We start from the raw sequence: 144179 nt of genomic DNA on the forward strand, positions 1-144179 counted from the left end.
ATATGAGTAAAATGGTCGTTTCAGGCATTATTTATGAACACAGCGTATTTGGTTCAGAGGACTAGAAAAGGGAAACACATAAAGAAGTGCTGGAAATGATAGGCTGCTCAGACGCTTTAAAATCCTTCATCAACGTGATTAAATAAATGGGATTAAAACAAAAAACAAAAAAAACGGATATAAAGAAAAAATCTACATTTTATTTGATGGAAGAATAGTCAAAATCACAACAGCCAGTGATCGGCTCCAGGGTGATCTATAGACGCTGTTTCTGATGCAAAACCAAGAAATGCAGACAGTGGAAGGTAGTCCAACGGTCCTGGTCTGGGAAACCTGTTCACAGGTGCTAGAAGAGGGTCCACTCCATACAGCACATATGTGAGTTCAGGGATTCACATGAAAACTAAACCTGCAAGCATTCTTCAGCTTTTAGTGTAAATGTTTTGGTGTGCAAAGAAAACACAACCGAGTCTTTTTCAGAAAGCCTAACATTAGTTTTTTTCATCACTTTCTAGAGCGAGAGAAACACAGTTTACCTTAGTATCTGCTGAGCTGAGATGTAAAGGAGAATAAGGCTTTTTTTCCGTCTTAGAAAAGAACGACAAGTTCAAGCGTAAACCAACATTATGAAATGAGGAAGTGTGCATGCATGGAGGTTTCAAGCTTTATGCAGACTATGCAAATTCATCCACCTGTTATTGTCTCTTAGGTCAGGGGGTTAAACATGGATTCCTTCACAGGACTAAAGGATAAATGTTCAGTCATAACAAAGACATGTTTTAAACAGGAATTTGAACAAATGTCTATTATTGTAAGATTATGAATGAGTAAAAAAAATATTTAATTGTTTGCTGTTAAGTTCTGTGCTGTGGAAACGTAATACTTCGGAGGAATTCACCAGCATGTTGGGTTCTGTGCTCCATCTTATTCATCCTCATCATAGAGGTCTTGTTTTGCTTGGAGGTTAACATGAATGGAGCCTGTTTTGCTCCTGTCATAGATTGAGGCATGTTTGTGGATCATATATTCGTACATATTCATATCCAGACGTTGGGACGTTGCATAAAACAGAAATACAAAGACCAGATATTCAATGTTCAAACTGACAAACCTAATTGTTTCATTGCAAATATTCACTCATTTTAAATTTGATGCGAGTAACACTTTCCAAAAAAGCTGGGACAGGGGAGTGTTTACCTCTGTGTTACTACTAATTGTTGCAGCTCTGTAGGTGGAATCATTTCCCATTCTTGCTTGATGTACAACTTCAGTTGCTCAACAGTCCGGAGTCTCCGTTGTTGTATTTTCCCTTCAGAAAGCAGGTCTGGACTGCAGCAGGGCAGGTCCAGTACCAGCATTCTTTTACTACGAAGCCACGCTGGTGAAACACGTGCAGAATGTGGCTTGGCATTGCCTGAAATAAGGTAGATTGTCCCAGAAAAATATGCTGCCTGGATGGCAGCAGATGTTGCCCCAGAACCTGTATGTACCTTTCAGCATCAATGGAGCCTTCACAGATGTGCCAGTTACCCATGATGCATGGGCACTAACAACCCCCCATACCATCACAGATGCTGGCTTTAATACTTTGCCCTGATGACAATCCTTGAGCTGGAGGACACAACGTCTATGATTTCCAATAACAATTCAAAATATGGACTCATCAGACCACAGCAGACTTTCCACTTTGGGTCAGTCCATCTCAGATGAGCTCGGGCCCAGAGAAGCGTTTCTGGTATTGTTGGTATATGGCTTCTGCTTTGCATAGCAGAGTTCAACTTGTAGATGTAGCGATGAACTGTGTTAACTGATAATGGTTTTCTGTAGTGTGTCTGAGTCCACGTGGTGATATCTGTGACAGTATGATGTTGGTTTTTAATGCAGTGCCTCCTGAGGGGTCGAAGGTCACGGGCATTGAATGTCGGTTTTTGGCCTTGCTGCTTACGTACAGTAATTTCTCCATATTCTCTGAATCTTTTCATAGTATGGACTGAAGAAGATAAAATACCAAAATTTCTTGCACAAATATATTAAGATACTTAAACTGTTGGACTATTTGCTCACCTAGTTGATCACAAAGTGGCGAACATCGCCCCATTCTCACTTCACAACTGAGCCTTTTGGGGAATGCTCCTTTTCTACCCAATCATGATGCTCATCTGTAAGTGGCTGTGTGGATACCAACTAAAGCAGTCCACACCAAGGCAATGCAAGAATGGCTGGTAATGATGGCACCTTAAGGACCCACCTGCTTCTGTTCATTAGCAGGAGGTAAAAGCTTTTCAGGTTTCTGTTAATTTACTGCAGCAGTGAAGAACAAGTGGTGCAATGATAGAAAGGTATTAGGGGTATTCACCTAAAATACCCCTAATGTAAAACTTACAAAACCAAATATTACACTAAATTTATTTTGAAAAGCTAAAGATTAATATAATTATGAATAACAATGAATAAAAACATTAGGTCAAACTGCCCTGAATGTATAATAGGTGTAGTGTAATTCTTTTGAATCTATTTATATTTCAGAGCTTTTCTGTCTGTTCATTTTTTAATCTTATTTGAGAATGAATTTCTTTTCTTTTGCAAACATAGATTTTTTTTTACATTCTGCATAGTTTTTCAGGTCGTACAGTTAAATCATTCTTCTGGAATCTGACATACATTAGAAATCTACAGCTCCACCCAGTGGCCAGTTTACATTGCTGTTAGTAAAGGAATAAATACCACACACTGAATCCCTTCCTGTACCGTTAGCTGGGGAGATGGTGGTTTTTCTCATGGGTTTAACTTTCTCACAGTAAATTAAATTTTGTTTTAAGTCATATTATCCACGTTTCTTTAAAGAGTTGTTGCAGATGGTGATGGCTGTGGGCAGGAAGGATCTCCTGTAGGGGTCAGTATTCCAGTGGATCTGGAAAAGCCTCTGACTGAAAATGCACATTTTATGAAACATCCTTTTTTGAACAATCTTCTCCAGAGGTTCCAGAACCAACCCCAGAACAGAACCAGCTTTCTTTATCAGCTTGTTGAGCTTTATGTGTCACTGACTCTGATACTGCAACCCTAATCACTCGTGAGATTTACCCGTATAAATGAAAAATACAAACATTTCCTCTATGAACTTGGATGAAGAACATCCTGTAGTTTTCTCTCTCTGGACTACATCAGAATGAACAAATCTCATTCTTGCTGCATGCTTTTTATCATGCTGCTGCAACCTGTTGATGGATCACATTGTTTGGAGTTTTATCAACCCCCCTTTCTCATCTGATCTATCAGCAATGATCTGTCATCATGCAGGGAGACCAGCAGGTGTCACTGTTGGTATTTTTATTTGAATCCACCGCAACTCTTAAAATTAGCCTTTTATTTTCAGCCTCCTACACAAACACTACTTTGTCTAAAAATCTAATCACAAAATAATAGTTTTATTGAATCCAATCTGAATATTGTGAATTTACTGGTTTGTGGATTTCATTATGGGAACTGGGTTATTTTTTTTAATCTTGTTTAAATTATTTAAGTGAAAATGTTGTAACAAATATTTTCATTGCTCAGTATTCTGGCCTCTTTAAATAAATATGATGGTACTGTTTAGTTAATAATAACCTGGTGATATCTCTGGGATCATGACTGATGTAAAGTTTAGTTTGTGTTAAACAACAAGAAACAATCTGCTGCATTTTCTTGTATAGAAAACCTTCTTTAATGTCGCTTCATTATTAACCGATTCTGACTACCTTCTGCTATAATCAGGATTAAATTGGACTGTCTGTAATTTGACTACTTGATGGGATTGGGTTTGAATTAATCAGATTTATTTGAAATAAATTTCACTTCATTAGGTTTGAATTGGGGGCTGCACGGTGGTGCAGTTGGTAGCACTGTTGCCTTGCAGCAAGAAGGTCCTGGGTTCGATTCCCGGCCAGGGATCTTTCTGCATGGAGTTTGCATGTTCTCCCCGTGCATGCGTTGGTTTTCACTGGGTACTCTGGCTTCTTCCCACAATCCAAAGACATGCCTGTTAGGTTAACTGGTCTCTCTAAATTGCCCTTAGGTGTATGAATGAGTGTGTGCATGGTTGTTTGTGTGTTGCCCTGTGATGGACTGGTGACCTGTCCAGGGTGTACCCTGCCTCTCACCCATAGACTGCTGGAGATAGGCACCACCTCCCCCGCAACCCACTATGGAATAAGTGGTAGAAAATGACTGACTGACTGACTAGGTTTGAATTGAGTTTGTTTTTCTTGTAAAAGCCCTTAGATGACAAATGTTAATGATCTGATTTTAATAAACTGTAAAAGAACATGTCTTGGCTTCTGTAATCTGTTTACTTTTATGCCAGAAGCAGCAGATAATTTTGATGTGTGTGAAGTTATTGCAAAAGTAAAATTTAATGATGACTTTCTATTTTTTAATAATGCTTCAAAATAAATAAATTGTTGGTTGTCTCAAAAAGTTTGGATTATAACTGCATAGAGGTTGATATTTAACACTTTTTGAGTACAGACTTCTGGTAAAGTAAGTAGGAACCAGGAGGATGTTTCCTCTTAAATATTTTATTTACAGATCAATAATTCATTCCTGTCTACGTCTTCCTTTCCTTATATTTTGTTGCCAACCATATTAAACGTTCTCCAGGCTTTCTGATGGTCTTTCAGATATTTTCTTTGGACTTTAGCTGCTTTATCACTTATTCCTAATCCAGTAACTGAACATGCTCTGAGGAACAACTGTTAGTTAAACCACATTTACTCTGAGCTATGAATCATTCAAGCAGAATTAGACTCAGAAACTCAAGAAATAAAATCGTGTCCTTGTCATCTACCCTCTAGTGGAGGATTTAAGTATTACATCTGGCCTGTGCTGGTTTTACCTAAAATTTCAGCTGCAGACTAGAGGGTAACACGGGAGTGGATTTTCTCTCCTGTCCCATCCCGCTCCCACAGAAAAATGTCTTGTCCCATCCCAATCCCAGGCCAGCGTAACGAAAAAAATCCTGTCCTGTCCCACTCCTGGTAAATTGACTCCCACTCCCATTCAGAACGACTCCCACTCCTGTGCCACTCCCATTTTTGTTTTCTTCATTTAGTCTTTTGGCAATTTCTTTCTTTGAAGGACCAGTTAGGTCCCTGTTTTTAGCTGTAGTAAAGGCCAGTTAAAGTAAAAAGAATAATGAAGAAATAATAAAATATCAAACAATATCAAACAGACCATGCCTATCTTAGCTGAATAAACAAAATGTACATAGTTGTATTTTACTTATTTATTAAGTGACTGTTTCCTTTGAACAATGACATTACTTTTATGTTTCAAGTTACTGAAACGAAAGAAAAATGCACCTAGCAAGAGAACTGTACTTGTTGAACAAAAGGACAAAAAGGCATTACCTTCACAATTTAGAAACTGTACCTCAATGGTTCACAGCCCTGGTCCTCAGGGACCCCTTCTCTGCAAGTTTTAGATGTTTGTCTGCTCCAGCTCACCTGATTCAAATTCTGACATGTCCTCCTATACAGGCATCAAGAATGGAGGGTCAAACTGGACAAAATTAATACAATAAAATCATCATTAAATAAATAAATGTTGTGAATGTCCCATAAGTGAAGTAAATGTAACATGAAATAAATGTAACATTAAAAGTGCCATTAAATTAACGGTACCATTTATTTATTTAATACATCATTAGAAACAATAAATGTACCATTATATCATGAAATGGGCTATAATGCAATTAAATGTGCCACTGAATAATTAAGTATAATTTTTAAGACGACATGACGTAATTAGTGGTACACTTAATATTTAATGATGTATTAAATAAATTGTACATTTAATGGTACATTCAATTTTTTTCTATTTCACAACATATTTATTTAATATCTTCCCTTAATGAATCCTTTCTACGGAGTCCACGAGGGGACATGGGGGAATTTCTTCTCTTTTGTGTCCCCACGCAATAGTCTTTGCGTTATTTCGCAATACTTTGTGGGATAGTTTCCAAACCAGATAACTGCAAAAATGAAACAAACACTACACCCGTTTTGAGATTTATTGAGTTTTATTTTGAAATCAGCCTTAAATAAAATGATCTTCAAATCAGACTAAAAGACAGTTTTTATCCACAAGCTGTCAAACAAACTACTGAACTCTGGACCATAAAACTGCACGAAACCACATCTGTGACACTTTATTTCCTTATTACTGCTGCGTGATGTGTACTTTTTTTTTTTGTACGCCATTAGTGTTTTTGTTTTTATCATGATTTGAACGGTTCTTCTTATCCTAAGCATTTTATCGCATTGTTTACTGCGTGTTAACCTGCATATGACAAATAAACCATATCAATCACATATCAGTGTTTATTTAATGAGCAGTTTGTCATCTGTGCTGTTGCTCCAAAATGCCGAACGCAAAAGTATTGCGTGGGGACGCAAAAGAAATAAATTTCCCCATGTCCCCTCACGGGCTTCCGTACCTTACCTCTTAAATCTTTAGCGCACATGGAGCAATTTTGTTGGTCAGATGAGACTTGACACATGATGGTACTTTTGGTTTGATGAATGAAGAGATGCAAGAGAATTTAAGTACACCCTTTCATCAAACTTTTTGACAGGTGGGTGGGACTTCCGGTGAGGGCGGGATTTCCGGTGGGGGGCATATGGGCGCCATGTGGTTGCCACGTGGGCAGGAGGTCACGTGGTCAAGCAGGTGGTGTGTCCAAGGGGGGCGTAACAGTGGATGCTGATTGGTTGTCGTCATTAGGGGCAATACCTTAAATGAGTCAATTAAAACACAGGGGTGTGTTTGTTATAAATAGAACAAGACAAATATGGTATTATCGGAAACTGTTTGGCATCAGCACCAATTAAAAATAGAGGGGGTGTGTTTGTAAGCATCGTTAAACCTTGAATAACCCAATGAAAACAATAGGGCGTGCCTTAGTGTTTACTTTAAATACAGAGATAAAACTCTGCACTTTACATGCAGCATTCGTTGGAAAAAAAAGGACACCCGTTCAACAATGGCTAGAGTTAAGAGAGTTTATCGTCAAGCGGAGGAGAAACGCAACGCGTGCCAAGATGATGATGATGAACAAGCAACTGCATCATATACTTCCTCAACGGAGATACCTATCGGAATTCCCGTCGTGACATACTCTACCGATGATGAGGATCCAAAATCAACTTCAACAACCATGGTTGAAAATCAGACCTCGGTTCGGCCAAGAGGTATGTCAGTTCTGTGCGAAACCCCAGTGACCGTCTACCAGTATTCATCCCGTGAATTGAATGCTCCTAAGAAATCAACATACTACATCTGCAGGGTACAAAGACCCCCGTTCAAGACTCTGCAGGAAGAATGGTCTTTGGAGCCATATGGCCTGGTTGGCAGCTGGGGTTATATTTTCATGTATGAAATAGGAGAGCTTTGCCTGTATCAATTGGATCAAGACGAGGTATTTAATGGATCACTGGCTCTGTGTACACTCACCCACAGCGACTGGGCTGTGTTAAAGCTTGCAATCCCGCACCTTAATGATAGCCCTGAAACAGTCTCAAGGCAGGAGAGGGAGAAAGAAGAAGAAGAAGAAAATGAACTGTCTCCTCGACCTGTAAAACGGGCGAGAATGTTTCATATACCATCCGATGTTGAAATAGCTGAGAGAGAACCTCTCTTTAGCGCAGTGTGGGGGTCAAAAACCACAGCAAATGGCCGCTGGTCTTTTCGGGCAAGCAGACGCAGGAACAACCGGACGAGTCCCTCAGATCTGTTTGTGTTGGAGGCTTTCAATCAGGACTGCGGCGTATTCAAGACAATGCTGGCTCTGCCGTTTGAAGCTTGGGCAGAGAAGATGAGTGAAATTGGACATCGTCTTTCCGACCTTTTCCAAAAGTCACGAAGTTGGATCGATGTCATGTCAGTGAAAAAAACGCTGACGTTTCCTGTTTTACGTTTAGAACGAACCCTCTTCTGAGGACACGCCCCTTCCTATGATATATATACGGGGGGATAACTGCAAGCTCACAGACACTGAGAATCGTATCATGAGAATGAGTGGACCGACACCATACAGGGATCTCTACAACCACCGAGCAGAGATCCACTTCTCTCCTGAGCACGATGAAAGCTTCAACATTGGACCATATCATCCGCCTTCCCCTGACCTCTTCTCACCATCCACCTCAACATCCTCATTCTCAGAGAACCACTACAGTCCTGCATCACCTACAGGATACAACATGAAATATCTACCGCTTTCTCCAGACCTCTGCTCACCATCACCGCTATTCATGGCTGAGTCTGTAGACGCGAATGTCCTGCCTGAAGACATGAAGGTGGTCGTGGAGGAGGAGGTAGCCACCGGCTACTCACCCTCTACCGAAGCCCCTACACAAACCCTGGAACCGATGGAGGACCCTCAGCCTTCAGCAGAGGATGAGAGTAACCAGGAGGACGAAATTGACGGTTGGTTCTCAACCACCCTCATCAATACGGTGAAAACAGCGATACTTCATTTATTCAACATAACCTCTTTGAACTATCTCAGAGAAACCTGCTATGGATGTATAACGAACCACCCAAGCCAGAGTCAACACCATTGCCTGGAGGTACTGGGGGAGGATTATTACCAAGTCAACTTTCAACGCATCGTACGACGACTCGTAACCCCCAAACTCATTCCTGCTATTCAGAATCTTCTGGTACTTCGAAGCATACAAGCGGATGACTTCAGAGTGAAGACGATTGCCAAGACGGTTTTATATGAACTGAAATCGGTACAAGGCATCCACAGTGCAATAGCGCACGTTTATGATCGCATGGTCGATGAGAAACATCTCAAACAATTTAACTCTGTTTCAGAGTGCTATGGACTGACAAACTGATCTCACATGTTTGATGACTTGTTGTTGTATCATTTTTTTTTTTTTTAGTATTCCAGTACTTTAGTTAATCTGCATTATATGATTTTTCTTCTTTTTTCTTTTTTACTATTAAATACAATTAAAGTAGGAACCTTTTCCCAAAAGTGTTGTTTTAAAAAGCTAGTAGTGTTTGAATTCATCTGCATTTTATCTGATTTTGTTTTCTGGTTGTTTTTTTGTTTATATTAAATAAATAAAAAATAATAAATAAAAAAAAATAAGGATAAAGCTACCCTCCTGTGTGTTTTTTCTCATTATTTAACAAGTAATCGGCAGAGATGGCAGGAAGACGGCTGATGAAGAAAGTATATTATAGCCCTTCAAATCCGGGAAGTTTTGGGGGTGTAGATAGGCTGAGGAGGGTTATGCAAGATGAAACGGGAAAGAAGGTTGCGGTTGAAAAAGTTAAAGATTTTTTATCAGGAGAAGATACCTATACTCTACATAAACCTGCAAGAATAAAGTTCCCGAGAAACAGAGTTTTTGTCACCAGACCATTGAGGCAGTTCCAGGCTGATCTCTGTGACATGGAAGCTCTGGCCATGGAAAATGATGGTTATAATTATTTATTAACAGTCATTGACATTTTTCCAAAAAGGGCGTATGTACGAGTTTTGAAGAGGAAAACAGCCGCTGAGGTGGTAAAGGCATTTGAATCAGTTTTTACAGAAAGTCAGATCCCCAAAAAACTTCAGACTGATGCCGGTAAAGAATTTTTTAACAAGAAATTTAAAGTTTTAATGGAGAAACACGGTATTGAACATTTTGCCACAGCGAGTGAAGCAAAAGCTTCAGTGGTCGAGAGATTTAACCGCACATTAAAAACAAGGATGTGGAGATATTTTACAGCTAACAATACCCGGCGGTACGTCGATGTACTGCAAAACCTAGCTAGAAGCTACAACCATTCCTACCACTCCAGCATTAAAATGAGCCCTATGGAAGTGACCCCTGAAAATGCCTTTCAAGTGTTTCAGAATCTGTATGATGTCAAGTCCAACAGATATTGCAAGGACTCAGTGACAACGTTTAAACAAGGGGATCTTGTCAGAATATCCAAGGTCCGTGGAGTGTTTGACAAAAAATACGAACAGAGTTTTACGGATGAAGTGTTTACAGTCTATGACCGGATACCCCGTTCTCCTCCTGTATACAAACTCAAAGATTTGGATGGAGAACCTATCGAGGGTTCCTTTTACGCTGAGGAACTTCAAAAAGTAAAAATATTTAACGACAAGATGTATCAAGTTGAAAAAATATTAAAACGACGTACGGTCAAGGGAGTCAAACAGGTTTTTGTAAGCTGGAAAAACTGGCCTGAGAAATTCAACAGTTGGATCAAGTTTGATGAACTTCGAAATGTATAAAAAAGGTTTGCACTAAACCTCACAGTTGACACAGCATCATGAACCGTCAGGTAGAGGATGATGGCTTTTACGTTACTCTTCCATCTAATGCTAGCATGGAAGTGTTTAAAAATAATACCAGTTCAAGTTTCCGTGTAAATTTAGCTCAACATATTGATTTAGAAGGCCAATGGATGGTTGCATTAGCCGAGATTTCATACCCTCATACATGGCATAATTTACCGGATTATGATGCCTACTTTGAATGGAGGAAGGTTGGTGATGTGGAGATCAATACGCAAAGGATCAGAAGTGGCTACTATAACAGCGTTGTTCAACTCGAGACAGAGATGGAAATGTTTTTCAAAAAATTGAAATCGGGTTTACGCATTAAATTCAGCAAAGTTCAAAAGAGATTTGCATTTCAAGCAAATAGTCCGTATGAAATACGCTTCTTCAGCACTCTAGCTTATATGATGGGCGTGAAACCAGGGGAATGGATTCATGTTTCTGAACCAAAACTGGCTCCTTTTCCGGCGGATATAAAGGCTGGTTTCTATCACCTATACTGTTACAGCGACGTGGTCAGCCCTCAAATAGTAGGCGACACTTTTGCACCTTTACTGCGGACCGTCAAAGTACAAGGCACATTCAGTGATATGATTACTCAGACGTTTAACCCCGCCCACTACCTTCCAGTCTCCAGAAGACATATTGAAAATATCAATATAGAAATTAAATCGGACCAAAACGTTCCTGTAAATTTCGTCTATGGAAAGACCGTCATAAGACTACACTTCAGACCGGTGATATCACAACGTAGCCTGAGATAAATTTTATTTGTATAAACTATTCCAGAGATATGTATATAACCTCTAAGATTGATTGGTTATCATTCATATTACGCTGGTCATTCAACACTGCATCAAGCAGGCAAGAGAGAACATGGCACAGCTAAGTCTGAGACGTGATCCAAATCGCTTTGTAAATTACTATGTAAGTCAATCAGGCGGTAATCTGCCAGGGTTTTATGGGGCCCCGGTCATGTACGGACGCGGAATTGGATCATTATTTTCAAAATTATTCCGCTTCGTATCCCCTCTGGTTAAAAAAGGATTTGCAATTGCAAAACCCCATCTTAAAACGGCTGCATCAAATATCGCTTCGGATGTCATCGGTAGAGCCGTGAGTAAAATGAGTGGTTCTGCACACATCGACGGTCAAGAAGGTTCAGGAATTATGGTTTTATCCAAAAGACCCAGAACAAGACCCCCTGGTGATCGTTTAAGGACAGTTAAAAAACAACGACAAACGCGAAAAAGGAGATCAGTCGCAGCTGACAAACGAAGAGGAAGGAAGTCATCCGCAAGTTTTGATATATTTAAATAATGGCTCTTTTACATAACAAATCATCAGAGTGCACGCTGGCAGAGTTGGACTTATTTTCTGCCCCGATGACGCAGCTATCGATCGAAGATAAAATTTACACCGAGATCCAGCCTTTATCAGCAATCACTGATGGAGGGCCGATCGAGTTTTTCATTCCGGGAGACGGAGAAAAGTATCTGGATCTCAACGATACGCTGTTGCATCTCAGAGTGAAAATTACTAACGAGAATGGAACAAACCTGCCAGATGATGCACCTGTAGGGCTCATCAACTACCCGTTAAACACCATCTTCAGTCAGTGTGACGTCACTCTCGGAGATCGAATGATTTCACAATCCAGCGCTACACATCCATATAGAGCCATGATTGAGACATTGTTAAACTTTTCTGAGGATTCTTTAAAAACCCAGTTTAGCTCCGGTCTTTTTTATAAAGACACTGCAGGTGCTCTGAACTCTATTGTTACAACTAACGGCCCTAACCAAGGTCTTAACAGCAGAGCAGGCTTTACGGCAAATTCCAGGGAGGTACATCTCCTAGGCCCCCTGCATGCCGACATATTTTTCTGCGAGAGACTTCTTTTAAACTCTGTTGACCTTAAAATTAAACTTACAAGAGCCAACGATGCCTTTTGTCTCATGGCAGCAAGAGACTCCACTTACAAACTCAGGATATTAGGAGCATCTCTTTTTATCAAAAAAGTTACTGTCTCTCCAGCTGTACGACTGGGGCACGCTTCAGCTTTAATGAAAGCAAATGCTCTGTATCCACTTTCACGTGTGAATGTAAAAACATATTCCATCCCTGAAAATTCAAGGGTATGCAACCAAGAGAATCTTTTCTTAGGTGTCTTTCCCAAGTATGTGGTGATTGCGTTACTGGATCATGACGCTTTTACAGGAACACGCAATCTCAATCCGTTTGACTTTAATCATTTTGATATGGAATATTTAGCTTTGTGTAAGGATGGCAGACAAATTCCTGCTAAAGCCTTCCAGCCAAATTTTAACCAAGGTCATTCAGTGAGAGAGTATTACAACTTGTTTACGGCTACAGGACGACATCTAAAAGATCTTCCACTGAGTATATCACGTCAGGAATTTAATCAAGGATACTCTCTATTCACATTTAATCTTAACCCGGGTGAGGACACAGATGCTCTATCTCCAGTTTCCAGTGGGAATTTAAGATTGGAAATGCGCTTCAGAAACCCGTTGCCATATACCACCACGCTGATCATCTACGCTTGTTATGATTCTATTTTAGAGATTGATTCAAAGAGGCGTGTGCTGGTGGATTATTATTAATCTAATCAGGCATGAATAATCATGAAATTGAGAGCCTGATGCGTCATCTGCTGGGAGATTTGTTTTGCGGTGTGTGGCCGTGCGACCAGCTGCCGCTGCTAGCTGACAAATTCCCAGGGCCGGCCTACTTTATTGTGAATACACATCCTTCACACATGCCGGGGGAACACTGGCTAGCTCTGACATTGGATGAGAATGGTCAATCCAGCTTTTTTGACTCTTATGGATTCTCTCCGGATTTCGAGTTCTACCCGTCAAGCATCGTAACATTTATAGAAGACAGATCCTCAAAAATATTGTATCATAATAATCAGCTTCAAAACACTATGTCCACTGTGTGCGGTCACCATTGCATTTTTTATCTATGTCATAGAGCGTGCGGATTATCAATGCAGCAAGTGTTGTCGAAATACACCGGAGATGTGATTAAGAATGATTTAATGGTATCTAACTTTGTGAAAAAATATCAGAAATGTGTCATTAATCAAAGTTGTACATTTTATACTCACGGAACATGCTCTTTGGAGATGTTTCTGGATTGTTATGGAATTTAAAATGTCTTATTTTTTTTTTTTCATTGTTTGTTTTTTTTTCTTCTTATGATTTAATATTTGTGTAATGATATCATATGTTAGTGTGTGAAGTAGAGAACGAAGTTAGACTTGAAAAATATAATCAATAAATATTTTATTGAATAAAAGAAATAGGCTACATGTTTCATTTTCTTATAACGGTTTATGGTGAAAATGTAATCCATCGGGGTGGTAGTGTCGTCTTACGAAGAGACCTTTTTGATCTCCCATCAGCATTTTTTGGATCTTCCAGCTCAGATCTCGACCAGTAGGGAGAATGAGTTATCTGCCTTCTTCTTCTTTTTCTTCTCTGCTTAACGCTGGGTGGTGTACCCCCATTTTCAATCGATGTACCCTCTGTTTTGAAACGTCTATATTCTTCACGAGCATAAGGGTTAATGACTGAAGATATAGGTATGTTTACCTCTGACATGGAGTGTAGAAAATCAGACCATCCTCGGGTTTGTGATGCTCCAGATTTTTTAAACGGAAGCATGAGATTTTTCAACAAATCAATCATGTGGGACCCCTTTATAACATTCCCTTTAAATACAAATTCACCTCGCGAAGTCCAACTCTCACTTCTTTCGGATAATTTCTTCAAAATGTACTCGGCATTTTTACGATTGTGTTTAGGAAGGCTTTTCAGTACTTCCGTAAGAACCTGATCCTTAGGGGCCTCGTCCTGCCCTGGGCCTTGTTTTTCTTGGGACCGCTCATGTTCAGGAACCTCTGTGTCACGCTGCAGCGTTAAACTGACCCGCTGTTTTTCTTCTTTGACACCTTGCTTAAGTAAAGTCAGATACCTCTGGAGAAGAGCATCGTATCTCTTGATTTTTTCATAAGAAGTCAAACCCGGCTCGTTTAATATCGCTCTCATTTCAGCATCCAAATTCTCCTCCGCCGTCTGTCTGATGGACGTGTCTGACTGGGTCAGACGCTTGAATTGATGAGGTGAAATGAGAAACATCTTCTGCGATGTTCTGAGAGACATTATCTCCTGATGATTCCACCCACTAGATCACCGATCAAGGGTGCAAGAGCCGTTAAGATGGGGAGAATAAAACCACCTCGTTGCTTTTTGAGAGCCAACTGTTTAGTTTTTATCCCGGTTCTTTTATCACCCAACAATCTGATGATATTTCTTTGTTTCTTCAATTGTCGGTGTTGAGAGGGTGATAGTTTAATGTTACCTTTTAGGATATTCAGTGCAAACTCGCACAGAGCCTGAATAAAGTTGGGAGAGCAGTGTGCGAGAATATCTTTACGTTTCTGTGGACAGGCCTGGTACAAAGCTCTGAATAATGGTAAATTCCTTTTTATACGCGCTGACATGATGACTTACTTTGTTCTGGGTACGTACACAGCAGGCCACTGCTGAGGAAGTATCCCCGTTCTCAGTCTGAAATGTTCTGGGCAGGTAGGCGTAAAATCGATGATTAAATATCCATGAGCTTCTCTCGTTGCGTCTTCAAAACTCTCCAAGAAGAGACCCTTTTGAGATGGAAACATTTGGCGGGCCAGTATATTCAGCTGGAGTTTATCTCTCGGGTTCTTAAACAACACCATATAATTACAGTTCAAACTAATAGTGCGACTGAACTTTCCCTGATGAAATACATTCTGAGTCAACATCATAACACTCATATTACGATGGTGACGAAACTGGGTAAAGACCTTCATCACGTTTTCATCATCTGAGGCTTGAGCAATAACATCGTCTAGAATAATCAGATGATTCTGATCAGGAGGAAACAGGTTTTCATCTTCAAAAGAATGAGGCAATCCTTCCACAAAGGTAATATTTTTATTCATCTTCTGCAATTCAGCATACATGGGTTGAAAAGATGTGTAAATCCATACAATATTTTCTGGAACAATATCCATGACATGATTACAGTTTTGTAAAATACTTTTACAAAGAAAGTTTTCCCGCAGCCGCTGGGTCCAACTATCATACATGAGAAAGGGACTCTAAATCTAGGATCAAAATCAATCTCCTGTAAATCCATGTGACTTTTTATTTTATTTCTTCTTCAACTCTAATAACCGAAAGGCAGAGTTGTCCCGTCAGAAAAAAGACGTCTCTTATCATACACCAGTCGAAACTTTTTAAGAAATGTCGCGTTTGTCAAACGGAATCTCTTTTTATCCCTCCTGATCGTGTGCTGAGGGATTTCAATGACACCCTCACTTGACCCCTGTAAGTAGCCCTCGACCAGCCCTTTGATGCTGTCAAAATTGACCCTCTCGCTGCATTCATGCGTCTGAGTGATGCCTTTAGCACGTATCATTACATTTTTACGGTTTTTGGTCTGGTATGCATAACTCTTGGGTCCTGTCGATGCAAACTCCGAAATGCTGTCACCATCTAACTCGTCAGTAAGATCACCCAGATAATTCCCCAATTCCAGAGGAGTTTCACCACTTTTTGTCACATAAATCAAACTGTCCGTGTCAATATAAATCAATCTGTCCTGTAACTTCTCCATGCTGCTGAGAAGTTTTAAACGTGCATAAGCGGTGGTGAATGCTGCTATAAACACATTATTTGTCTTACTTGGTGGATATATGACATGTTTATTGAAATTCCACTGCACTACACACATTTCAGGGTTGAAAAAATGAAAATAGTTAACCCTGTATTTACTCGAGAACATGAAGCTGAAAAAGTCTTCAGGGTTAGTGATGACTGTGGTCTGAGACAGATCACTTCTTTGCGCAAATTTCCCCCAAAAACTGTTTAAACACAATTTTGCAACCTGCCTTTTGGCAGGATTCATCTCGATTTTCTCAGGGTCTAATTGGATGCCCTGATGCTGTTTGTAGTCGCTTATATACTTTGACTTACTCTCCTGATCCACTGCTTCAGACGGATAGCCTGAAGCCTCCTGCTTACCCTTTAAAAAGCAATGAATGTAACCTTTAAAGATTGTATCACTTCTCTTTTCAAAATGCCACACCTCTGTGATTTTAGCAAGACGATAACTACACTCCAAAGCTTTACATAGTTCTACAGTCACCCAAACTCCCGTCAGAGCTCTGTCCTGATCATTATGCATGCAGGGACCTGACTGGTAATTTAATTCAGCGCATGAGCGGCAGAGAGTGAACACAAGTTTACCTTGGGATGTTCTGTAAGGTAAAACAGGGAACAACAGGTTACGTGGTGGGTAGACCACAGCTTTGATTATACCGAAGTAGCTGCTGGGGTCATCAAAATCTTTGTAAATGATGGTGGGGTGTCCGAGGGGAAAAACGCAGTTGGCGTTTACATAAGGGTACAGAGATGTGTAATCCACATAGTGTACAGTTTCATCCGGTTCCGCTGTGTACCTCAACTTCATAGGACAGGTGCGTCCACCATACAGCGCATCCCGGGGGGATAGCGGTTCGGGTGCATTAACTTTCTCAAGAAAGCTGATCACCCCTGGGTCTGATTTTTTCATTTCAATCCACTCATGCTCCCATATGACTTCGAGACGAAGGCCGTACACAGTTTGTAACACCTTGCTTCTCTCAACAGTGGCTGCGTAAAACTGTTCAAATGCGACCCCTCTCAACGGACACTTGTCATGAGGCATGTAACACTTTTTACAGCCGTGGAAAAAACAGCCATAAAATTCAAACGCAACTTTGACACCGTTAATCTCTGCATACCCATCCACTGAATATGGCCCGATTTTCTTTTCACCCCTATTTAATGCATGCTCGATAAATATGGCTCTGCTGTCTGCAATCCAGCCGAGCCATTGAATGGACGCGCTGGAGAACGTTTTACTGCTACGTCTGTAGTCCAGAGGTGATGGAATGGCTAAGGTTTGAGGAGGAAGGAAATTGGTTACAAAAACCTTCATGCAGGCTGATGCTATTGTGATACTTTTAAACGGATCCACACTTGTCTCCTTAAAGAACTCGTCTCTGAATTTTAAGCATCCTTGAAAAAGAATTTCAACGTCATTTTTACAATAACGAATTGCTTCTTTCTTAAAGTCAAAGACCTCTTTGCTCGCTTCTCTGTACCAGCTGCTAAACACCTGTTGTTCTTGAAGACTCATGCGTTCTACAGCGTAGCAGGATGGAGGAGGAAAAGCCCCTACATACTGGAGATGTTGTTCAGAGGAAAATAGGTGGGGAAAAAAACCCTTGCTTTGATCGGTAAAGCCTAACGCTTTCGGCATGGCACTAAGCTTCATGCACATGAAGGACAGGCTATCAATGTATTTTAACCTGTAATCAGGGTCGGTTAAACAGAGAACTTTACTCCCTACCATGACGATATGTGGTTTAATGCCTAACTGCAGCATTGCTGTGAGAATCAGGTAACCATCGTACCCCCGCGCATTGTGCGCTATTAAGGTGTAACCTTTGTACATTGGCCTCCTGAAATGCAGGAGAAATTTTTGGGTGCAATTCAGTCCATAAGCGTACCATTCATCACCTTTCAATGTTTTAGCACAGACCAGAAAGGGGGTATGCACGCCGCTCTCATTGACGAGGCATTCGAAATCATAAAAAATCAGTTTATCATCAAGCTGATTAATTGCACTGCAAGGCAGAATGTAACACTTATGATCATCGCATGTAATGTCTAGGCTGGGGGGTACATTTTCACCGCAAATACTGCATTTTACATTACACACGTGTGGTTTATTCGGTTTACTGATTGGAATAACGTATATCCGTTTGCATACTTTACAGAGTTTTACCAACTCACAGTCACTCATAGGCCTTTCAGCACTATTTCTGATGCGCGGTTCCCTGTGTCTGCTGAAACATGAAGAATTACGACAGATTCTTTGACAGCCTGCACAGCTTACAGGATTGCTAATCTCTTGCATACATTTATATGTTCGACACACTGGACAATAACCTTCACAATGGTGTGTATTGGCATTCTGATAGCTGGCGTAACAGTAATTACAAATATATCTGCACCCCATAAAACCTTTGAGATTTTTTATCCCATAGTAATGACCTTGAAATAACAGCAAAAACAGAGGGTTTGAACGATCGGGGAAACTGGTCTCAAATTTACACAGAGCAGTAGAGCCCGTGGTTCTGTGAAACACTACAATTTTTCTCTTCAGAATGGTTTCAAATTTACCAATATCACTAAAAGTAACTGCTGTTTGCTCGTCAAGGCCTGCCTGATGGTGCCATCTCCTCCCCAGTTCTACAGCACGGTGATCCGTGAGCTCAGGATCAGAGACGTGTGCGAGGCTGATTGCAAAACATAACTGATTACCGGTATTGTTTATAATATACAAATGACGCATTTTCTTATTAAACAGTTCACAGTCTAACGTTCCTGCAGCTTTACGCTTAGAACCTCCTGCTGGGTCATTAACAACCTGAAGAACAAATTCCATGTTATTATCTACAGGTATATTTGCATTCGATTGTACTAAATCGTCGAGGAAGTTTTCGAAAGCAGGCAGGATCATATTTCCATCATCTGTAACAGTAAATGTGATGTGACGATTGAGATTTTCACCCACTAATTCCAGCTGCACAACGTCGTTACGTCTGGTTAACGATCTCGCAGCGTCGGCTAATTCAATTATAATACGCATGATGTCTGTATAGAATGCTGCTAAATCTGGAACGTTACTTGGACAGGGCGGCGGTATGGTAAAAGGTCTCCTTATTTCATGGTTATTAAAATGTTCACGTTCAACCAGAGCTGGAGGATCTCGCTCTATTTGATCAGAACTAACCGCTACTCCCGTATTGAAATTACCCCCGTGATGATCTGCGGAGTGTGACGTAGAAGGATTCTGATGAGTGTCAGGTGGATCATTTTCCTCAATGCTGCTGTGTGGAGACGGTTCGCTGTTCAAATCGGAAAGAGCCTGATTGATTACGTTTAAAACGTCACCGTGCTGATGTTCATTTATTAAATTTTCACTGTTAGCAGGAGATGCATTAACGGGGATTTCGTTAAGTTCATTAACTAAATTTCTTATTTCATCCAGGGCAAGTCTGATTACTTGATCAGAACTAACCGCTACTCCCGTATTGAAATGACCCCCGTGATGATCTGCGGAGTGTGTCGTAGAGGGGTTATGATAATTTTGCTCAATGCTGTGTGGAGACGGTGTGCTATTTTCTTCTGCATTAACGGGAATTTCGTTAAGTTCATTAACTAAATTTCTTATTTCATCCAGGGCAAGTCTGATTCGGTTATCCATTTTCTATGAACATAAGAAACGAAAATAAAAAAAAAACTAACCTACAGAAAAAACAAAAAACAAAAAAAAACAAAAAAACACAGTGATCAGTTCAGTTTAAAATCACCTTGATGTCACCAAAATGCTTCTTTAACAGAATCTGACATGCAGCCAGAAGCGTTAACGATGAGGCCTTATTACGAAGATCCCGTGAGGCTGTAGAGACTGTCTTCCTGCGCTGTCCGTTTCTGTGACCAATCTGTCCTACCATCAACGTAACCTCTGTAAGGAGAATGAACAAAAAATAAATAAATTGATAATAAATATATATATATATATATATATATTGAAATAATCACATTAAAGCTGAAAAAAAAAAAAAAAAAAAGGGAATTAAAATTAATTCAGTATGTATGTATGAATTAAAACGTACCGTTCATTAAACCACTCACTAGCGTTGCTCGGGTTTGTAGCGCAAAGAGTCGCTGTCTTTTGGCCGGGGTTAAATATTCTGTAAAAACAGAAGACAATAAAAAGTTATCTTACGCTGCGCAGCACAGCGTTCATAAATAAAACGAAAATAGTTTTTAAAATACACAAGTTTTTTTTTAAATCTTACTCCGATTCTTTGCGGTAAAACCTCCAGATTTCACTTCTTGTTGGACTGAAACTGTGCCGTTCTGCTGAAAGCTGTCTTGATCTTTGAAAAGCGACCTTCTGGTGGGCGGATTTAATGTGGCATCTTTGGATGTATCTGTAAACAGGTTTATATGACATTTTTATTGAACTATGCTTAAAATACATATATATATATATATTGTTTTTATTTAATTTTTATTTCCTTACCTTGCTCCTGCTCGACAACTATGTCTTCCACAGAGCTCTCAGTCGAATCTGTAAAAAGTTTTATCTGAGGTTTAAAACAAAAGTCTCTAATAACACATAAATAAAATACATTCACTCTCAAAGAAAAACAGTTAGTTCTTAGGACTTACTTTCTGGAGGTGCCGGTAACTTATCCGGTGTGTCTTCAGGGGAAATGATGATAATTGGCGGAGGAGTATTCAAAGAATCTGTCGTAATTTCTGTGTTAGAAGAAAGTTCAGATGTAGTTGGGAGTTTTTCTTGTTTGGAAATAATTCGCCTTCTCAATTTGGAGTGTGGATTCCAGCGGCTGAACCCTCCAACTTGATCATTCGGGTTTACCTCTCTCATCAAATCTATAAATTGAAACATTGTCAAGGGTTAACTATAATATATATATATATATATATATATATATTTTATTGCATTTAACATTTACTTACCATAATCTGATTGTGTCAAGATGAAATCATCAAGGTCATCAGCGGTGGGTTCTATGACAAAGAAACAAATATATATATATATATATATATATATATATATATATATATATATATATATATATATAAAAAATATATATAAACAAAATTTGAGAACATTCACATGCATTTAATGATACTTACTTACTTACTTACGTTTTAAGATGTCATTGTGCTTTTGTGAATTATCAGAAGAAGAAGCCACAATTTCCGGGTTTCCTGAAATATTTACCGACATTTTTTCTTGTCAGTACTGGTATTTTTCAATGTAACAAGTGTTATGGTTCAAAGACATTCAGCATTTGAAGACCCTGACACTGAGGTTAACCAATGAAACAGAGCCCCAACATTTACACACAGTATTTATACCAGAACATGACAGTGTTATCTCAACTGCAAAGACTATGTTTTTAAGACCAAAACCCTTCTTGAGTTCAAAGGTGATATGTTATCTAAGAAACAGACGTAACTGCCCCTTCCTGACATCGCCCTAACAGTTGGATATGGTATAACTGTAACCCTGTAACTCTAAGATGAAAAAGTAAAATGTTTTTTAGAAAAGCTACAGGTAACTTAAATTATCATTCCTTTTTTTTTTTTTTTTTCCTAAAATGGAGTCTCTCATGATTCAAAAACAAACACATCATTGCTAGTCAATTTGTAACTTGGAAACAGTATACTGATGTTCTTTTTTTTTCTGTTAATCTGATATTCGTCTTACCTATTTTCAGCTGCTTTTCCAGTATGTTGACGCAGAAGCTGAAGGTTTTTCTCGTTCCATCGATGTAGTGAAGCACAATTTTTTATTTATTTACTTTTTTTAGGTCTTTTCTATTTTGAACGGATTTAGACAGGCTCATATATTCAACAAATAGGTCCTGCTGTAAAGCAAAATTAACTTACAATTCTGTCAGGTTACATAGTTCCTTTATTAGGATTTCACGTGATAGGTCAACATTAAGTTGATTATACCTTTAAAAATATAAAAGGATGCGTGTCTTTTTTTTATTGTTTTGTTTTTTAGATGTATTAACGCCTGAAAAAACATACAGATTATTAATAACACCCTTAAACACACCCCTGTGTTTTAATTGACTCATTTAAGGTATCGCCCCTAATGACGACAACCAATCAACATCCACTGTTACGCCCCTTGGACACACCCCCCCCCCCCTGCCCACATGGCAACCACATGGCGCCCATATGCCCCCCACCGGAAGTCCCGCCCTCACCGGAAGTCCCGCCCACCTGTCAAAATGTTTGATGGAAGGGTGCACTTAAATTCTCTGATGCAGGGCTGATTTAATCCAGAATCTGTCTTACAAGTGTCCCTTAATCACTGGTGAACTTGATTACAACTAAACACATTTTACAAGCAGCAGACTGCGTGTTAAAACCGCTACATTGAACTCTCCTGAAGTTCGGTAATATTTGCGACTTTCCTGTCAGCTCTATGAGTTTAATAGATAAGTCTTTACTTCTGACTTTACGTTACAAATCCAATTTTACCACGTCCAGTTCTCCACCTGCGTTTGCTCCCTCCATCCTGAACACAGGTGGAAAACATCAATCAGAAGCACTGTTGGCTTGTGGGTTGTGTAGTTTGTTTGACTCACATTATAGTATAGGCTTCTTGGAAAAAAAACTACACAATGGCGGCGTCGATCCAAGTTTTTTTTTCTTAAAGTTTATAACAAAGTCTCAGTTTTACATTTCCAAGGACAATTGATCCTAGTTTATTCTCCCTCCTATTAGTTAGCTCCCACTCCCGTCTGCTCCAGTTCGTGTTTTATCCTGAACCGTCCCAATCACGTGATCTTTACTGATGCTGTCTCCCGTCCCGCGGGATTCCCGTGGGAATCCCGTGGGACTCCTGAAAAAATGTCAGCCTCTACTGCAGTCACAAGTAGTTCTCCTAAAACACAAAATCCTTTTATGGACCTGTTACAGTAAGTGGAAAGTACAAACATTGTTTAAAGAATAAATATTTCCATAACAGAAAAAGTCCATAATAACTTAATACATCATTAATTATTTGATATGAAACCTGTGGTGGAAATAAATTCTGATACCATAGATATTCCTGTAGATTTTATGGGTAAAAACATCAGTTGTTTTTAATGGATTTCCTGAATAAAACTGCAACATATTTATGACCTAGTTTAAACTTAAATATATTCTGACTATGATTGTTATAAATGTTCTAAATATATTAATGTAGCAAATTCTATAGAAAGTTCAACTTTGTCTCATCAGGCTGCAGAATACTTTCTAAGAAGTCTTGAGAATGTGAGACGGGTCTTTTTGTTCTTTTGGGTCACCAGTGGTTCTGGCCTTGGAACATTTTTATATAATTACTGATGATGATTATAACCAACAGTATTAAGGCAAAGCCACATCCCAATCACCGGGGCTCACTGTGCGGCCAAGACCCCCTGATGGAACCTGGCGCCCCCCAGCCGACGAACCGGGCCCGAAGCCAAGAATATCCAACCTAATGACAAGAAACATAGATCTAGAAAATATTACTGGTACCTTTAGTGTCATTCTGTTAAGACCTGCATTAGTTGTTATATCTACATTTATATTTGTTGGTTCTTTATCATTTTAAGCCAGAGTTATTAGGAGCCGCAGGTTGCAGACCGCTGGTCTAGACGGTATCAGGGAATGTAGCGATTGTAGTTCTGAAAAGATGGTTAGACATTTATTTTATTTTTGTTTTTGTATAAGTAAAGTCTGATCAAGCAGTCTAGTTTATTTATTTATTTATTGCTGGTTTAGCAAAGGACATCTTCAGTTTAATTAACTTCTATGCTGGACATTGAAAACGAACTTAGAGTGGCAGTCTCACATCTGCAACCCAGATTTGAGAAGGTCTGCAGCAACAAGCAGGCTCACACCAGCCACTGAATGACTTGGCAGGCCCAAGCTTATAGTGAAGGTCTGCTAGGAACGTCTGGTGGAGCCCTCGGTCAAGGATGTCTTGAACTTCCACCTCAGGCAGAGCGATCCAGGAAGCAAGCGGCTGAAATGAGCTTCCTCTGCAGAGTGACCGGGCACTCCTTTAGAGTTTAGAGTTTGGGTGAGGAGCTCAGCCATCTGGGAGGAGCTTGGAATAGAGCCGCTGCTTCTCCACATCAAGAGGAATCAGTTGAGGTGGCATCTTTTCGGATGCCTCCTGGACGCCTCCCTCAGGAGGTGATCTAGGTACATCCCACTGGAAGGAGACACACTGGAGGGACTGTGTCGCTCAGGTGGCCTGGTAAAGCCTTGGGCTGCCCCCCGGAGAAACTTGAGGAGGTGTCTGGGGAGAGAGAAGTCTGGGCATCTCAAGTCTGCTGCCCTTGCAACCTGGTCCCGGATAAAGCAGAAGATGACAAACATGATTTTCGTTAGCTTATTCTGCATCCATGTTTATTAGCCTGGTTTAGTTTTCCTTGCTCAGTTTTGTTTGGGTTTTTTAATTGTTTCAAGGACGATGGTTCACCCTGATCTGGAACAAAGATTGGACTGAGAACAAGAACTTTGAAAGTTCAGAGACCTTCAGCTCTATGGCCGTTACTGATTTAGTTATGGGCCCATCCATCTGGACAATGAGTCCTTTTTATCTCATCAGATCATTAACCCTTTGAAGAATTTGTCTTCAGATATTTCTTGTCCTAGTGTTAACGTTAGAACATGTTTCTTGTTAGGTGCTGGTCTGGTTCAGGCCGCCTTACCTTGGCCAGGTCTCTGAGCACTGAACACCTGGTGCTTCAGGTCAGTGCAGGTAGCCAGCAGTTCTGGAGTAGATATATTTCCTGGTAGCTTCATTTTGTGTTCTTCTAAAAGGAGTTCATTGTGTCTTTTTGTTTGACTTTTCAGATTCTGAAAAATCCATTTTCTGGCCCATTGTGCCCAACGGGCAAACCTTGACATTAATTGCTTGGAGATGAAAACTATCCAGAAAAATGATAATAAGATTTGTAGTCTAAATATGAAAGCAGTGTACAGACAGGTTTTTACAGTAGCTTCTTTAGGATGATTCAATTGCTCTATAATAAATCAATGTAATCAGACCTTTGCAATGACAATAACCTAAAGAAGTGACACTTTACACTGGATTAAAGATAAAATTTGTCATGCATGGATTTTATTTTACACGGCAATTCACGTGAAATCAGCACCGACCATTGTGTAGCAACCAAGCTTGGTCACCGTGTTCATTGTCTACTGTCTCTTTGATGGTAGTTACAAGCTATTCTTCTTCTCTTCATTTTCTGTCAGTTCTGTTGTTCATCGTCTCCTCTCAGAGCGTTTCGTAGACTCCTCCAGAACTCCGGCCTCCTCTCCTCCTCCTGAGGCCACTCCAGGTAGGTGGTGGAGCTCATGAGTTTGCGCAGTTTGCAGAAACGTTTGGGGATGTCATCCTTGGACAGCGGCTCCAGCAGGATCAAGATGGCAGCGTCTCCGCCAGCATTGAACAGCCAGAAGTGGGAGAAGTCCAATTCATAGCGGCACCAGTCGGACTGGACAAAGTTCTCAGAGAGGACAAAAACAGTATGACGGCTGCGCTCAATGGCGCTCATAATGTTGTCCATGATCCAGTGTCCAGGAAGGAAGTCCCGCTTGTGGAGACAAAGAGTCAGTGGTGATGTTGGATTCACCGGGTCTGTGTCACTGTAACAGGATAAAAAATGAAGCCAGATTATCATTCAGTTTCAGTCCTTTATCATAAACATAATTTATACAATAAGTCATCCAATAAACAGTATGTATAACTTAATAAACTCTGTGATTTATTCAAACTTTTAAACGTGACAAAAGGTGAGGCTGGTAAAATACTGCTGCCACATTGCATAAATCAGATAAACAAATAACCATGCAACCACTTAAACAACTAAACAGTGTTTAGTCAGTTTAAAACAAATAGAAATTACATTGTAGCTATGTTTCTGGATGACTGCCAGTGACAGTAAACAAAGTGCTCCATGCAGGTTGAGATTTTATGTAAACAAAGTCATGTACGTTGCCCATATGGCTGCTGCATCTTTGAATAGCACCTGACAAGTCTATGTGCGGCCTCCTGCGATCATCTCACCGAGGAGAAACTTTGAGAGACCAATGTGACTGGCAGTCATCTACGAATTAACTGAACCAAAGGCACAACATATCTTCAGTTCCTTTTTATTCCTTCCTGACTGCCAGTCGCAGTAAACAAAGTGGATGACTTATACCAGCAATGTCACAAGAACGGGGTACCCAGCTATCCCTCAGGAGATAGAAGCCAGAGGCCGCTGAAGCCAGCATGGCTTGTGCCCTCCGTCGAAGTGCTAGAAAAGTGTTTAAATGTGCACTGAGTCACCCAGGATGCTGCCGCACAGATGTCCCCCAGCAGCACACCCCTCATCTCCGCCCAGGACGTAGTCACACTCCTGGTTGAATGGCACACGACACCTGACGGAACAGCGGCACCCACAGATCTATACGCCAGTGCTTACAAAGTGCTTGCTCCCCGTTCTTCCCACTATGGCATGCAAACTCCCAACTCGATGGTCAAGTTCACATAGTCTGGGGGAAAAACCTTAGGAAGGAAAGTGATTTTTGACCACAGTTTCACCCCAGAACTATTTGTCTTCCAACGCAAGTGCGTGGAGCTCACTGACCCGGCTAGCTGTAGTTTCTACTGGAAGAAAGGTCCTTTTCAGCAATACCATTATTAAGTGAGGCTGCACACATCAAAGGGTGGCCCACTCATAGCCTTCAACACCAACCTTCTGGCCCCTTAGAGAAACTGTGTCAGCTAGTAATGCACCCCCACTTGTCTGATGGCAGACAATCGAGACTGCCAGTCAATCGTCAAAAAGAGATTCAAGGTACCTCAGAATGTCCTGCAGGGAACAAAAGACCAGGACCAAACCCCTATCACTGCACCATTGTGCAAAGCGCCACCAACAACAAGCATAAGCCTTTAATGTAGAAGTAGCACTGGCATTCTGTGTCTGGTGGATTGAGGGCTCCAGACCTGTTAGGGACTGCCAGCCCCCTTCAGCGACCACACTATCAGCTGAAGACGGCCTGGGAACAGATGCCACACCTTCCAGTCCATCTGGGACAACAGGTCCCTTGTCACTGAAAGCCGCTACCACTCCCTGTCCAACAGGCAGAGGAACATTGGAAACCAGACTCTCATGGGCTACTCTAGTGCCACAAGGAGAGCTGGGCTCCACCAGAAAGAACCACAATGGGCAATGTGCTGTGCTCTTAAAGGCAATAAAAACAGCCTTGCTCTCACTGAACCGATCCCAGATTCTCTGCACCACCTCAGGTTGCAACATCCATTCCCCTGGGCTGAGCCTTTTGCAGGACAGGCAGTCTGCCACAGAGGTCCTCCTGTTTACGTAAAGTGCATTGCAGTAATTGAGCAAGTTCAATAAAGGCATGTATATTTTTCTCCAGGTCAAGCCTTGACAAAACTGGCTTAAAAGTTTTTGCAAAACAGATCTGATTGATTTATCCAATTCAAAATCCAAGTGCATAATTATTCCCAAATGTGTTACATTCTGTCAGATGTACCACTTGAGGGAACAAAATTTAATGAGTGGGTTGTGTGAGGTGCTGTTAGGCCTAAATAAAATAACCTGTTTTACTTTCATTGAAGCTCAAAAGGTTCAATGCCATCCAAGCTTGGACATCTACAAGGCAATCTAACAGGTTGGATGGAGCATACATTTTCAGATGTTATAGGTAGGTATGGCAGTCATCTGTTTAGCATTTAAAGGAGAGGCAATGTTTTCTAAATATGGACCCCAAGGGGAGCAAGTATAAAGAAAACAGAAGAGTATCAAGAAATGAGCCCTGAGGAACCCCGCAATAAAGACGGGCAGAGGCAGAAAGCAAATTTTCAACACTAACGCAGAACCTTGTATAACTCAAATAGGAATGAAGCCAGTCTAGTGCTGCACCTTTAATACAAACCCAGTGCTCCAAACGAGAGATAAGGATAGTGTGGTCCACAGTATCAAATGCTGCCATAAGATCTAAAACCAAGAACCACAGAGTTTTCTGAGTCGTTTGGTAAAAGGCAAATGACATGAAAAAAACCTTACCAGTGCTGTTTCTGAGCAATGTAAACGTTTAAAACCAGACTGGAATATCTCCCCAATGCCATTAGTTCAAACAAAGGCATTCAATTGGGTAAAAACTATTTTCTCCAATATTTTTGAAATGAATGGGAGTTTCGAGATTGGTCTAAAATTTCAGCAAACCCATGTAAGTGATTATCATTATTGCTAAGAAATATTTTTTTAAATAATAATTAAAAATTATAATTCAGATGCATTCTAACCAAAAATAATTTCTTACAAACAGAGATGAGAGAAACACTCTGGTGGTGTAATTAATTAGCTCACCGCACTTAATAATTACAAGTAGTTAACTGTCTAAAATATAATATGTAATTGATAATTATTAACCAAAACAATGCTAAATGTCACTGTGTTATCAACTGTTTCACCAGATAGTAGGGAACACTAACCTTATGCCTACAGAACTTTAACACAAATTTATTAAACCAATAGTCCCTCTTACAATAAACTGTAATTAAGCTTGGACTATTCTATGAAAGGAGTACTTTAATAACCAACAATAAGAATGCGTACTGAGTGTAGATGGACATCAAACAAGCAGTTTATGGGCTGAGTTTGAATGGATCAAAACTTTGGATTGACTTGGAAAATGGAGGGAAAATCAATGGACAGCTAAGAGTTTTCCACCTAGGAAGCGCTTCCAGGAGCTGCTTCGCTTACCTGCTACCAGCTGAAAGTGAATTGCTCCAGCACACAGTCATAAAACCCTCCAAGACGCGAACTCAGTGAAACACAAAGCGCCATAAACGGTGAAACAGGGAAGATGAAAACGAGGCTCAGTTTGCAGCCTCAGTCTGCTTTAAAGTCCACTTTAACTCCAACTGAGTCAGCGCTCAGTTGGTCAGAACACGGTGAATGCGCTTCAGAGTTCAACAATATTCAAACAGCAATCAGAAAGTTCAGCATAAACTTCAGTAAAACATTGCATGTAACATACAACTCAAAAACATGTTGGGTTAAATAAATGGCGACTGTAAATCACCCTAAAGTATCCTACTTTATCCCGCCCTGGCAATTTCTACACTATCAATAGAAAAGAACAAAATTACTTGGTGTAGCCTTCGTTGGAGCAGCAAGTAGGGGAAGGGTGGCTACTCAAGAACGGTCAACTTATCCTTTGGGAAAGGGGAAAATATGATGGACCGTTGGCAGTGAACTGGAAACAAACAACAAAGAGGAGAAATATGTATCCCTGGAAAACCGCTGTGGGTTTTTCTTACTTGACCAGTGCACTACAGACACGCCTTCCATCGGGAAATAAAATCTCCTGTTCTTCCTATCGCAGCAAAATTTACAGCGTTGTCAAGCTTCTAATGAGGTTGGCCAGTGATGAAGAATGGGGTGAAAACATGCCTGCGAGCTTTTGATTCTCCAGAGACGTGACAGCTTTGAGTGGTAACTGGTCTCGGCTTCATCAGAAATATCAGTTAGCCAAAGCTTGAGCTAGCATTTACAACTTCTGGGGATGACGTCAGAGCTGCAATGCATGCTGGTAGGAGCAGTAGCAGTTTCTGAGCAAACTGGACGATGGCTCAAAAGGCCAGGTTTTTTTTTAATGAAAGGATTGACAATTGCTTGTTTAAAAACATCGGGGACCACACTGGAAGTAGTGTTGCTATTTATAATAGCAAGAACTGAGCCTCCTATTGAAGGAAACACCTCTGCAAAAATTGATGGAGAGGGATGCATCAGCAGCAGAACCTGAAGGTTTCATTTGGCTAACCACCTCTTTAAGAAATGTAAATGAAACAGGCTAAAATGTTTTTAACGCAGCCAAGCACGGAATAAAATCTGATGGGTCATGGGTAGGTGGTTATATCGCTAACCTCATGGACTCCACTTTGTTAACAAAGAAACAAAGACTGGGGGCCATTTAGAATGATACTTATAGTCTTAAAAAATGAATAGGGATCATGACAATTTCAAGCAATTATTTGAGAAAAATAAATATTTTTCTCCTCTTTTACAGTGTTCTGAGAACATTTTCAACAGTCTTTCACTGTGCTTTTCCGCACTGATGTCTGACTGTTCGAGTGGAATTTAACCAGGGCTGAGGATTACTTTGGTGAAAGCAGCAGTGGTCTAAGAGACAATACACAGACTTTATTTATGAAAGCGGAGGAGAGGCTGGAGCGTGAGCTTTTAACTCATGCACAAAAGAAATGTCAACTAAAACATGTTTGTGATCAGAAAACACTGCATCCCCAGTTTTCAAATCAAGAACAGATAAACCATATGCTAAAACCAAGTCCAGAGTGTGCCCCCGCTGATGTGTAGGGCCTACTACAGACTGTACAAGATTGAAGGGCTGAATAAGATTTAAAAAATCCTGAGCAAACTGCTTATCACGGCAAGACACATTAAAGTTAAAATCACCAACAATTCAAATACAATATTTAGGCAAAATTTCAGCCAAAAAACAGAAAAGTCATTTAAAAAATCTTCATTATACTTTGCTGGTCGGTATATTACCGCAGACAGTACAAGTTGAGAATGGCCCAGTTCAAATACAAGTAGTTCAAAGCTGGAAGAGGGAACCAGGACCTGGAGTTTTTTGCAGTAAAAGCGATCCTTAAAAACAGTCAATATTCCTCCATCTCAACCTGATGTATTGGAGCACTGAAAAATAAGCAGTTGGAAAGCAAGAGTCCAGAAAAGATGCAGGACTCACCAACTCTCGTCCAAGTCTGAGTCACAAAAAGGAAGTCCAATCCATTAGAAGAAAACGTCATTTACAATGAACGTTTTATTTGTTAAGGAGTATTTATTAGCGCCATCCTTGTAGGAGCTGCAGGATGGGTAGAAGTTTTTCGTGAAGTCCAAGCAAGTGGACCCAAGTTTAAAATTTGTAATCTACAACTCCAGAGATGCGAGAGACGTCGGTGACCAGGGGTGTAATAGATACCAGAGCCCACAAATGGAACCAGGCAGGAGATGATGGATCCAGGAGGCGCTTGGGGATGCGATAGCACCATAACCAGCTGGAGCAGTTGCTGAAAAAGAAGCAAAGCAGGCTTTAAGCCTTACCAGCTGACCAGCATGTTTGCCCCGGCTTCTGTGAAGGTGCACCCTGGCAGGTAGGGAAACGCCACGTGGCAGGTACGCAGGCACATCCAGTTGGGCTGGAGGACACCTTGTTCGTTGCTCCTTTAGATTAGGACTTGTGGCAAAAACAGAAGATCTAAAAGTGCCTGGCGTTTATAGAACAGCAGTGAGTTTATTCCAGCAACTAAACTAAGAAGCAAAATGGACTACACACAATTGACAGAGGTAGATGCCAAGTAGATGCCACACTGGTGCCATCTTGGTTTTCTTTCTTTCTAGCAAAGGAGAAAACATTTGTCTGCTAAGATAAGGGTCAGATTTATGGCATATAATGGAATTATTTGCCATAAGAGATTTATTCTTTATAACATGGCCTCATGCACCCAGTGGTTTCATTCAAAAATCTACATACACTCATTCACTTAAGGTAGGATGCAAGAGGCAAAGCATGGTGTAAACCCAATGCCAACAAATTTTCTGGTTCATGACCCAACCAACAGTCAAGGAAACACCATTGCAAATAAAGAAACTTTAGGATTACCTTGGCTCCTCCAACGCAGGTACCAGAAAGTCTTCCACCCAGCTAGCATCTTTTTCACTGTAGGAAACAAATGCATCAAAAGACAGCAATGGTTCTGATCCATCCATGTTTCTTTGTTGCCATCGTCGTTGGGAACCTCTCTTGGCCTTGAGCCACGCCCAAGTCATTTTCAAGTACCAGAAGGTATGGCATCGCCAAAGCAGGACAGAAACCAGCATCCCAAAAAAAAGGGCGACCCCACAGCTGACAGACACAAACAAAACGGGCCAGCACTGGATAATAGAAAGGTTAACTTGACTCACTGCCTCCCCCTGCAGGTAAAGAGGGGAGTCACAAACATAACTCTGCTTTCCATCTGTTATTTTCACATCTCCACTTCCCACAAGTTGTGAGTGGAGGAAGGTGACGAATTCACATGAGCAGACGAACTTGTTGTGGCCTGCTTCCAGGTTCTTGAGTCGTCTGTATGACTGAAGGTCTGAAAGGCCGAACACGTTCAGGGTGTTTAACTGTAAAAGTATAAAACAAGAATAGAACAGCATGGGGAACACAGAGCAGACAGAACATGACACATTAGATTGTTTGTTACCTGTATTGTAAGGGTTTGCAGATTGGGGTAGTGCGCCCCTGCTGGTAACCTCAGGAACTTGTTCCCAGAGAGGTGGAGCTCTCTCAAAATTGGCAGTGTCAACACAAATTCTTTGAGATCATTATAACTGAGATCCAGCACCTTAAAAAAGTACGTATGAAATAAATAGAATGTATGTTTTCAATGGGATGGTTTACTTCTCTCTGATCCAGTCTCTATACCTCCAGAGATTTTGGTAGACAGGGAGTGATGGTGGCTAGCTTAGCCCTGGAGATGTTGAGATACCTCAGGGTGGACGGCCAGGTGCAAGTGTGGGGCATGGAGCTGTAGCTGGTTCTGCTAACGTCCAGATGGGTTAGTCTGGTGAGCTTTGTGACCAGACGGCTCATCGTGGAAAAAGACTGGACACAAGTGGACAATTAATAGACAGATGTATGTTGGCAGAGAGGAATTTTACACAAATTTCATCTCAAGTTTAATGCCGACACCTTTAGGTGGTTTCCACTTATGTTTAAAACTCTGAGGGTCTGGAGGGTCTTTCCGCTGTCACACAGCATGTAAGGCAGGGTCAGGTCGGTGAGCAGGTTGTCGGAGACATCCAAGTATTCTGTGTTCACCATCATTTGGGTGTTGGTACAGGATAACAAGAACATCTGAAGGTAAAATTGGAACAAATCTATGAGGTGGGAGTAAAACATTTATCAAAATATACAATTTACCAAACATTGTATCCTGTACAATTCAGCTAGAAAAAAACTCAAACAAATTAATGAAAAATAAATCATGAATAATGAGATCTAATAACTTGGGTGTGTCTGAGTGTGCACCCTTAAACAGTATTGTGGCTTCTTTGGTAGGAGCCTGTCAGCATCCTACATCCTGTTCATTTTAGGACAACAACTTGCCAATATTTCCTCCCTTCTCAGTACTGTTCTGCAAATCGTTCAGATTGTGAGGACATCACTTGTCCACAGTCCTCTTCAGGTGAACCATATGTTTTCTGTCAGTTTAGTTCTTCATGCTGGCCAGGTCCTCTCAAAACTTTAAGTTTCCTATCAGAAAACCATTGTTTTGTTATTGGATGGATTCTTAAACTCATTTTGGAGCCAAAAATATACTTTTCTTGCAAACATTAAGATTTTGGATCTAAACTGGCTGGAAAAACAAACTTTTTATATTTTCTTGAACCTTGATAAAAACGCCAGTTCCAACTCAAGTAACCCCAGATCATGATGCTGCTACCTCAGTGTTTCTGTGTAGGGATAGTAATATTTTAATCATGCCCTGAGTTGTTTTTGCACCAAACCCACTTTTTAGAAATTGTTGAGAATTAAAATAATTTAGTTTCATACTATGTGTTAAGTTTGCATGTGTGAGCATTAAAACTGAGATATAACATGTGGGACTGCAGGGAGACAGAGGTCACAGCAGGCTTCAGGCTGGAGGAAGGGTCAATCTCAGGTCAGGATGTTTGCATGATATGGGCAATAAAGTACTCCCATAGGAGTAACTAATTTATAGTGGGGAACGTACACGGGAACGCAGAAAACTCCATTAGTGACATATGGCTTCGTAAACAAACCGTCAGCTTTGAAGTAAGTGTATAAAATGCTTTAACACTTATGTTAAGCCTCGCTTTGCTGACCGAGTCTCTCCCAAAGGGCCCTTTGGTAAATCTTTCTTTCTTTGTATCATTCTTTTTGTATTCAATTTTACATTGGAAATCATTGGACTTATTATTTACCAAATTAAACTTGTGTTAATCTTATTTTTCTGCTCTTCATCTGTTCTTTCTCACGACATCCGGACTGGGGTGAGGTTGAGGCCGTTTTATTATATCTGCTAGAATTATTTTACCTCAACAAATTCTGGCCCAAAAGTTGAAGTTTGGTTTCTTCACACCATCTTCCACAAGGTTTTTGGAGACTCTAGCAAGGACCATGTGTTTTAGGAAGAAAGGGCCTGACATGAACCGTTCTTCTTACTCCCGACATATGGAAAGTAAAATAGCTTATTGTCGCATGTTGAATAAAACCAGTCCTTGATGAAAGTAGATGTGGTCTGCTTCTGTCTCGCTTTCAATAGTTTAGTAAGAACATCCATATGTTCTTTTAAATATTGTAAACTGCTGTCATTGTGCTTTGGAACATAATTAGTCATCTGAAATTATTTTGTATCCGTCCTCCAACTATTACGTTCTTACAATGAGATCATTACTGGGGATGATGTAAAATCCTTCAGCTAAAACAGGAGTGCCTAAGTCCAGTCCTAAGAGTTCTTATCCTTAAACGTTTTGACCACTAAGATTTCCTGCTCTCACAGGCCTGTTGGTTCTTCTTCAAGAAGCCCTCCTGTTCTCCACTTGTTACCTGGACTAACTACACCTGTTTGAACTCGTTATCTGTATAAAAGACACGTGTCCACACACTCAACCAACAAAATCTCAAACCTCTCCACAATGGCCAAGACCATTGTGGAGAGGTGTTAGGAGAGACGCAAGGTCCCCCTGCACCATATTGAGGGAAGGATGGATGGGGCCATGTATCGGGAGATCTTGGCCAACAACCTCCTTCCCTCAGTAAGGACACTGAAGATGGGTCATGGCTGGGTCTTTCAGCGTGACAATGACCCAAAGCACACAGCCAGGGCAACTAAGAGTGGCTCCGTAGGGTCCGTAAGGTCCTAGAGTGGCCTAGCCAGTCTCCAGACCTGAACCTAATCGAAAATCTTTGGAGGGAGCTGAAAGTCCGTATTGCCCAGCGTCAGCCCCAAAACCTAAAGGATCAGGAGAAGATCTGTATGGAGGAGTGGTCCCAAATCTCTGTTGCAGTGTGTACAAACTTCGTCAAGATTCTGAGTCTGATATCTGTAATGGCAAACAAAGATTTTTGTACCAAATATTACATTTTGTTTTTCAGATGTATCAAATACTTACATCATGCAATAAAAAGCTAATTAATTACTTAAAAATCACACAATGTGATTTTCGGGATTTTTGTTTTAGATTCCGTCGCTCACAGTTAAAGAGTGCCTATGATAAAAAGTAAGGACTTCTAGATGCTTTGCAAGAGGGAAAACCTGCAAAATCGGCAGAGTATCAAATATGTATTCTTCCCACAATATCAATTTAATTGATACCAACTCACATTAATACCATGTAGACAGAGTTTAACCTGCTCTATGTGTGAAGCGTGTTTTTCACCTTTGCGTTTATGATGGACAGCTTTGTCTGGTACTGCAACAGGAACGTCAGCTCTGAAGTCATGGCAAACTTTAAAATGTCTATAATAGTGACGTCACTGATGAACAACTTGCCCAAGCTGCTCAGATCTGTCCGGTTAGCACGTATCCACCTAACACAATGACAGGAAATGCCTTGGCCACATTAAATGGTAAAACCTTAGATTTAGACAAACAACCAAGTCAAATATGATTCATACCCTTACAGATTCATGTTGAAGTAGTCTTTAAATTTTACTCAGATGTTTCTTGTGACTGGAATTAATATTGATGTTGTGAAAAGACCCTGTCAGGGTGCCTATTTGAATCTCGGCCTGCGTTTCTACCACAGTCTTGTCTCTCTATATTGACCCTAGGTATGAGTATGTATGCAGATGGTCGTTTGTCTTGTGTGCCTCTGTGTTGCCCTATTATGGCTGTAGCCCCACTCCCACCCATTGACTTCTGGAAAACCATCTCTCTCTGACACCTTGAACAGCTTCTTTAGACTCTTTGAAACTCCAAGCAGCAGAAGGTCTGAACAACCACCTCAGCCGGAGGAGCAGCATCAGCCTCTCGTCTTGCAGCTGCACCAAGTGACCTCCACTATGAAGAAGATCATCATCAACAAAGCTGCAGGTCCAGACATGGTGTCGGGTCGGAAGCTAAAATCATGTGCCGACCAACTTGCAGGAGTGTTTTTGGACACCTTCAACCTCTCCCTGCAGCTTTTCATGGTCCCTACCTGCCTGAAGTCCTCCACTATTGTGCCTGTCCCCAAAAAAATCAGCCATCACCTTCCTTAATGATTACTGTCCGGTTGTCCTGACCTCGGTCATCATGAGGTGCTTTGAAAGGATCATCCTGAAGTGCATCAAGGACGCTGTCCCTGCTGGCCTGAACAGCCTGCAGTTCACCTATAGGTAGAATCGCTCCACAGAGGATGCTGTCTTGGTAGCACTTCATATGGCTCTGACTCATCTATAGCACCCTAACACCTTTGTTAGGATGCTATTTGTGGACTTCAGCTCAGCCTTCAACACCACCCATCCTGACATGCTGGCCATGAAGCTCCACAACCTTGGTTTATCTGCAATACTTTGCTCCTGGATCAGCAATTTCCTCACCAACAGGCCCCAGGTGGTGAGGATAGGGAAACTCACATCTGCCCCATTGATCCTCAACACCGGCACACCACTGGGGGGTGTTCTCAGCCCTGCCACCTTCACCCTATTCATTCACGACTGCTCTGACATTCACTAAAACAAACATGGTTGTGAAGTTTGCAGATGATGCCACTGTGATGGGTCCCATATCTAACAATAATGAGACCCACTACAGACAGGAAGTCCTCAATCTGACTCAGTGGTGCTCCAGGAACAACCTCATCCTGAACACCAGCAAGACCAAGGAAGTCATAGTGGACTACAGGAGGTCCAGAAGGACTGAACATGCTCCTCTCTACATACAGGGAGAGGTGGTGGAGTGTGTGGACAGCATTAAGTTCTGGGCATTCTCATATCCTGTGACCTCTCCTAGACTGAGAACACTTCCCACCTGGTAAAGAAGGCCCAACAACAGCTCTTCTTTCTCAGGAAGCTGAAACGGACTGGACTCTCTACTCAGCTACTCACAAACTTTTATAGGGCCACAATTAAAAGCATCCTGTGCCTCAGTGTGACAGTGTGGTATGGAAGCTGCAGGAAGCAGCAGAGAAATGACAGGTGGTGAAGACAGTACATGGGATTGTGAGTTGTTGTCTACCAGATCTGTACTCGACTTATGCAGCACAAGTCCAGAAAAGAGCCAGACACATTGCTGGAGACCACACCCACCTGGGCAGTGCACCGTTTGTCCCACTTCCGTCAGGAAGACGATTCAGGAAGACCACAGCTGGAACAAATAGGCTCAGAAACAGTTTCTTCCCAGAAGCAGTGGAGGCAATTGTCCCCCTACAGGCAGACACTAAACATCCCTTAGAGAAACTATTTCTAAGTCTATTTCACAATTTCACAAACAAACCACCTGCCCATCTCACAGACAATGCAGCACAAGCTACACTTTATGTAAATACCAAATACTGCATGCCATATTCCATAAGTGTTTCTTGATTTCTGCAGAGGTTTTAAAATTTTGAAATGTTTTAAATTATGTCTGTGCAATACATTGTATCTCTGGAGCTGGGTTTCAACAAAATTTCCTTATGGTGACATAATGACAATAAAGTATCTTGAATCTTGAATAGGCACTAGTCCCCATGTGAGACAAGGACAAGCAGGTCTAGAACTGAGCAGTGATCAATATACTGGTCCTTCTCAAAATATTAGCATATTATGATAAAGTTCATTATTTTCCATAATGTCATGATGAAAATTTAACATTCATATATTTTAGATTCATTGCACACTAACTGAAATATTTCAGGTCTTTTATTGTCTTAATACGGATGATTTTGGCATACAGCTCATGAAAACCCAAAATTCCTATCTCACAAAATTAGCATATCATTAAAAGGGTCTCTAAACGAGCTATGAACCTAATCATCTGAATCAACGAGTTAACTCTAAACACCTGCAAAAGATTCCTGAGGCCTTTAAAACTCCCAGCCTGGTTCATCACTCAAAACCCCAATCATGGGTAAGACTGCCGACCTGACTGCTGTCCAGAAGGCCACTATTGACACCCTCAAGCAAGAGGGTAAGACACAGAAAGAAATTTCTGAACAAATAGGCTGTTCCCAGAGTGCTGTATCAAGGCACCTCAGTGGGAAGTCTGTGGGAAGGAAAAAGTGTGACAGAAAACGCTGCACAACGAGAAGAGGTGACCGGACCCTGAGGAAGATTGTGGAGAAGGGCCGATTCCAGACCTTGGGGGACCTGCGGAAGCAGTGGACTGAGTGTGGAGTAGAAACATCCAGAGCCACCGTGCACAGGTGTGTGCAGGAAATGGGCTACAGGTGCCGCATTCCCAGACCTGGGCTACAGAGAAGCAGCACTGGACTGTTGCTCAGTGGTCCAAAGTACTTTTTTCGGATGAAAGCAAATTCTGCATGTCATTCAGAAATCAAGGTGCCAGAGTCTGGAGGAAGACTGGGGAGAAGGAAATGCCAAAATGCCAGAAGTCCAGTGTCAAGTACCCACAGTCAGTGATGGTCTGGGGTGCCGTGTCAGCTGCTGGTGTTGGTCCACTGTGTTTTATCAAGGGCAGGGTCAATGCAGCTAGCTATCAGGAGATTTTGGAGCACTTCATGCTTCCATCTGCTGAAAAGCTTTATGGAGATGAAGATTTCATTTTTCAGCACGACCTGACACCTGCTCACAGTGCCAAAACCACTGGTAAATGGTTTACTGACCATGGTATCACTGTGCTCAATTGGCCTGCCAACTCTCCTGACCTGAACCCCATAGAGAATCTGTGGGATATTGTGAAGAGAACGTTGAGAGACTCAAGACCCAACACTCTGGATGAGCTAAAGGCCGCTATCGAAGCATCCTGGGCCTTCATAAGACCTCAGCAGTGCCACAGGCTGATTGCCTCCATGCCACGCCGCATTGAAGCAGTCATTTCTGCCAAAGGATTCCCGACCAAGTATTGAGTGCATAACTGTACATGATTATTTAAAGGTTGACATTTTTTGTATTAAAAACACTTTTCTTTTATTGGTCGGATGAAATATGCTAATTTTGTGAGATAGGAATTTTGGGTTTTCATGAGCTGTATGCCAAAATCATCCGTATTAAGACAATAAAAGACCTGAAATATTTCAGTTAGTGTGCAATGAATCTAAAATATATGAATGTTAAATTTTCATCATGACATTATGGAAAATAATGAACTTTATCACAATATGCTAATATTTTGAGAAGGACCTGTAGTGAACATACTGACAGGTTGATTTCCTACCTTCCCTCGCCTGTCAGAGTTAGACCCACTATGGAGAGGGATCTCAGCGGGATTCCATCTAATAGCGACAGGAAGGAGACGGTTGCTTCATCAGACAGAGAAAGGTTACGGATAGACAGATTTCTGAAGAGAGGAACCACAGGAGAATCAGCAGCTTGTTTCTTTGCATAGAGTTTTGCTTCTTTTTAGTTACAACAGTAAAAAAGAAGATTACTGTCAAACCTGATTCTCCTGAATGTGTCTTTGAACGGCTGAACAGACACATCATTTGGCAAGTGGAGGTCCACCACAGTGATCCAAGTCTCAGGGTAACACACATCATGGAGCAGAGCTGCAGCCAATGCGATCTTTGATAAAAGCAGGCCGCCAACGCTTAGGGTGACATGACCCAGAGGCCAAATGTCTCCAAACGTACCAGAATCGTACCTGCAGAGAAAAGACAGTCAAAAGCAAGAGAAAATGGAAAACCACAATGGATTGATCAATAAAGGTTTGATCTTTTATTTGCTTTAACAAATAAATTGTCCAGCACTTATTTATTAGTATTTTGCTGAAGTTTGGATTATCCTTGGATATTTTAAATGCAATGAACACGGAAACAGAAACGAAAGGCAACAAAAGATGAAAGAAAAGGACAGAGGTGAGGCAAAAAGTTCAAATGGAAAGGAAATAAGAATGGAGGAGAGAAAGAAAAGGGAAAAGGGTCAAAGAAGTACAAGAAAACACCCCAGAAGTCTGCTTCTACACCTGCAGAAAAAGAAAAAGAATTAAGATATATCTGTGTATGTGTAAACACCTGAATCCAAAACCCTGTGGATATACAGTATTTGTGAGCATGCATGTGAATAAAAGGTTTCTATGTAAGTATATTCAATAGCGGGTGTGAGGAGTCACAGACCTGCCCCCCAGGACCAGAGACAAACACAGAAGAGATTGATGCCACAGACATCCAAAGCCCCCGCCAGAGCCACTGACCACCTCCCACTCCCATGAACCCAAACATCGCCACCCCCAACCAGGACATAGATTTTAAACACATGCCCCTGAACACAAACGCCATGAATTCCCACCCCACACAGGCACACCCCCTTAACAGAGCTCCACTCCTGAAAAGCAGGATCCCACATCCCAAAAGAGATACAACCCCCCCACCACCCACGCTGCAACCCTCCACTGCACCCCCCAAACCTGCTGTACCAACACCCCCTCCCCTGGCCGCGACAGTGAGCAGAGTAGCACACCACCGAGTCCACCCGGCCAGCAGCCTACCGCACCACACCGAGCACAACCCACCAGCCACCCCAGCGCAGGCACAGGACACAATCCACTGCCCTACCTACCCAATCACAGCCAGGTGCCAGGCAGGGGGTCAGAGCAGCAGGAGAAAGCCGTGGAGTAAGGCCACCACAACGTGCTAAAGACTGGGCACTCCAACAATCCCACACCACAAACCCTGAGGCACCCCAGCATGTTGGCTGCACACACCCCACCTGCACGATACACTCCTGTTGCAAACACCACAGCCTGCCACCCAGCCCCTCCGCCACAGCAACGCCATACCTTCGATTGCTGCCACCCACCGCCCAGCCGACCCCTCTCTATCGGACTCCCGCAGCCCCCCCCCCAAGCCAGTGGACCGGGCACCAAAACAAGCAACCAAAGCAAAAAAATATATCAAAATGATCCAGAGAGGACCAAAGTCTCAGCCCCGGTACCAATCCACCCCCTAGACCCGACTCCCAGACCTCAACACGAAGGCCTGCTCCTCCTCCTGGCCTCTAACCCCAAAAGACAAACAGATGGGGGTGTGGAAAGACCCCAATCCTACCACTGTCTGCTCAAATGTGGTGTTGATTCGTGTTGTTGTAGAGTGCCACCCCCCGCTGGACAGCAGCCGGCACCAGGATGTCCCCTTACACTCCTCACCCAGAGCCCTCAATGTCTAGATGCAACTTAACATTTAGAGGTGGGTGCAGGCACCAGAGGTGTGACTACTTAGATCCCCCTGTGGATGCCATTAAGTTTGCCCACCCCCATTGCTTTACATGTGCGTGTCATGAAAATGTTAAAACTGAGAGTGTCTAAGTTGAAGTTGAAACTCTCAAAATCTAATCCCTAGCTCCGTCAACCAGCCACCCGAAAAGGAAGCGTGCTGTGGTGACCAAGAGTACGGCGCCACTCCAATAAAAACAGCAGACCAGTTGGCCCAGCGCAACACCCGCAACAAGAACAGAGGGCACATGACCAAAACGCCCAAACATCCCCAGACCATGACACAAAACCAACAGTGTGTCCAGTCCTTGATGCCCCCCCCGCGTCCCAGCCCAGTATCAGACCGCAGCCACAGCCAGGCCAGCAGAACAACAAAGCACGCCCCACGCCAACACCGAGGCGGCCAAAAACCACCCACACTCGACCCAAAACAGTAGGCCAACCCAAATGCAAACCCCCAGTCAGAGGACAGAACGTAGCAAAAACGCACACAACAAACGCCGTGCACAAGGCTTTGGTAAGACATTAGACACCCAGGCTGACTTCGCCCCACTCCCTACCACTGATCTCCCCCCTGCCAGCAGAATGCACTCATTGTAGGAGAGAGCACCTGCAATGAGATTGTTGAAAAAAACCTCCCCGCCAGTTTAGGAGACTCTTAAGCCCATCAATCCATTGAAGGACCCCTGGGCAGGACCAACGTTCTTATCACAGAGTAAAAAAGCAGCAATGTCCACGTAAAACTCATAAAGTGCTCCTAATGAATAATTCTCCAAAGCTTCTGAAGATGTTTGTAAGATAACAAGAATGTCTGGGTGCTAATAAGGAAAATATAGAGAAATTAGGACTGGATACCTGGTCAGGTTGTTGGCATGCACTGTGAGCTCGTCGAGGTGGGTTACTCCTGATAGATCTTCTCTCCTCAACTCCTTCAGATCTGGACCTCCAAACCTCAGCCTTCTCAGTCTGACGAGTCCAAGAAACAATGAAGGGGAACCGAGACGGCTTGAAGAGACCAAGAAGGACATAAATCATGATAATCCTCACTGGTCTGTATTCAGGCACAAGGCTGCAAAAAACACTTGAGACTGGCATGAAGGTTCACCTTCCAGCAGGACAAAACCCTACACTTACAGCCTGAGCTGCAGCGTGATGATGTTTGTGTGTTAGAATGGCCCAGTCAAAGTCCATACCTTCATCCAACTAAGAATCCATGGTAAGATTTTGAGAATGAATGTTCACACATGCTCCCCATCCATCTCTTAGATTTGTATTTACAAGAAATCTTATTAGCATTTTTGCCCCACTTTGTGTTGATCTCTCACACACAGGATTACAAATTTAAATGCTATAAATGCTTCTGCAATGAGGTGTAACCTGAGCTCCTCACCTGTACGGGTTGTCGAGCAGGTTGAGGTGCTGCAGAACTTCCAGCTTGTTGAACCACCTGTGGTTGAGGATGGTCAGCTGGTTGTCAGAGAGATCCAGATCCTCCAGGTTCCACAGAGAGTCGAACGCTGCTGGATGGATCACAGCTAATCTGTTACCTGCAGGACAGAGAGGCCTGCATTCAGACACATTTTACTGGTTATTTCAGTTTGGATGCCTTAAATCCCATCATGGTTACCGTGGAGATCCAGAACCCTCAGCTGTGAGTGTCCAATCAGGTCATCTTGGGTCACCATGGTGATGTTGTTGAAGGAAAGATCGAGGCTCAGAGCTTGGTCTGTTACCATGGGAACGCTGGTGAATCCGCTATAGGAGCAGTTACAGGAGAGATGGAGGTCGCAGCGACTGCAGGACGGCCTCCCCTCATCCCCGTTTACCATCTGACCCCGCATCAGAGAGAGGAAGAGGAGCACGGTGAGTATCGTTAGATGTTTCATTCTGTAAGGAAAAGTTGAGTGTTTCAGTGGATGAACTGCAGAAGCAGGAAAGTGAATCAGAACAGTTTTGCTGCAGCTTGAATGACCTGACTCTGACACAGAAGTAAAAGTCAGGAAAGAAGTGTGCGGAAATCATTTTATGAGGAAATAAACTCTTCTTGTCTCCACTGTCGACCCTAACTGCATCACACAGACTGTAGCTGTTAAAAGGGGAACTTTGCTTGAGGTTTTATTGGTTTTTATATGACTCAGAATCAAATCGCTGTAGCATACTTTGGTTCAGAAGATTAGAGAAGAGAAAACTGATTTAGAAATGTTGTAAATGACAGGCTGCTCCAACACTTTTAAATGCTTCATAATCTGAAAGGTGTCGAGCAAAACTGAAAACTAAAATGGGGAAATAAAAATAACAGAGAAAAAACTAAATTTGATTTGATGAAAGAATGATCAGCTCCAGGGTGATCTAATAAGGTCTATAGACGCCGTTTCTGAGCACGACCAAGAAATGCAGAAAAACAGTGGAATGTAGTCCTGGGCTGGGAAACCTGTTCACAGGTGCCTGAAGTGGGTCAACTCCATGCAGAATGGATGTTAGTTCAGTAATTCACATGAAAACTAAACCTACAAGCATTCTTCAGTTTATAAATGTTTGAGTGTGTAAAGAAAACACTGCTGACACTGCTGTTTTCAGACAGCCTTGCATTAGTTTTTATAGAGAGAGAAGACATTTGATGCCTTTTTCCCCATAGTCAGTGATTAGGATTAATTGGAATGTATGAACCTGACTTTTGTGAAGTACCTTGAGACAACATGTGTTGTGAATTGGCGCTATATAAATAAACTGAATTGAGTTTGATTAAGTATAGTGTGTTGAATTCAAAATGCATTTCTGTAAATAAAAATAATAATTCATTTTTTAAGCCCACTGTAAAAGTTTGATTATAACCGCTTTAAGCAAACACCATGTTGTAGCTTTTCTAACTCTTACAATAAAAGAAAAATATATGCAGAAAATGCAACAAGGTGTGAAATCAACAGCCTCTTTTCTTATGTAAAAATGTATTTTCATTTCGCAGTTCTGGAAAATTAATAGAGTTGAAAATGCAGAAAAAAATCTAAGTTCAATCAATGAAACAGCAAAATGTTTCTAAGTCATTTTTCATACCTTAGTATTTGATGAGCTGAGATGTAAAGGACAATAAAAAACAAATATAGAAGAGATTAAGAAGGGTTTTTGTCGTCTTAGCGAGGAAGAACACGTTCAAGTGTGAACTGACATTGTGAAAGAGGAAATGTGCATGCACAGCAGTTTCATACTGTATGTAGACCATGCAATACGTGTCATGATCCTGGTAGATGAGTGTGAATTGTTTGTGTGTGAGATCTCTGTCCTATAGAAGGATACAGGATCATCTTAACTCCTCTGAGCAGACAACCTTCCCCCTTAACATTAAGCTGTTATTCTCTTTCACTAACATACACTCACCAGCCACTTTATTAGGTACACCTTGCTAGTACCGGGTTGGACCCCCTTTTGCCTTCAGAATTTCCTTAATCCTTCGTGGCATAGATTCAACAAGGTACTGGAAACATTCCCCAGAAAGTTTGGTCCATATTGATATGATAGCATCACACAGATTCCACCACATCCCAAAGGTGCTCTATTGGATTGAGATCTGGTGACTGTGGATGTCATTTGAGTCCAGTGAACTCATTGTCATGTTCCAGAAACCAGTCAGAGGTGATTCGTGCTTTATGACATGGTTCGTTATTCTGCTGGAAGTAACCATCAGAAGATGGGTACACTGTGGTCATAAACGGATGGACATGGTCAGCAACAATACTCAGGTAGGCTGTGGTGTTGACATGATGCTCAGTTGGTACTAAGGGGCCCAAAGTGTGCCAAGAAAATATCCCCCACACCATTACACCACCACCACCAGCCTGAACCGTTGATACAAGGCAGGATGGATCCATGGTTTCATGTTGTTGATGCCAAATTCTGATCCTACCATCTGAATGTCGCAGCAGAAATTGAGACTCATCAGACCAGGCAACGTTTTTCCAATCTTCCATTGTCCAATTTTGGTGAACCTGTGCGAATTGTAGCCTCAGTTTCCTGATCTTAGCTGACAGGAGTGGCACCCGATGTGGTTTTCTGCTGCTGTAGCCCATCTGCCTCAAGGTTCGATGTGTTGTGCATTCAGAGATGCTCTTCTGTATGCCTTGGTTGTAACGAGTGGTTATTTGAGTTATTGTTGCCTTTCTATGGGCTCGAACCAGTCTGGCCATTCTCCTCTGACCTCTGGCATCATCAAGGCATTTGCGCCCACAGAACTGCCGCTCACTGGATATTTTCTTTTTTTTGGACCATTCTCTGTAAACCCTAGAGATGGTAATGCGTGAAAATCCCAGTAGATCAGCAGTTTGTGAAATATATAGACCAGCCCGTCTGGCACCAACAACCACAGGGGCCAACAGGGACCATTGCCCCTGAAGAACTGGTCTTGGCTGCTGTTATGGCCCCTGTACTGAAGACATAATACTAAATCAATTTCTTATGATAGCATGTGCGGGCACAGAAACGGGTCGGTCCCTTTTTATAAAGTAAAAAATTAAGGTGTTGCACTTTTAGCTTTACCCATGTTGAGATAGGATCCATTTTCATCTGTAAGATCACGACATTAAACGACGAAATGTTGCCCTGTTTTTTTTTTTTTCTTTCATTCTTTTGTTCTGTGCCCACCATGAAAAAACACTGGCCCTGGTCTACAACCATCAGTGCCATTGCCACAGTCTTATTTCCCGGATTCCCTTTCCTCTATAAATCGTTTTTAAACTTGCTGTTTTGCGTCCTGATTTGATTCTTCATGTGGGTCAAGAGAGTAAACGAGAACATGACAACACATCCACCTGTTTTTGCCTTCTCATATCAGGGGTGTCCAAAATGAACTACTTCACAAGACATAAAAAAGATCTGTTTTAAATAAGAATTTGAACAGATATAGTAAGATTTTGAAAAATGATTAAAATAATTATTTCTAATTTGATCTGCAAAATGGAGGTGCAGTTGCTTTGTTTTTCAGGCTCTTTTGTAGTGAAGGATAAAAACTTGAAGCAATGTAGTGGTGCCATGTCCAAGGTCTAAACCATCTCTCACCCAGTGATCATGGCAGTACAGTATCTTGTGCTCCTCAAGCAACAGTAATGTTCATAATGTCTTTTAAATCTGCAATTGTGTTGAATTGCAGGGAAAATGCGAAAAAATCCACCTAAATTTAAAAACGGAAATGTCCGTTTCTCTGATCTTTAAGCCATTTTGTCTGAGGAACATGTTTGACGTGTCTTGGGAAGAAGTTAATTAAATGTCAAGTTCTTTGCTGTGGAAACTGTGTATACTTTGGAGGACCGCACCAGTAGGTTGGGTTCTGTGTCCCATCTTGTTCTTCTTCAGATATGTATTTTGTTTGGATGTTAACATGAATAAAGCCTGTTTGCTCCTGAAGAGTCAGACTGAAGCATGTCTGGATCACTTAACAAGTTAGAACTCCTTCTGTCAAAGTTTGACGGCAATATTCATACAACCCCCAATTCCAATGAAGATGGGATGTTGAATGTGAACTCCTCAGACCACAGCAAACTTTGCCACCTCACGTCAGTCCATCTCAGATGAGCACGGGACCCATGAAGCCAGTGGAGTTTCTGGCTGTCGTTAATATATGGTTTTTACTTTGCTTGGTGTTTAACTTGTGCTTGTAGAAGTAGAGACAAACTGTGTTATCTGGCAATGGTTTTCTGAAGTGATCCTGGGCCCATGTGGTAATATGTTACAGAATCCAAATTGACTCAAATGCATGTAGGTTAATCAGGATTTGCAAATCATTGTATTCTGTTTTAGGTTTTACACAACATCCCAACATCATTGGAAGTGGGGTTGTACTAGGGGTCCCCAAACAGCATCTTTCTTAGGGCCCCCACAAAGCTAAAATGGGCTATGTGAGGTGGTAATGTATTTCTGGATGTGTCCGTGAAATCCTCACACGTAACGAGTTAAAAATACTGGACGGGTCATTGTATTCAGTAAAGTTTCACAAACATAAAACAAAGAAAAATTGGCTAAATATTATAGCAGCGCTGATGCATTTAGCTGTGAGGCCCTTCAAGGTATTCAGAGAAGGCTGTAAGTTGAAAATATTAAAAATAAAAAATAAAATCTGACACGTTTCAACACTAATAGAGCAAACTGTGATATTGGTAATTTTGTTAAAAAAAGGGATAAAAAATGACACAAAAGTTCACTATGGTATTTTTTGCTAAAATTAAATTTTTACATTCTGCATAGTTTTTCAGGTCCTACAGTTAAATTCTTCTGGGTTTAGTCTGACATGAAATAGAAGTCCACAGCTCCACCCAGTGGCCAGTTTACATTACTATTAGTGAAAGAAAATCACAAACTGAAGCTAAACACCATGAAATCCTTTCAGCATACTGTTAGCTGGGGAGATGGTGCCTTTTCTAACAGATCTTACTGTCTCACTTAATTAATCCTAAATTAAAATGAAATGTTATATTATCCAACTTTCTTTAAAGGGTTGTTGTAGATGGTTGATGGCTGTGAGCAGGAAGGATCTCCTGTAGGGGTCAGTATTACAGTGGATCTGAAGAAGCATCTGACTGAACACACATTTTATGAAACATCCTTCTTTTAACAATCATCTCCAGAGGTTCCAGAGCAACCCCAGAACAGAACCAGCATTCTTTGATGGCACAGTAACGGACTTATAGAAGACATGCAGCATCTGGCTACAAACACTGAAGGACCTAAGCTTCATCGGGAAGGACAGTCTCTTTGTCCTTACTTGTAGACGGCTTCACTGTTGCTTCTCCATCCAGTCTGTTGTCCAGTCGAACAATAAGATATTTTTACTACTCCACCACCTCCACTTCTTCTCCCATCAGAGAAATATAGTCAGTGGGGTGACGTAAATGGTTGCAGCATAGGCGCTTTGGATGGTTTATTCAAAAGAAATAAATTGTTTCTATTTGTCCATATTTGTTTCTTTTTATTCCTTTTGTTCTTTGTTTGAATCCACATCCAATTCATTTTATTTCTTTCCTTCCTCTATCCTTTCTGACTCAGCCACGTTCAGTCGTCTCCTCTCAGAGCGTTGCATAGATTCCTCCAGAACTCCGGTCTCCTCTCTTCCAGGCTCAAGTCATCTTTAGGTACCAGAAGACGTGGAGTCGCCAGAGCAGAACACATATCAGTACACATATCAGTGACCCCGCAGCTCACAGAGATGAACAAAACCGGGTGGCAAACAACGACCGAGAGGTGGACCTGACTCATTACCTCACCCTGCAGGTGGAGAGGGGAGTTGCAGGCTTAGGCCTCTGTTAACCTGACGTCTTCGCCGCCCTTTAGGTGTGACTGCAGAAAGTTAACAAAATCACAGCTGCAGACATACTTGTTGTAACCTGTCTGGAGGTTCTCCAGCCATCTGTACGAGTGGAGGTCTGAAAGGCCGAACATGCTCAGGGTGTTAAACTGAAAAGAGTGTATCTGTGCTACTGGATCATACGTCTCTGCTCTGTTTAACTATGACATTCCTGAGCCAGAGACAAATTACTATTTCTTCTCTGCTGAAAAAACATTTGGTGACTTTGATGAGGAGCTGTATTATGCCATTCTCAAGCTCAAACCTGAAGACCAAAAGTCTAATCTGTAAACCAAAGCAGAAGTAAAAGTACCATCAAGGCTGCTGAAAAGATTTTGTCCACTTCCTGGAAATGCTGAGGCCTGTACTATTGGCCACCCTGCAGGAGGAGTGAAGAAAATTCATCCTGCATGCTTCATTGAGCCAAAGAAGAGAGAACAGGCTGTCCTGTGTCCCTGTGATGGACTGGCAACCTGTCCAGGGTCCATCCCACACTTCGTCCATCAACCTTTTAAACATTTGTGGGTCATGCTTAAAATAAGTTAAGTATATATTTTAGAAGTTGTGTCTTCTCACTATGTCATATTTATACTCTCGGTCACTTTAACTACAGCATGTGGGTTACTAATTAAAAGCAGAAATTGGTGTGAGGTTTATCAGTGTAACACATCTGTGACTTCGAGAAGCTTCAGGAGAAATGAGGACATTTAACCACCTACTGGCTTCCCCACAGTGCAACAGCTGCATCAAACTCCAGCTCATGGTAGGGCTGTAAAGACGGACACAAACATTAATATACTTATAAGAAATACATGTAATACTGATAAAAAGGGGATTATGAAAAAGTACAAAACCAACAAACAAAAAGTTCAGGTTCAAAATTTAGACTTTTTACGTAGTGCAGCCCCTCCAAACCTACTCTTGTGTCTGTGTTGCTCAACAGCAGAGCAGGGGCTGTGCACCTTGGAGAGAGAGAGAGAAACTTGTTCTGTTCCTTGCTTACAAATTAAAAATTGTTCTTACTAAAGCACTGCTCTCTGAATAGATCTCAGCACATCCAATCAGAAGGACTTCTGCACATAAATTCAAAGTCTGTGTGTTTGTGCACGGATAGGTGCAAGCTAATCTCTGGGTTCTGAAGCCTGAAGTTGTTTTTGACTGGTTTTTATTTGATAGCAGTTTGACAAGTTGCTACTCTGCTCCCTACAATGTGTCTTTCCTCTATAAAATAGCTTAAGCTCGGTCAGTTTGGATGGGATACATCTCTGAATTTGTCAATATTTACGTCTTGCAACAGATTACCAGTTGGATTTAGGTTTGGACTTTAACTAGGCCATTCTAACATATTAAAATGTTTTGATCTAAGCTATTGTAGTTTTGGTTGTATTTTTGGGGCCATTGTCTTTTCCAGCTGGTTTTCTTTCAGAATTGCCATGTGTTTAGCTCCATTCGTCTTTCCATCAAGTCTAACACTTTGCTTTTCCTCTTGAAGAAAACTACATCCATTTGTAAAATGAAAAGTTTATATGGGACCTCTTTTGGCTTTCTCTCAGTGATGGCCTTTTTCCTGCCAGTCTTCCTTCTATCCAGTCTTCCTTAAATGCAAGAGTGGAGTACGCAACTCATAGTCTTCCTGTGAACAGACTCCCCTCCACCTGAGCTGTGGATCTCTGCAGCCCCTCCAGAGTTACCATTGGCCGTTTGGGTACTTCTCTGAATAATCCTCTCCTTGCTCGGCCTGTCAGTTTAGGTCTTGGTAGTTGTGTGAGATATTTAATTTTTCATAACTTAACTTGGATAAAATGTCTCCACAACTTCCTCCCAGACTTGTCAGCTGTGTCCTTGGTCTTCACAATGCTGTTTGTCTGAGACCAGAAACAAAACAGCTGGATGTAATCTAATTTGTCTTAGTCTATGACAAAAATACCAATGAAATATGTTGAATTCTGAGGTTCAATTCAATTCAATTCGGTTTTATTTATATAGTGCCCATTTACAACACATGTCGTCTCAAGGCACTTCATAAAGCGTTTGGAATGGTATAGGGTTGTTGGAGAGGTTAGATTAAACTACTGAGTGTTAGAGTTTGGCCATGAGTTTGGGTACTAAGTAAAATAATAAACTGATAAAGTGTGTCCATGTAGAGCCCACTGGTGGTCATTGTTATACTAAAAACCACAAGGAGTGGGGCTACCTCTCTCTGTCAGACTGATTATAACCATTGGAAAAGAGAAGGTAGCAGAAATGGAGGGTGTGTTTGCACCTCAACCATAACTGAGCCGGTTTAGGCTAAACCTGACTCCCCCTTACTCCAACCAACAGGGAGGGAAGAAGGCAGAGGTAAAAATAATTGGAGAGTGTTGTTTTCTGTTGTATTGTGTGAAAGGTGGGTAACTTTAAAATGGGCTCAGTCAATTCAATCGAATCTTATAGATTTCAAGTCAGGTTCATACATTCCAAATAATAACTAACCATTGAACAGTGCAGTCAGATTCAGTTATTTATTCCAATTGAATAAAAAAATGTTTCTATCTCAGGAAACCCAGCAGATTGCATTCAGTCAGTGACTTGTAGCAGTGCATGTTACAACAGTGGACAGTCACTGGCGTTGACTTTGCAGCAATCCCTCATACTAAGCATGCATGTAGCGACAGTGGAGAGGAAAAACTCCCTTTTAACAGGAAGAAACCTCCAGCAGAACCAGAACCAGGCTCAGTGTGAGCGGCCATCTGCCACGATCGACTGGGGGTTTGAGAGAACAGAGCAGAGACACAAAGAGAACAAAGAAGCACTGATCCAGGAGTACTTTCTATAGGAAGAAAAGTAAATGTTAATGGATGTAGCTCCTTTAGTCGTTTCACCAAGAAAGAAAGAACAGATAAACTCTGAGCCAGTTTTCAAGGTTAGAGTCTGAAAGAGAGCACATAGAGTTAGTTACAGTAGAAGCTCAGTCAGTAGCCATGTCTAGGAGAGAGAAAGGGTTAAACACTGAAAGACAGGATCATGTGGGTCATCGGTAGAAGGTGAGCATATATTCCAGCCTTTCTAAGAGAATATTGTGATCAACTGTATCAAAATGCAGCACTGAGATCTAATAGAACCAGAACAGACACAAGTCCATTATCTGAGGCCATAAGAATATCATTAGTGACTTTGAGCTCTGAAACCTGACTGAAACTCTTCAAACAGATCATTGCTGTGTAAATGTTCACACATTTGATTAGCAACTATTTTCTCAAGAATTTTAGATAAGAATGGAAGATTGGATAAAGGTCTGTAATTTTTCAAGTCATCTCGATTGATAAGAGACAAAGTGTGAATTAATCAGGAGGTAGTTGCAGGATGCTGTATGTTTACAGAATCTCACCACATCTGCTCCATGGGGCACCCAGAATATTCCCACACCTTAAGAAACCTTACATTTTTCTTGTCTATTGTTTCTCTTAAAATAATCAGGGGTCCAATATAATTGGCTAAAAATGATTTCCACACTGGTACATCCAAAACCTCCAGCATCCTGAAGCCAAAGATGCAGCTTGTGAAAGCAGCAGCAGGTGAAGCTCAGTGTTATAATATTGCCATGTTCCTCTGGATGGAGAGTTGACCTTTTACTCCACTATCTGCTCTAGTTTTTACACGTTTGGTCAAGTCCACATGGCAATCTGATCATCTTTTTTTAGTCATTCTTGAAACTGCTTTTACTAAGAAAAATTAAAACTTATTCAAAACTAAATGTTTTTTTTTTTTTACTTCCTGTTTCCATCTCGATCAACAAAAATAACCTGCGTTCAAACTGCCTAAAAGTATGATTTTTCTTACTTATCTATATCTCTGCTGGGATAACATTAGTTCAGTGACTTCCTGCTTTATACTTTTATGCTCCATTTCCTTTTTTGCAGTGATCTGCAGCACAAGCAAAAGATGTTTTAGCCTCTTTTTGTGCCTCTCGTTCCTGTAACTGTCCACACACGTAGGCCACCGGAGTCAGACATGCAGACAGGAGTCACAATTCAGAATCAGGGAGCAAAAAAACCCAGATCAAAAACTGGGAGTTGAAGTCCTGACCTCACAGGGACCTAAAAGTAATTGTTTGAAAAAAATAAGAAGCATCTTTCCAGCCTGAGTCATCTAGAAAGTTCTGTTCATTTGGTTCTTTTTGTTTTGCCTATACCGAAAACTAAGTCATAAACATGTATGATCGCAGCTCCAAACAGTAAATGGGGTCAAGACTGAAAATATAAAGGGTGTAAGTGAGTATATTGGTGCAATTAAAATTATTTTACTGGATACTAAAGGCTATAAAACAGTTCCCCTCTTCCTGACGCCTCACCTTTATGCTTTTAACATGCTTTAGTTTGCATACACACACAAAAACACACTCGTCGTCTTCTGCTTTATCCGGGACCGGGTCGCGGGGGCAGCAGACTCAGCAGAGACGCCCAGACGTCCCTCTCTCCAGACACCTCCTCCAGCTCCTCCAAGGGGAGCCCAAGGCGGTCCCGGGCCAGCCGAGAGACATATTCCCTCCAGCGTGTCCTGGGCGTCCCCTGGGCCTCCTCCCGGTGGGACGTGCCTGGAACACCTCCAGAGGAAGGCGTCCAGGAGGCATCCGGTATAGATGCCCGAGCCACCTCAACTGGCTCCTCTCGATGTGGAGGAGCAGCGGCTCTACTCCGAGCTCCTCCCGGATGGCCGAGCTCCTCACCCTATCTCTAAGGGAGTGCCCGGCCACCCTACGGAGGAAGCTCATTTCAGCCGCTTGTATCCGGGATCTCGTTCTTTCGGTCATGACCCAAAGAACGGTCATAGGTGAAGGTAGGAACGTAGACTGACCGGTAAATTGAGAGCTTCGCTTTTCGGCTCAGCTCTCTCTTCACCACAACGGACCGGCACAGTGCCCCCATTACTGTGGCAGCCGCACCGATCCGTCTGTCGATCTCCCGCTCCAATTGTCCCTCACTCGTGAACAAGACCCCGAGATACTTAAACTCCTCCACTTGAGGCAGGAACTCCCGTCCAACCTGAAGAGGACAAGCTACCCTTTTCCGGTCGAGAACCATGACCTCAGACCTGGAGGAGCTGATCTTTATCCCAGCTGCTTCACACTCGGCTGCGAACCGCCACAGCGCATGCTGTAGGTCCTGGCTAGAGGGGGCCAGCAGGACCACGTCATCCGCAAAAAGAAGAGACGAAATCCTAAACCTAACCATGACCAGTGCATGCTTAATCCTAACCTTAACCTAAACTCAATTCACACCTTAGTCCTAAACCTGACCGTTAGCAAAATAGGTTGTAAGGACCAGCAAAATGTCCTCACTTTGGTACAAATGGTCCTGAATTTGATGGTGATACCGGAAAATTGGTTCTCACTGTGATGCCAAGACAGGAACACACACACAAACACACACACACACACACACACATGTGCATTAGTGCAAGAGGCTTGCCCACGCAGGAGCTAAAATAAACAGGACTGGTCATCAGGCTCAGAGGAGAGAATTTTGCACAGCTTGGTGGTTTCTGAACGCAGATCTCTATCAGATGTGCAATAGTGAAAGGGATTCTGGCTTTGACGTACCACAGAGTTGTGGCAGAAGGAAGAAATACAGCCTAGTTTTAGCTAAATGGTGTTTTACATTCAGTTGTGCAGCTGACAGCTGTTAAAGTTTCTCAGCATTGAAAGGGACTCCTGTCTCAGATCACAATTTAGAGTCTTTGGGTCTGAAAAACCTGCATAGTGGACAGGAGTTTTCTTCAGGCTGTAAAGCAAATGTCTTTAAAGATGAATCATTTTACTTTCTTGTTGATTACACATACAGGCTCTAATATATACATACGCTCCCTCTGGTTAAAGGCACAAGCTTGTAGCATAAGTCTGTCTGGATCATGGCAGAATTGAGGGGTGGGCAGACATGGACTTAAAATGTTATCACAATTTTATGTGGTACTATTGTGATAATGATAAATTCAGTCTCTTTTTAGGTAGCAGTGGGGGTGTGGCTGCAGGTCACAGCTGTCATAGCGCCACAAACACAAATACTGCTCTGGAAAATTAAATCCATTCTGAAATGGGCTTCTTCAGGACTAGAGTTACATTAAGAAGGGTGAATTTCACCACTAAACTGCACACATGAACTGTGTTTAATAGTATTTTTGAATTGATTGATATTTATTGATCCTTTCACTGAACACTTTGTGGAGAAAATATATTAAAAGTAACCACCCCAACAATGCAACCAGGTTTTAGGAGTTTTCAAACATCATTAATTGGGATTTATCGTTGTCATGATACTTCAACATTTTTCATGATAAATGATAAATGCCAATCCCTATTTTCTAGCCTGGATGGACCTTAAATGCTATCCAACTCTTCGCCAGGCTGAGATTAGGGATTTGGAAAGAAATAATTTTTTTTCATAGTTGGTCCAAAAAGTTTTCATAAAACTATAGAAAATGCATGAAACATTGGGGCCGACTGGAAACAGGATCAACGAGGTGATTCCTAACAAGTGAAAGATGATGTATCAATCAGGTCTGGTCTTTAATAGATTTATACATTTATTTTCTAAAGCATGATTTTTATTTGCTAATTCTGCAGCCATGTTCTTTAGTCTTGTTTAGTCTTTTCCCTCCATTTTCATGAGGTTTTCAACAGTTTTAAGAACGATAGTTCACCCTGATCCGGTACAAAGACTGGACTGAGAACGAGAACTTTGAAAGTTCGTAACCTTTACATCTATGGTCGATATGGTTCCTGGTAGCTTAATGTTAGGCTCTTCTAAAAACAGTTCATTTGTGTATTTCTTTCCTCAACATGTTTGACGTTTCAGATTCAGATAAATCCACTTTGGACATAACTACATACAATCAGACAATGCTTGTTCCAGTAATATGTAGTCAGTCCTTTGCAGTATTCCCATTGATAAATATCCACCAGACTTAGCTAAACAAGGGATATGCTGGTCTAGATAAAATATGTCATGCATGGATTTTATGAAATCAGTACCGACCAACGTGTAGCAACCAGGCTTGATCATCAAGTTTATTGTCTGTCTCTTTGATGGTAGTTATTCTTCTTCTGTCAGTTCTCCTGCTCATCGTCTCGTCTCACAGCGTTGCGTAGACTCCTCCAGAACTCCGGCCTCCTCTCCTCCTCCTGAGGCCACTCCAGGTAGGTGGTGGAGCTCATGAGTTTGCGCAGTTTGCAGAAACGTTTGGGGATGTCATCCTTGGACAGCGACTGCAGCAAGATCAAGATGGCAGCGTCTCCGCCGGCGTCGAACAGCCAGAAGTGGGAGAAGTCCAGTTCATAGCGACACCAGTCGGACTGGACAAAGTTCTCAGAGAGGACGAAGACAGTACGACGGCTGCGCTCGATGGAACTCATGATGTTATCCATGATCCAGTGTCCAGGAAGGAAGTCCCGCTTGTGGAGACAGAGAGTCAGTGGTGATGTTGGATTCACTGAGTCTGTGTCACTATAACAGGATACAAGATGAAACCAGAATATTATTCAGTTTCTGTCCTTCATTATAACCAGAATTTAAACATTAGGTGCTCCAATATGTCGCATGTATAGCTTAACAAAATCTGTGATTTTTTACACTTTGAACTGTGATAAAAAGGGAATCTGGTGAATTACTGCCACCACAGGCAGCAGGGGGTATTGCACAGATCTGATTTAAACACAAACAACTATACAACCACTTAAACAACTAAATAGTGTTTAGTCACTCTAAAACAAACTCTTGTTCGGTTCCCCCTTAGTGTGGTTTGTTTGTGTAGACATGAACACAGCAATTGCTCTAAGGTGTGGACCAAAACAACCATACACGGACCATCTGGACGGGGTGGTCTCGATGCGGTTCCAAACGAACTCTAGATCTGTTCATTTATGGTTTTAAATTGATCCGTCCTCGATCCAACACAGCCACCAGGTGTACGCTGTAAGCTTGATCCAAACTCATTTAAACTGTCCCAAATCGGAGCAAATGTTATTCTCAAATATCTAGAAGGAAATAAAGACTCCCCAACAGGTGACCAATAAGTGCAGCCAGGCTGCCATGTTATTGCATATTTTATAGAGCATAAAGATTTATACATTGAAAATAATTATTACCGAATCATAATATTCATAATCAGCTTTGTTTGCAAGTTTTGTGACAGAAACAAAGATTTGACTTCAGTTCCATTTACATTTGAAATGTTTGTTTTTTGTAAATTTATATAAATACAGTGTAATGCCCCCTGAAGGTAAAAGTCAAAAAATATTGTGTCTTGGATGTGTGGGGTCTGCAGAGATGTTAGCTGCTGTTTTCCTGACCTTAGACCTTTTCAAGTCCTGGATAGAGTAAATGTCAGCCCTGATGATCCTGTCTGCAGATCCAGTTGTTTGTTTGTAGTTTAGACCTGTCCTGCTTTGTGGATGAGCCAAACCACACTGAGATGGATGACCACAAAACAGACTGAATTATGGCAGTGTAGAAGACGACCAGCAGCTCCTGTGGAAGGTTGTTCTTCTTGAGTTGCTGTAGGAAGAACAGTCTCTGCTGGGCCTTCTTCCAAACAGTGTCTATCTGTGAGGACCACCTGAGGTCCCAAGGAAGGGTGGTTCCTAGGAACCAGGTGTGATCCACAGTAGATAAAGTGTTGTTGAGGATGGTTGGGGGAGGGAGTGTGGGGGTGTTCTCTGGAAGTCTACCATCATCTCTACTGTCTTTTGTGGGTTTCCCTGCTGGTGTTTCTGAGCGCACCAGTGGACAAGCCGATCCACCTCCTGTCGGTATGTCATCACTGTCCTGGATCAGTCCAAAAACAGCGGTGTCATCTGCAAAACATCGGGAGTTTCACAGATGGGTCCGCTGGGGGGCAGTCATTTGTGTACACAGAGAAAGGAGGGGGAAGAGAACACAACCCTTGGGGTCACCAGTACTGATGGTTCTTGTGCAGGAGAAAATGCTCCCCATCCTCACCTGATGCTCCCAGTGCTTCAGGAAGCATCAGATGAAGGATGCTCCCTTAGCTTCTGGTGAAGGATGTCTGTGATGATGGTGTTGAAGGCTGAGCTGAAGTCCACAAACAGGATTCTGGTGCTTGTCACTGGGTGGTTGGTGTGGTGCCGAATGAAGTGCAGTCCCAGGTTGACTGCATCATCTGCTGACCTTTTTGCCCAGTATGGAAACTGCAGGGGTCCATCAGTGGCTGCTGATGTCCTTTCGATGCTTCAACACCAGTTGCCTAAAGGATCTCATGACCACAGTAATCAGGGTGACAAGTCTGTAGTCTCCAGAGACTCCAGATACTTGTTGAAGATCTAAGTATAAGTATGTGTCAGTTTGTCAGACCAGGTTCCCAAGCATGAGATGAAAACACCATCAGGTCCTAGAGCTTTTCTGGTCTTCTGACATTGAAAGAGCCTATTTACATCTTCGTCAATGATCTTATGTCCTTATGGTCTGAGGAGAGGAGGGTGGTTGGTGCATGAGGAGCTTTTGTGTTAAAGTGAAATGTGGATGAGTTAATGGGAGGTGTAAAGAGCTGCTTTTCGAACCTGCAGGACAAACTGTTTAGGTTGACTGTGTATGAGGACTCTGCTCAGGGTGAGGGGGTGGACTCCTGTAGGTGGTGGTGTTTTTCAGACCATTTCAAACTAATGTTGGATCAACTGCTCAACTGTTGGATCAACTGCTTTTTAGCTTTTTGCTGTAGCTTCTCTTAGCTGCTCTTATCTTCTTGGTCCCTTTGTTCCTGGCCTGCTTATCCAGGTCACCACTGCTCTAAGCCTCTTTATTGTTCCTTTGCAGCTTCCTCAGATATGAAGTGAACAATGGTTTATTGTTGCTGTATGTGCGAAAGGTCTTTGTCTACACACACATGTCCTCACCAAAACTCACCGAAACTTAAGCAAGTTCATTCAATACAGTGGCTGAAGCAACAAGAACCCTCCAATCTGTGCAGTCAAAGAAAGGTCTGCTCCATCCACTTCCTTACAGTCTGAATCACAAGTTTAGAAGACTGTCTCATCAAGAACAATGATGAGAGAGTCTGGGTGTTTTTTCTTCACATCTGTTATCAGCTCAGTGAGCTGTTTTTTTAAGCCTCGGATGTGCAGGCTTGTGATGGCATGTAAACACTGGCCAGAACAATCGAGAATAACTTATTTCCAGGAGGTGACCAAGGAGGAAACCCTTACTTACTGAGATAAAGCTCAAATTTCAGGCATATTATGAAACCATCTGGCATAAGAGACTTTACAACGTGGCCTCATGCACCCAGTGGTTTTAATATCACACCAGTATGACATTGTTCACTCAATAAGAGACTTCATATTGGTATTCTTCTAGACTATTGTCATTAACGTACACCAATTTGGTTAAGGTATGATGGTTCATCACCCAACTAACATTAAAGAAAGCACTATTGCAGACAACGACGTTTAAGGATTACCTTGGCTCCTCCATCGCAGGTACCAGAAATTCTTCCACCCAGCTAGCATCTTTTTCACTGTAGGAAACAAATGCATCAAAGAACAGCAATGGTTCTGATCCATCCATGTTTCTTTGTTGCCAACGTCGTTGGGAACCTCTCTTGGCCTTGAGCCACGCCCAAGTCATCTTCAAGTACCAGAAGGTATGGCATCGCCAAAGCAGGACAGAAACCAGGATCCCAAAAAAAAGGGCGACCCCACAGCTGACAGACACAAACAAAACGGGCCAGCACTGGATAATAGAAAGGTTAACTTGACTCACTGCCTCCCCCTGCAGGTAAAGAGGGGAGTCACAAACATAACTCTGCTTTCCATCTGTTATTTTCACATCTCCACTTCCCACAAGTTGTGAGTGGAGGAAGGTGACGAATTCACATGAGCAGACGAACTTGTTGTGACCTGCCTCCAGGTTCTCGAGTCGTCTGTATGACTGAAGGTCTGAAAGGCCGAACACGTTCAGGGTGTTTAACTGTAAAAGTATAAAACAAGAATAGAACAGCATGGGGAACACAGAGCAGACAGAACATGACACATTAGATTGTTTGTTACCTGTATTGTAAGGGTTTGCAGATTGGGGTAGTGCGCCCCTGCTGGTAACCTCAGGAACTTGTTCCCAGAGAGGTGGAGCTCTCTCAAAATTGGCAGTGTCAACACAAATTGTTTGAGATCATTATAACTGAGATCCAGCACCTTAAAGAAGTACGTATGAAATAAATAGAATGTATGTTTTCAATGGGATGGTTTACTTCTCTCTGATCCAGTCTCTATACCTCCAGAGATTTTGGTAGACAGGGAGTGATGGTGGCTAGCTTAGCCCTGGAGATGTTGAGATACCTCAGGGTGGACGGCCAGGTGCAACTGTGGGGCATGGAGCTGTAGCTGGTTCTGCTACCGTCCAGATGGGTTAGTCTGGTGAGCTTTGTGACCAGACGGCTCATCGTGGACAAAGACTGGACACAAGTGGACAATTAGTAGACAGATGTATGTTGGCAGAAAGGAATTTTACACAAATTTCATCTCAAGTTTAATGCCGACACCTTTAGGTGGTTTCCACTTATGTTTAAAACTCTGAGGTTCTGGAGGGTCTCTCCGCCATCACACAGCATGTAAGACATGGTCAGGTCGGTGAGCAGGTTGTCGGAGACATCCAAGTATTCTGTGTTCACCATCATTTGGGTGTTGGTACAGGATAACAAGAACATCTGTAGATAAAATTGGAACAAATCTATGAGGTGGGAGTAAAACTTAAATATACAATTTACCAAACATTGTATCCTGTACAATTCAACTAAGAAAAAAACCCAAATAAATAAAAAACAAATTAGCAATGAAATAAGAGATCTAATAATTTGGCTGTTTCAGAGTGCGCACCCATAAACTGAAACAGCATTGTGGCTTCTTTGGTAGGAGCCTTTCAGCATCCTACATCCTGTCCCTTTTAGGAGAACAACTTGTGAATGTTTAGCCACCTCAAAATTGTTCTCCAGATATTTCAGATTGTGAGGACATCTCTTGTCCACAGCCCTCTTCAGGTGAACCACATGTTTTCTGTCAGTTTAGTTCTTCACTCAGACCAGGTCATCTCAAAGCTTTAAGGTTTCTCTCAGGAAGTCATTCTTTTGTTTTATTGGGTGGATTCTTGAACTAATTTTGCAGTCAAAAATAAAACTTTTCTTGCAAACCTGAAGGTTTTAGATGTAAACTCACATTTTTTTGAATCTTGATAAAAACTCCAGTTCCGTCTTAAGTAACCCCAGATCATAATGGTGCTACCTCAGTGTTTCTGACTTTGAATAGTTTGAATGAACATCCATATTTTTCAAACTCTTGTAAACTGCTGTTATTGTGCCTTGGTTTATAATGATACCTCTGAAATTTGTTTTGTATCCATCCTCCAACTAATATCTTTGACAAAGAATGTCCCCTCCTTCTGCAACCCCCCTACTACAATAAAATCTGGGCCAGGGTACATGGACTGCAGTCCTTCACAAAGGACATCGCATGTTCTCCTTTTTCTTTGCAGTAAGCAGTGGATGCAAACCTCCTGTTGACTGCACATGCAAAAAAAGAGATGCCCCCCCACTGTTTTTCTAATCCCACCCTGGGCAGATGCCCATATGGCCCAAAGCAAAGAAACGCTGCTGCTTAGTTTATTACTTAAGAGAAGTTTCACAATAATTGTGAAGAAATCCCATCAAAATACATCAAACTGAATTCTTGTGTATAACTGTAGGAAATTCAAAATTGAAGATAAATCACATCAAAAATATTTGTCATTATGATTAATGAATGAAATATGAATCTGACAAAATTAAAGCTAACCTTTGTTAATCAATACCAATTCACATTAATACCATGTAGACAGAGTTTAACCTGTTCTGTCTGTGAAGTGTCTTTTTCACCTTTGCGTTTACGATGGACAGCTTCTTCTGGTACTGCAACAGGAACGTCAGATCTGATGTCATGGCGAACTTTAAAATGTCTATAATAGTGACGTCACTTACGAAGAACTCATCCAAGCTGCTCAGATCTGTCCGGTTAGCACGTATCCACCTAACACAATGACAGGAAATGCATTGGCCACATTAAATGGTAAAACCTTTGATTTTGACTTGACCAACAGTCAAGCCCAAGATGGTTCATTCCCTATCAGATTAATGTTGAAAGTAGCCCTTTAGGATGTTCCTTTTGACTGGAATTAATGTTGATGTTGTAGAATGACTCAGGCAGAGTTCCTATTTAAATCTCGACCTGCGTGGGTTCTCAGCAGGTACCCCAGCTTTCTACCACAACCTGAAAAAACTTTGGTTAATTTGTCTCTTTACATTACCCTTAGGTATGTGTGTGTGTGTGAATGGTTGCTTGTCTTGTGTGACTCTGTGTTGCCCTGGAATGGACTGGCAACATGTCCAGGTTGTACCCTGCCTTTCACCCATTGACTTCTGGAGATAGGTACCAGCCCCCCTGTGAGACTACAAGGACATGCAGGTATAGAAGATAGATGGATGGATGGACTTTGACTTCTGGGCAGTGATCAACAGCTCATACCGACAGGTTGATTTCCCACCTTCCCTCGCCTGTCATAGTTAGACCCACTATGGAGAGGGATCTCAGCGGGTTTCCATTGAACAGCGCCAGGAAGGAGACGGTTGCTTCATCAGACAGAGAAAGGTTACGGATAGACAGATTTCTGAAGAGAGGAACCACAGGAGAATCATCAGCTTGTTTCTTTGAATAGAGCTTTCTTTTTTTGTTAGATTACTGTCAAACCTGATTCTCCTGAATGTGTCTTTGAACAGCTGAACAGACAAATGCGGCAAGTGGAGGTCCACCAGAGTGATCTGAGTCTCAGGGTAACACACATCATCGAGCAGAACTGCAGCCATCGCGGTGTTTGATAAAAATGGGCCGTAAAGGCTTAGGCTGACATGACCCAGAGGCCAAATGTCTCCAAAGGTACCAGAATCGTACCTGCAGAGAACAGACAGTCAATAGTAAGAGAAAGATGGAAAACCACAGTGGATTGATCTATAAAGGTTTGATCTTTTATTTTCTTCCATGATTAAACTGTCCAGCATTTATTTATTGGCATTTTGCTGGAATTTGTAAGTTTTTTTAAATTAAGAGTTTCTTTCTACATTTGTTACTTTTTCAAATAATAATAAAAAATGTTGTCCTTACCTTCTTCTGGATATTTTCTGGGAAATATTGGTGCCAATATTGGCTTTTTAAACTGTTAAAATTGTGTCATTTTGCTACACTGTCACCACATGCTTGCTCAGGATGAACGACTGCAGGAAAGACTTGATGCAATCTGCTAGTTTTCTCTAGAAATACAGCTTTTTGGTGAAGTCTTCAATGTAGCTGTCCTTTGTTTATGCTATTGACCTGGGCCGTTTTCTGCAAGTGTTCCCCTATCCTCTCTGCCCTCTTTCCTGTCTGCAGAACTGCCAAATAAAAGCCACTAGAGTCACAGAAATCCTTTCCACAGAGTAAAAACGCAGTAAAGTTCATTGAAAACTCATAAAGGTCTTCAGAAGGTTTGGAGAACTATTCATTAAGAGCACTTTATTGGATAACAAAATATCTGGGTGCTAATAAGGAAAATAAAGAGAAATGAGGACTGGATACCTGGTCAGGTTGTTGGCATGCACTGTGAGCTCGTCGAGGTGGGTTACTCCTGATAGATCTTCTCTCCTCAACTCCTTCAGATCTGGACCTCCAAACCTCAGCGTTCTCAGTCTGATGAGTCCAAGAAACAATGGAGGGGAACCGAGACGGCTTGAAGAGACCAAGAAGGACATAAATCATCATCTTCTAACTGGTCTGTATTCACATTTAGGGCTACAAAAAACACTCAATAATGGCGTGAAGTTTCACCTTCCAGCAGGACATCAACCCTAAATATAGTCATGCCTTAGAATGGCCCAGTCAAAGTCTAGACCTTCATCCAACTAAGAACCCATGGTGAGGCTTTTAAATAAATTTTCACACATGCTCTCCATCCAGTCTTGCTCCCTAAGGTATTGATTCAGAGGGGTTGAAGACTAATGCTCGCTACATCTCTTAGATTTGTATTTACAAGAAATCTTATTAGCATTTTTGCCCCACTTTGTGTTGATCTCTCACACACAGGATTACAAATTTAAATGCTATAAATGCTTCTGCAATGAGGTGTAACCTGAGCTCCTCACCTGTACGGGTTGTCGAGCAGGTTGAGGTGCTGCAGAACTTCCAGCTTGTTGAACCACCTGTGGTTGAGGATGGTCAGCTGGTTGTCAGAGAGATCCAGATCCTCCAGGTTCCACAGAGAGTCGAACGCTGCTGGATGGATCACAGCTAATCTGTTACCTGCAGGACAGAGAGGCCTGCATTCAGACACATTTTACTGGTTATTTCAGTTTGGATGCCTTAAATCCCATCATGGTTACCGTGGAGATCCAGAACCCTCAGCTGTGAGTGTCCAATCAGGTCATCTTGGGTCACCATGGTGATGTTGTTGAAGGAAAGATCGAGGCTCAGAGCTTGGTCTGTTACCATGGGAACGCTGGTGAATCCTCTATAGGAGCAGTTACAGGAGAGATGGAGGTCGCAGCGACTGCAGGACGGCCTCCCCTCATCCCCGTTTACCATCTGACCCCGCATCAGAGAGAGGAAGAGGAGCACGGTGAGTATCGTTAGATGTTTCATTCTGTAAGGAAAAGTTGAGTGTTTCAGTGGATGAACTGCAGAAGCAGGAAAGTGAGTCAGAACCTTTTTCCTGCAGCTTGAATGACCTGACTGGCGTAGAGAAGTAAAAGGCAGGAAGGAAGTATTTCCTCATTTTATGAGGAAATAAACTCATCTTGTCTCCACTGTCGACCTTAACTGCATCACGCAGACTGTAGCTGTTAAAAGGGAACTTTACTTGAGGTTTTATTGGATTTAAATGACTTAGGATCAGTTCATTGCAGAAAAATCAGAAAATATCTTAAATTATGTGCTTCAACTATAGTTTAAAGTTGACTACTGTAATTATTAAAAACGGAAAACAATTAAAATAATTATCCAGTTTAAATGTGACGTTTGTAAAAAAGGCTTGGACATAAGATGTCAGGAACGTCTGACTGTTTGCAGGCACCACCCTGAAAGAACCAAGGTCTGCTGCCCAGCAGAGCAACGCAAAGTTGAACTGCAAAGTCCACTACAAACCAGGATCAACATTATTATTGAACTGCTGAAGTTATGGCTTTGTAAAACATACCCAATAAAGAAAGTATATGTTGCACTTGCTGGTTAAAATGTATTCATCTGAAAATATGAGTAAAATGGTCGTTTCAGGCATTATTTATGAACACAGCGTACTTTGGTTCAGAGGACTAGAAAAGGGAAACACATAAAGAAGTGCTGGAAATGATAGGCTGCTCAGACGCTTTAAAATGTTTTATAACCTGAAAGGTGTGGAGCAAAAAAAACAATGAAAAAAAAAACTACTATTTGATTTGATGGAGTTAAAATCACAACAGTCAATGATCAGCTCCATGGTGATCTATAGATACCGTGTCTGAGCACAACCAAGAAATGCAGAGGAACAGTGGAAGGTAGTCCTGGGCTGGGCTACTTGTTAACAGGTGCCTGAAGTGGGTTGACTCCATGCAGAACGGATGTAAGTTCAGGGATTCATGAAAACTTAACCTTAAAGCATTGGGGCCTAATATTCATCTATCTTCACTTTCTATCTTGATGGTTTGAATAGTGTGTTGAATTCACAATGCAGCTCTGTGACTGGAAATAATTCCCTTTTTAAACATTTCCTGTTTTTATTCTTTATCTAATACAAAATCTCTCATTTCAAGTAGCAGTTATAGAACCAAAGAATACAGCTACAAAAACCAAAAAAATAAATGTTAAGGTACAAGCATGTTGAAAGAGCAAAATTTACATTGAGTGCTTTGTAAGTTCTTACCTTAGTACCTGCTGAGCTGAAACGTAAGGACAAGAAAAACTGCGAAAGAGAATAAAAAGGTGTTCTCCGTCTTAGAGAGGAACTACAAGTTCAAGCGTGCACTGAATGGAGGAAGTGGGTAGCAGAGATGTTTCATGTGTGTGTAGATTATGTAAATACAAGTTACAACTTCATTGATATTGGGCTTGTACCTTATATCAGGGGGGTCAAACAATCACAGAGGAGGCCAAAACTTAGAACATGGACTACTTCACAGGTCTAAAGGATAAATGTTTGGTCGTAAAAAAGACCTGCTTTAAAAAGCATGGACAGATGTCTTTATGGTAATATTATGAATAATGATTTAAAACATTACAAGTATGGTTTTCCTAACATTATTTTTTTCTTGCGAGCAATATTTGTCAGACTGCAGGTAGTGAAGAGATTTCTTTGGGTCAAAAACTGGGGAGCAGAAACCGAAGTTTGACCCCCCGCTGATTAAAACTGAGGGAACAGTTGCTCGGTTTTTCAGGTACCTTTGGACTTAAGGATGAAAACTTGACGCGGCGTAGTGGTGCCATGTCCAAAGTCTCACACAATAATCACAGCAGTATTATATCATGTGCTCCTTAGGCAAGAGTAAAATACATATAATAAATACAACAAACTAGTTATAATTGAGGTCTTTTAAATCTGTTATTGTCTTGTTGTGTTGTAGAAAATGAAAAATAAAATCTGTGGTGCAATTTAAACAAAGGAATATTTCAGTTTCTCCAGTCTTTAGGCCATATTGTCTGAGGATCATGCTTGGTATTGTTAGTTGATTAGATGTTGCCTAGTGTTTAGTTCTGAGCTGTGGAAAACTAACACTGTGAAGGAGCGCACCAGTGTGTTGGATTTTATGTCCCATCATTTAACAAATCAGGAATATGTTTGAAGTTCATACTGGGGGACCTCAAACACATCGATGCCTCAGTGAGCATGGAAACATATTTCTGGATGTACGTCTGTGAAACCCTCATGCATAACAAGTTCAAACCTGAAACACTGGACTGGTCACTCTAATCACTAAAATCTAAAAAGATGTAAAACAAAGAAATTAGGCTAAATGTATCAGCATGTATAGCTGTGAGAGCCTTCAACGTTTTCAGATAAAGACTGTGAGTTGAAATTAGTATTTTATATCAATTATTTAAAACAAACACAGAAATGGTTTAACACCAAGAGAGCGAATAGATATACAGGGGATTTAGCAAAGAAAACATCAAACAAATGAATACATTTTCTAAACATATCCTCATAAATTTCAATAAACCAGAAAGGCAGCTCACAGACATAAAAAACATTTCTTTAACAAATCTGCTCTATAGACCCAAACACCTTTATATTCTAGGGGTGTAACTGTATATGAATAAAGATCTAAAGGTGGATATCAAGATCAACATTCAAGGTTTATTTATTCACCACCTAGGTGGAATAAATGGGAAAAAAACAGCCTGAAATAATATGTCACACATACAAATGACTCAGTTCAATATGTCAGAATATGCATTCATGTAATGAGGACTATCGTCCAGTAGAGGGCGCTAGATCAGATTGTTTTACTGTTTCAAGTAGAATATAACAGCAAGTGAGTAGCTGTGGATACTAACTAAAGCAGTCCACACCAAGGCAATGCAAGAATGGCTGGTAATGATGCCACCTTAAGGACCCACCTACTTCTGTTCATTAGCAGGAGGGAAAACATTTCAGGTTTCTGTTAATTTACTGCAGCAGTGAAGACCTGTATGATCTAATATCCACACGCTTTGAGGGGGCTGATAGTTTACAGGTGACTGCTCACTCTCTAATTGGATTATTTTATGAATATTCATGATATGTAAGTAATACGCTTAGATTTTTAGGGTTAATTTACGTAAATACACAAACACTGCCTTGCTTTACCGTCTTCTACTTTGGTTCGTTCACAGATACAAGGTGAGGATGGTTTTTTTTTTTTTGCCTAGTTTTTGTCAAAGTTGTTTTTTTCAAATAAATGAAAATAAATATTTTCATCAAACATATTTTAGCCTTTACAGATCAGGATTAGGGGTATTTACTTAAAAAGATTTAAGGACATAAATTAAAATCGTACAAAACCAAACGTTACACTGGATCTGTTTTTGCAAAACCAAAGACTTAATTATGGTATTTTTTTCTAAAATAGAATTTTTTACATTCTGCATTGGTCCTAGTTAAACCATTGTTCTGGGTTCAGAGTCTGACCCAAATTAGAAGTCCACAGCTCCACCCAGTGGCCAGTTTAAATTACTGTCAGTGAAAGAAAACAACACACTGAAGCTAAACACCATGAAATCCCTTCAGCATACTGTTAGCTGTACTGTTAGCTGGGGAGATAGCGCTTTTCTAACTGATCTTTCTCACTTAATTAATCCTAAATTAAAATGAAATGTTATATTGTCCAAGTTTCTTTAAAGGGTTGTTGCAGATAGTTGATGGCTGTGAGCAGGAAGGATCTCCTGTAGGGGTCAGTATTACAGTGGATCTGAAGAAGCATCTGACTGAACACACATTTTATGAAACATCCTTCTTTTAACAATCATCTCCAGAGGTTCCAGAACAACCCCAGAACAGAACCAGAACAGAACCAGCCTTCTTTGATGGCACAGGAGATTGCTCTCTCCACTACAGGCCTATAGAAGTTCTGCAGAATCTTGCAGACGGCTTCACTGTTGCTTCTCCAGTCCAGTCTGTTGTCCAGTTGAACAATAAGATATTTATATTCTTCCACCACCTCCACTTCTACTCACATGATAGAAATACTGTTTGACATTTCTAAGTAGTCAGTGAGGTGACATAAATAGTTGCAGCATAGGGGCTCTGGACAGTTTATTCAAAAGAAATCAACATTTTTTTGTAAACTAATCATGTAATTTTTTCTATTTGTCCATATTTTTTCCCTTTTCTTTTTCTTTTTCTTTGTTTGAATCCACATCCATTTTATTTGATGTCTTTTCCTTCCTCTATCCTTCCCGACTCTTTCACTTTCAGTCATCGTCTCCTCTCAGAGCGTTGCGTAGACTCCTCCAGAACTCCGGCCTCCTCTCCTCCTCCTGAGGCCACTCCAGGTAGGTGGTGGAGCTCATGAGTTTGCGGAGTTTGCAGAAACGTTTGGGGACGTTGTCTTTGGAGAGCGGCTCCAGCAGGATCAAGATGGCAGCGTCTCCGCCGGCGTCGAACAGCCAGAAGTGGGAGAAGTCCAGTTCATAGCGGCACCAGTCGGACTGGAGGAAGTTCTCAGAGAGGATGAAGACAGTATGTCGGCTGTGCTCGATGGCGCTCATAATGTTATCCATGATCCAGTGTCCAGGAAGGAAGTCCCGCTTGTGGAGGCACAAGGACAATGGCCGCGAGGACCCGGGACTCCTGGAACCATCCTCTCTGGTGGCAAACAAACAGGAAACCAAATTATGGATCCACTTTCTACTGTCCTTTGTTTTAAATGCAGCTTGATCTAAGAAGTTTATATTTTCATTACTAACAATGCATACATGACAGGCATATTTATTAGTTCAACTACATGATGAGGTAATAAAACGATTTTTGTGGTTTTTAGCTCCAGACATATCTAAAACTCATTATTATCAAACCTTGAGTTTAAAAAAGGAAACAACCTCTGAAACTGGAATTGTGACTTGAAATTTTGAAGGTTTTTACAGACACAGATGTGAAAACCCTCCATGGCTGCTGTGGTCATAAAACACAACATTTCCAGTAGGACTAAAATGTTTCCGGTCTAATTTAAACTGAACCATAAACCAATCATTCCCAAACACATGTTACTATGGCGGACTGGAAATTTAAAATATCCACCTGGTAATTCATGTGATCCGACCACCAGTCAAGAAAGCATCAGAGCAAAAGAGGCTAAAGTGAAAAAATATTCACCTTGGTTCCTCCAGCTCCGGTACCAAGAAGTTTTCTACCCAGCCGGCATCTCTTTCACTGTAGGAAACAAAAGCATCGAAGGACTGCAACACTTCCGACTCCAGAATATCTTTTCGTGGTTTCTGGGAACTTCGCTTGGCCTTGAGCCAGGCCCAAGTCATCTTTAGGTACCAGAAGGCGTGGAGTCGCCACAGCAGAACACATATCAGTACCCCGATCAAAAGGGCGACCCCGCAGCTCACAGAGATGAACAAAACCGGGTGGCAAACAACGACCGAGAGGTGGACCTGACTCACTGCCTCACCCAGCAGGTGGAGAGGGGAGTTGCAGGTGTAGCTGTCCTCTCTGTCTGTTAACTTGACATCTCCGCCTCCCTTTAGTTGTGACTGTAGAAAGTTAACAAAATCACAGCCGCAGACATACTTGTTGTAACCTGCCTGGAGGTTCTCGAGTCGTCTGTACGAGTGGAGGTCTGAAAGGCCGAACATGCTCAGGGTGTTAAACTGAAAAGAAAAAAAATCTGCAGGTGTCAAAAAATGGAGAATGCAGATTTGACTTCATTGAAAAATGTAGGATTCTTTCTTACCTGCATTGTAAGAGTTTGTAGTCTGGGAAAGAACTGTCCACCAGGTAACTCTAGGAACTTGTTCCCAGAGAGGTACAGTTCTCTCAGTAAAGGTAAGAACTCGGAGAAGCCTTTGAGATCATTGTAGCTCAGATCTAGCACCTGTAAATAGTTATGCACAAAAGATGTAGCATTTATTTGATATTTGTTGGTTTTGTTTCTTCCACATTCAATCTCTTTACCTCAAGTGATGCTGGTAGACAGGGAGTGGTGGTGGTTAGCTTAGCTCTGGAGATGTTGAGGTATTTCAATGTAGACGGCCAGGAGCAACTTGAGGGCATTGAGTTGTAGCCAGTTCTGCTGATGTCCAGGTGGGTCAGTTTCAGGAGCCTGGCTACCATTCTTCTAATCATGGAAAAAGACTGGACAGAAGTGGACAAACCTTGAAACCGGTGAATTTCGATGCTTGGCATTTACTGAGATTTTACTTCATGCTGACACCTTTAGAGGGTTTCCACTGATGTTTAAGACTCTGAGTTCCTTCAGTGTTTTCTCTCCATGACAAAGCGATTCTGCCATAGTCAGGTCGGTCAGCAGATTGTTGGACAAGTCTAGGTACTGCAGATTTACCAGCAGTCTGGATGTTGCACAGGGCATCACAAACACCTGAAGGTAAAGAGAACTTTAACCCCAAAGAATGACATTTCTGGCAGTTTTCAGCACAGAACGATTTCCTCTGACTGTCTTTGGCTTTGTTAAGACTTAAGGTTAGCAGCGCTTGCTATCAGCACACATTTACCCCAGCATTTATGACGGACACCTTCCTTGGGTAATGCAGAAGAAAATTTAGCTGTAGGAATGAGGTGAACTTGAAGACGTCTAGCACCACAACATTTCGGAGAAAGAATTCGTCGATGCTTTTGTGATCGGTCCAACTGGCTTTCTCCCACCTGCCAGAGACAAGTGAACTGGTCATAAAACAGCAATACCTTTACGTCAGGGCAGAGGCTGAATTTCAACTATTCAAGATTAAGCAGAAATCCTGCAGATAAAATTCTTTTAAGTCACAAGAGTAATGTTTTGAATGTATCCACAGTAGAAAAGCTTCCTTAAATCTACATTAGTATTTTAACTACAAGGATGGACAACTGGGAAGGCGAAGCTGCAAGACTAACAACAGCATAAAGGTCTAAAAGATTAATACATCCTAAAATGTTGCAAAAGCACCTGTATCCAAATGTGGATGCTCCTAAATTTTATATTTATCCCTCGAGGCACCTTGGTGAACCAAACGTACTTTCTGCTTATTGTTTCTTTTTTTATGTCAATGTCTCAGTCTGCTTAAAAGTCAGTTCTATTAAACTTGGCCAGGATTTGATCTTTAGTTTTATTTTCTAAATTTATTTATCCTTTTGTTTGCACTATATGTAAAATAAGAGCCATGAATTTTGCATTCACGCTTTTCCTTCGGTACCGATTTGGTCCCATTGACTCCCATTAAACCACATATTTTTGTTGCGCTGAAATCCTGGCATTTCATAATACCTTCCCCCAGAATATCAACTCAATCTAAGCCTCTTCCTTCAAAATACAGGGACAGCTGGTTTTCAGTGTGATAATCCCCCTTAAATGACCACAGGCATTATCGCTCCTTCACATGTAGTCTCAACGGGGGACATGGTTCTCTAACCTTTCAAAATGCACGACAACCCTGTGGGTTTGTGAAGGAACCTCAGCCAGGACCTTTTCGGGTTACGGACCGAAGGGTAGAAAGTGTACGTTCTTGCATAAAACTCTCATTGCTCCAACAATAGTAATGCATTGAAATCAATATTCCTATCAATTTGTGACCAAGGCTGTAACACTCATATCCAAAATTTTAATGATTGGAAAATATAGAATATGTTGTGTTTTCCCCCTTCAAGAAATATAGAAGAGAATTTAAAAAATATGACAAACTTTATATTGATGCATAGGTCTGAAGTTGTTGAAAACATTTGATACAGTGAAAGTGAAAAAATATAAATATTCCGTTTTTATTACACTTTTATAGGAGGTACAGCTTTTGGACCTAAGTGTAAAAAGTGCATGTCTGAAGTAACAAGGTCCCAAACATTTAAGGAACCTTATGTTTCCTTCCATGCATGGGAGCAGCGTACTTAAACGCCGTCTTTCCAGGTCCAGCATCAGCCTTAGGAGCAGAAAGTAGGAATACGCCTTTAGAACCTCCAGCTTGTTTCTGGGTAAATTGGCCTGTAGGTGTGATTGCCTTGTAGATGACAATGTTCTGGTGATGCAGTCTGCTAGATTAAACATAGTCGCCATGACAATGAGACCTTGTGTATAATGAAAACTACAAACATTTTATCCATGTACTTGGATGATGAATATCCTGTAGTTCGCTCTCTGGACTACATCAAATTTAAAATTAGCAGATGTCAGTCTTGCTGTATGCTAAATATTATGCTGCTGCGACCCGTTGATTAGTTTTCTCATCTGATCTGATTAATCAGAAATTATCTGTCATCATGCAGTACGACCACTGTTGTTATATTACTTGAGAACACCAAGAATACCACGGTTTAAAGAGGTGAGGATTTCAGATTTTAACAGGTTTCAAAGCGGATTTCACCTTATTTTGATCATCCAGAGCAAAGCATGTTGTAAACTATATATTTTATGTTAAAGGCAGCGTGCCCCTGAGCAAACGCACTTCTTGCAGATACATTTAGTTTATTCTGTTAACTGATTGGTGGAGGCAATGACTTACATCCATAAAGTATTAAAATAATTGCAGGTGATTGCCATGTTTTGGCTCCCTACCTCCCCTCACCCGTCAGCGTGACGTCTTCCATGGAAATGACGGAGATCGGGACTCCATCTATCACCACCAGGAGGTCGACAATCGACTGATCAGACACAGAAAAGTTGCGAAAAGAAAGATGCCTGAAGAGCAACAACAAAGAAAATTTGTGAAGAGTGCCAAAAAATAAATGCCTGAAGTTCTTGTGTTGTGGCAAAAGAAGCAGAAAAGAACTTAATAATGAAACCTAATCCTCCTCTTGGCTGACTCTCTGAAAGGCCCGACAGACTGATTCCCAACCAGATGGAGGTCATCTAGAGTTATTTGAGTCTCAGGATATGATATGTCAGCGAGCACAGCTGCAGCCAAGGTCACGTTGGTTAGAAAAGGACCATGGAGGCTTAAGGTAACATGACCCAGAGGCCAAATGTCTCCTAATGTTCCGGAGTCATACCTGCAGAGAACAGAGCAAAGTCATGGACGGAAGAGCCTCACGCTTTTATTGTATGTTTTCACATCAGTGCATGTTAATGGATGAACGTGTTAACACCTGGCCAGGTTGTTGGCGTGCACAGTGAGCTCATCCAGCTCCGTGACTCCTAACAGATCTCCTGTCCTCAGCTCCTTCAGATCTGAACCTCCAAACATCAGCCTCCTCAGTCTGACGAGTCCGTAAAACAACGAAGGAGAGCTGAGACGGCTGGAGGAGACAAAAAGAAGATGAATGTTGGATGTTTTTGCTCATTTGTTACCCAGCAGTGGGGTTGAGATACCATTTACAGTCTGTATTTATACATTTTCCTCATGTTTATCTCTCGTCTGCTTCTATGAACGGTGACAATGAAGGTCAACAACTCCTCAGGAGGAAACAAATCAGCAACAGGGGCTTGTAACTCAGCAGCCATCAATCAGAAAAGCCTTAATTGTCCCTTTTAGAGCCACAAGTTAAATCGTCCTGCTTGTCTGTCCATCCAACAGAGAGCAGCGCTGTGTCTCTAGGCCGTCGTGGTATTCCTCCGCCGAGCATTACTTGTCAGTCACTGATGCTACAAGCAACTTTAAATAAGTCTGCATTAGTCGTGAAGATGGAGCAGCGAAAGCAAACTAGGAAACATAAAGGTGGTGCTGAAATGTTGAATGAGAAAAAGAAAACCCTCCAGGAAAGTTCAGCAACAAATCTCTGACTTGTGCTAAAAATGTACTAAAGCCAGCAGGGGTGGAAAGTAACAAATTACATTCAGTTGTGTTACTGTAATTAAGCTGAATTTGTACGTGATTAATATTTTTTTAAGTAGTTTACAAAAGCTGAACTTCTAATTTTACTTGAGTATGTTCTGATTTAAGTATTTTACTCTGTTATATTTGAAATCCCATCCTTTATGGAGTAAAAATCAACATTTAATTAAACTAAATAAAAAACATGGCAGTGATCCATGGCTGGGCTATTAATCAGATACCAACATGGAGTAACATCAATCGAACTCTAGGGGCGCTATAAAAACCTATCAAATACAGTTAAAGTTGACCTCTAAGAAAAAGAAGAAAAGCCATGGCCAGAGAGTGGATATACTGGACAAAGGACGAGGTGAAGATCCGAACTGCTAGGTTCTGAGGAAGAGGAGAACTACAGAGAAGCTTCATGGATGTAGTGAAGGACACAGAGGATTTGGTGTGACAGAAGGATGCTGAGATGGGGGAGATGATCAGCTGCAGAGAACCATAAAGACAGCAGCTGACAGAAAAAAATTAGGTTTACACATGATACCTCTAAATATTGATGATGTCATATGTTGACATGTTTTATTTTTGTGTCGCTTTTTCATTTATAAAGATGCTCCTTTAATTAGAAACTGTTTGGGAACAATATCTCCTCTTTTCCTTTATGAAATACACCAGAGGGACTTTTTCCTGCTCATAAAATAGTAACTAAAGAACTATTACTTAAAGTAAAACTTGAATGAGGTAATTTTTACTTTTATTTAAGTAACATTTTATCAAAGGAACTTTACTTTACTTGAGTTCATTGTTTTTGTACTCTTTCCACCTCTGAAAGCCAAATGTACTGAAGATGAGAAGATCATAGATGGTGGAGCAGTGAAGAGTCCGTTGCTGCAGAAGTCACTCCTACAGTGAACCATGGAGCGGTACAAAAACAGCAGCTTTAAAGTTTTTCCTCCCCTCTTTTGTCCGGTCCAAGTTGTTAAGTTTGGAAGTTATTTTGTTGAAAGTAAAGAAACTTTGTGGCTTGTTTATATTTTACCTCATAAGCTAAATATAGTTGCTGTAAATTATATTGACTGTCTGAGAATAAAAGCATTAGCACTGTAACAGTGTATATATATATATATTTCTAGGCCTGTATTTGTTATAAAAACGTCAGCCCAGCAGTTGAAGGTCTGTCAGGAACTCCGGGCCACTTTTTCTCCCGGTCCGCCCCTGCCTCTGACCACAGGGACTTGATTATACTCTGAGCGGCGCTGTGCAACAGTGCGCGCTCCATGACATGCGAGAGCGCGCAGGACAGAGTAGATGAGACGTAGCTTCCTCCTCAGAGTTATGAGGAAGATAGAAGGAGCTAATTATCACCGAGCTTCTCTAAGCGCTCCCGTTCAGCTGCACCTCCTGACTGCCCCTCACGCCTGGAGGAACACCTCCTCCCTCCACAGCATCTGCCGGCGGTCTGATACCGCCTGCTGCATGTTCCTCCCGAACCGATCCAGGAACCACAGGATCAGCGTATTAGGCCTCTGAGCTCCTCACCTGTATGGGTTGTCGAGCAGGTTGAGCTGCTGCAGGACCTCCAGCTTGCTGAACCACTTGTGGTTGAGGGTCGTCAGCTGGTTGTCAGAGAGATCCAGATCCTCCAGGCTCCACAGAGGGTCGAACGCTGATGGATGCATCACAGCTAATCTGTTACCTGCAGGAGAGAAACATCCACATCTGCATTCAGACATGTTCTACAGGCTGATTCAGTGAGACTCAGTAAAAACACTGGTTACCATGGAGATCCAAAGCCCTTAATCGGGAGAATCCCATCAGGTCATCTTGGGTCACCATGGTGATGTTGTTGAAGGAGAGGTCAAGGCTCAGAGCTTGGTCTGTTACCATGGGAACGCTGGTGAACCCGCTGTAGGAGCAGTTACAGGAGAGATGGAGGTCGCAGCGACTGCAGGACGGCCTCCCCTCATCCCCGTTTAACATTTGACCCCGGATCAGCGATGCCAACAGGAAGGTCAGGGAGCAAGTAGTCAGATGTCTCATGCTGCAGAGCTGTAGAGCAGATTTATTGAGCCGCACAAAACAAAGAAGTGAAACCGTCACATCTGGGAAGTCATTTGATAAAACAGGAAATTCAGATTATTTTTATTATTTGTCTCAAGAAGCCTTTATGCACGTGTGCAGAATGTAACTAAAAATATCTGTTCAAAAATATGTTTTTCTTCCGACTTCTCATTCAGATTCAGCTCTGGGCTTACATCGAACATTTTCAGTGAAATATTTAGTTTGTTTCTTCAGCCACAGACTCTAACTCTGACATCTGAATAAGTTTGACTTCAATAAAGCATTAGAAACTTGATAGATGACCCCAAATCCTATTAAAATGATGTAAAAAATTCTAATAATTGGTCTTTTAACATATCTTTGCAGATGGAAATCAGCCTTCCCGACATTCCTGTGAGGAACATATAGGTATAAAACAACTAATGGATGGACTTTGTTTCCTGTAATTAGGTGTGCATTGCCACCTCATATCATGATAAACTGAACTTACAGAAAAGTGGATATGAGCTCCACAAAGAGCTGCTTTCTGAAAACATGAGCTACAGCAGAGGATCAACTGAGGACAGACGTGTCTCTGTCCTGTTTCTCTGCCTCTCTGCTTCCCCTTTCTGCTAAACAGCTTTGACTTTCTGATGCTGTTCTCCTTCATGCGCATTTTCCTCGGCTTCAACAGAAATAGCTGAATGCTTCTGAACATTTTAATGGATTTCTAATTGCCTGACTAAAAGCTGAGTGTGCTGGCGAAGAACTGGGAACACTGTGAGGAAATGGATGGATAAATCTTAACTGCAGTGACATGTTTGGATAAACGCTGTAGTATCGGAGTACCTCAACTCCAGCCTTTTACACAAAGTCAGCTGCTTCCACCAAAGTGGGTGATGTTTTCTGCTAATCTGCTAACAGTTTTATGCTCTACACACACTTTTAGTTATTTTTGTTCAGAGGGGTTCTCCTTTTGTATCCGATGTGCTTTTGGAGTGATCCAAACTAAGAAAACAGCCAGCGACTTGAGCTGGACGGGCCAGCGGCTTCCTCCCATTCACAGAATGACCTTAAGGCCAAAACAGCCCCAGTGTGTTGAGGTTTTCCCTGTCAGCTGAGCGAGGTGATGTGAATGTAGGGCATCACCTGCTGAGGTCTAAAGATGGTCCCAACAGAGAGAGAGAGAAATGAACCGAAAACTGATTCTGGACCAAAGACATTCATCCTCTTATCAGTTTGGCACTGGTGGTTCTGACCCAAAGGTTTTCATCCTTTGGATCTTTTATTATCTTTCATCCATATTTATCTAAAACCGTAAACTCAAAAGGCCCAGAACCTTTCATTTAAAATCCAGAGAGAGATCAGTAGACTCCTGATAAAAGTTAGATTTTAATGAGCATAACTCAGAAGAATTTGAGCATTTAGATAATAGCAGTTTGTCCTTTAAGTTGTTTGTTCATGCTTGATATTTTATATTTGATTCTTGTTTTTGTTCATCTACACAGAATTGATTAGTGTAATTAATAGTTAATATCATTCTTCTTTACATTTCAAAAATACATTATGGTTAAATATACAAAATCTAATTTCTTTTAAATAAATTACAATATAATGTTTGCTTAATGGTTAAAGAATATCAATTCTTCTGACAGATTTTTAAACCGATGGAGACTGAGAAGCATTTTATTAAAGAAGCTGGTATATGATTATTATCTGATGTAACTATACTACTGTAATTAATCGCTATCACATATAACAGAACCATCCCAGCTACTGTTAAAACATCTTTCTTGTAGTATTTAGCTGCTTTATCTGACTTCCACTTGGGTTAGAAATCCAGACTCTCAGATGCAATAAACACTGTTCCTGATTTTTAACGTTTTCCTTCATTATCTTTAAATTTATGTTGTCTTACCTCCGGAGTGGAGTCCTGATAAAGGAGTAAACGTGAATATCTAAAACTCATTGAGACAAACAAATGAGTTAATATTTTATAGCTTCGCAAAGAGGAAGTCAAAACTGTTGGCTGACATCTGCAGCCAGGGCTGAAAAAGGGTAGTGAGTAGGAGGGAGGAAACATCCACCGGTGTGTGCAAGCTTGAAAAAAACAAACTTAAACTATAAGTTTTACCAAATCACATGAAACTAGTTTCTGTAACAGGAAACTTCAACGGAAACCTGTTAAATTCTATGCAACTAGCAACAGGTCAAGTGTGAAAGTGAGGTGAACCAGTCAGGAAGTGAACCAGGCTGTGATAAACTCTTGGGGTTGCTGTTACATCACATGTATAAATCTTCGCTGGCACTGGACCATGACTGGATAGCTTCTGCTTTTAAGCCCTCAATAACAGGAAACTAAACATGGTCCCGGATTGCTTTAAAAAAAAAAAAAAAAAAAACTTTATATGGATCTAAGGGTTCCAATGTTTAAAATCCAATAAAACTTTTCAATTTCAAGATTGAAAACTTAACTTCAGTCAATGACTTAAATGTTTTGAACCAAATTCAGTGCGACCTGTGAAGAGCTCACTCTGCTGAATCAGCTCTCCTCTACTGGCTTGTTGTGAAGGGATGCAGCTGAATCTGTAGTCTTACTAACCCTGGATTTAAGTCTTTACTAACTCTGGTATAGTTCTGGATAGGTTTGCTTCATATGTATCACTAAGGTGTTTCAAAGCTGTAAAATTTTACTTTAAATCCTCTTTAGTTACTTTTAAGCATGGAGCTCCACAGGGTTCTGTTCTTGGCCCAGTATTATTGGTGCTTTTTTGGTGACCTTATATATTGTCGGTTAATATCTCCTGTCACTGCTATGCTAAAGGCATTTAGCTTTTTAACCCACCATTAAAAAGCCAAGGCTGACTTTTGATCACAATTTATTTTATGGAACCATATGTCAAAAGGTTGTTCATTCTTGTTTTTATCACTGGTAAATGGAGGGCTACTATGTCCGATGTTGAGAAGGAGTCATTCATTCCTTTATGCCCTCTGGCATTGACTCTTACACTTCTGTTTGGACTTGCCGCAGTAAATCAGTTGCCTGCAGCCTGTCCAAATTGCAGCCCTCAGTGTTTTCCATGGTTTGCCTGAGTGGTCATGTTACACCTTAGTGATCACAAACAGAAGCAGCTGAAGTACGGCTGTTTAGACCCGCATCTGGGTAGCATGTTTCCTATTTAATTTTAGCTGGTGTGAGCTTTGCCAAACTGAGCTTTTTTCTGTGAGCTTTATTTTGAAAGTTCAGGTTTAAATAGTTTTCCTTTTCTGCAAAACCTCTCACTTGAGTCTGAATTTGATTTGTTTTTGTTGTTGCAGATAATCTTTAATGATATTGTAATTTATTGAGATGCACCAGAGGATTTGTGCTTACAATACCAGTGAGAGGCCTTTTTCTTGATCAGATACAGAGGACTTTAGGGGTTTTATTCTACACTAAAGTTCAATATGATACTGTATAATCTACCCGTTGTTTGAGACAAAAAGGTTCCATCTAACCCAGATTTCAACAATAGCAAAACACTGAGAATCAAGAGCTTAGTCCAATCAGATAAGAGCTGAACACTGAGAGCTAAAATGTGAAACGAGGTGAGACCTTCTCGGAAGCTGAGACGTAATCAGACACCAAACAACTGTATGAAAATGATATTAAAAAAAATACAAACCTAGACTTTCTGGCGAAGATAACATTAATCCTCAATGGCTCTTTTATTACTGTACCACCATGAACAATACCATGCGATGGGAGGCAGAAAAGTTCATTGTTGTTGTGATACTGGAGCCTGGAGCTACCGTACCGTTTCAATGGAAATCTGCAGAATAAAAGCCAGAGGAGCATCAGAGACTCCAACACTTTGCCACATCCAGAAGGAAGTGAGTTCACATTGGGTCTTTTAAATTTATGAGAAGTTACATTTTTAAGTTATTTACAGTTCCCTTTAGTTAGTTTAAAAGTAACACATTTACAGTTTGCATTGTTGTGCAGCTTCCTTCTTCATGCATCTTGATATTATGTTTTTCAGGCTCTTGCACCATCATCACCATGGACTTGCTCTGTGTTTTTCTCACGCTTTGCTCCGTTCTGTCGCTGAGCCGAGCCGTACCAATTAACTCGACCCTCACCAAGAGCATGGGGGGTCTCTGCGACTACAAGCGCCTGCACTGCATGATCTTCCCCGGAGCGTACTGCCCTCAGTGCGACGTTGACGGGAACTTCCTCCCACAGCAGTGCTCCGGCTCGACTGGATTCTGCTGGTGCGTCGACATAATCACCGGAGAGGAGATCCCCAACACAAAGACCCCGACTGGGGTCAGTCCGATTGACTGCGGTGAGTGGTTCTGTCCTAAAAACACCATAATTTTGATAATTGGCTCATAAATTCTCCAAATTGTTATAACAAATCTAATAAATTTGGCACACTCTGCTGACTGAGCTGCTTCTAGGGTACCGACACAAAATTTTACATCCAAGTTCCATTTTTAAGAAGCAAATAGCATCTCTAATTGGTTCTACTTTTTGTCTCATTTTAAAGTGGTAGAGATGCAGAATTCATCTTAAGTTTACTGCAGTTACATGTCTTTGAAGAAAGACTTCACGGCCTTCCCTGCTGTTAAGCTATAAGTCTTTTAGGCTATGTCTTAACCTGCTTTGCACATCCGTCTCCCCGTCCAGTTTCAATTCCCACTCTTTCTTGCATAGTTCTGGGGAGGTCTGGTGCAGCCACTGGGTGAGAGGCAGCTTACACCTTTGCACATGTAGAGACTGAATATCTTGCCCATTTTTCTTTGCGAAATAGTTCAGACTCTGTCAGATTCGATGGAGAAGATCTGTGGACATGAATTTTCAAGTCTTGGCACAGACTCTGGATGGATTTAGGTCTGGACACTGAACATGCTTTGATCTAAACCATTCTATTGTAGCTCTGGCTGTATGTTTGGGGTCATTGTCCTGCTGGAAGGTGAACCTCCACCCCAGTCTCCCTCACAGGTTTTCTTCCAGAATGATCCTGTAGTTAGCTTCATCCTGGCGTTTTCTTGCTGCTCTTCCATAAAGACTAAGTCTATGGAGTGAGTGCACAACTAATATTTGTCTTATTGATGGATTTTCCCACTTGAGCTTTGGATCACTACAGCTCATCCAGAGTTACCAAAAATCTCTAGGCTGCCTCTCTGGTTCATGCTTTCCTTGTCTGTCAGTTTAGGTGGACCGCCATGTCTCAGTGGGTTTCTAGTTGTGCAATACTCTGAGATGTTTGTTATCTAATGTTCTCTAACAAATGGATGCCTTGCCGCAAAAAAGATCCTAGGTTCAAATCCCGACATAGCGTCTTTCAGCATGGAGTTTGCATGTTCTCCCTGTGCATGCATTGGTTCTCTCTTGGTACTCTGGCTTCCTCCCTCAGTCCACAAACATGACTGTTAGATTAACAGGTCTTTTTAAAATTGCTCTTAGGTGTAGTTGTGTGGATGCAGGGTTGTGGGTCTCTGTGTTGCTCTGTGAAGGACTGGTGACCAGTCTTGGCTCTCACCCAATGACCGCTGGAGACACCAGCCCCTCCACAACCCTGCAAGGAAGAGCACGAAGTCACAAAAACAGGAAACTAAAATAAGTTAAAAAAATTACATTAAACAGAACTAGAACTACTTCATGTTGAAAATGTTTGTGTGTGTCTCTGTTTTGCAGCAACTGACATGCACTGCCCGTTTGGCTGGAGCAGTTTCGGTTATCGGTGTTTCCTGTTTATCGAGACCCCAAAGACATGGCCTGAAGCTGAGGTGGGGGCAGCTAAATACAGAGAAAAACCGCAGTTCCTACAGGTTACAAATAGGATCTCTGGAAACTGCCTCATGTTTTTCTCTACAGTTTTACTGTCAGTTTGAAGGGGCCAATCTGGCGTCGGTCCACAGTTACGAGGAGAATCACTTCATCCAGACTTTGACCAGAGGAGACACCCACAACTTCCCAGAAACATGGATTGGAGGCACCGATGCCATACATGTAAGAATATCTTTAAAACATCTTTTAGCACTAATAACTTATCAATTAACACTATCTGAGTCATATTGATACATCATTCTTTTGTGTGATGGCTTCTAAAAATGAAAAGGTTCTTTGCCTGATAAAGTTGGAGAAGGGATCATTAACGGGGTTGTTTGGTAATTTAATCAAATCTATTCATCCTTCTTCTACACATCTCTCTGATAATGTTCAAACTGTTGTGACTTCAGATGTGCGGTATAGTTACGTTTCCCGGTGGTTTCTATGAATTCATGCATTTTTGATCCCACAGCCTGATTTGTGGATGTGGTCCGACGGCTCCAAGTTCTACTATGAGAACTGGTTTGATGACGACCACAACAAGGAGGACAAGCGCTGCCTGAAGATGAACTATTTTTGTAATGTCTACCACACACACACACACACACACACACACACACACACACCAGACCATCACACTGCCACCACCATGTTTAACTGTCAGTATGAACGTTTTCTGAAATAAGACATAGCAGGATGCATGGCTACCAAAAATTTCCACTTTTGTCTCGTCAGTCCACAGAACGTTTCCCCAGAGGTCAGGGGGATCATCACGAGCTTATCTTCTTGGTCAGCATTGCTTTTGGCCTTGGATGCCATTTTTTATCAGGCTCTTTCTGTTGTGGAATCATAAACACTGCAGTTCTTTAGATGTTGTTCTGGGTTTGTTCGGAGCCTCCTGGATGAGTCGTTGATGAGCTCTTGGAGTAATTTTGGTAGACCGGCCAGGTCCAGGGAAAGTTGACTTGAAATCCTTTAAAACGTCTTGTCTTTGCTTGATTTTCAGATACCCTGAAGTGGTCCACTGGCCCCTGCAACCAGAGTCTGCCTTTTGTTTGTTCCAAGGACAACTGAACACATCTCCATGAATAGAACCTGAACAAAATAACCCGACCCATGTTACCAACTGTGGACCTACACACGCAGTAGCGGTCCTGCAAAAAATGTTTTTTTTTATGTGATCAAAATTCATTATTAATCAAAGAGTTGTCGTTTTTACCACATGTTGATAGTTTCTTTCTGCATGTAAAAGTCTAATAAAAACAAAGGAATAAAACCAACAAAAAGTCCATGAATCCTTTCTGGGGTCTTCCCCATTTCCTCCAACCCAGCCGGTATGAGGTTCTAACACGATGATAACATTGAGCTAAAATCCCACAGTTTCCAGTTATTTACACAACATTAAACAAAAATGTAAAATATGATGCAGTTTTTATAATTTCTACCAGAAAAGCTCAAATTATTCTTCTTAAATTATTGAACATCTTGATTATCTCAATTAAAAATGTTTTACAGTTAATCCAAAACAAAAGTCTAGAATAAAACTAACTTTAGCAGTTGTTTTCGAGTCCCTCAGAGAATTGTTCCTTACGGCTGTTCTGCTCTGAACCAAAACACTGATTTAGCGAGTTGATATTAGTTGGTTAATTAGCCGGAATGTGGAGCAGCGGGCCTGCAGCACTGTTGCACACATTACCCATAATTCAAGTCACAAGACAAACTTTAGTTGGGACAGAACCTGGCTGAAGTTTAATCCCTAACAGGTTGAGTAACTGAACTGCAGCTGCATGTGGGGTGTCCCTGGTCTGCAGTAGTGGTCCAAGGAGGGAATGGTGGTGAACCATTGACAGAACCATGGGTGGTTGACTCACATGGGGAACTAAGGATGTCCTTTGTGGCCCGCTCCAACAGACCACTGTGGCTCAAACCAAGAGGAAGTTAGTGCTGGTTCTGATAGAAAGCTGTGTTGGGCTATAATGCCACAGACCAGTAAGGTGTCCATAGTGATCCCTGTCCTCCATCAGAAAAACCAACAACAGACAACTGAGCATCAGAATTGGACCCCAGATCAGTGGACGAAGATGAGCAGGTTTAATGAATCATGCTTTCTGTTAAATCACGATGATGGACAGATGCTTACCTCAAGAACACATGACACCAGAACACCCTGTGGGTTGAAGTCAGGCCAGCGGTGGCAGGGTGATGGTTTTGGTAGAGTTCTGCTGGGAAACCTCAGGTCCTTCCATCTATGTGGTTGAACTTTGCCACGTACCTCCAACCTAAACATTGCTGGAGACAATGCAGGGATTCCTGTTCATGGGAATATTGTTCCCTGGTGGCTTTGTCAGATTTCTATTTAATGTGCTAAAGGACAACTTTCCTGATTCTCCTTTCAGTGCAGGATGACTAAAATATTTTAGTCTGAAATGCTTTGTACATGGCCAATTTAAGAAGATGTGGATCCCCTGGGCTAGAGCTAATTTTGGTTCCCTACTCACTCTACTAACTTTACTAATGGAAATCACAACAGACCAGAGGAGTCAAACTGCAGTCCTCGAGGGCCGATGTGTCTGAAGTCCAACACACCTTTGTGAATTTACCTAAAGACCTTCTCATGCACTCAAGTTAAGCAGAACCCTGCTAATGACCAAAATATGTGATTCAGGTGTTCTGACACAGGGATGCATCTAACGGTTGTGGGACACGGGCCCACAAGCTCCTGAGTCTGACACCAGTGCAATAGACTGATCATTTGATACTGTACACATTACTTCAGTGTTGATAGAGAATCAGTGATCTTTTTACATGAAAGGAGAAAATCTCTACTTTCATGAAAAAAGATCACTGGTTCTCTATGAACACAGCATCATGACTAGAACTGTCTTGATCTGCAATGTTGTAATAACTATGCCAGGCCAGTATGTGGCAGTGTAGCACAGTCACTGAAATACACTCTTAACAAAGAAGAAGACAGGGCGACCATGCCTAAAGCAGCAGGATTAGGTTAAAGGCGGGGCTATGACATCATCTACAGTGATTTAGGCTTATATATAGGAAATAAAGAGTTGACAGAACATCTTTTAATAAAAACAGTAAAATGATTTTGGAGCCAATAAAATCTCTGGACCAAGCAGCTCTTGTTACGGACCGGCCCAAGCTTTGCAGGAAATATTCTGACAAGTTCAAGTGGAACATTTTCAATACTTTTGATGATAAAATCCTGATAATTCATGCAAATTATTTTCATTTATTTCATGTAATGGTGTTTCTTATTATAAGTAGGTCATTTATATGGGTTCAAAGTGTAAGCAATTTTAGTCAACAAAAAGAGCAAAAGTGGACCTGTTTCTCTAAAGTTCTACAGCTGTTCTGCTTGGATTAATTACTAAAGATTAATAAACCAATAAACATAATGTTAGACCAAATAAATCCTCATTAAGTGGCTGAAATGTCTTTGTTAGTGCAGCAGAACCGGTTTATGGATGTTTGTGTGGGTCGTTTCATTAGTTTACCCTTTTGGACTCAAACAAACACTACGCACTCTGAAGTCAGAACTTCCAGGCAGCGAACAACTGAATCATCACAGATCATAGTGAAATAAATTATTAATACAACGAACAGACAAACTAAATACAAATATCAGATTAAAGGTACGGAGAGGATGCAAATCCTTGTTTTAAATGTGATGCAAGTCAGTGTGTAACTGCAGCTGCATCTGTGTCACATATTCTATGTTTTTCTCCACTGGTGCATCTGTGACTATGAATATTAATTCTAGAACAGCAAAAATGCTGAAAAATGCATTTTAGGCAAAATGTATCCAAAATCTTAAAAAAAGCTCTACATTATATGTTCCTTAGTTAAAATGTGTTTTCCTGATCCTTTTTGGCTCCTCTGCATTTTAATGTTGATATTTCTCAACAACCTCATGAAAACAGCATCTTTCAGTGATAAAAGCTAAGATTTGGCATTTTAAAAAGTCGTCTGTTTCCTGTTTACTCCCACAGTTTGGTCTGCAAGCACATATTTATGAAATCTGAGAAAAATTATGTTTAGGATTAGGTTGTGGTGGTGATGTAATTTCAACATGTTAGAAAATTAAGGACACCATTTTGTTACTTCTATAAGTACAGAAGTGTAAAAACTTGAAGCTGCAGAAAATGAGTGATCCATTTATATTTGTTTATTAGAAATCTGAAATGACAATCAAACGGAAATAGAAACAACTTTTATTCAATACTTTTTAAAAATCCCAACGTTTCAAGGTGCTTTTCTTGCTTTCGGAACGTGTTTTGATGTGATATCTCATCAACCATGTTCTTCTAGCTGCTCTCAACACATCCGTTAAACAAACTTAGACGCCTCGCTCCTTCTGCCCTTTTGTTCCCTGGCCGAGTTCAGAGCTGAGTCAGGCTTGGTTGAACCGACCTCAGTGGTTACTGATCAACTCCACCAGATCAATGAAACCCGGAGGAGGCAGGTGGAGCAGGAGCTCAGAGGATAAAAACCTCGTCAGGAAAGATCTGTGGGACAGAAGAACGAGGCAGAGTGAGGAAAGCAGAGAGAGACGCTGGATCTTCGCTAACAATGATGAAGACGTTACTGTTACTGTATCTGTGCCTTCATGTCACCTGGGCTCAGGATGTGTTGGAATATGACGACTATGAGGTGGTGAGTATTTTAATGTTGGAAACATCTTTAACATCTGCTAAGAGTCTTCTTGGTTGATCAGTTTAAAGAATAGTGATTGTTTTATGTTATTCTCATTATTTATTCTACTTACCCCCCCCAAAAAGGTTATCAAAAATTGCATGTTTCATTTAAAATACATGTTAGCAATAGGCTTTTAATAATGTTTTATCACTAATTATGATGTTGGATAGTATTAAATATTTTATCCTGTCATGTGCAGAGGTTAAGAAACAACAAACAAACATTTACCTGGATGGGTTGAAGTTCATTTAAAATGATGAAAGTACATTTTTGGAGCTAAATTACAGCTTGTTAAAGTGTAACCTGCTTTTTATTTTTTAAATAATTCCTGTGATATCTGTAATTCCTGGTACCTTAAAACAAACAGTACAAATAATTTGAAAGCTAAAATTAATTTCATGCATGTTATATTGATAATATGACAGTCTTAGAGGTTTAATTTGGAATAATTTGTGCATTTTTGAGGTCTGTTCTAGGGCAAATTTTATTTATCTAAAATTTAATAACTAAAAACAACAATTATTAATATTTTTTTGAGATTTGAGTAGATTTTCAAATGATTTAAAAACCCCCAAAGTTATTTAAAATATAGCGTTTCAATGAAAATACATGCCATTAATAAACATTCATTAAGACATTTATTAGAAATTATGTCTGATCATATTAAATCATGTAAATTAAAAAAGCTATATAATTTAAAATAAATACATCTGAATTTTTGCTAACTGACAATCAACTATATATTTTATTGGCTAATTTCTAGTTTGAATGAAGGTTTATTAATCACAGTCAAATCACTTGCGTCTTATATGTCACATAAAGAAAAAACGCACCTCAAAAACATTTAATATTTACTGAATTTGAGAGGAACCTACAAATGTCTTGTTTGTTTTAGAGCTAATTTTATTCATCTAAAGTTGAATAAAAATGAATTTGAAACTTTTCCAGTTTAATGTTCACACTGGTTTTGTTGTGAACAGTTTTACCAAGTGAACCATATTTAGCTTTTCTCTTCTGTCTTGTATTTGAGGGATTTTACAATAACGGTAAACAAACTGAAAAATGATTCATTTTAAAATTTAAACATCAGAAACCACATTTAATTCCTAACTATTTATTTTAATATTCATCCACAGGACAACAAGGCACCAGCAAAGAATGCCACAGTAAGTGAAATCATTTTTCTCAAGAACTACGTAGCATTTTATTACAGCTATGCTGCAGAGGGTTGTTTACAGTGAGTATATTTTGTGTTGTGTGCAGAGCGAAGGAGCAGCTGTCGATGCTCGAGGCCATCGGCCGCTGACCAGAGGCAGAGAAACGTACAACGGAAACCGATACGTCCCTCCACCAATCAGCGGAGGCAGCAGGTACAACCAGTTATCCATGACAAGAATATTCAAATACGAAGATCTGACGATGAATGCAGCACATCAAGGTTGTCCACAATCAGTCATCTCATTTTAAACAAGCTACATCTTTATGGAAAACTGATCAATGGAGCAAATGCTTATAAATCCAATAAACACTGAGGCAACGCTTGAACAAAACTATTCTAAACTGTAGAAATTAAAAGTTGTCTTAAAACGTGGGACATATTTATATTTATAGGTGTTATAATACTGGACATCCTCCCCTCATACAAGGAGTCTGCAGCCTGCAGCTCCAGAGTCACATGTTGCTCTTTGGTCTCTCCGTTGTGGTTCTTTGGCCCCTCTGCTGTGGCCATTGGTCCCTCCGTTGTGGTTCTTTGGCCCCTCTGCTGTGGCCATTGGTCCCTCCATTGTGGTTCTTTGGCCCCTCTGCTGTGGCCATTGGTCCCTCCGTTGTGGTTCTTTGGCCCCTCTGCTGTGGCCATTGGTCCCTCCGTTGTGGTTCTTTGGCCCCTCTGCTTTAGGCTGTATTGCACCCCCATATAGCCCATATGCCTCTCGTAGAGAAAGGTCAGGCTTGATTAGCCCATTTGAAGTTGTCTAAATTCGGACCCAACAATCCTAAATCCTTTCAAACACATTTAGACGTTCCTCAGACTGAAGGGCAACTTTAGGAACCCGTTCTACTGTCGGTTTTTGTTCAGGTACCGCGGTCGCCCTACCCCAGCTCCGGTCGGAGGTCGCCAGGAGAAGAAAAAGGAGGAGTACTATGAGGCAGGAGGATGTACGCATGCTTCAGAGGCGATGGTGAGAAAAAGCTTTATAAAACAAAAGGTTTTAATCTCAGGATGTTACCTTTTTAGAGAACTCATCAACTTGATTTTAATTAGCTTATGAGTATCGTAGAAATCAACATATAAAGATGATAGTGAAAGACTTCTAGTTGTTCACATATTGGAACATCAACTCCTAAAACGGACGTTTGGGAGGTCGATCCTGGAAAGCTTTGTTGTCCACCTGAAAGTCTTTAGAACAATCGTTAAAAAACAAGTCTAAAGGTTAGAAAACGAGATTTAACTTCAGGTCAAACATCAAAGCGTTTTGCTCTCTTGTTCTGATCAGGGCGTTTTGTGTCCAACTGGCTGCGAACTGAAGAACTCTCTGCAGAAGCAAGAGCGGAACGTTAAATCGGTAAATTTCTGAGCTTATTTTCTGCAAGAACATTGCTGCATACAGCAGATTCAGATGAAAATGAATGGATCTTCAGAAAGCTAAAATCTTGCAGACTAGGTCTGCTTAACTCCTTCTTTTCTCTCTAGATCATTGTAGAGCTCAGGCCTCAGATTGTTGACTTGTCTCGATCGTCCAACAACGTCTACAATTACGTCAATGGCATCTCCAGCTCTCTGAGGGAGCGGCAGCTTGTCTTCAACAGTAAGGCGAATTAGTGGAAAACATGTTACTACATCAGGTTATTTAAAGGGAAACTCCTCCCATCAAGCCGTCCTGTTTGTCAGGTTAACTGTTTATTTGGTTGGTTGAACAAATTGTTTGAGCTCATCAGTCTTCATGGATATTTGTTTTGGAACCAATTTTCCCTTTACGGTAATCAGGAATTTGTTGTTTTTTTTACGTGAACAACGGATTTGGTAAGCTAGGATTTAATTTAAAACAAATACAGTTATAAAACTAAGACATTATTAAACTTAAATAACCACATCTAATTCAAAACATAAACAAGGTGTCCTGTCATTGGAATTTAATATTTTTCGGCACCTATTGAGCTGCAGGAACTTAACCTGTTTATTCCAGCAAAAATACAGAAAAAGGAGGAGGTAAAAGGTAACCCAATCTAGAAAACATCCCAGTATGCTCTGGGAAATCTTGGGCAGTATTATGTGTTACTAGCTGAGTATTAGTACAAGTATTTCTACAACAGTATTGTTACCACAGGTTATCTACAATGTCAGAACATTGTAGAAGACAACACTGCAGGATGCACAGCAGTGGACTCGGTAGCACTGTTGCCTTGCACCAAGAAGGTTGTGGGTTTCAATCCCAGCCTGCGGTCTTTCTGCAGGGATTGTGCGTATTCTCCCTGTGCATGTGTGGTTTTTCTCCAGGTACTCCGGCTTACTCCCACAAATCTTTTTTTCCGTTTATACAATCAAATCAATTCAGTGCAATTGCAATACAAACTGTGAAAATTAAACTACAAATATACAAAAGTTGAGCCGTTAAGATATTATGGTTGGAACATTCCTTAAAGGCTAGCTCAAGAAATATTTATTTTAAAATGGACCTGAATCTGTTTATATACACTTTCCCATTATTCATCCTTTCTTTTTGGATGTTTTCAGACAACAACCAGGTGATGAGAGAGTACACCGATCAAGTAGAGGAACAACACGCCTACATCAAAGAGACGGTGGACACGGTTTTCCCCTCCAACATCAGAATACTACAGGTCAAACCTTTTCATGACCTGTATCAATAAATGCAATAAAAACAATTAAAGGGACAATCCAATGTATTCTAATGGATATTGTGCTGTGGTTACAGGGGGTACTGGACAAGATCAGGCTGAAGATCCAGAAGCTTGAGAAGGCCATTACAGCCCAGAATGATCAGTGCAAGAACCCGTGCAAAACGAACTGTCCGATACCAGTCGTGTCTGGTGAGAGGGGGCTGGAAAATGTATTCCACAAAGAAAAACCAATGGCAGAATGAACTTGATTTGTCTTTGGCTAACCTCTCTTCTTTGTGATCCAGGTAAAGAGTGTGAAGACATCTTCCGGCGCGGAGGACGTGACTCCCAGATGTATGTCATTCAGCCGGATCCGTTGTTCCCACCGTACAAGGTCTTCTGTGATCAGACCACCCAGAACGGGGGTTAGATTATAACTTCTTCAGTACTTCTAGAGTGTAGGTCTTCAGTTAAAATCACAGTATGTTTGAAAACGCTCTATTCCCAGGATGGGTCCTTATCCAGAACAGGCTTGATGGCAGCGTTGACTTTGGCCGCCGTTGGGACGAATATCGCCGTGGTTTCGGAAACATCGCTTTTGAGTCCAGCAAACGTTTCTGCGAGACTCCTGGTAAGACTTTAAACATCTGTAACTGCTGTATTCCAATCACACCCTGAGGACCACTATCACACCATCCTGTCTTCTAATGTGTTAGGCGAGTACTGGCTGGGCAATGACCGCATCAGTCAGCTGACCAAGATGGGCCCCACCGAGGTTCTGATCGAGATGAAGGACTGGACAGGAGCCAAGGTGGGTCTTTATGGCCTCTGACAACACCAGAAATTATTATATTATCATTATCTTTGGCTCACTATCCAGACAAACAAAAAGTTTTATGATACAATCTTGGGTATTGGATTTTTTAAAATTTATTATTATACCATGAGGTTCGAGTCTCTTTATTATTACAAAAAAGGTCAGCAACCATTCCATTTAGCTTAATGCAGCAATCATTTACAGTCCTCCTATAGTTGATGTTCCACAGCCTGTCCAAAGCATTGGTGAGGTTCCCCAGGGTTCAATACTTGGATACTTTATTTTTGTTTTATGTCATAAACTAATTAGATTTATGCTTGATAAAATCCTTTCTTAATGTAAATGAACAAATAAAAAGAAGTTGAAATTGACTTTTGTTTTAAAACTTACCAGTAAAAATGTTGAGTGTAACTGAAAGCTAATACTTCTGGTTCCTTTTCCTCTAGGTCCATGCCCATTATCAGCGGTTCACCATCCAGACAGAAACATCTAACTATGTGATGGCCGTCGAAGGTTACTCTGGGAATGCTGGCAACTGTTTCCTGGAAGGAGCTCTGCAGCTGTTTGGTGAAAACCGCACCATGACCATTCACAACGGCATGATGTTCAGCACCTACGATAGAGACAATGACAACTGGTGGGTGAACAAATAAACACTGACTATTCCAATACTAAACCTATGTTTGAATTCCTTTATTACATCGAAAATAAAGCAGCAAATATTTCATTATTTATTAGAATCACGGTCATAAACACTGAACATTTTGCATTCAGTGGGAATAAAAGAAAGAGGCAGTGGGAATGACAAAATATACAGGCAGCAAAAGCCTGATATTTAATATTAATATTTTTTTAGATTTTGCATTAACTATTCATGCATCTCATCCTCTCATGTCCATGTTTGCTTCCTCCAGGAACCCCGGTGATCCCTCCAAGCAGTGCTCCAGGGAGGACGGAGGTGGTTGGTGGTACAACCGCTGCCACTCGGCCAATCCAAACGGGCGATACTACATGGGCGGAGCCTACACAGCACAGATGGCAAAGCATGGCACAGATGATGGCATAGTGTGGATGAACTGGAAGGGGAGCTGGTATTCGTTGAAGGCCATCAGCATGAAGATCAGACCTTACTTTGCATCCAGATAATCGTGCGAAGGGGGCTGGCACATTCAACTCAAACAGGAAACTACCAAAATAAAAGACCACCCAAAGAGTTTTTCTACAGGGAGTGGAAGACCAAAATAGATGATATGGAATAAATAATAATTTGGTAAAACCCTGTTTGTTGATGAACACAAGCATATTTATACACAACTAACATCAAGTATAAGGAAAAATGGTGTGAAACGAACCAAAACAACAGGTAGCATTACTCTAAAACATAAATAATAACATTAAGCGGTTTAGCTTTAAAAATAAGAGGGGAAACCTGATCTGTTGTGTAAACATATGCTGTGATTCATCTTGTGTGCAATAAAGGCACAGTAAATGAAACTGTCCTCTGCTACTCAATAAACATATTGAGGAACCTATGATAATCTTGTTTGGTCCTGTTTTTTACATTTTAATCTCAGACAGGATCAAAATATGTCGGTCTAGTAAAGAATAGGCCTTGTAATTAAATAACTGGCAGTCAGGTTCTGAAGTTTGAAGTTAATTATATGTGAATCCCCAAATCAGACCAGGTTCAGCTTCAAACATATTGATTCATAACCTGTTAAATTCATTTTTCTACCCTATTCATTTACAGATTTTAGGTTAATGTTAATTCAATCTGTAAGCCCCTCTTCTAAACGCTCCCTCTGCTGTCATTTGTCACCTAATTTAACTTTTTGCTTCAGCTCAGCTAAAGTTTAACACTCAAACAGATCATTTCAAACTTAATGTAATAATTCAATAGCTGCATTCATCAGTTACGATTTTAAAACGTTAACACCAGTGCAGTTTGTAAAATAGTAATTTTTCATCTACAGGGACAGAATTGACTTTTTTAGGTGAGATAAATTGTTAGAATCAAGGATATTTTTTATATTAATCTGCAAAAACAGCTTCTTAGTTCCACAATATCACAATCATCAGTGTTAAATAAATACAATAACTGAGCTCAAGTCATTTAAATTACATTTTATGGTTTGCATCTGAGCTCTCTGCCTTCAAGGTAAACAATTTCAATAAATTTAAATCAAGTTAGGAGATAATGTAATAAAAAATATAATAAAGGCAAAAGAGGATCTTGGAAGTTCACACGAGTCTTTGCAATTACAAAAACATAAACATGTGAAGTCTGATATTTAACATGTACATGAACTTTTATGATTTCATATTCTTAATTTACAAGGTCCAGTTTGATAATGGATCCACTGTTTCCAGCAATGGCAACTTTAACAACTCTGTAAACGTCTTCCACAAGGTTTAGGAGTGTGTTCATAGTTAGATGAGCAGCCTCCACTAATTCACCCCAAAGCTGTTCAAGAAGGCTGAGGTCAGGACTCTGTGCAGGCCAGTCAAGTTTCTCCACACCTACAGCCATGGAAGTGGCAGGAACACTACAATCCATAAATTAATGGTGGGACCCAATACTTTTGGTAATATAGTGTACATAGTACACCCCAGAGTGAAAATGTCCTAATTGTGCCCAATTAGCCATTTTCCCTCCCTGGTGTCATGTGACCGATTAGTGTTAGAAGGTGTCACATGTGAATCGGGAGCAGGTGTGTTACATTTGGTGTTATCGCTCTCACACTCTCAGAGGAAGGTCAGTGGCATCTCATGGCAAAGAACTCTCTGATGACCTATAAAAATAATTGTTGTTCTACATTATGGTCCAGGCTATAAGAAGATCGGCAACACCCAGAAACTGAGCTGCAGCACGGTGGCCATGACCATAGAGCAGTTTAACAGGTCAGGCTCCCCTCAGAACAGGCCTCACCTCACCATGGTCCACCAGAGAAGTTGAGTGGATGTGTTCAGCATTATATTTAGAAGTTGTCTGCCGAACATAGACGTATGAATGCTGCCAGCATCACTGCAGAGGTTGAAGGGGTGGGGGGGTCAGCCTGTCAGTTTCAGACCATAGAAAGCACACTGCATTAAACTGGTCTGCATGGCTGTCCTCCCAGAAGGAAGTCTCTTCTATAGATGATGCACAAGAAGTTTGCTGAAGACAAGCAGACTAAGGATGTGGATGACTGTAACCATGCCCAGTGGTCAGATAAGACCAAGATTAACTTACTTGGTTTAGATGGTGAACTGAAGGTAAAGGTGCTGGACTGGCCAAGCATTTCTCCAGACCGTGTATATGTGTGTATACATATATACATATATATACAGTACAGACCAAAAGTTTGGACACACCTTCTCATTCAAAGAGTTTTCTTTATTTTCATGACTATGAATATTGTAGCTTCACACTGAAGGCATCAAAACTATGAATTAACACATGTGGAATTATATACTGAACAAAAAGTGTGAAACAATTGAAAATATGTCTTATATTCTAGGTTCTTCAAAGTAGCCACCTTTTGCTTTGATTACTGCTCCGCACACTCTTGGTATTCTGTCGATGAGCTTCAAGAGGTAGTCACCTGAAATGGTTTTCACTTCACAGGTATGCCCTGTCAGGTTTAATAAGTGGGATTTCAAGCCTTATAAATGGGGTTGGGACCATCAGTTGTGTTGTGCAGGAGGTGGATACAGTACACAGCTGATAGTCCTACTGAATAGACTGTTAGAATTTGTATTATGGCAAGAAAAAAGCAGCTAAGTAAAGAATTCAATTCAATTCAAAGATACTTTATTGATCCCCGAGGGGAAATTAGAATTCCAGTACAACCCATCCAAATATACATCATGACACAAGACAAGGGGGGGACGGGTCACCGGGGCTTTGTTGCCCACTCACAGGCGCTGCCCTTGCTAGATGAGAAAAGAGGCCACAATAGGTAAGTAGAGAGAAAAAAAATCATATTTCACACTTTATCCTTAGCAGGATACAGTTTGAGATTGCAAAAAACCTCAGCACAAAGAAGCAACAAGTTGACAAAACAACATCATGCCGGGAACGGTGAAGGTGGTCTGAGGGGTGCATATGTTTATCTTGAGCATGTGAGTGTGTGCAAGTAAGTCCATGAAGCACTGTCCCAGAGGCCATCGTCCTTGATGGTACGTTGGAATGTTCATCAACCGGCCACAAAGTTCTGAGCAGGTCCACAGATGTCCTCAGGGAAGGGAGGGGGCAGAGGGAGCAGAGCGTCATGTTTACATAACTTCCAGGAGAAGTTGAAGATGGCCAGCCATCAAGGCCGTGCAGGGGAGCCAGATTCAGAAAAACAATAATTATTTGGGTTAGGCTGACTCTTAATTTTCCGTCAGCCTTGAGAGTCTCGCTGGTGCTTCTCAAAGGCGAATCCAAACAGCCGAATTTCTGGTCTTTCTGCCAGATCCGAGCGAACAACTTTCTCCAAGATTTATCCCATTTCACCCCTGCGTCCAGGAACCGCAACCTGCCTGCGATCCTGTGTAAGGATCACATCCAGTCTGCGATTCAGAAAAACGAGTGGCCATCATTACTTTAAGAAATGAAGGTCAGTCAGTCCGAACAATTGGGAAAACTTTGAAAATGTCCCCAAGTGCAGTCGCAAAAACCATCAAGCGCTACAAAGAAACTGGCTCACATGAGGACCGCCCCAGGAAAGGAAGACCAAGAGTCACCTCTGCTGCGACCGATAAGTTCATCCGAGGCACCAGCCTCAGAAATTGCAGGTTAACAGCAGCTCAGATTAGAGAACAGGTCAATGATCTGACCTCCACGGTCACCGGACCTGAACCCAATCGAGATGGTTTGGGGTGAGCTGGACCACAGAGTGAAGGTAAAAGGGCCAACAAGTGCTAAGCATCTCTGGGAACTCATTCAAGACTGTTGGAAAACTCCTTCAAGACTGTTGGAAAACCATTTCAGGTGACTACCTCTTGAAGCTCATCAACTGCTCTTCTCCCTGTACACCAACAGCTTCACCTCCAGTCACCAGTCTGTCAAGCTTCTGAAGTTTGCGGACGACACCACCCTGATCGGACTCATCTCTGATGGTGACGAGTCTGCGTACAGATGGGAGGTGGACCATCTGTTGGACTGGTGCAGCCAGAACAACCTTGAGCTCAACGCTCTAAAGACAGTGGAGATGGTTGTGGACAGCAGAGGATGTTCTTCCTGCGGCAGCTGAAGAAATTCAACCTGCCAAAGACTATGATGGTGCACTTCTACACAGCCATCATTGAGTCCATCCTCACCTCCTCCATCACCATCTGGTACGCCGCTGCTACAGCCAAGGATAAGGGCAGGCTGCAGCGTGTCATTCGGTCTGCTGAGAAGGTGATTGGCTGCAGTCTACTGTCGCTCCAGGAACTGTACACCTCCAGGACCCTGAAGCGGGCAGGGAAGATTCTGGCTGATCCCTCCCACCCTGGTCACAGACTCTTTGAGACTCTCCCCTCTGGCAGGAGGCTGCTGACAGGACACTTGTAACTTGTAACTCTATGAGTTACATTAACACTCAGCTTGGACTCCTGCTTTACTTGCACAATGATCACCTGCACTGTTGTATTGCTCTTGCATCTTATACTGCTCTATATTTACTCTCACTCACTTAAAACTGTGCACATATCTTTATATTATATTGTAGATATGTTTATACTGTTTAATTTGTATTGTATTGCACCGACTACGCCAAAACAAATTCCTTGTATGTCCAAAAACGTACTTGGCAATAAAGCTTTTCTGATTCTGAACAGAATGCCAAGAGTGTGCAGAGCAGTAATCGAACCAAAAGGTGGCTACTTTCAAGAACCTAGAATATAAGACATATTTTCAGTTGTTTCACACTTTTTTGTTCAGTATATAATTCCACACGTGTTAATTCATAGTTTTGATGCCTTCAGTGTGAAGCTACAATATTCATAGTCATGAAAATAAAGAAAACTCTTTGAATGAGAAGGTGTGTCCAAACTTTTGGTCTGTACTGTATATAATTCATATATATATATATATATATATACATATATATGAATAGAACAAAAGACAATATTTACATCCTGTCTTTATTGAGGACGTTACAAAGTTCTTCCTGGCTTTATTTCTAAGTTCCACCCTTAGCTGTTGCCTTCTGATTAGCAGCTGCACCTCTGACTGGGTTCACCTCAGCAGGCTGATCCAGCACCAACACAATATGATTCTGTTCAATGTCTTCAAACTGTGTCAGCAGTTCTTTCTGGACCTTCGGGATCTTTCTGTATTCTGCAGACGGCCTCGGGCTCAGATTCGCTGGCTCCAGCTTAACTCTGGGAATGTTCAGAGGAGGCGTGGTGGGCTTGCTTTTCTGTTTGAAGGTTTTGTCGATGAAGCGTAGGTCCGTTTGCTGTGTCTGAAAGCTGTGATGATCGACACTGAATGGCAGCACCTCCCGGCAGGTTCCCTGGCAGGTTCTCAGCTTCATGTCTATGTCCACCTGATAATGAAAACAAGGCATTAGAGATGTCAGCATTCAATCAGTGTTTACCGGTTACTGATAGAGAAACGAGACACAAAAACACACGGAGGTTTGTGGTTTTCTAACAGTGAAAACATTTAAGGAGCATGAAAACTCGTTTAAGGCACTGTAGTGTAAGGATTATGATTATTGATTAATTAATATTAATCAATAATCATAATTAAAAATCATAATTCAGGAAAATAGTTTTCTCAACCAAAAATCATTGCTTACGAATAGAAATCTGAAATTTCCTCTGGTGTTGAGATTATGGGCTAGAAGCTCTTAATAATTACAATTAGTTAATTATCATTAATAATTGATAATCATTAACCAAAACCACACTAAATGCCACTGGTTAATCAGCTGATTCACTGAAGGTGGGGGAACTTTGATCTTATTTTGACAGATACGTCACTCTTGCATGAAATAAACACAAATGCTTCTCTTTATATATGTGAACATTTATTGACCATATATCCCTGATATAATTACTACTCTGGTCCAAAAACCTTCACCTAACTAAATATGCATTCTACTCTACAGAAGGGGGTAAAATTACTATCTAAAAATAAAATAATAAAACTATATGCGCATTGAGTGTCTGTGAAGATCAAACCAGCAGTTTTATGGACAAAATGTGCAGTTTGTGTTAACTTGGAAAGTGGAGTAGAACTGTACAGGGCAGCCTTCTTGGTGCGCTGAAGCGGCGATCAGCTGGTAGTCGGTGGGCTGCGCCCTTAGCCTCTAGCAGCTGATTGCCCCAAATCTCGAACAAAGGGTCATAAAACTCTGAGGCGGGAACTCAGTGGAAAAACTCCAGTAATAAAACTGGAACAAAGGAGTGGTCAGGCCACAAGGCCCAGACCTCAGCTGCGAGCTTTTGTCTCTCCAGATATGCGCCTCCGTTACGTCGTCCCGAGAGAAACGCTGAAAATGGCAACGAAAGTTTCGTTTCCGAGGGTTTCGTAATCCCAGGTTCGAGGGTTTCGTAATCCCAGGTCAGAGCTGCAACGCCTGTTGAGCTGCGCATGTCGAAGTGCGCAGGCTAGTCGGTCTGTCCAACCAAAATGGATGACCCCAACAGTAGATAAATGCATTCCTCTGCCTAAATAGCCATTTATTTTATCCTTACCTCCGTTCGATACAGCTCCTCCAACTGTTTCCTCACATTGCTGGTTAACTGCTTTATTTTCTGTGCCAGAACTTGTGATCGATGCCGTAGCTCTGTGATGTTCCTGACCAGGCTGTCTGCACGTTCCACAAACCTCTGTTCTGATACTAGACACAAAACACAGCTTTGATGAGTCAGCATCACTGCAGCAGGGCGTTATTTTGTCCAAAAAACCTAAACCAAACACTTTCTGAGTCTTAACTGTATCTGCTGACGATGACTCTGCGGTTAGAGTTGTAGATGTGCGTCATCACCGTCATGGACTTTTCTATTGCGTTTTCGTAAACCTTTGCCTTTTGACAGAACTTCTGCAGTTTTCTCTCCACGTCACTTTCCATGTCTGAGATCAAACTCTGAAGTCTGCAACCAGACGGGCATTTAGAAACCTTTGGAGAAGGAGATGAGAGCTGGATGTCAGAATATTGGGATCAATGGCTCCTTACAGCAAGCCATATGTTAAAGATGCTGCTTTAAAAAGCAGTTTATTTGAACTTCTTACCCAATCATCATCTGAACACATAGAGAGATGCGATCTAACTGGGCACCGTTGCCCCCTGTCCATGTTGGTGCCACTTGCAAACCACTGGACATCTTCTTTCTGCTGTTTAAACCTCTGACACACTACAGAGGATGAGAAGTGAAAAAAACAAGACAAGTCGGTTTATCTTTAAGCGAGCCAAGTCAAACAGGAAGAAAAAGATAACTGTGTTTGTTTTTGTCTCTTGGTGAGACCAGAAGGACTTTTGGACCAGCCAGAGATCATGATGCTGTTCACTTCAACTGTGTTGCATTTAAATCACGTTTTTCTGAGAATTATAATTTTCCATTCTCACATTTTGACTGATATTTATTCGTTAGGAGAGTAAAATATAATTCTAGATCAGGGTGGGCTGCATAAAGACGTTGTCAAAAAAAGATCTGGCCTGTTTCTGCATGATGCAACAGCCTTGATCCATATCAGACTTCATCAGGTGTTGTTAATGCGGACTTCGTTCTGTGTCTGCTGACCTTTACCCTCTGTGCTGACTGAATGCTGGACACTAGCCACTGTCTGTAATACATCACACTGCTCATGGTGCCACCAGATATATCTTCTGGTGTCTGCTCCAGTCCTCTCGGCTTCTTGTGAGCAGAATCATTTATGTATCCATCACTGGTCTGGAAGTGGACCAGATTACATCCAAACCGTTACACCTATTCTGCAGAGTCCACAGACCTCCAAACTTCATGTGGCCTTCAGATAAGCCTAAAAAACAGTGAATAGAGCTTTGGGGAATGGGTTTCCAAGGTCAAGCAGTGACCTCCGACATTTACATCAACTGTAAAGCACGGCACCACTGGACCAGATCAGAGCAGATGTGTTCTGTGGAGAACATGCCTCTGTGTCTGGCAGTCCGATGGACCAGACTGGGTTTGGAAGTTGCCAGGAGAACGGCACTTGGCTGACTTTGACGAGTCACATGTAAAGTTTGGTCCAGAGAGGAGTATGGTGTGGGGCTGCTTTTATGGAGCTTGGACCAGCCCGTTTGTTCCAGTGAAATGCCTAGCATACCGAGCCATTTTGGACCATTTCATGCTTCCAACTTTGTGGGAGCAGTTGGGGGAAGGTCTCTTCCTGTTACAAGATAATTGTGAACAAAATAATGTCTATAAAAACAGAAGAGCGAGTTTGGTTTGGAAGACCTTGGCTGGTCTGCACAGTATCCTGACTTCAACCCAAAAGAACACATTTGGGATGAATGAGAGCAAAGACTCTTCATCCAACATCAGTGTCTGACCTCACGAATACGGTTCTGGAAGAATGGTTGTGGACAGCTTCCCTAGACAATTGAAAGCTGCTATAGTTGCAGTAGGTTGGTCAAGATCATATTAGACACTACAGATGAAGAATTGGATGCCACACGTTTATATTTGTGCAAAGGCAAGTGGCCCAATGTTTTTTAGCAATATACAGGTCCTTCTCAAAATATTAGCATATTGTGATAAAGTTCATTATTTTCCATAATGTCATGATGAAAATTTAACATTTATATATTTTAGATTCATTGCACACTAACTGAAATATTTCAGGTCTTTTATTGTCTTAATACGGATGATTTTGGCATACAGCTCATGAAAACCCAAAATTCCTATCTCACAAAATTAGCATATTTCATCCGACCAATAAAAGAAAAGTGTTTTTAATACAAAAAACGTCAACCTTCAAATAATCATGTACAGTTATGCACTCAATACTTGGTCGGGAATCCTTTTGCAGAAATGACTGCTTCAATGCGGCGTGGCATGGAGGCAATCAGCCTGTGGCACTGCTGAGGTCTTATGGAGGCCCAGGATGCTTCGATAGCGGCCTTTAGCTCATCCAGAGTGTTGGGTCTTGAGTCTCTCAACGTTCTCTTCACAATATCCCACAGATTCTCTATGGGGTTCAGGTCAGGAGAGTTGGCGGGCCAATTGAGCACAGTGATACCATGGTCAGTAAACCATTTACCAGTGGTTTTGGCACTGTGAGCAGGTGCCAGGTCATGCTGTAAAATGAAATCTTCATCTCCATAAAGCTTTTCAGCAGATGGAAGCATGAAGTGCTCCAAAATCTCCTGATAGCTAGCTGCATTGACCATGCCCTTGATAAAACACAGTGGACCAACACCAGCAGCTGATACGGCATCCCAGACCATCACTGACTGTGGGTACTTGACACTGGACTTCTGGCATTTTGGCATTTCCTTCTCCCCAGTCTTCCTCCAGACTCTGGCACCTTGATTTCCGAATGACATGCAGAATTTGCTTTCATCCGAAAAAAGTACTTTGGACCACTGAGCAACAGTCCAGTGCTGCTTCTCTGTAGCCCAGGTCAGGCGCTTCTGCTGTTGTTTCTGGTTCAAAAGTGGCTTGACCTGGGGAATGCGGCACCTGTAGCCCATTTCCTGCACACGCCTGTGCACGGTGGCTCTGGATGTTTCTACTCCAGACTCAGTCCACTGCTTCCGCAGGTCCCCCAAGGTCTGGAATCGGCCCTTCTCCACAATCTTCCTCAGGGTCCGGTCACCTCTTCTCGTTGTGCAGCGTTTTCTGCCACACTTTTTCCTTCCCACAGACTTCCCACTGAGGTGCCTTGATACAGCACTCTGGGAACAGCCTATTTGTTCAGAAATTTCTTTCTGTGTCTTACCCTCTTGCTTGAGGGTGTCAATAGTGGCCTTCTGGACAGCAGTCAGGTCGGCAGTCTTACCCATGATTGGGGTTTTGAGTGATGAACCAGGCTGGGAGTTTTAAAGGCCTCAGGAATCTTTTGCAGGTGTTTAGAGTTAACTTGTTGATTCAGATGATTAGGTTCATAGCTCGTTTAGAGACCCTTTTAATGATATGCTAATTTTGTGAGATAGGAATTTTGGGTTTTAATGAGCTGTATGCCAAAATCATCCGTATTAAGACAATAAAAGACCTGAAATATTTCAGTTAGTGTGCAATGAATCTAAAATATATGAATGTTAAATTTTCATCATGACATTATGGAAAATAATGAACTTTATCACAATATGCTAATAGTTTGAGAAGGACCTGTAGTGTATGTAGCTAGTATGAAGCCATAGATTAGATTTTTTCTACAGTCAAATCTGTGATTCTGTAAAGTTGATTATAAGTCATTGATGTATTTTTTCCCTTCTCTCACTTTCCTGCTTTTTGGTTTAAATGTTTTTTGTTTTCATCTGACAAAATTACTATAAAAAACCACATTAAAAAAAGAGGTTCGACCTCCAGTACTTGGCCAAATGTCTGATTAACATTTTATACACATAGAAACAAATTGGATCCATGTTTCATAAGTTTATTGAATATAAACATTTTATAATAACAGTTGGATGAGTGAACAGAGCTGCTAAACATATAATCAGTCTGTCAGCATTAAAACTTAACAAGCTTTGTTGGCTCTTGTAAAACACTTTGTGGTGTGCTCATCTTATAGTAGTTATATACCTGCATTCAGGTGATTTTACAGTTTTTTTGTTGATCAGGGTTTTATTACTGGGTTTTTATAACATTCAAGACATTTGATCATAAAATGCTAACTTTTAACAGCTTGAATAGTAAGAGTCTGATTATATGTATGAAACAGACCAATGCTGGATGTCTCTGACTGTACGATATTGACCCTTTTTACGGTTTTATTTAAATCCAAATAGCAAAAATCTGTTGGGTTTTGAAATCTATGACTCTTGGGAGTTGTAATTAAGGGATGTAGCTTTCTTCACTAAATGACGATTCTTTAAAGCACAGATTAGGAATATTGGTACCTTTAACCTGTTGAGGAATAAAACATTTAGATTCTTTTTTTATTGACACGGTAAATCATAGGTGGAGCATGTCTTATAAATGTCATTCAATTGAAATCTCCCTAAATGTATTAAGTAATAGATTTTAGCCCTTTAGAAAATGTAAACGAAATATTTTTTCATACATTCTTTTTTTCCAACACTTCTCCAGACCTGGGAAACAACTACACCAGCTTTCATCCTTTACTAAACTGGTTGGTCGTTCTCAGCTTATTGACACCTTTGGCTTGCTGCAACTTTTTCCTACAAAGTGATCCATATTTAAAAAAAAAGACAGGACAACCCACAGCGGCTGAAGTGGACACTGCATGGTTATTTATTGAGCAGAGTTCATTCATTGATCCTTACAGAGGTAAAGAACATGCAGAACATTGGGTCACATTGAGAACATTGGACAGTTAAAGCCAACAAACAGGTCGATAGAGTACATCACATTGTTTGACATTGTGTTGAAATCCCAACAAGAGGTTAACCTTCAGCCATGTCCTCATTTTCCTCTTTATTCAATAAATGGGCAGACCTCTGGGTGTTGAATTCGTGACACGTTTACTATTTGGATCAGAAAGCAGCCGGTCGGATGAAAATCCGTGCGGCCTTCAGGCTGTAAGTGGCCGGTTTAAACGTCGGCCACACCACCCCGTTCGCTGTTTTATAAGGTGCGTTTGTTTGTGGGTCATATGAACCTTTGTAATAAATCCCGTTTAGGTTCGCCGACTGGCAGCTGTGGTACCACCAGCCACCCCCATACGCCTCCGCACAGTTCTCCTCCCACCCATCGTTGTCTTTGTCAAAGGTGCTGAATTTCACACCGCTGTGGGACTCCAGAGCGTCCCCGGCGTCTCCAGTGTACCCAGATACCTGCAGGGGGAAACCCTCCTCCTCAGTGCCCACCCTAACTGTGTACTCAGCAGCAGCTACACCCCCCTCCCAGTCCTCCAGCTCAACCTTCAGCATGGTCTCACCCTGGTTTGTCAGCAGGTGGAGGTTCTGGTTGCCCAGCCAGAACTCCCCCTTCCCCTTAGCATCCACCGAGCCGAACCCGTCGCGGTACTCGGCCCAGGTGCGGTTGAAGCTGACGGTGCTAGTTTCTCTCTGCTGGACTAACAACCACCCACCCATTATCCCCTCCTGCTGGCAGTAAACTTCCACGGCTGCCATAGAGCCGGAGCCAGTGGGTTTGATCTTAAAAAGCCCGTTTGTTTCCCCTTTCAGGTGCTTCTGGTGGGCGTCAACGCAATCTGTGAACAGAGGGGCACACATCAAAGACCGCGAGTTAGCGTGGACCAGCTGGTTCAAACTTACTGCTGAGATAAAAACGTTCACTTCCCCCTTCAATCAGAGTTTAAAAAGTCAATATTTTCCCAGTTCTACACTGTTTGGACCTTTGGGAACTTTTACAGTTTCCTGAGTTACATAAAGGGTCCATGTTAGGGAGATGAAAGGAATTTCTTTGTTAAATTTTGCAGGTTTAGATGAATTCTTCGAGTTAACAGTAATGGAATCAGTGTGCTAGTTTGTTTGGCTTTCAAAATATGCTCTTGCCAACAAGATGTTTGAGAGAAGTTTTCAGATTACATATTAAACCAAAATATTTTACGTAAAACATTTACGTCACATTAAAAGATTAAATCAGGTAACTCAAGACCAATAAAATAGCAGCGTTGCATTCACTTCTTGTTTTTGGTACGTATGGCTAGCTAACAAGCTAGCTATCTAGCTGGCCTCTTCCTACTCGCCTCCTACAGATCTTACTCCAGTTGGATTGTTTTGGTACCTTTTCCTACAAACTCCTGTTGCCTTTCGACAGGAGTACTCTTCACAGTCCGAGCTTGGAAATCAGGAATGTCGTCCTCAGCGTTGTCGGTCATAAAAGCACCGAAGTCAGCTCCGAACGGATCCAACCTGGATTTAGAATCTACCAAGACGCTTCCCTTGGCTCCACCAGAATGAAATGATGAAAAGGAGGAGGAGGATGTGCTGGTGAGTGTTGGGAACAAGGAGCTCATTCCACCCTTTGTAAAACCACTGAGCCCCTCACATTCGGGTCCACCGCCTACTTCCTCCACCTTTTCCACTGGCCCATCCTTTGTGTGAACAATCACCCTCTTGGTGGTCTTGGTACAGCTGACGGTTTTGGTGCTCACGTGGCTAACGCTGGGTTGGCGGAGTGTTTCCGACCCCCCGAACCCAAACTCGATATCACCACGTCCTGAGAGCTCAGTGATGGATTTAGACGAAGATACGGAAGTGGATGTCCCAGAGGACGAGGATGTAGAAGAAGATGATGAGTGGGAAGTACCTGGGACCTTGGAAACGGTGGCTGGAGATGAGCTGGAGCCTTCCTCCTCTAAGACAAATTGTACTGTATTCACCTGAAAAAAGAAGACACAAACATTTTAAAAATGAGAGCAAATAATTGCATTATTGTGAGTGTTATGAACTCGTTCATACTGAAAAAATGTCCAGACTCACCAGCCAGGCTAAGGCTAAAATTTGAAAAAGTATTGTCAGGCTCACATAAGGAAAGCAAGCCAATGTGTTTGCCCAATTCTTTTGAATTTTAGGCCTAAAAAACAGCCAGTATGCCAAATTACTCCGAACTTGAGGGAAAGAAAAAGAATAGTCAAAAAATTGGGATTAAGGGGAAACAAGGTAGTACTTTTACCATTCTTACCTAGAACTTTGGTAGAATGGACTCCATAAGGTACATTTAAATTTTGATACATTTTTAAGATCCACCAATCAATCAGTCAATCTTTGGGATCGCACAATTTCCTCTTGACCTGCATGTCAAGCCATGAAAAATCTCAATTTCTTTTCCTATTCTTCAAATGCATCAAAACTAAGAATTCCCACTATTTTAGGCCAAAACCCGCACCACCCATAATCAAGTACTTTGACATATTCTTTGGAGTTTAAAAAGATACATTTTATGGACATATGATTTGATGCATAGAGGGAGATAATTTTGTAATCCAATAATTCTAGTTTAAAGTCAAATTATTTTATGTGTTTAAGTCCTTAAACTAAACATCTAAAACAGGGAGAACCTAAAATCTGCAGGTCGAAACTCACAGTAAACCGGCAATTGTTATTGGCCATAAAAGAGAGCCTGATGAGTGCATCTCTACTGAATTCGGTCAACAAGCAAAAGCTCAGTAGACCTTAAAAACCAAGATACCCAGCTAACAGCTATGCTAACTTCTAGCTTGGAGCTGTCATAGGTATTAGCATGCTAATTAGCACATTCAGGATTAGTGAGTCTTCTGCTATGACTGAAAATCAGAAAACCAGAAATTGGCATCGACCAGTAAAAGCCTGAAAGGTTAATCTCTAATAAATTTGGTCTATAAGGAAAGCTTCAGTAAGCCATAAAAATCCACTAACTCGGAAATAACACGGCAAGCTAACACCTATATTAACCACTAGCTAAGAGCTAATATAGCTGTTAGCTTGGCTAGTTAGCACGTTAAGGGTGTGTTTGAGGCTTCTGCTATAACCTAACAAGTGGGATCCTGAATTTGGGAATCAAACACACCACCCAACTGATTTTCAGTTATAAAATGGAGAACCAGAGGCATTTACTAGCTAGAAGCTATTGTAGCAAGCTAACAACTATACTAATTAGTAGCTTAGAAGCTAACAGCTATATTAACCACTAGCTAAGAGGTAATATAGCTGTTAGCTTGGCTAGTTAGCACATTTAGGGTGTGTTTGATGCTTCTGCTATAATCTCTAAGGTGGGATCATGAATCTGGGAATCAAACACACCAACCAACTGATTTTCAGTTGTGAAATGGAGAACCAGCAGGATTCACTAGCTAGAAGCTAATTTAACAATCTAATGACTATACTAATAACTAGCTTACAAGCTAACAGCTTTATTCACTCCAAGAGTTACTGGATATGTACAGAAAATATTCACAACCATTCTGTCAAATAAACAAATATGATTTCAATCAATAATAAAAACATGAACTAAAATAGGAATCTACCTTCTTACATTTAGCTTATTTATCACTAAATAAATGAAATAAAGGAAAACATCTGGATTTTATTTGAACGGTCTGTAGGGATTTAGAAGAAACTGGTTGGTTATAAATGGATTTGAGTTGCAGCTATTTACCTTTTTACTGTCATAAACGCATGCTTAATATAAAAAACATTTTTCAAACATCTGACTTTGAATATACAGCGGTTGTAAAACAAATGGCTGCCCTACAGCAGTGGTTTATCAGGAGCAGATGACCTTCATGTGTTAGATGTTCCCCTGATTTAACGGACCTGAATCAAATGAATGGTTCATGGTGGGTCTCTGCAGATATAGGAGGCAGATCTAAAACCAGTGGGGTCCTAGAGGCCTGGAGTTGGACATAACCCCTTTAAAGTGCAGGGAGTTATCTCAAATATCCTTCAGTTTCCTAGGTTTGTGAGTTGTGTCTGGAGAATGCAAAGCATCCCTCACCTGAGTGAACATGTCCTCCTTCTGTTGAGCTGCCACATCCTTGGATTTGAATCTGGAGTCAACAATCACATCCTTCAGGGGCCGGCTCTTCATTACGTACAGCTTCCCCACTGACTCGACGCTCTGGGCTGCACGAGAGTCAAGCTGACTCAGCTGAGAGAGTAAAACACATCAAATATTTATGTGCCAGTGTATATGTTGTTTTTTTGCAGCAAACAACCATTTGTAAAGTTCGTGATTCAGATACATGTAATATAGTTACTAAAATTTGATGGATTTTACTGTTAGGACATAAAAGTAATTGTCTTAATTGGAATGTTTTTGTGGAAATGCAGATTTTCCCCAGTTTAAAGAAAATTGTATGCAGAAACAAACAACTTTACCACATAAATTAGACTAAACAAGCTTATACTGGATTTAAACCTCTTACTAAATTCCTTTTTTTAAATACATTTTATTCATGATGCGGCTACCACTGATGTTAGAAGTGAGAGACCTTCATGCCAAATATAGCCTTGGTCCTAAAGTGATCTTCAGTCCATCAAACGTTCTTCGGTCTTTACCTGTTTGCCCAGGGCCACGTAACTCTCCATGTCCACCTGGTACTCTGTGTAACCGGAGCAGGATCCTTTGCAGGAGCGCAGTTTCATGTCAATATCAACCTAACAATCGAGAAACAAATATACAGACTTTATTCTAAAACTTTAGAGAAAATAAAATCACAACAAAGATGAATACTTTAGAATAAGACACCAGCAAAACTACCTGATTTAGATTTGTACTTTTTCTCATAAGAACTAAGACCTGAATATTTAATCTCAATTATTGTAGGTGAAATTTAGGTTTTGAAAAGTGTGAAACCCGCTGATTTAAAACAAGTCTGTTTTAAAACAGGTCAACATTTGCATTAAGTGACCCCCATGAACAATGTCTCTATATGTCTTCTAAATGCAAAATAAAAAACGACCAGACGAAGTATTTGTCACATGTCTGACTGCATCAAATGTTTGTTTTAATCTCTCTGTACCTCCAGTTTCTGCATTTCGACCACCTGGTCTTTGACCCGATCCTTCAGGGCGTCCAGAGTCTTCTGCTGTCTGTCGATCTTAATCTTCATGTCTGTGATCCTCTGACGCAGCCTCTGGGCCATGGTATAGTAGGTTTCGTCATTGCCTGGAGGAAATAGGCAGGATTCACCAGCATGAAAGTGCTCTGGTTTTATTAAATCTTAACACTAAACCTATTTCGCATAAAATCTTTGTTTAAGGGCAAAAACAACCCATTATAATTTAAAAAGAGTCTTTAAACTTGACCGACCCCCTTAACACACTTAGATTTCCTGTTCATCCCAAATGTTTACAGGGGCGAAGGCACTGATGGAGCACTGACCAGAATCGAGGGTGAGCTTCTCTCTCAGGATCTCGTAGGTCTGCTTGGACACCACGTCGACAGAGCTATGCTTGGTCTTGTGCTGATTCAGCAGGCTGCGGATCTTCTCGATCTTTCTCAGCAGCTCATTGTCATTATTTTCCATCAGACCCTGAATCCTGCAGCCTGACGGGCATTTGGAGTTCTGATGGAGCACGGATGAAAATATTGAACTTTTCACCAAATACAAACAATAATTATTATTAATATTTGCATTTCAATGGACCTTCAGATCAACTGGAGCCTTACTGAGTCTAACTAAAATGAACCTTTTCTGCTCCGTATGTGACAAAAAGCAAACAGAAAAAAACATTTACCAGGTTGATCCTTCAGCTTTTATCAACAATCGTTTAGTTTACCCTGTTGTGGACCTTTAAAAAGTTTGCAGTAAATAACAAAACTAACAAGTTGGTAAGCTTGATCCTGGTTATTAGTAGCGGGTCTAATCGAGTCGACCCATTGAATTACAATAACATCTTGTTTCAAGAATATTTTTGCTGTTGAGAAATTTTGAAGGAAACCAAAAATGCTAGTAAATCAAGCTAACTAGCTAACTGCTAACATCAGTAACTGAATCAGGTATTAATTAAACATTTTGTAAATACTTTAATACCATTGAAAGTTGTATTCTCAGGTGTTTGGGCCAAGCGTAGTACATCAGGTTACTTCCAGCTAACTAAGAGGCTAGCATAAATGTAGCAATTAGCACTTTCTATGAAAGTCACTTTTAGAGATTAAAGTGACGCCATAAAGTTGACACTTTTGTGGGATTAAATGAAAAACAGTATTTTCTTCAGAAAAAAAATCCAGAATTGATCACTAAGTTTGATTTAGTGGTTTGCAAACACAGTGCTAGCATAAAAAGCTAACGTCTTGCTAGAAGATTTAAATATTGAGAGAACTTGTTTTTTTCTTAAAAAACATTTTGTTCCCTAAGTGGCTTAAAAAAACAGAATGTTTAAAAGCAGTGATGATCCTAAAAACATTGTTGCAACTAAAAACTCTTTAATTAGCTTTTTGGACAAAAATAGTCCTGGGGATTCCCTTTTAAAGCTAGTAAGATCAGTGACGGCGCCGGCACACCAAACTAAAGATGCATCCTCCGTTAGCAACTAAATAATTTGTCAGCAGCCTCGGTTTATAGACAGAAAGTTTGATATTCCAAGATATTGTCATTGAACTCCAGCATTATTACCAGAACGCTTTGTTTTCATCATCAGAAAAGTAAGAAAAACCTTGGAAAAGTTTTATTCTATTTAATTTGAGGCCCATCGGTTGCTTTAACCGGATCCGTTTGGCCTTCTGGAAACTAAATGCCCTCAGTCACTAGTTCATCTGAAGCTCCTCCACCTGGGCCTAAACTGGACCACTTTATTCATTGTCTCAACATTTTACACATGCTGAGCTTAATTTCACAGATGTTTACACAAACCCATCATGAAAAACAAATCTTAAAAAGATCATTTCCATACATCGTTTGACTATAGCAAAGACATAAAGCCAGAAGCATTACCCAGTCATCGTCTGTGCAGAAAGGCCAATCTTTCTGGGTGGCACAGTTTTCATCTCTGGTAGCCTGCTCCACCGGACGGGCTCCTCGCGGGTCCAACACCGTAGCCTGGAGAAAGGCAGACCAGAACACCATTTTACTTATTGTTTAGGAAACTAATGTTCAGAATAAAAAATGCTTATGTTTTGTACTAGTTTTAATAAAAACTTCATGAATTATAGTTTCTTGGACATATTTTATCAGTTTGTTTCAAACTAGCGTTCACTTTCAGAGCCTTTTGAGGGAAATCAGCTTTTACTGTTAATATAAAGTTGACTTTCTGCTTTAAATTTCATGTTAGAAACGTTTTCTGGGATTTTTCACCAAGATCTTAAATTTAACCCCAATACACTCGTTGTTAAAGCCATGTAAAACTGTACTAAGCAGAACTAAGGTAGGTCTGACTCTAGGGTGTAAAAAAATAAATATTAAAGATCTCCAGAACTTCTTAGATAAGTCGTTCGGCCCCACTCTCTGCTGGAGTAACCTTTGGTAGCTTTTTGAGCATTTTCAAGACGTGCAAAGACCAGTGTATGTCAGGAAGGTTTAACGACAGTTAAATTACCAGTGAATGCACAGACTGGGACTCAGGTTGATGTTTTGCTTTTCTGATCAATTTAATCAATGGAGCTTCTTTATCAGATATATTAACATCCTTTTCATGGATATTTATCTGCATTTGTTAAAACTAGTATGTCATTTAGTGCCCTATTGATGATAAGCACAAATGTATGTAGTCATTTCATATTTTTGGACCGTTTTTTAGATTTTGACTTTAACTGTCGGTGCTAAGTTCTAGATATCTCACTGACAATAAGATAAGGTTTTACAAGGTATTTTTATTCATCTAAACTCTTCACCACTTCGTATTGATTAGTTATTTAACAGCTCATCAGCAAAAGTTAATTTGACTCACCTGTGTTATGGCCACAGAAACCAGACAGAGGAATAAACTAAGACTCTTCATCTTTCTGCTGTCCTACTTTCTCTGTGGAGATCCTGAATGTTCCTCCTGCCCTGCAGTCGGATCCTTTAAATCCTCTTGGTCCAGTTTGTTGAACCTCTGACTCACTAGAAAACCTCGGTCAGGTCCGATCAGAGTTGAGCAACAGCTCATGCCGACACTGAGTGATGCTGTCTGCTGTACTTTGTGTGCCTTCACTGCAGCAAAGTAAACACAGAGTGAACCCAAACATGCTGCTGGATTTACGTGCACTTCAAACCATATTCTGTTTATGCAAACAGCAACAAACCTCTGACAGTAATTACTAGTCTGATGTAGAAATTACGAGTTCATACGACAAAATAATTATTAAGAGGAAAAGGTTTGTTTAAAAAAAGACAACAGTCATGAACAGACTGTAGGTAGGTTGATACTCTACCATTAAGAGCTTTAATTAAAGCCAATAACTACTTATTCCTAGTTTTCTTTGAGGTTTGACTGGCCAGGTCTCATTTTCAGTCGTAGAAAAGGTTGTATGTCCAATCTGGAAGTTATATTAGCTATTAGCTTATTTTAGCTCCTAGTTAGCTCATTTTTAAGGTCTATTAAGCTTTTACTTGATCAGATGTAGCAGTGATGCACCAGTCAGGCTTTTCTTGATTGATACCGATTGTTGGTTTGGTCTGAGGTCTGATCTGCCAAATCCGATGTTCAATTGTAGCAGAATACGCAAACCTTGAATGTGCAACTAGCAAACTAACAGCTACATTAACTCATGGCTAACAGTTGAATTAGCTGTTAGCTTGCAATATTAGCTATATTAACTCCTAGTTAACTAATTTTTAAGGTCTACTAAGCTTAGACCAGATTGAATAAAGTTTATCATGGTTTCATTTTTACAAACAGTTGGACATTTTAAAAGGCACGTGTAGAATTTTGAAAGCCGATCTAAATATTGCATAAACATAAAGTGCACAGATCTACATTACAACAGAAAGTTGCTTCATCAGAGTACTGTAGAAAGAAAAACTTGAGGTGGCAACAGTAAAAAAGTGAGTTTTAAGTAACAGCAAATGAAGCAAACATTGTGCTGTCATTTTTTTGACCTGGGCAGGGGGTGAAATAAAAATGTGCACTGCTCACACCTGCACACTTCCTCCTGTGTGCCTCTGGTTGTAGATGATGAGATCATGCAGGAGGCAGAAGCTCTCAACTGGTCCGATCTCTCTCTGGTTAGCACCATCTTATTGCTGAAGGTCTCCAGGCAGAGCGCGCGACTTAACGGTTGCCCTACAGTAGCCAGCTTGTTGAGCGCGTGTTGGACTGGGTTTGAAGCCTGAATAAACGAATAAATGTCCAGTATCGTTTGGTCCGGTTTTGGCAGCATTGCTTCTGCAGCTTGGCAGCGATGTAAAATATGTCTCCTAATATCTTTCCAAAGAATTTTCCACACTACTCCCATCTGTCAAGTCCCTGTAATCGGACACAGGGGTTGCTTATATTTTCCTGGGGAAAAAAAGATGAAAGAATGAAATTTGATCATTTTTATTCTTGAGTCCCATTCACCGGATATAAAAAACTAATTTCACATATGACACACTGTTAAACTGGGGAAGAACAAGTTGTTAAATATTGTCATCACAATATTGACTGATTAACCTACACTTCACATCAGTGTCATCACCACTCCCTGAGAGCTTTAGCACCTTAGCTACTGAAAACATACATGTGGTTCTATACCATCCAACCACACCATACTTGTTTATATAAATAGTTAAGGTTTGACTGGTCCATATTGTTTAGTGCTCGTCTAATTGTCACAGACCCCTAAGGCCAGAAAGAATGACTGGAAACTCTCCATTTGCAGTTTTTCACGTCCATTTTCTGAAAATGGTTTTTAAGGGACCTGCAGCAGCTCTTTTCAGCACCGACTAATAATTAACTGATCCAACAATCAATGGTTTAAACGTCTGATTCTAAGGTGAGTCTGGGTTTTTTTCCCCAGGGGTTTTAATGCACACAAACTCATCTGTGTAATCTTTGTTTTGTTTCAGCAACTAAACACTAACCATTAAAGAGGAAAAAATGTGCTACATGTTCCTTGAAAAGGGGAAGTAGTTTTGAAAATGAAGGAAAATTGGGTTTTCCCTGTTTATTGATCGAACCACAGGTACAGGAACCTTTTCTGAACAAACTATAATACAATATCAGGCAGACGTTTGCAGCTTTGATGCATTTAATGAACAGAGGAAAAAAAGTCAGCTGTTTCAACATCTATTCCACAACATCAGAACCAGAACTTCAGCCGAAGCCGTAGACGATTTATTGGTAAATCTGTAATAATCTGCAGCAGAAACAGAAAAACTAAACTAAAAAATAAACAACCTTAATGAAACGGCATGGAGACAGATGTTGCAGAAACTGAACTCAGCTTATTTGTGTGGTTATGCTGCCACCTCACGACTGCTTGGTGGAACTGCAGGCGGTCAAAACGCGCACGTTTCAACGTTGCTCCTCATCCAGTGGGAAAACAGACCAAACAAAGCAAATTATATTCAGTTTACTGGGAATTTACAGCCTTGTTAAGGAGACGCTGAGCTGTGAAAACAATGATTTTAAAATGTATGTTCTGTTCTGAAACTACAGGTTGACTGCTGTGGCTGATTTTATTTTATTACATGTAATCAGAATTATGCCAACTTCTTTCACATGAAACCTGTGCAGCAGGTTGAATTAGTAGCTTTTTTTGTTGTTCTGTTCTCATGTTAATCTGGAGGTGCAGAGATGTACAGATGTAACTTTTATCATTTTATTCTTATTTTTTGCAAGACACATGATCACAGTGAAACCAGTCGAGGTCCAGAAAAAATCTGCTTTATTTTCAGTATATTTACACACAAATGTCACATTTTCCAGCTCATATTTGCTCTACGTCAGCCAGAAGGAGCAGATCCGTGCAGAAAGCTCAGCTCACCTGAAACTTTGACGCGGGTCGGTACCACTGCCAGCCACCTGAATGCTTTGCACCCAGACAAATAATCAGCATCTGGTGGGGTAGAATGTAGCTGTGTGACGGACAGGAGGGCGCCGAGTATCTGCACAGCTGCAGTCAACCTCCCTCTGCAATGATTGGTTCATTTATGCAACCGTTAGAAGGCTTCATCTGATAATTACAATGATGCAGAAACAAATAAACCACGTGTATTTATCCTGTTTCTTTGCTAGATGCTGGAGTCCAGGATGCGTATTTCTCCAGTTAATTCCAACATGCTGTAAATCAGCCTGTAAGCCCAACTAGATCACAAGCGTCCAGTTTAAGTTTCCCCAGAGATTTTCTGTGTGATCCGCCCGTATAACTGGAAGCTCAGGAGGGAACTTCTCAGGTTTCCTGCCTCGGCTCTGAGAACCAAGCAGCTGCCGGTTTTGTGACCGGCGGCTGCTAGCAGCAAAGCAACAAGCCAGACCTGCAGGCAGCAACGAGAGCAAAATAAAATGACGTGACCACACCCTGCATCCCTCCCGAAGGCGGTGGCAAGCGGGCCGACAGGTTCTGTGATGAGTCAGCCCCTACAGGGGAAACAAAACGCAGACAGAGATCTACTTCAGACACGGCCAGAAGGCCCAGAGATCTGCTGGTCCAAATCACTTTAACAGATCATCTGACGCTAAATATCAGGAAACAAGTGAAGACATGTTTAGTTGGTTTGTTTCTAGCAGAGGAGGTGAACTCTGAATGGGTTTGATGGTGCTGAAGGTCTGATTGAGATTTGGGTTCAAGGCACAGAACATTTAAAGTTTAGATCCCCAAGCAGAGGAGAGAGGAGATAAAGGTACAGTGCAGCTCCAGAGCTTCGTTAGTGAACAACATGAACATTTAGCCGTTTCTTTGTAAAATGACTTCATTTCAACCCAACTGGATCACCATGTCACGCAGTTTGAATTTTATGTGTCTGTAAGTTTCTGCAAGGAGCTCCACCTGCCCTTCTGTAGAGCATAAGATCAAAACATGCGGAGATACCACACTGTCTGCAGCTTGGAGCCATTTTAAGCCACTTCATTCAAACCGTGATGCAAACCAGCTCCATCTGCAGCTGTAATCTCTGCAGCTGAAACAGAAACCGTCTGAAAGACGAGGAAGGAAATGACACTCAGCCCACGGTCAGGGCCATCACGGCATGCTTCCACTACAGCTGGGAATGTTTCAATAAGAAGGGCTTTATTTTAGCGTTTTTAAGGGTGGAATAGCTTCTGGAAAATAATGTAAAGTTCAGAATTTGAAGAAAATTTAAGAGAAATAAATAATAAATATATATATTTCCCAGATTTAATGTCACAAAGTGAGAAGAGTTGTTGAGGGAAACTGTGGATAATTGATGTTAGATGTCTTTGCTTTTCAGGAGATAAATGGACTGTATTCATTTTATTCCTGTACCCTGACTGCTTAGTATGTATTTATCACAGGTTAATGGTGTCCAGCCACCGCCATCCCTGCAGGATCTGAAAGGTAAGCCGGTAGAGGCACAAAGCAGTCTCCGCCCACTTGGCGCGTCACCTGTCTCGCCGGCCTAGAAATGGTGCGGATCCACGGGTCCAGCGCTGCTCCGCTCTTTGGGCCAGAACCTAAAACCCTCCTGCAGTCAACGTTTTCCGGTGAATTACTTTAAGAGACGCGACTGTTTAACCGCCTGTTTAACCGCCTGTTTGACGGGTTAAAGGAGCAGTCAGCCTCCGTCTGGTTAGACCCGGGTCACAGAACCGAGTGGATTGAATAAATCAACCCAGTCAGAACTTACCAAGCTGTCCTCCTCAGGTCAAACATTTAAACTGAAAAACCACAAGGAGAAAACTCAGGTCCACCAACATTTGTTTTTCCGTGTTTCTTCTTCTATTCGGTGGAAACGGAAGCGTGAGTGAATAAATGGCGTCGTGCTGCCCCCCACCGTCTGGAGTTCAACACTACAACTGAAGCTGCTGGCAAATTTATTTGAACTTCAACACGTTCACTCTGTTAAAATAAGGAAAAGGATGAACAAAATGACCCCAAACCTTTCAGGCTGCATCTCTTCAGCACAGATTCACACAGTGTTAGGGGTTAGGGTTAGTTCCCTCCACTGAGGAGAGATCTTCTAACATCTAAAACATGCAATATTATATTTAACTGTTTGGTATAAACATAATAACCCTTCACACCAAGTCACATACAAAATACAGTTACATTTCTTTCAAAAAGAAAGTTAAATCAACTCCTTCAATGGCATTTGAATCTTTTAAAGGTTGTATTGACATCACTAGTTCCAGTCATGTATTCACTGCAGTCTCACTATGATTAACATCATGTTGCTTTCAGGGCAAATATGAGGCAATACAACCTGCATAAACCATATCAGCAATGGCTACTTAACAGTTAATGTTGGCCCATTTATCAACAAGCTGAATATTGATTATTTTAGGCCAATATGTCTCTCCTTCCTGAGCGGAGAAAAGGTCAAAATATGGTGGCGAGATTTTAATTAACAGAAAAGCAAAAGAAAAACAACTGGTAAAACAAATTGCTGCAACCACAGAATGTAGAGGGAAGCAAAAACCCAAAACCAACAAAACAAATGCAAAAGAGAAATGCTGTAAAGGTCAAAATCAACAGCAAGTAAAAAAAAAGCTCCGAGCTCGCTCTACAAAATGGAACTGCACCAGACCACTAGGGGGAGTCGACCACCCAGTCATATGAAACCAGAGTCTCAGTAAAGAAATTAACGGGATGCCCAGAAGAAAGCTGGAGGGAAGAAAGAAAAGGTATGTTTTGCTTTATGTCTGTTTTAAACACATGGCCGCAATCTTTTAGAATATTATCAAACAGTAGCATTTTTTACATAGGTAATATTAGAGTGCCCCTAGTGGTCTGGTGCACTTCCGTTTGGTGGAGCAACCCTGAAACTTTCTTTTAACTTGCCATATTTTTTTTCCTATTTGCTGCATTTTTCTTTTACAGCATTTTTCTGTTGCATTTGTTTTTTGTGTTTGTGTGTTTTGGAGTTTGCATCATTCATGTGTTTTGCTGTTTGTGTCACATTTGCACCTATTGGCCATTGTTTAAATTGGTAAGAAGCTTTTCTGTCTCAGGAAACCCAGCTGATTGCATCAAGTCACTTGCAGCAATCACACCTCCTGGACGAGCTTGTGGTGACACTGGACAGCCGATCGCAGCCATTGCAGCTGTCCCTCAACTGAGCATGCATGGAAAGACAGCGGGAAGGAAGACTTCCCTTAGTTTCTGTCCACTGTCGTTTTATTTTCTCTGGAATGCATGGAGGTAAAATGCATTCAAACAGTATTTAAACCCAACCAGGACATGTGAAGACAAACATTAGCAGGACATTGATTTTAAAGGGAGACCACAGCACACATCCAGGTGTAGCTCCTTCTTGCACCACTAGATGGAGAAAGAAGATCAGGGTGCAGCAGCCTCTCCTCAGCTGGCATCCTGCTGTGGATGGCTGATTTTAAATTTATGCTGTGTTTTGACGTCTTCACCAAGTTGAAAAAATACCCAGACCAGATAATTCAGACATTTCCGTTGGTAGTGATGTTGCTTTGCAACCTCACCGCTGCAGCAGTCTGTTTGCATAGAGACTAAAACCAAAGGCTTAAAGCAGCCTTTCAGTGCAGGTCCCCCGATCAGTAAGAGCATAAAGACTGGAACAATCCCTACTGTAGCTTACACACAGACACACACATGCATCCACAGGCATTTCACTATTATATACAGACGGAAGTCCTCTTTGAAGAGACCTTTTAACCGAATCCGTTGGTTTGGGAGCCTGAATTAAGAGACCCACCCAATTATTTTAAATTCAAACAAACAGTTTTGCAGTATGAGTGATTTAATATGATGCAGGCTGTGCAAAGGACAACAATTTAATCCTCTGAGCAGGAATGGGAGTATAATGTGCATGTTTCAGGTTTTATTCCCATTGGTTTTTAGGTTTGATGTAGTTTGATCAGTTTGTCCTTAAGAACCTGGTGCTTAAATGAAATGTGAATGTTTTTTTAAACAGTAAATCCAAGTCATCTGCATTAAACTATTTAATTAAACCTTCTGAGCTACTGTCACATGTTTGCATACTTTCAGAGTTGACTTTAGCACTCATCATTGTCATGTCGTTCCTTTGATACGGGGAGCTAAACAGGACATGTGATTCTGAAACTGATGCCATGTTGCTCTCATTGTCTAAAGACTTGTTTTTAAATCTGCATAGTTCCTGCAGCTTTTACATGAAAACAAACATTCTGCACCTTTATCAGTTCTGGTGGTGGTTTGCTTCTGTTCCTTCACTATCTGCCACTTTTCTAAGATAGTTTCCCAGAAATAACAGATCCAGGATAAAAACCTAGACATCCCTTCCCACCGTCACACTCTCCAGTTCCCATTGAGTTCCCACAGTACATTTTGGCCCTCCACCCAGTGAAGGGATCCTCACAAGATGCCGAAACAACTTCTATTAACTCAGTTGAATGCGGAGGAGCAGCGGTTCTTCTCTGGGTTCCCCCCATATGACTGAGCTCCTCAAACGATCATTAGGGTGGAGTTCAACTAATCAGTTGAGCCGCTTGTGTCCAGGATTGCATTCTTTTGGTCATGATCCAAACGTAATGGCCAGAGGTGAAGGTCATCATGTAGACAGACCTCTACTACAAGAAGTTTGTATTTTGACTTCGATTTTTTACCACGGTAGACTAGAGCAGGACCAGCTTTACTGCAGACGTTACATACAATTCAGTCTTAATTAACAAAGCAGAGCCAAATAAAATTTTACGTATAATTAGAAGAGAGTTTTCTATCTAAGGAGGTCGAAGCAACAACATTGAGTTGTTGGTTTGAAGCATTCTCTCCTCCTTAACAAGGATTTGGTGACGTGACGAAGAGTTACTTCCTCTTAACAAGGAGAGACCTCCGGCAGAATCAGTGTGAGCGGGACAAATGGACGGTTGAAAGAAAGGAGAGAGAAAAAAGCACCGAAGCATTGGCCCAGGAGTACTTTCTATGAAAAAAAGAAACAAGAAGAGTACGCAAAAGTAATGAGAGCAATGACTCCTTCGTGGTGTTATCCAGGAAAGAGAAACAGCCAAACAGAAGCACGAGACCAGGAATACTTTCTACGGAAAGGAGACTCAGAGAGAACTCAAATGACTCATTTTATTTCACAGTGAGAAAAAAGAAATCTGGCAAGCCTAAAAATGCAAAACCTGTAATTATACAGCAGTACACAATTAAGAATTAAAATGCCTAAAAATTAAAAGGTTAAAAAGAAGTCTGCAGCCCATATTCTGAGTTGTACGTTGAGTCCGTAGAACACATTTAAACACTGGATATCGCTGCTTATGACACTGTGTGATTTCACCCTTCTATGAATAAAGCACCTCATCTATAAAATGTTTGGATTTAATTAAGCCAAACTCAAAGCACACTTTGGTCAGTTGAAACGAGGCGTCTAAATTTGTTTGCTTTCCCAGGGATCATTAACCCACAAGTCTCTAACTATGACATGAACGAGAAAGTAATCTGTGTAACAGGAAAAGGTAATTACGGTTATTCCCAGATGGCAAAGAAGGTGGAATTTCATTTCCCGAGCCTAACTGTAACAAAGATTCAGCGTCAGTAATGAGAACAGAGCGTTTACTGTTTCCAACAACTCCTGGAGGACCGTCAGGGGCCTCTGACAGATGCCACTTCTGGGAAAACTATTCATATTAACAGGAAGTAATTTCAAGCCTTGCCTGGAGCTGAAGATAATTTCAATATTTGACATTTTGAATGAGCGGTAAAAACATCCACATGTTTTATCAGTAAACTGCACACTTCCTTTTGCAGAACATCATACACATTCTGTCATTCATCACTGTTTCTTTTTAAACACACTTTAATTTAGTTTGGTTAATAATGGGAAACGCTGAGGAGCTTTTGTGACAAATATATACACTTTAAAAACTCCTAAATAAACAAGTGTGGTTTGTCATGAGCTCAGAAAAAAATCTTTCATCAACTTCTGGACCTTCTTAATTCCATGTACAGTCCAGCTATGTGGCAACAGCGGGAACTATGGGAGCTACCATTAAACCGAGTCTATCTGTGAGGATACAGTGGGAACTATCGGAGTCCCTGTGCACCAGTGGGAACTACAGGAGCGACCAAAGCAACAGGTTGGAAACTCCAGAGCTACCTCAGTACTAGATGTGAGGCAACAATAGGGGGATACCGGTGCCTTCATGCATCAGTGGGAACCACCAGAGCCACTGTGCAACAGTCAAAACCGCCATTAAACAAAGCGGAACTACAGGAGTCACCATTAAGCACAGAGTCTAGCTGGAGAGGGGACCACCAGAGCCTCGTAATGCTCCACTTGTGAAAGTAAATCTGTTGGGCTTCTTCTTGGCGCTCAGACAACATTTCTGAATGCTGCTCTGCCAGACAGGACCCAAAAAAGTAAATGCATTGAATTCTAAGCTGCTTCGGTGTGTTTGTGTTACATTTTCACCTCAATTTCACATCTGGCTGAGCAAACATCTATTTCACAAGCACTCAGGCTTCCCTCACTGCTGGTGCACCTTAAGGATCAGAAAGGTTTATAAACTCAGTTAACTTCATGGAAAGGATTTATATAGAAGCCTTCAGATTACACCCGACTGTGCTACACACTATGGGGAAAGGCAGAGTGGCCCAGGTCAGTTTTCTTCAAGAGGAATTAATTTTAAAGTTTAGACAAGGACTTTAGATCATATAAAAAACATTTGTTTCTTCTCTTTTGTCTGTTTTCAGAATTAAAAGGCAGCATTATTCAGAGCAGAGTGAGACGTGGAGGATTTCATAAAATCTTCACTTGGATTCAGTTTTTCTGTCCACCAAAACTACAGAAAAGGCTCAGGCACGGGGATTCACAAAGATCTAGCAAAAAATGAAGAAAAGCCAGTTGAACATATACTAAGAGACTGATCAATCAACAATGTACAGAGATAGTGGGATGGTTACCCAACAAGGGGCTGGGGTGCAGGAGAACACAACAAGAACACATCCAACAAAACTATATTTATTGTTAAAGCTCAACCTCAGTCTGCAGATCCATCTTATTCCCAACTAGTGAGGTGAAATTCCCTGTCCCAAACAATAAATTATGAAGCAGAGAATGAGCACGCCAAGATCACTCCCCTCCCTTACTGCCCAGGTCACCCATCTCCCCCATCTCAACCTCCTCCCCACACGTATTGTCCCCATGTGGAGGGGCTTCCTAGTCGTTTTCTGGCTGAGCTTGGCCAAGTCACAGGAGCCACAGCTTAGCCACTAGGCACTGACCTGCAAGCTCCACCCTAAGCCCGGTCTCCCTAGTCCAGGGGAGATTTTCCAGTTACTCTACCTTCATTGAGGTGGTGAAGTGCTTCTGGACTGCTAAATCTATTTTACCACTGGACACCCTTCCAGTAGCTAATGCCTTGGACAATATAGCCCACAGGCTCATAGGAGTTGTCAAACCTGATTCTACAGAGGAGCCGGTCTCTCACTAAAGTGGGTTTAAATGTCTTCTTCATGAGTGATCGAGCAGGAGATCAATTAATGTGTTGGTCTGAGAAATTATTACTTGGTTCGAAGGCATTTGTGAGAAATTGTTAATCAGAATGTTTGGAGATAATCAACATTTACATGAAGCCAGGGAAACCAGATGGTAAATGTTAATGAATTACACCAGAGGATAAATTCATTGTATTTTCAGGAGCTCCATCACATGCGGGGCAGAAATTCATTATTAAAGGAAGCACAAGGAACCCTTCAGACAATGACTATAAATTAGAAAAGGCAGAGAGAAGTCGATTCACCTGCTCTTCTGGAGGTTCAATGGTCTGGTGAAGATTTGCTCTTATGTTCTTTGCAGTATATTCTGTTGACAAATGAATGCTACTGTTGCATTTAGTTCAACCCTGACCCATAACTCACTACACAGAGCACATGTTCTGGGTGTTTAGGTTGATGGTACCTGTATAGATCGAATAGAAGGTCCTGCGACATTATAGAGGTGAACAGGTCTGGTCCCTGAGTCCCATTTTCAATAAAGGGGACTGGAGATTGTGTTTGAGCTGTTAAAGGGCGGAGGGTCTCACATCTCAGCCGCCATGGAGATGTTTCTTCACGGGGGTTTTACTCTCAGACCCTGGGTCATCAAACAGTAGACCAGATCTTCTTAGAGCTGCTGAGGGGTCATGGGATGTCCCTTAGAGACAAAATCACATGAGAACATGTGATCCCATGTGAACGTAATCAACCCCTGGAAATGTCATATTAGAAATAACGTTAAACAGGTGAAACCCTGTAAAACACGGCTTGTAAATGGACTTTACATGTTAATCACATGTAAAGTCCCATGTGAAACAGCTTTTTACACATATGCAGATCAGTAGCTGAAACAACGTACCTTGGCCAGTGATACTACACGGATGTACTAAATGTGATACCCAGGAGAAATCCCTGCAGTAATGATGACATATTTTAAGTCACCGTGTACACAGGAGCATCTGTGACTTCCAGACAGATGTTCTTTCTCTGGAAAGTTAATGACACGAGATGGAGAGCAAACATTTCTTTATATTTAGATTCTGACTCTGCCCTGAGACTGCTGTTTGGCAGACCTTATGTATTTCTACTGTGATGATTTCTGGACTGTTTCCATCAATGGTTTTCCATGCTGCACCCCTCAGCCATGACTCACCTGTACCTGTCTAATTATCTCCACCTGTGCTCTCCAGGATAAAATCCACTTCCTGCCACAGCACAGGTGCCAGATTATCTGAAGCTTTGTGCAGATAAAATCCAGCTTTTTCAGATCCAGTCATTGAGATCGTGACCCTGTTTCTGCCACCTGGACCCCTACTCTTCGCCTGGCCCTGCCTTGTTATTCCTACGGACTCTGATTTAATGGTTAAGACCCTCATCTGACTCCTGACCCTTCTCTGCCTTCCGGGTTTATGAATGTGTCAAAAAGTGGACCCAGTTTTAACTGAACCTGGACTGTTCCTTCAATCACATTTTACCTGTTGCTGGATCTCTTCATCCATTGTTACCCATCTGAGTTCAGTCACTCTTTTCAAAGTTTATAATACAATAGCAATCTTTATTTACTGATTTATTTACTGTTGGTGGCTCAAAATTTCAGGATCGTCTGGGTCTCACCAGGAATTGATGATGGCCTTGGTTCTATTGATAGTTTCTTGTTAACAGGATTTAATCCACTCTACTGTCTTCACACAGGAAAGGGAACTAATGTATGCAGCTGGCTGGGTTTCTTGAGATATTTATTTATGGCTTGGATTTCGTTGTATTATATTTGTATTAAACTGGGCTGTATGTGATTACATGAATTCTACTATGATTATATTTTATTTAAATGAACTGGGATGAGGTAAATTGAACCAGGACCAAAGCTGTAAGTAGTTGACCCAACGATTGTTTGAGAACATTTCCTTCTTATTGTGAGACACAGTTCAGGATGAGCCAGCGCTCTTCTGTGTATATTCTGTCCAGACATGCTTCAAGGATTCCAGGTGAGTGAATTATTTAGTTTGGTTCAGAAATTTTGGGCTACTTTGAAGGGCGTCATTCTTACATGTGTGGATACCACTTCCTTTTATGCATGCTCTTCCACTCCACCTGAATCACCCACATGTTTTTTAAGTTGTGAATATTGATGCCTTGTTATTGGTGTCATATTGTTTGAATAAATGCCCTAATGAAACATTTTGTTTGTTGATTTGGTTTTAAAGTTTTCTTGAATCTCTTCCATTAGTTTGCTTCTCTGCCCCATTTCCCACCTGGATTGCCACTTGATTGGCACAATTTCGTTTGTCTCCTCAGTATAAACGCTTTTAATGTATTTTCCACCAGAGTGAAGATCTTCCTCGCTCTCATTCCTCATTTCATCTCTTATTCCCTAGCCATGCAGCTGTTTTTATTTGATGTAAAGTTTAATTTTATCCATCAGCCCCTGGAGCCTGTCTGAATCTGGATGCTTTTCCAGCACAGATCCTTTAAGAGATTTTAATTTGAATTTAATCAGACCAGCAGCTTCTAATAGTGTAACGGTGACATTGAAGTCTCACAGCTCCATCAACTTTAATGCATCAAATATAGAACAACAAAACTGCACCCATTTTAACAGTGAGAAATGCTTAAAAATGGTCTCGTGTTGTTTTTAATGTTATTTTAACTGAGCTGTCTTCAACTTAAACTCCAACTTCTATCTCAGGCATCAAGATTAAGGACAAGTCAGTCATTTTAAATAGTCACAAGATGATAAAGCATATAAATTTATCCTAAATAAATCAAGTTATCATCAAAAAGTTGTTTTAATCCAGTAGTTCAATTTAAAAATTAAAACATTCACATTTAATTGATTCGTTCCACACAGAGTGATACATTTCAGGCTTGAATTTTAATGCTTAAAGTTCACACCCATGATTCACTTTCTCTGAACCTTTGAATATTGCATAAAGCCTATTAAATAAGTTTTTTTTTATAGCAAAAACTGAATGTTATGGTTTTAGGGGCAAGACTGCTGACTGGACAGTTGTCCAGCAGACAGTCACTGACATCCTCCACAATGGGAGTCATTGATAAGGAAGCCAGGTGTTCACAGAGTGCTGAAACCAAGCGTGTTGAAGGAAAGTTGAGTGTAAGGAAAAACTGTGGCAAAAACATGCACATAGAGCAGGATTAACCATCGCCGTTAGAAGATTGTGGAGCAAAATCTAGTCAAGAGTTTGGGGGAGATTCTTAAACATACAGGGTATTAGGAAGAGGAAGATGAGAGACACCTGAGCCAAGGATGAAGATGAGCAAAGGGCTGCTAATAAAGCAACCCAGACTTTCTTCAGATCTCAGCAGAGCCACAAGGCCATTAGTGCAAAAATTCATGCAAAAAGACCCCTGACCCAGTACTGAGTGCAGATATTGTACTCATATTGTCCTTTTCGATGGGCCCAGGTCTGTATTAAGAGTTATTTTATCCCTTAATTTGTGTAATATTTTAGGTTTTCAGTAGCTGTAAGATATTCATCAAATCTACAAAAATAAATGCTTGATAATTTGATGAATCTATATAATAGGTGAGTTTTATTTTTTTAATTTGAACCTTTCAATTTTACTGAGATGCACATGTAGATGATTACCAATAACACACGACTATTTTTTGTTGTGGGCAAAGATGAGCATGCTGAAAAACCCCAGCAAAGATTCAGTGAAACGTTTGATAAAGTAAAGTCATCTGAAGTGAATCTAATCAGTTCCAACCCATTATAATAGTTTTTTTCCTCACCGCTTTATACTAAAGATTTATTCCTCACTAATCTGCATTCTTCTCAAACATCGCTCCCACTCCACTTCAAGAAACCAAATAATGCCATTTATCAAAGCCTTTGGAGCACCTTTTGTTGGGAAAAGAGTCGCCCGCCACAGCCTTGTTTTCCTCTGATAATGATCAAGAATGAAAGTTTATTGGAAAGTAAGCCAGTAAACTGTAGAAAGCTTTAATAATTTTTAGTCTGTTCAAGGTCGCTGCACATAAAACAGGAAATGTGTCTCACCAAACAGTTATGAGCACTAATCATTAATACAACCTACAAAACTGACAAACAAACTGTTGATGCCTCAAACAACATCTGAAGGTAATTTAGAGAAACAGTAGAAAAATCCAGATGACACCAATATGTCCTGAACGGGCACAAAATGTTTTAACACAATATTAGCAAACTGGTCTTGTTGGATACAATGGTCTCATAAAAATAAATCTGTCATCCTGAGCAGAATATACAGTAAAAATGGTAAATAATGTTTAAACTTTTACCCAAATATTCTACTATATTTTGTTTTGGCATAAAAATGTACTTAAAGAGTCTGGTAAAAAGGGAGAAAGAGTAATATTCTTAGAAACTGCTTTTAATTGTGAATAAAGTGTTGTATGGCAGGACTGTTGGTTGGAGTGTGGACCCAGTAACTAAATATACCACACATCTCTCCTCCAGCAGACAACTGCAGTGAGTTCCTCCACAGCCTGAACGACTGTTTTATAGTAATTAATCTTTGCTTTTAGTAATGTAATTTACGATTTAAGTTTTCCCTTCACAAACAACAAAGGAAAGATGCTAGCCTGCCCCTTCTATCGTAGACAAAATGACTAAATTGCTGCACAGTGAGTCGGGTTTAAGATTTCACCTAACTATAAATAAAAGTAGAGTACAGAGGTATTTTACTGCATTGGTCCAAAAAGACCACAACAAACTGTTATTAGTTTATTGGTGTTAGCACAGGCATGCTAATGTAGGATTCTAGCATCCAGATTCCTGTTAATTTTCAACAATAATTGTCATTGGAGAACCCTAAAGTCTCCCAACAAGGGATGATATTACCATAGTTTTAAGCACCTGACTGTCAGTTGTGTTTTTAAAGGGTCCAGTTGAAGACAGGAGGGGGGCAGGATCGTGATGTAGTTCAATTTATTGACAAAAATCAAAGGAATGGACCTACAACACCAAATGGATACACAACAACAAGGAAGAAACCGGCTAGCGAGAAATGGACAACAGGAGAATCTGGAAAGGAGTGGATGAAAACAAACAATAGAAACATTGGGAGGAGTGATTAGGATGAGGACCATAAAGGATGAATTACAAAGTGGAAAAGGCTGAGGGGGAAACTCAGCTGAAACAGGTTGAAACCACTGAGGGAGGCTAATGGAGGAAGTGGCTGAACACAAGTAAACATGTGGATCAAGTAAAATAAAAATAAAAAAACTGACATACAAGACTGAAAAAAATATATGGAATATATTTTTGAATATATGGAATATGTAAAGAAAAACTGAAATACTATTAAAAAGTTACGGTGTGCAGCCCAGAGGTCACCAGAGCCAATATGGAGGCCAAGAGATGGAAGATCAGACAAGTCTCAGGAGAACTGCTCAGAGGTTGGAGTCACTGGGGAAGAGATTTGGCCAAAGAGGCCTGCAGAGATGATCAAGGACCACAAGCAGACTAAACAGCTCATGTAACAAGTGTAATAAAAGATCCAGGTCATCCTTGAAACCACTGAAGAACCCTAAAACAGTGACTGGATAAGATGGGTTTTTCTTGACTGTCTCTGAAAACATCACTGGCAACAGTCACTGGATTAGGCAGGGCATTCCAAAACCCTGGAAGACGTTGGGTACAATCACTTTTAAGAATGTTACTTGACTCCCTTGGAGAAGTTGGGAACAATCACTGGATGAGACAGGTTTTCTTCGACCCCTCAGAGCAACCAGCAACAGTCACAAAAGGAGGTGGATCTTTCACCACCCTTTCAGAAATGTTCAACAGTCTCTAGACAAGGTGGGTTGTGTTTGACCCCTTCGGAGAAGTCTGATCAAACTCTGGATGAGGTGGGATGTCCTTGACTAGCCCCTTGACCTCCACTGTTTCCAGTGGAGGTCAAGGGGCTATTCTCCACAAAGAAAATCACAGCAAGCCTTTGTAACATTAAACAGTATTTCAAACCTAAGAAAATTGGAAGTTTTAATATGAAAGTTGAATCGTGAAATTAGAATATCTGTAAATCCCTGATTCCCTTTAAAAATGTTCATGTATAAAAACCAACGAAGGGATAAACATTTAGTTTGTTCTAAGTCTGCAGTCTTGCTTCTGATTTATTTAAATTTCTTCCACTTTTAGATATTAGGAATTAGTTTGGACAGAACCACAGATCGTCTGTTTTATAGTCAAACCTTTTTAAGGTTAATTAAAAACGCAGAGCCTGAATGTAGAAACCATTAGTTTTTCTATCAGCTCTGTGTTTTTATGTTGCTTTAATAATGTGGTAATGTTGACATTGTGGTAAATCTCCCTGCAGCTACAGTCTGGCTTTTAAAGGTTGTGGTTTTTAAATATTTGAGCTCACTGAGACTCCTATGAGCCCAGTAGCTTCTCACACACAGTTATTCTTAATTACTTTTTGTATTGACCATAATGAAAAAACGAGGAGGCCAGACAGTGCATATAATCCATTTAGATTAATATGAACATGAGTAGCACTTATCTAAGTGACGTGCCAATGCAAGAAAGCAAAGACAAACCTAGAGAGATGTGGCCTTCTCACTTAACTTTCACACTGAAGTGCTCAGCCAGGAATGGCTGAATCCTAATGCCAGATGCCTCATTCCCTGGATGCTCCATATCAGGAGAATTCAGCCCATCTCCAACTGTTTGGCTCTAGAGCCTAAGCTGTTTTGAAGGGGATCCTTTGTCTGTTTGTTGGGTCAGCTGGCAATGCTGGGAATCTGCCTGTGCTGGTCTCTCTCCCAACAGGTGGTTGGCTTGCTGAAGCCAGTGTCCTGTTTTCGTAGCCCTGGGAGCTACAGTTCAGCCCCGAGGCACACACTTATATTTGTACTTTTTAAAGATTTTTTTTTTTTATCAAGCCAATAACAGTAATCTGCTTGTAGACTGTTCTGTTCTTTCTGGTTCTGAACACAAAGTTAAGAAATAAACTGATACATTTAAAAGCAGGTTTTTATGTTTATTTCCTGAAATCCTGCTGTAGGGTATTACCATATTATCATCTGTTCCATATGTTGTTGGCCACACTCTGCCTATGTTCTGCGCTGCGTCATGGGGCTGTGTCCTCACCGTGCAGCTGTAGTTGTTTCTGCAATAGCAGGCTCTGGAGGGCTGCACCAAGGGCTTGGTGGGGTGCCTTCATATTCCTATATCCCTCATCTTGTAGAACAAATCTGTGAGTGGGAGTAATGGCTTTCCAGATGGAAACATTGGGAGGAGTGATTAATACTAGTAGTAACTACTACTAGTAACTTCTTTCAATGTAACTTCTTTTACATGACCAAGTTGACCATGGAGACACCTAAAATAGCAGATAAGCACCTGGTAACCCAAAGAACTGCTGGTTCTGTGGTTGCAGAAGTAAAAACTTGGATGTCAGATACATTTAGAAAGACTGTCACTATTTTTGTGTTGTAGTCACCTTGTTCTGGTAGATGTTCTCAGCTGTCTGTGTTAGTTTCCTTGCTGCCTTCTTTAAAAGGTCGTGGCAAAATGGTGAGGTTGTGTACCTGCAACACACAAAGTGCAGGTAGTCAAAGAAACTGGGATCCACAGCGAAATTAGAGAGATGCCCTGGTGGGCAGGTACAATGGATAACAATAAAACATGCAATTAGACATTATTCATTGCATGCTAATGATACAAATCTTTAGCTAAGAGCCAAAGGGAAATGAAAACATCGCCATTTTTGGTCTTAAATGGGATTATTTTCTACAACGCTAGTGCCGAAGAACCAAGTTGCAACAGCCTTAATAGATATTGGTTCTGAAACCTGCCTGAGAAAGAAACAGGTTTTATTTCCACTGATGCACAAACTGCCTGCAGTCATGATTGAGGCTGGAAACCAGAAGCTCTTAAAGTGAGCAACCAGGGAAAAGCCTGCAGCTCAGAGTCTGGTACTAACTGAGGTCTGATGAGGGGGAAACACTCCAGAAATTAATATTTCATATAAACAGTGAGTGCTGTTTGTCTCCCCAGGTGTCTTTAAAAAATAAGCTAATATTTGAATTGGGTTTAACAATTAAGGTGGTTTGTTTTTGTCAGTTTGATTGCTGTAATCAAATGAAGAACAAGCAGGATCAAACTTTTCTTATTGGATTTTTTATTGGTCAGTTTGAAATGTATTAAATTGAATGCATTAAATTGACTCTTTATTATATTTGACTACTTGATTCAGTCAGAACAAACGCAAAATGAAATGTTATCAAGAAAAGCAGAAACTACATTTGAGCTGTGAAAAATTTAAAAAATGTACGTTTTCCTCATAAATATCTCTTGAACTCTTGGAAAAGAGAAAAATGTAAAAATAGACTTTAAAACAAACACAAAGTGGAAGAATTTAAAAGGAACAAAATGTGGGACAGATAAGAAATCTCATAAAGTTTACTGTTTTTCATTACTCGTTTACAATGGCATTGCCCTGGCTAGTTTTTATATCGCGTTTAAATTAAATTAGAGCAACTATGAGAATTTGAACATTTGATAATACCGTACAGGTGAGAACAAAGACTGAAAGGTGAGCTGAAAGGTGCTTTGGTTTGAAAGTCTAAGCAGTGTTTGTATGGATCATAATTCAGGGCAGCTACTGCTATTTATACCTTAATTAAGTTTAAATCTTGGGATATCTGAGAGACGCTGACACAGAGCCCTCATTCAGGTGAGTGGGAGTTTAGAAGATGGGCTAGATGATGGAAAGATTTGAAAGTAATAAAATCAATCTGGAAACAGATTGAAAAGTCAGTGAAATGAAGCCAAAATCGGAGTTATGTGTTGGAAATAGTTGTAAAACCCTTGATCTCACAACTAATCTGCTCATCTAAGTGAAAAGCGCAGTCAGGAATAACAGCCCGGTTCCTGACATCAGCTTGAATTTGAGCCACCAGCGACGCAAGGTACGCAGGAATCAAACGATTCGAGTTTTTCAAACCAAGTGATTTCCATCTTATTATTAGGACTCAAAGTTTAACTTCCTCCAAGCTTTGACATGACTTTGGGTAGTTTATGAATGGTTCCAGTGCATTTCTGCAGCATCATTTAATAGGAGTAAAGAACTGAGTATAGAGCAACATGGTTGAATTATCCACTGGGTGTCCTGGACATGGGCCCAGAGGCCTTCATCCACTTGGGGCCCATGTCAAACACAAAACATAAAGTATTAAGAACTCCAGTTACATTCGTTCATTGAATGCATCATAGCATCTAGACAGCCTATCACAATCAGAAAATAAGTCATTTGAGAAACTTTTGAGATATTTGATGATGAAAAACAGAGTTAATCATCTGGAGGTATTTCAATATAGATATTCTAGTTTAGGATTTTACTTGAATGCATCATAGAGATAAAACTACTGTAAAACTCTCTGTAGAAGCACAACTGGTAAAGAAATAGATATTGATGGGAACCCCAGCTAGACAAAATAAGGCAACCATTGGTGTTTTGGACATGTTGAGAAATTCAGTGGCATGAGAACTGTAATTCAGTAATATGACATATGCACCACTGCAAAACAGCTACGCTTATTTGGAAGCAATGCCTGCATGATAAAAGTATTTAATCTCAAGCTGCACTGCAGAATCTCTATTTCAACCTATCAATTTTTACTCACCTCGGCATGCCGAATGCAGGTAGCGGCTGACATGACAGGCGTGTAGCCCCCATTTTCTGATTAATGCAGGCAATAGTTAATAGACAACTTGGGGCACTTAAATTGTGTATAAAGCGTTCAATTTTAGGGCCAGATTCAGGCCAAGATTGTTAATTGTTATTAACCAAATTCAGTTAATAACCAAAACTAAATGATCTGTCCTGACGCAGTAGGAAGCCTTTCATCCAAATACACTCCATATTAATACTATTGATCAATGATAAACATAAATCAAAGACAAGATGGGACTTGACGTTTCACAATGACAGGCAATGTGTTTTATTGTTTGTCCGTCCGTCCGTCCTCTATACCCGTTTTCTTTTCAGGGTGTTGGGGTTGGGGAGATTATTGTGCCTATCTCCATATTCATTGGATGAGAGGTTGGGTACACTCTGGACAGGTTGCCAGTTCATTGCAGTTTTGGGATAACTGTTTCACAAAATATTTAAGAAAGGAAGAAACACATAAGTCCATCATCTGCTCATGAGGGTTTGAGCTCACTGAAGGAAAATTCGCTAAAACTGGTAGGTTCCTACCAAACATGCCTGCTGGAGACGCTAGAATGCTCCCTTCAGACCAGGAATGATTCACTGCTGTGACTGAAGGACAGATGCCCCATCGAGGGTGTTAACAAATTAGAGAGAAATGGAGCATGAGATTAATGGGCATACCTGCAACGATGAATAGCCAAGGCAAGTCAGGTTAATAAACACTTCAAAATAAAGTTAGCTTTTAATTCCTGGCATGACCTGCTGGCAATTAATCCAGACCGTAGACATCCTGCAGACTTGGAACTAATCACATTTCTATTGTTTTTGGGCTTAAAACATCAGGAAACTGGAACAAGGGCTTAGATCATTGTTTTAAACTAGAAACAGTCAGAGGGGGGAATAATGTGCCATTTGCTCATGTTTTTAATGTGAGGTCAGTCACTACAATAGTCTAGCAAAAATGAAAGCGAATGAGGGGCTTTTCATTTTCCTTTGAACAATTCTGTTCAAAGAAAATTATTACTAGCTGTATGCAAACTATGGCTGCTTTCCTTGACCTCCACACAACTGAAAGGGCCCCAGGTATCATGAAGACCGATAAGCCCTGGATGATTTGTAAGAGCAAAGTGGTCTGACGGCATCAGTGATCTGCTAGGCTGATTCCCATGAAGTCCTTCTCCCCCACTGATGCAATGCTTGGGTTTAAGACTTGATGGAAATACTAATTTCAGCGGCTCACAGGGTCTCCAGTCCAGACCAGTACTTAGTTTGACCTGGGATAACACAGTCTGGGTGGAAAACAGGGGGCTTTTTTATGTTTAATGCAGAAAAGGTCACTGAAAGTCAGTGCACAGGGATATAAAATGAAATGACAGGAAAATGTATGGATTCATTTGACCTGAGAGGGAACGATGAGTCAGATCAGAAGGAGGAAAGGCTCGCAAAAATGTCAGCTGGAAAAAACGATAAAGGAGAAGAAGGAAGGAGAAAATATATTACCCTGTGATGGACAGATGAGCAGTTAAGGAAAGAGACAGTCAGGTAGTAGAAAAGATAATTAATTACAAGAAAGAAACAAAAAAAAGTAAACATTTTGATAATTACTCTTTACTCTGAGCTTTTAAACTGTGCAAATGATTATGACTGGTGCCTAAAATCAAGCTGATGTGACTCCTTTCTGTCTAAAGATCAACCAACCATTGTTCTAATGTATTTTACCACTGAGTCTCACCTTATTGTAATCTTCCTAAGTCGCAAAGCTTTCAGTTTATTTTGTTCATTCAGTATTTATTTTGTTATTTTGTATTTATTTATCACTGCAACCCTTCTGCCCCAAAACCAGAGTAGATGATCAGCTGAAGATCTGAAGTTCTGGGCCAGACTTTTGCTGGAGTTTTTCCTCATTTTGTTTTTCCATTTTGTACTGTAGGTCCATGTGAACTCGGTCACAAACACGCAGAGGATAGAAAAGGCAGACAGAACAGTTCAGAAGTTTACACGCTGCTTTTTTAAAAACATTTTTAAAACAAGAAGCTGAGTACAGGGAGCTGGTGGAGCACTTTTCTGGGGACAGCAGTTTAACAGATTTGTTGAAAGGTAAGTTAAATGATCTGGTTGTCTGTTCTGACAGAGGAGGAGAACGGATGTTTTCTGGGACGAGGTGAATATTCCCACAGAGGCTGAGTCTGACAGATGGTGGTGATTGAAGGCTTGTTGGCACTGAATCTCACTCTGTTTATCCTTTCAGGCGGAGGTTCTGAGTGGAGCGGTCGGTGTTGGAAGGTGGACAGGCAGGTGAGCAGAAGGTAAGCGGAGATAATCTTTGTGTCCAAGAGGCAGGTTCCAGGAGCAAAAGGGAACAGTAGATCTCACATGGAGGATAAATCCACGGAGCATTGGAGCAGGGAATCCAGCACAGACGCCAGAACAATCCTGGAGGAGAAGAATCATAAACTCAGGTAGTTTGGGCCAAGAAAAGAGAAACAGCTTTAAAAAGGCAGGCCAGATTACCACGCTGGAAGAGCTAACAATCTGAGGTCTCCTCCTGGTTCCGGCTCCTTATAAACACCTCCTGATCAGACTCAATGAGCTGCATCTGCCAGTCACACCCTGTAGAGAGAAGTAAGAAGCAGCACAACACACACCAACCTGCGCACAGCTCTGCAGACATGACACCATTCACAACAAACGTCGTCTGGAGGCAGGACAAGCAGATCCAGAAAATGTTCCTCGTGTGAGCATAAGACTAGGAGGGCTTGAATACCACGACATGGCAGCACCATCAGGTTGTGGGCGAGAACCTCCCTGAACTTAAAATGCAGTGGCTTGGTTTGATGATCAGCTTCAGGTGCAGACAGAGCAGCAGGATGCCAACAGAATCACTTCCTGTCCATGACACAGTGGCAGCTCTTGCAAAGTCCAGTATGCACTGGGAACTAGCTTGACTGTGAAACCATTCCTTGTATCCATATTCTAGCTGGACATGATGGGAAGTGTTCAGCTGCACAATCAAAGTCTGCTGACTACTTCAACACTCAGGGTAAAGATCTGGTCCAGTGTTCTCCTCAATCCAATCCAACACCTCAGAATAAACCGAGGAATACCAAGCCATGGGATTCATTGTTAGTTGTTGCACCCCTCTGGTTCCCAGTTTAGAAATAAGAATTAAACCACCACAAATGTTGTTCTGGTCCTCCAATGAAATATTTTCAACCTAAACACACCATGAAAATATTTCAACATCACCAAGAACATTTAAATAATCACTTTTTTAGTTTGAATTTTTCAATTTTTATGTCAATCTATGTAAATAAAGATGAACCAACACAGATAAACCAGTGACACTAAGGAGAAAAATGCTAATAAATATCAGAAAGTGCTGCTGGCCTCATGGCTGTGGGTTTATTTTCCATGGAAGCTCCACTTTGCTCTGGATGAGTGGCTGAACTTTTCAACTCATAGCCACAGGCGGAAACATCCACAGAGATAAGAGGGAGATGGGCAGACAGCGGAAAGAGAAGAAACACGGGAATAATCTGAAAATCAAAGATGTGGAGAAAGAAGGGCGAAAATGGAAACAGTAAGGATGAGTGATGGAAGAGCGTGGAGTTATTTAAAGGTCACGTCTTTCTCAGGACCGAGCGTTCCAGAACCAGGTTCTTCTGTTTCCCCGTCTCTGTGTTAGTAAACCAATGACGTCTCTGTCCAGAACTATTTCACCGTCTCAGAATAATACCCTGTTCTTTATATTTCTTTACGTTGTTACATTAAACCGAGAGGAAGAGTTAGTTAGTTGTATCTATCTCCAACGTTTAACATCAGGTTCAGTTACTGATGTGAAAAATAGCTTTCAGACTGGTTCTGATGTGAAAACTGGTCATCTCTGATGGTTTTTTTTTATCTGTCTATTTATTTTTGTAACATTTACCATTTTAAGATGTTCAGTTAAACTGGAAACGCGGAGTGTAATATTGATTTTCTTCTCAGTGGAAATCCTCAATGTTCTCTCTGAAAATTAAGGTTCTTTTTGTTGAAAGTCCAGAACACAATAAAAGAAGAACAAATATCTTCAGTTTTCGCTTTTCTGTCACACGTACATGTTTTAGATCAAACGTTATTTAATACCAGATAAAAATAACTTGAGTGAGTAAAAAAAACAACTTTCAGATGATTTATTTATTTCAGATGATTTGTTGAGGAAGAACCAATCAGGCACTATGAGAAAAGACGTTTCCTCACCTTGTTAAATAACTGTGATCAACCACATTAGTGCCTGGCCCGTCCGATTAAGAAATCATTTAACAGAACACCATCAACCCCTCATCCAGGAGGTCACATCTAAAGCTCTGCAGGCCTTAGTGAAGGTCAGAGGTCATGATTCAACAATCAGAAAGAGGCCGGGCAAAAATCCAAGGTCAAAACCACAGCTGGTGTAAAAGAACACAAAGGTCCGTTTCACTGTTCCAAAGAAACATCTTGATGATCTCAAAGACTTCTCAAAGGGAAAATATTCTGAGGGCTGAAGAGACAGAGGTAGAGCTTTTCTTGCAGGCAAACATGGCGATGGTAGTGAGCTGATCTGAGTCTGCTTTCCTGCTTCAGGATCTGGACGACTTGGAACCATGAATTCTGCTCTCTAACATAAAATCCTGAAGGACAATGTCCAGCTGTCCGTTTTTGACCTTCCACTCAAGCTCAGTTGGCTCCTGCAACATGACAATGATCCAAAACACACCAGCAAACCACCTCTGATTAGATAAAACCGAAAAGGAAGGTTTTGGTGTGGCCTAGTCAAAGTCCAGACTTAATCTGTTTAAACTGCAAGAGACTAAAATTCTTCCACGATGATGAAAGAGCCCCATTGCAAAGATTAGATGATAGAGGATGGATAAACGGCATGTATCTGTCTTCCCTTTTAAATGATCTGAATTCTTATTGTTATTCTATTCATTCAAGCTTCTGTTTTTATGGATTCATCAGAATCTTTCTGACAGTCATTAGTTCAGCTTTATAACAAACACGTGTTCATCTGCCCATTTGTTTTATTTTTCATCACTTTTCCATCATCTCTGCCCGTTTCTTTCCTCCTGAAGGTGCGAACTTTACGTGTCTTCTGAGTGATGGGTTCACGAAACATCTGAACATCTTCCTGTCAGCGTTCCTGAGCCGATCGGCCCAGAAAGTGTTCCGTGTTGTTCTGTTTGACTGAAAGCCGATAACAGCGCATTCATTTATTCATACACAACAACTCCTGTTTTTCTCTCTGCGCACCGTCGCTGGCAGCTCGATAACCAACAGGGCAAAGGTCAGATGAGAACACCTGCATCCAGAGGGAAAAACCATCATGGATGGAGACAGGCCCATTATGTTCAGGAAATCCATTTCTGTTCGTGGAAGCTCGCGGCAGACTGAAGCGACCTTTTCTGAGGTCCTGAAAGCAGGAATAAACGCAGCGTCTCTGCTGAGTGGCGGATCGATGGAAACCTCACTGACAGACTGTGTTTGACGTGTTCTGACAGCAGAGATCACGCCAGGCTGCTTTCCCACAATCCATTTCACCTTCACACCGCTTCACAGATACTAGAAGTTTGAAACTGAAACACGACAAAGTTTCAGAAGCTGCTGCACTCTGTTTTCTTCTAATCTGCGCTCTCGGGCTTTAATCAGCCAGGCGCTGATCAGACTTTTTCAGACATATTCCAAACATGAATGATACAAAAGCTTCAAAGTCAAGATGAAGCAACAGTTTGCTATGATTGGTGGCTTTTTGCTTCGGTTCGGGTTGGTTCTCTCTCACTTTGTGTCATTTTAGGAGCAGATCAAGTCTTTCGTTGACTTGACTCCAGTAAAACTCAAGTAGGTCATGTGAGGCTGCAGACAACTGAAAAGGGAGCGAACTCTAAAGTGAAAATGGAATCAAAGTTGAGGTAAGTTTCGATGAGTCACCCCAGACAAAGGTTAGTACTCCAACAGAGAAAGCAGTTAATCCTGTGAGCATGATCTCACACAGGAGGCCCAGGGTGGATCTTCTCACCGGGAGACTTTGCTGAGTTTCTTGACTCACGTGTGCGAGCTCAGCTTGAGTGTTGCTTTGCTGCGAATGTCTGCAGGCTAATTGTAGGTGTCAAGTGGTTTGTTGAAACATTCACAGCTCCATGCTGGGACTTTATTTTGGGTTGAGTTATTTAGGAGGAAAAAACAACTAAATGATTTAACATCTCAGGAGAAGATCTGGGAGAAACCAGATATTTACTTATGCTCATTTTTTGCTCATTTTCTAAACATTTAATCAGAAACGTTTCCTGCTTTCGGTGAGTTAGGATTAAGAAAATTATTTCTCTTTGCTAAATGCCAGAACAATGAGAGACAGAACTCAGCTGGACAGTTTGAAAGAGAGCCTCAAAGGTTCATGTACATACTATGCCTTTTTAAACAAGTTTGGAAAGCAGAGATGATGTCATAGCTTTTTAACCTTCTGATAGGTTAATTCACAACAGAGGTTCCCAAAGTAGGGGGCACCCCCTGGGGAGGGGTGGGGAGGGAGGGGGTGATCAGTGCCATTGCAGGGGGGGGGCACAGTATAAATAACTGAAAAAAAGAATGCTTGGACACTGTTAGCATAATGGACACGTTTCTGGTGGGGCTCCCACAAAAACGTAAAAAAGAAGATGAAGAATCACCAAATTTGCTTCCAAAACAACTTTCTTCAAAGCCAAAGGTTAGAAAATATGACAAATCATATCTTGCCTTTGGATTCACCTGCACAATGGTGGGTAATGAGGAGAGACTGTTGTGTGTCTTAAAGTGCTAGCTTGTGACATTTTGAAGCCAAACAAGTTCAGATGCCACTTGGAGACAAAACTTCCAGGGCCCAAAGATAAGGCAGTTGATTTTTTTCGACAAAAACTCGTAAACTGCCATGCCCAGCAATGTCTCTTTACTAAAGCTGCAAATGTACCGGCAAATGCTCAACTCAGCTCATATAAAGTTGCCTACCGGGTGGGAAAGTGTAAAAAGCCGCACACAATCGCGGAGGAATTAATACTTCCTTGTGCTATGGACATAGTTTCAACTATGATTGATGACACAGCAGCCAGCAAACTACGGGCTATTCCTCTGTCCAATAATACTATCGGTAGGCGCATTAATTGTCATGATGTAGGGTTGTTTGGTTTTTGGTTTCGGGTTCTTTCCTTATGTTTTTCACTGTTCAAGTTTTGAATCATGTTTCTGTTTATTTTCCTGGTCATGCTTTTGTTTTGTCATCTTGTTCATGTTTTGTCAAGTTTGGTTTTCGGATCTGATTATGCTTTTGCTTCATGTTTTTCTAGTTTGTGTTCAAGAGTCTCTGTTTTGCTCCAGTCACGTTTTGTTCTGTTAATTAAGGTTATTCGGTTCACCTGCTTCAAGTTAATCTGTCTCCTTGCTCCACCTGGTTTTCACGCCATATATTCACACTTGTTCTGTTAGCCGTCGCGGAGACATCTCTCATGCTCATGTCTTGTTTTCAGATCATGCTCTGGTTTTGTGATTCATGCATAGCCTGTTTTGCCAACCTTCCCATGTCTGTTTTTGCCTATCTTGCCTGTCCGTTTGTTGTTTTGGTTCATGCCTCCTTCTGTGAGTGAGTTTTGTTTTAGTTATTAAATCCTTTTTCACCTACCGTCACGCTGCCTGCTCGTCTGCATTGTGGGGTCCAATATCTGGCAAACCGTAACATTAATGACATTTCAAAGGACGTAGAGGAGCAACTTAATGATAAGGTGCGTGAGTCCCGATGGTTGTCACCTGGGAAGGTATTGTCCAGGGTCTTTGAGCAGCACATCTTTTTGAAGGAAGGCAGTGGACTTACCCACACATTTTCCTGTAACAAGTTCCTAATGAAACTTGCATACCTCAGTGACATATTTTTAAAACTGAATGAACTGAATTTGCAGATGCAGGGCACAAACACACACCTCCCACATCTTGCAGATAAAATAACATCATTCATCAGAAAACTTGAGATGTGCAGCAGCGACTGAAAAACGGTAATGTGGACTCATTTGAGAACTTGAAATTATTCATTGAAGACAACAAGCTGCAGAACACAGTAATCTCATGCATGCAAGCACACATCTCTGGTCTTCAGAAACATTTCCTGAGATATGTCCTGGTGCAGGATTCCAAAGAATATGACTGGATCCGTGAATCTCTTCAATGCAAAACCACCTACAAACTTCAGCACATCAGAGGAGGAACAGTTCATTGATGTCACCTCTAATTCAACAATGCGACTACAGTTTAAGTCAAAGACACTGGCTGCATTTTGGATTGGAGTGGAGAAAGATTATCCACTGCTAGGTAAGAGAGCCCTGGCCATACTTCTCCCTTTTGCCACATCCTAACTTTGTGAGATAGGTTTTTCTGCTGTGGCCTCAATCAAGACAAAATACAGATCAAAGCTGGACACTGAAAATGAACTTAGAGTGTGAATCTCACATCTGCAACCCAGATTTGAGAAGATCTGCAGCAACCAGCAGGCTCACACCAGTCACGAAAAATATTTATGAAAGATGTTGTTTTCACAAGAAACCTTATTTTTCACATTTTTGAAAAACGGGTTAATAGCAATGTTGAATATTGTTATACTGTAAAAAAAATTAACATTTGAAATATTTACACTGTAAAAGGTAAAATGGTTTGTTGTTTTGTTACTTGAATGACTCTAGTTTATTTTATTTCAACCTGTAATTTACTGCAGTTTACTGAGTTGTAAAATAAATTGCAATAGCATTTGAAAACAAAATACGTGTGTCTCGTCGGAGGGTCGATGTGTGCTGGGCTGGATGGCAGCAAAATTTACCTACGAATCAAAGGGGGGCCCAGGACAAAATGTTTGGGAACCATTGATTTACAACATTTCATTGTAATAGGGGCCAAACACACTGCCTCCTTGTGTGACATCGTGGAAAAATCTAAAGAAACCATCTCAGACATGAGAAGATACATGTGGACCTCCTCAAGTCTGGCTCATCCTTGGGTCCAAATTCCAGATGCCTCACGGTGCCACATTCATCCGCTTAATCAACTCTATGCCACTATAACCAGCATGGGGATGTCCAGCCATCATACTGTTCAGGAAGGAGACAGGTTCTGTATCCAAGAGATGAAACCTCAGGAAGATGCTGGCTGAAGCTAGTCGGAGATGTCATTATCTACAGTGAAAATAGTCCGGTATCAACATGGACTGAGAGGCCACTCAGACAGGAAGACGCCATTACCCTACAAACACAATATAAAACGTCAGATTGCAGTTTGCTAATGCACTCAGGGACAAAAATATTAATGTCTGGAGACGTCTCACAGTCAGATGAAGCTAAAATGAAAGTGTTTGGTTATAATAACCACCATTACATCTGGAGGAGAAAGGGGGAACCTTCCAAGCCTGAGAACACCATTCCTACTCTGAAGTATGGGGGTGGAAGCATCATGTTGAAGGTTTGTTTTGCTGCAGGAGGGACTGGTGCACTTTACAAATTAAATGGCAACATGAGGAAAAGCAACACCTCAAGACTCAGTTTAAAGGTAATTCTACTAAATATTAAGGAAATGTATGCAAACTTGTGACTCTGAAGAAAATTAAGCACCTGATTTAAAACGAGTTGTGGCTTATTATTCTGTAATTTAGCAAATAGAAATAATTTGACTAATTCTGACATGATGAGTAAAGGTTTAATGTCAGAATGAGAAAATAACCTCATGTTTCTCTTTAGGTAACATATGTAAATATATGGTTTCAAATGTACATTTACAATTTTTTTACACAACCACCACCTCAAATGTATTTTATTGGGATTTTGTATTATAAACCGAAACTAGGTGGTGCATATTAGTGAGATGAAAGGAAAAGATGCCTTGAATTTGTCTTCAAGCTCCACACACTGGGGTTCCTCAGAATGAGCTTTAGCATCTCACCAAGGAGAGAAATATCTGGGTTTCCCTCCTGGACCTGCTTCCCCCATGACCCAATCTCCAATAGGTGGGAGACAATGGACGGATGAATGGATGAATGGATTCACCGTCAGTAATTGGTGGAGCCACCTTTCACTGCAGTTAGAACTGTGGGTTTTTAAGTTTCTAGCAGCTTTCCTTGTCTACAGACTGTCATTTTCACCCATTCTTATTGCAAAACTGCTCAAACTCAGTCGGATTGGATGGAGAGCACCTGGAGACACACATTTTCACATCTTGCAACAGATTTGCATATATATTAAGGTCTGAACTTTGACTGGACCATTCTAATCCATGAATATGCTTTAATCTAAACTATCTCATTGTAGCTCTGGCTCTATGCTTAGGGTCATTATCCTGCTGGAAGCTGAAGCTCACCCCAGCAGTCATCTGCCCAGGATTTAGCTCCATCTCACCATCTCTTCCCAGCTTCCCTTACCCCACAGCATGATGCTGCCACCACCATCCTTCACAGCAGGTATGGTGTGTTCCAGGTGAAATGCACAGTTAGTTTTTCTTCACATGTTTTGCATGATAGCCAGAAGGTTCAGTTTTGGTTGTGTCTCCCCACAGCACCTTCTTCCACAGGGTTGCTGTGGAAGAAGTCAATTTTCTCCAGTTTTAGAGCTCTGAGTTAATTTCTGGTCCTGGACAGTGTAAGAACAGATGAGTCTAGGATGAGGAGGAAATTACTTTTTTGAAACCAATTCTTGGTTTTGAGATTACTTTGTTCTCTTTTACAGTGCAGCTATTGTTTGGTACTTGGCTCAAAACAGCTCTTTGTTTTAATTTTTTCTTTATTTATTTACAATTATTTAACTTTTTTTTAACTAAATGTAATTCTCAACATCTCAGACTATCAAAGGAAAGTACTTTTCTTTTACCCCTTCTAAGGAATAAATCACAGGACTGCAGAGGCCAGCTCTTTGCCTCCTGGTGGGTGAAAAGTAATTAAAATTGAGAAACTTTGGGTCTGAGGTATGATTATTTGACTCAGAACCTAAAAGAGACTCTCTGTAATTCTCAGCTGGACATGCCAAACACCAGCGTCACGCTTCAACAACCTCCCTTTCTAGTGAGAATGTGTAGACACAAGTAATGAGCAAATAATAGAGAACAGTTTTCAACAAGATGTCATGGCCCACTCTAAGCAGGAGCCAGGAGAACCAGCAGAGATGTGGGTGCAAATTGGCTCCTGGAGTGTGATGACTGGGAGCTCAGTGCAGGAGTCACTTAAAGTAACATTTCTTTTAGTAAAGTCTCTGAAACCAAAGAAGAAAAAGTTTCCATTTCATAGCGTGTGAAGAGTGAGGCGTCCTAACTGCAAAACAATCAATGATAGAACAACGACACCTGGCAGCAAATCCCTGATCATGGATTTATTGTTAATATGGATTATTGACTTGGAAATCCTATTGAAAGGGCCCAGTTCCTCTTTACTCCCCACTGTGAGTCCACTCAAGTCAAAACATGGTAAAGACCTGGCAAAGAGACTGAATCAATCCATCCATCCATCCGTCCATCCATCCATCCATCCATCCATCCATCCATCCATCCATCCATCCATCCATCCATCCATCCATCCATCCATCCATCCATCCGTCCTGTACTTGTACCAACGGACCAAGAATGGAAATCCGTTCTTCTCCACAGCCACACCACCAGTTTCTCGCTGGGAAACCCAAGGTGTTCCTAAGCCAAAACATACCCTTTAAGTTCTGTTTCTCCTTCCAGTTTAATGCGTCTGAATTTTTAAAAGGAACCGTCCATGGGCATCCTGATCAAATGCATGAACCACCTAAACTGTTCCATGTGGAGGAGCTGCTGCCCCTTGGGTGACAGAGGTCATCTTCTCTCTAACAGACTGGAACTATGGCCTGATTACTGCAGATGATGGTCCTACATCCTGGCATTAATCCTAAACAAGACACCAGACACCCTAGAATCAACCCCAACGCAGAATAAGAAGCCCACCTCTACCTGTTGAGAACCATGACCTCAGACCACTTCCATGCATGATTTGAAGACACCAACAGAATCACATCA

At 41.1% G+C, this 144179-nt stretch overlaps 5 protein-coding genes across 10 annotated transcripts; 2 read left to right on the plus strand and 3 right to left on the minus strand.

Annotated features, from left to right (window-relative positions):
* Positions 1-25192: 25192 nt before the first annotated feature.
* Positions 25193-64403, minus strand: LOC124880509 (toll-like receptor 2). Of its 3 annotated transcripts, XM_047385657.1 has the most exons (11): positions 64215-64403; positions 63978-64134; positions 63415-63564; positions 62554-62754; positions 62351-62473; positions 61686-61836; positions 32848-33012; positions 32581-32760; positions 32360-32500; positions 31771-32279; positions 25193-25716 (listed from the first exon to the last, which is right to left on the minus strand). In XM_047385657.1, the coding sequence occupies exons 1-11, from the start codon at positions 64321-64323 to the stop codon at positions 25320-25322; spliced, it is 2283 nt and encodes a 760-aa protein (XP_047241613.1). In that variant the 5' UTR covers positions 64324-64403; the 3' UTR covers positions 25193-25319. The 3 variants fall into 3 exon arrangements, with proteins under 3 accessions (XP_047241613.1, XP_047241614.1, XP_047241615.1); XM_047385658.1 differs by lacking the exons at positions 25193-25716; positions 61686-61836; positions 62351-62473; ... (2 more) ...; positions 63978-64134; positions 64215-64403 and adding exons at positions 35562-35712; positions 39482-39604; positions 39704-39907; ... (1 more) ...; positions 42864-43020; positions 43101-43331 and having other exon boundaries at positions 31767-32279; XM_047385659.1 differs by lacking the exons at positions 25193-25716; positions 31771-32279; positions 32360-32500; positions 32581-32760; positions 32848-33012 and adding exons at positions 59240-59752; positions 59833-59973; positions 60054-60233; positions 60321-60485.
* A 2469-nt stretch (positions 64404-66872) lies between these two features.
* Positions 66873-80152, minus strand: LOC124880508 (toll-like receptor 2 type-2). The gene is made up of 12 exons (XM_047385656.1): positions 78203-80152; positions 76023-76293; positions 75784-75940; positions 73574-73723; positions 73271-73477; positions 73044-73166; positions 71020-71170; positions 70722-70886; positions 70463-70642; positions 70242-70382; positions 69656-70158; positions 66873-69148 (listed from the first exon to the last, which is right to left on the minus strand). The coding sequence occupies exons 1-12, from the start codon at positions 78365-78367 to the stop codon at positions 68755-68757; spliced, it is 2607 nt and encodes an 868-aa protein (XP_047241612.1). The 5' UTR covers positions 78368-80152; the 3' UTR covers positions 66873-68754.
* LOC124880510 (ladderlectin-like) lies at positions 76937-83382 on the plus strand. Of its 2 annotated transcripts, XM_047385660.1 has the most exons (7): positions 76937-77176; positions 80037-80157; positions 80307-80612; positions 81968-82059; positions 82148-82282; positions 82575-82680; positions 83109-83382. In XM_047385660.1, the coding sequence occupies exons 3-7, from the start codon at positions 80327-80329 to the stop codon at positions 83174-83176; spliced, it is 687 nt and encodes a 228-aa protein (XP_047241616.1). In that variant the 5' UTR covers positions 76937-77176; positions 80037-80157; positions 80307-80326; the 3' UTR covers positions 83177-83382. The 2 variants fall into 2 exon arrangements, with proteins under 2 accessions (XP_047241616.1, XP_047241617.1); XM_047385661.1 differs by lacking the exon at positions 80037-80157.
* Positions 83383-86617: 3235 nt separating this feature from the next.
* fgb (fibrinogen beta chain) lies at positions 86618-93004 on the plus strand. Its single transcript, XM_047385162.1, has 13 exons — positions 86618-86773; positions 87952-87981; positions 88079-88185; positions 88893-88995; positions 89311-89379; positions 89508-89622; positions 90549-90655; positions 90751-90865; positions 90961-91080; positions 91164-91286; positions 91372-91466; positions 91919-92109; positions 92387-93004. The coding sequence occupies exons 1-13, from the start codon at positions 86690-86692 to the stop codon at positions 92616-92618; spliced, it is 1491 nt and encodes a 496-aa protein (XP_047241118.1). The 5' UTR covers positions 86618-86689; the 3' UTR covers positions 92619-93004.
* A 4491-nt stretch (positions 93005-97495) lies between these two features.
* On the minus strand, positions 97496-112079 carry LOC124881065 (fibrinogen alpha chain-like). 3 transcript variants are annotated; one of them, XM_047386556.1, is made up of 11 exons: positions 111857-112079; positions 110905-111009; positions 109353-109536; positions 108991-109136; positions 108527-108625; positions 107964-108116; positions 105798-105870; positions 99667-99788; positions 99370-99553; positions 99129-99274; positions 97496-97972 (listed from the first exon to the last, which is right to left on the minus strand). In XM_047386556.1, the coding sequence occupies exons 1-11, from the start codon at positions 111905-111907 to the stop codon at positions 97604-97606; spliced, it is 1632 nt and encodes a 543-aa protein (XP_047242512.1). In that variant the 5' UTR covers positions 111908-112079; the 3' UTR covers positions 97496-97603. The 3 variants fall into 3 exon arrangements, with proteins under 3 accessions (XP_047242512.1, XP_047242513.1, XP_047242511.1); XM_047386557.1 differs by lacking the exons at positions 97496-97972; positions 99129-99274; positions 99370-99553; positions 99667-99788 and adding an exon at positions 103792-104736 and having other exon boundaries at positions 111857-112044; XM_047386555.1 differs by lacking the exons at positions 97496-97972; positions 99129-99274; positions 99370-99553; positions 99667-99788 and adding an exon at positions 103792-104736 and having other exon boundaries at positions 105273-105870; positions 111857-112040.
* Between the last annotated feature and the right edge of the window lie 32100 nt (positions 112080-144179).

This window comes from Girardinichthys multiradiatus, chromosome 14 (assembly GCF_021462225.1).
Source record: "Girardinichthys multiradiatus isolate DD_20200921_A chromosome 14, DD_fGirMul_XY1, whole genome shotgun sequence".
Lineage (NCBI taxonomy): Eukaryota > Metazoa > Chordata > Actinopteri > Cyprinodontiformes > Goodeidae > Girardinichthys > Girardinichthys multiradiatus.

Bases quoted from the DNA above. Each gene is read 5' to 3' on its own strand.
- LOC124880508 (XM_047385656.1), bottom strand. From the start codon at position 78,367: ATGTTTCCTCCCTCCTACTCACTACCCTTTTTCAGCCCTGGCTGCAGA. The intron at 73,478-73,573 runs GTGTTAACACGT...TGTTCTCTGCAG, and splicing joins CACGCCAACAACCTGGCCAG to GTATGACTCCGGAACATTAG. The intron at 73,167-73,270 runs GTTTCATTATTA...GTTGCTCTTCAG, and splicing joins TCAGCCAAGAGGAGGATTAG to GCATCTTTCTTTTCGCAACT.
- LOC124880509 (XM_047385657.1), bottom strand. From the start codon at position 64,323: ATGGTAACAGACCAAGCTCTGAGCCTCGATCTTTCCTTCAACAACATC. The intron at 63,565-63,977 runs GTGAGGAGCTCA...GGTCTCTTCAAG, and splicing joins CTGCTCGACAACCCGTACAG to CCGTCTCGGTTCCCCTCCAT. The intron at 33,013-61,685 runs GTGAAAAAGACA...TTTTACCTTCAG, and splicing joins TGTCCATCGTAAACGCAAAG to ATGTTCTTGTTATCCTGTAC.
- fgb (XM_047385162.1), top strand. From the start codon at position 86,690: ATGATGAAGACGTTACTGTTACTGTATCTGTGCCTTCATGTCACCTGG. The intron at 86,774-87,951 runs GTGAGTATTTTA...ATTCATCCACAG, and splicing joins AATATGACGACTATGAGGTG to GACAACAAGGCACCAGCAAA. The intron at 90,656-90,750 runs GTCAAACCTTTT...CTGTGGTTACAG, and splicing joins CCAACATCAGAATACTACAG to GGGGTACTGGACAAGATCAG.
- LOC124881065 (XM_047386555.1), bottom strand. From the start codon at position 111,907: ATGAAGAGTCTTAGTTTATTCCTCTGTCTGGTTTCTGTGGCCATAACA. The intron at 109,537-110,904 runs GTAATGCTTCTG...GTGCTCCATCAG, and splicing joins TCTGCACAGACGATGACTGG to AACTCCAAATGCCCGTCAGG. The intron at 108,117-108,526 runs GTAAAGACCGAA...TTACTCTCTCAG, and splicing joins ACGTGGCCCTGGGCAAACAG to CTGAGTCAGCTTGACTCTCG.
- LOC124880510 (XM_047385660.1), top strand. From the start codon at position 80,327: ATGGACTTGCTCTGTGTTTTTCTCACGCTTTGCTCCGTTCTGTCGCTG. The intron at 80,613-81,967 runs GTGAGTGGTTCT...TCTGTTTTGCAG, and splicing joins GGTCAGTCCGATTGACTGCG to CAACTGACATGCACTGCCCG. The intron at 82,283-82,574 runs GTAAGAATATCT...TTGATCCCACAG, and splicing joins GAGGCACCGATGCCATACAT to CCTGATTTGTGGATGTGGTC.